Source organism: Lissotriton vulgaris, chromosome 5, assembly GCF_964263255.1.
Source record: "Lissotriton vulgaris chromosome 5, aLisVul1.2, whole genome shotgun sequence".
NCBI classification, from domain to species: Eukaryota; Metazoa; Chordata; class Amphibia; order Caudata; family Salamandridae; genus Lissotriton; species Lissotriton vulgaris.
The window spans coordinates 1291477491-1291621669 of NC_141693.1; the positions used below are offsets into that span (position 1 = coordinate 1291477491).

Here is a 144179-nt window from a genome sequence, read left to right on the forward strand (position 1 = left end):
ATATTACAGGGAATATTTGGAGGGAGAGGATAATTATTGGCTAACCAGTGGCATACTTTATTTTTTAGGGTCTGATATGACTCTTGTTCAGTTGCGGGTATTTCAGTGACCCCAGTAAGTATAACAACATAGGGACAGGCATCTGGAGGCAGATGGATATTTTTCCGGACCTTACATTTAACATTGTCAAGTACTTCAGGGATTGTCGGTTTGGATAGACCATCCCTAGAAGATGCCTGAGGAGTTAAATTTGAGTTGTTTATGGAGGGTGTATGGCGGAGTCAGTTTTCTTAGTTCCCTCTGCTGAAGGGGGCTTATTGTTAGAAATAGTCTGAATTGGAGTATTACTATGATTCTTAGGCACCCCTTTGGCGGACTCCAATGTTTTTTTAGTAATCACCTGGGGTTTTAGTGGTTTAGGCTGATTAGAAATCTGGACAGTTTTATTATTTAAGGAGAAACTAGGAGCACTTATGTCCTTGTGTATGTTTTTAAGGACAGTTTCAAGACAACGTAGTCTTACCTCTATGGGTCCTAGCAATGATTTCAACATATTGAAAATCACAGAGTTGTTGATAGTTAAACCATCCTCCTCCTGTGATGGCACTATAGGAGGAGGATTACCAGTGTCTACACTAAACTGTAAAATTTCCTCCAGACTTTGATCAATTAAGGTGTCGTCTGGTAGATTTAGGGGTAAACCGACCTTGTTTGGGAGTGTCCCCCCTGTTGAGCTAGTTTGAACCTCAGACAGCTTCTCGCAGATAGGGGGATTGGGGTTGGGGTGTGTCTGGCCCTTCTTTCGTTTAGAAGTAGTTTGTTTATTACCCTTCTGTTTCTGTTTAGGAATAGCCCCTTCAATCCTACCCCTCTCACTTCTAGTGTTAACATCGGTGGTATCACGGGTGTGTGACTCTTGCGGTTGTGTTCCGCTCAGAGTTAGAATATTAAGGTTAGGTGAAGCCTCCAAGTCCTGAACGATATCAGTGTTACTATTAGAGCCATCCATAGCCCCAATATCTCCGTGGCTATGTATTAGAGCCTGGGTTTCTGGACGGCAAACAGTGATAGGGGTTTGGGCCATCGCAATCAGGCCCAATGATGAACGTTTGGCCATGGCCAGGTCTTGTGATACTCTCCTGTCCATTAATACGATTCCTTCGTCAATTAATGCGTGTGTGCGGGTAATAAAGTCATCCAGTGTCCCAGTAAGTTTTTTAGCACTAGCAACTGCCATACTTCTAGTTTTCCGTGTGGACATAACCCGTATGCCCTAGTGGTACAAAGTGCGAGCAAGATAGTTACAAACGACCAGGGTCAGTGGCCCAGCCCGGCCTCCTCTGGCCTCTGAGGGCCACAGAGGGCCCGCCCTTTGCCCGGGCTTAGCCCCGGGCGCTCCCGCGCGCTCCCGCGCAGCGGGGTTCGTCACTACTTATGGGCGTGGATAGGGGAGGGGGGATTGCAGGGCGGGGCAGTCAGGGAGAGCGGGCCAGGTGACTTGGCCTCTGGGAAGCCGGGACTCCTGGGAAAGCGAGTCCCGGACCCAGCGCTCGCAGCCCTGTCTCTCACTCTCTCACCCAGCAGGGGCCAACAAACGGATGTGCAGCCTCGACGCAGCGGGTTCCGCAAGCTGCTGGTCAGTCCTTCCCTCGACGATGTCAAACTCCTTCCTTCCTCCACAGGGCAAAAGTCAGTGTGGCGTTCCCGGGATCCTAAACAGGCAGAATCCTTTTCAGCTGTTCTGCTGGGCGGGGCGGTCAGGGAGAGCGGGCCAGGTGACTTGGCCTCTGGGAAGCCGGGACTCCTGGGAAAGCGAGTCCCGGACCCAGCGCTCGCAGCCCTGTCTCTCACTCTCTCACCCAGCAGGGGCCAACAAACGGATGTGCAGCCTCGACGCAGCGGGACCCGCGCAGCGGGTTCCGCAAGCTGCTGGTCAGTCCTTCCCTCGACGATGTCAAACTCCTTCCTTCCTCCACAGGGCAAAAGTCAGTATGGCAGATTTTTATTTCTTTGAGCATCTTGATCATATTTCCTCATATTCTTTTTGTGCATTACATAATGGAGTTGCAAATGGGTTGTGCTCCTGAAAAAGGCCTACAAAAATATCAGCCTTTCAAAATATTAAGGTAAAAATATTGACTACCAAAATACTGTGTACCGTATCCTTATAATCAAAATCATAAAAATATTGATTCCAAAATATCTTCCAGTAAAAATATCCAAAGTTACAAATTAAGAGTAGAACTAACAAAAATACTGAAAAACAAAATATAGTATAACACGTTTCAATGCATTTAGTCAAATTAATTGTAAATGTTAAGAAGTTGCATTTCACTTAAGAAAATATATTTTATGTAATTAAAATGTATTAATTTAGTAATCATAATTTAATAAGTATGGTATGTATTGTAAAGTACAAATAATCAACAAATATACTTTTTCACATAAAAATGTTTAATTTAGAAAGCATTAATTAAAAAATAAGAATATAGGGTGTAAACACCGATTCATATACAAATAAAAAAATTGTCAAAATTCAATTTACTTTTTAAATGTTAAAATATATAAAATATTTGTTATTGAAAATACAAACATGTAAAACAATGTTTTAAACAATATACAATTTTAATCAATTCACATTTTGGGGGGGGGGCAGAATTACTATTCTTACTCCAATCAAACTAAAATTAGGGAGTGCATCTATTTAGGAGGGCTACATGCATCATTTTAACTCTAATCCAACTAAATGGGAGGAAATGCATATATTTAGTGAGGTCAAATGTACTATTCCAACTCCAATCCAACTAAAACTGGGGACAATGCATATACATAGAGGTGAACAATTTACCATTTCAACTCCAAACTAATATACATTGTGAAAAATGCTGAACTGTAAAGGGGGAAGTGTTCAGGTTTACAATTCCCATTCCAAACGAAACAACACTGGAGAAGTATTGGACCTCCGGGGGGGGGGGGGTTTTGGGTTCATATTGAGCGCTCACTCAATATTCACAACATCGGGTAAAGACAGTGTTGTACTCTGAGAGGATGTGGATGGGTTGGGGAGTTAGTTGTTCTAATGTACTATTCCCACTCCAAACTAAGCAACACTGAAGAAAAGCTGGAGTCTGGGGCAGTGAGATTTACTATTGCTCCTCTTACCTAAGCAACAGTGGGGAAAGTGTTAGACTCTCGAGGAGTCGAATTTACTATTCCCACCTGAACTTTTAGCCTTGAACATTGCATTGCATGAATTTAGCGAGCCTGTTTTCTGTGTCTAGTTATGTACTTTTCTTTACCTGATATGTACTCAACCTCTGTCTAATGTAGTGCACAAGTGAAGGGTTTGTGATGTATTTCCATAATAAAACCCACTTGTTGGACCAGACATCCTTGGAATGGTTTCTCTCAAGTGTTTGCCTTCCATTCTCTTGTTTTGGCTGGCCTTAGAACTCAGCACCCCTCACCAATGCTAACCAGAGCTAGTATTCCCTTCTCCAAACATGGTAAAATTTGCTTATACCCATGACACATTTAATTTACTTATGAGTCCCGGGTAAAGTGGTATTGCATGTAATCAGTGTCTGCGAATTGACTGCTACTAACAAATGATGGAAGGAATGCTGAAACAATCAAACATTCATCCCACAGTCAACAGAGATCTAGCTTAAACCCATTGTTCTTTTGCTAACACAGCCACATATGCAAATTAGTCTTGACCCTGCTCCTCATGGTAACAGTCCAGCCAGAACAGCCAAGCCAGGTGCTCCCTGGACTGGAAACAAGCATCCTGGGACTGGTTTTGGGTATTACACCTCATCAGCCGGGCTACCTTGAATACAGACACACAGCGAGCAAGAAACCCATGTATGAGCATACCCATCCCAATGGACTGTTGAATGGTTCAAGAAAATCCTCAAAGGCATGATCATGGGCCTGTCAGAGCCCTTGAGGTGGAAGTACGATGTACTCTTACAATGCCGTAGGCAGGGGCTGGTTCAGCCTCTTTGAAATTCGGTACAGTCACCCTGTCAGAGGGCTTCTCAGCCTGGTAAAGGAGTGTTGGGAACAAGCTCCAAAGTAATCCTTTCAGGCTGCATGCTGGCCTTCAGCATCCAGATGAAGTGCTTATGGAAGGAGGTGAAGAGAATATGGAGCCCAGCCAGGACGTTATGAAGCTCTGGTATGACCAGGCGGCCACACTGGTGGAGTTTCAGCCTGGCCGAAAAGTGTAGGTGATGGAGGCCATGGAGCCCCAGGGCCTAGAATACAATAGTCTGGGCAGTATGAGGTGGAAAAAAGCTCAAGAGGGAATTTACCTACCTGGTGGACCTCAAGACCTCCAGAAACCCCTTTCGGGTCCTGCATGTCAATCGCCTCACACCCACTTCGAGAGGTCCAAAGTTACTACGCTCCTGGTCATAGATGATGGATTAGAGGAGGAGAGTGAACCTCTCCCCAACATCCTTTCTTCCAAAGAGCAGGATGGGTCAATGGAGAGTTTCAATCTTTCCCCTACCCCGACCCTAGGGCAGCAGATGGACTTCTGCCAAGTGTTGGGGCAGTATCCCTCTCTCTTCTCCCTTACCTCAGGGCTCACTTCATAGTGTACCAACGATATTGACATTGAATACAGTACGCCTGTGAAGAATATGATCTACAGGCTACATGATAAGGTGAGAGCCAGCATAAAGGAGTAAGTCTCCAAAATGCTGAAACTGGGGGTAATGGAGCCTCAAGCAGTCCTTGGTTCAGCCCAGTGATGCTGGTACATAAAGCTGCCCCTCCAGGTACCACCCGCTACCTCTGCTTCCGCATGGATTACTGAGACCTCAGTTCAGTCACCTAGAATTGATGCTCAACCCATTCTTGGAGCGGATGAGCTCATGGATCGGTTAGGGGCTGCAAAGTTCCTCAGGACATTTGATCCGATGTTGCATCCAGTCACGGCAGGCAACATTTGAAAGTGATAAGGCGTAAAAGCTTGAGATGAGTTCCCTGTGGCGAGCGAGCGACCCGGAGAAACATCTGAAAAAAGAGTGGGCAAATGGTGCACCTTCAAGCAAACCTGAGAAAACAAGGTCAACAAAGAACCTCTGAGTTTCAGCTCCTCCAAAGCCCCTCTCTCATCCACCTCAAAGCCTCCGCTCTCCCCCAGCCTCTCTCTCCCCACCTCCAAGCCTCTGCTCTCCCTCCAAGTCTCTATCTCTTTAACCGTCAAGTCTCAGCTGTCACTTAACCAGTCTCTCCTCCACCTCCAAGGCTCCGCTCCTTCAGCCTCTCCCCTCTCAAGCCTCTGCTCTCCCTCATCCACCTCCAAGCCTCCGCTCTCCCTCAGCCTTCCTCTCCTCCAAGTCTCCAATAGGTGACCCAGCGAAGGCCAAATGTAGGCTTTTCAACATTTCAAAGGCATTCACGTTGACATGGGCCGTCTACAGAAGCTCAGGCATACAATGGCGTCCACTTGACATGGCTTTGCCACACCAAAGGCTGGCCACATCTAGTGCAGAGGAAAGCGCGACAACCCCACAGTGATTGTACTGCTCACAGCTAACACTCAACCAATATAACTCTTCTTGCCAAACAATGAGCAGCCTCATTTGGTCCCACTCCAGGCAGAACGCCTCATCAAAACACTGTCATCCAGTCCATCCCGGAGAGCCCCAGACACGCACTATTACCAAAGAGTGCAGATCTTTACATGGGGACCTAATCAATTTCTGCAACATTTGCTGTATGCAGATGCAACTGAGAGGCTCCCTACATCAAGAACAGGCAAAATCAACAAATGACTCAAGAATGTTGGCTGTGAACGGGACCCACAACAACCATTGACCTAGTGGAACTGACACTCTGTTGCTGCTGCACTGAAACAACCATATAGGTTAGCGCTGCGTCCAGACTTCAAAAGGAGTGCCACATTACAGCAGGGAAAATAAAAATAAAATGAAAGAAATATTTTTAATTGTCCTAGCAATCTACTAGAACGTAATCGCCAAATCGTCCCTGTAAAACTCTCGAGCACAAACTTTCAACATGTCACAAGAAACTATCTGCAATTTATGGGCCCCGTTTTCAAAGCAAACGAAAAGCTGATTAAAAATTAATACAATTTGGCACCGACTCCCAATGTTATACTTTCAAATGTCTTCAATTTCAACTCTTGACCATATGCTTTCCCTGCATTTTGACATCAAGCCCAAATAACGTTCCGAGGCAAAACACAAGCACAGCCACAAAAACGGGCTGCTTTCTGATGGAAAACAAAGAACCAAACTTCGTGATTGGGAGATGAAATGAACAACGTGTTCAGAAAAATAAACAAACATTACTTGAAGTCACTTGCTAAACTGGTTTTCTCACCGGGAGAAAAAAATGCGGCTTACGTTACGCATTCATTGACATAAGGTCACCCTCTGTACCTACTTTCGACCCTCTCTGAACACCCGCAAGCGGTGCAAAGAAGACAGGGAGAATACTCACCTTCAAACAGAAAAGCGGACGGCTAAAAGCTTGGGCCTCTGACATGGAAATTCTCCTGCCTGAAACCAGCAGCACGTCACGCTGCGAGGAGGGGGAGACTGCACTTGCTTCTCTTAGCCAATCCCGATGCTGTTCAGGAGACCAGCTCCAGGATTGGCTTGAGCAGGGAAAATCACCGCTCATTTGGAGACTGGGGGTTGTGGCTTTGATCAGCCCCCGATCTCCCAATGTGAAGGTGAAGAGAGGCCTCAAGCACACATGTCAGGCTGGACGGAGGAAGGCAGCGGTCCAACCTGGCATGCCAACTTTGTGGGCCTGGGTGCAGTTAACTGAGTCACTGCCCATCACATTGATGCCCCACCCCTTCAGAGAACCAAAACCCCTGACAATTGCCCGCGGCTGTAGCCAGACTACCACGGCGCAACAAAACAAAAGTTTCAACTACCTGTCCACTGATCTATTATGCACATGTAATGGGGATCCAAAACACGAGTGGGGCAACGCCCCATTGCCCCGATGGAGGGACCACCCCTGGTTGGACCGGACATCCGTGGCGTGGTTTTCCTACAACTTTTCGCATTCCATCCTGTTTTTCTGATTTTGTTTTTGCTGGGCTGAGGCCTTTTACGACTGCTAACCAGTGCTCATGCTCTCTCCTCCTAACATGGTTAAACTGGTTTACATATAATTGGCATATTTAATTTGCTGTAAGTCCCTAGTAACGTGGTCCTGCATGCACTAATTGTGCCACCCATTAATTGTGGCCCTTTTGAACATCTTCGGCCTGCCATTGCAGCCTGTGGGTACATTTTAAACTGCCATTTTGACCTGGCAACATCAGCTCTTGCCAAGCCTAATCCTTCCTTTTTACTACATATAAGACATCTCTAGAGTAGGCTCTAAACAGACCAGGATGCAGTGTATTAAAAAAGTTGGAAATATAATTGTAACGTTTCCATGTCCTTTTCTCACTACTCAAGGCCTGGGTCTGTCATAGGATATTTGGTTACCTAAGGGATCACTTTAAATTGGGAGCAAGTAGGAAAGCCGAGCTTGGTCTCTAAAGTATTGAAATGTAAAACCCTCTTTCATGGTAATGTTGGATTATAAATTACAATCCTAAAAATGCTACTTTTAGAAATTAAAGATTAACTTGTCAGAACTTCTCGTCCAACTTCCCTAGTCGAAAAATTACCTCACGGTTTGTTAAATTACCATAGGTTGCAAGAAATACAAGCTGAAAACATAAGGTAAGAGGCCTGACACCAGGTACTTCACTTCAACTTTTAGTTGCCAAGTAAGCAGATCATTCTCTAGATACCACTTCAGCCTCGTTGAAAAAGCTTATGAAAATTGGTATTGATGGGGGACGCTTATGTGAATCAGAGAAAGATCAAAAACGGATGAATGGTCTTTGTATTATGTGAACCAAAATGATCTGGTCAGACAATATTCTCTAAGACCTTATCAGAAACAGGGAGATGTTAAGCTCCCTTCTCTGTAATGGACAGGACAAGAGAAACTCAGATCCCTGAACTCAGAATCTCCTAATTCTTCAGAAAGTTCTTGTTCCTGTCTAATTTTGTCACATACTAAAACAGAAAATGAGATCTATCACATCTGTCTCAGCTCTGGGACTTCTGGTTGCATGTGAATTCTGATTGGATCCATATAGAGCAGAATCCAGCTAAGCATAAAAACTCACTTGAACAAGTGCAAACAGTTGATGGGTCATTCCTGTTGTCTGGGGTGGTAAACAACATAGTCGTTGCTCTCCAAGTTATTCTGGACTATCACTGGGAGATTGTGTTTTGAATTCTGTGGTTAGATCACCACATTAATTGGTCAATCCAAAGCATCTTTTTTATCATACCAGCTTTGAAGGAATAATGACTATGCCTTGGGTGCTTTCTGGTCTGAATTTAAAGAGAATATTGCTTATTCGGCTACCTCAGTATTTTCTACGTCATTATCTTCAATACTACCACAATATCGCAATTTGTCAGCTGTTTTCCTGAAACTTGCAGTCCGCTCCTTACCACCTCACAGGGGCTTAGATGAGATGTAATTTCATTGGGATGGATTTAGCCCCTAGCTGAGCCAAAGAAGGTTGGCAAACAGCACTTGGCATACTGCACCTGAAGAAGCCTTTGTGTTTTTGTGCCTGGAAATATCACAACAGTTAAGACTCTGCATCGATAACACAGGACCCACGTTTCCATCAAGAATCATTATCATCTTCCTCTCTTTAAATATATCTTGCTATCTTTAAGAGGAATTAAGAAACCACCACATAAAGTTAGGAAACACAATCCATAGAGGATTGGTCAATGGAAGCAGACATGGAGGAAAGAAATGTCCTGAGGTCGGTCCCCAGCCACTACAAGGCCGCTTTATGACTTTCAGGTCAGATGAGGGAAAGTCCTATAAAGTCATCTAACCCACATAGACTATTGTCTGGTAACATTGGTTGTTCCAACTACTTCACTTTTCGTACCAGTGCAGACCTGCATTTTGATGTCTCACTTTTGTTTTGCTTCTCTTGCCTTTTCCCTCAATTTCCAGGTGTTTCCCTTTCCCGCATTTCCAATGTCCTCATTTAACCCCTTTGCTGTGTCGAAAATCAGCACCCAGTGCTGAACGTTCGAATAACGAGCGCTGGCCCGCGGGCCAACGGTCGTGCGCAGCACTGGCAAGGTAGTGCTCGCGACGACCGTTGGCCGACAGCAGCGCTTGTATATTGAACTTCTGCTTTGGACCCCCTTCCATGTATTTAGTATAAAGATGCTTTCCCGGTGCTGTGGAGCTCTTCCCTACTTTAGTACTTTCACGATGTTCCAGGTTTGCCTAGGGGCTAACCACAGTGTAGCTCCTCCCCTCACCTGGTTAAGCATTCCATGTGTTTTCTGCTAATCCCCATTACATGGAAACCTTGGTTTATCACCATGTACTTACTGGTTCTAACTTTCTTTGTCACCATGTACTTACTGGTTCTAACTTTCTATCTTGAAAGCTCAGTTGCACTTTGCTTCTGTGATGCTGTGTCATCCTGCAAGCCTGAGATTTCAGTACAGGTCTGCCAAAACCAGAAGTGGGTTAATCTACAAGGGGGGGGAAGAGATTGACCTAGTGTCTGAAGAGATGCAAGGTTCGTCATGTTTTTGGGGTACCATACCATCTTTTTGTGTGAAGGAAGGGGCCAAATAAAGAAATGACCTTTCATATTTCACTGGGCCATTGTTTTGGCTATTGAATTTACAATGATGCCCGTTGGTCTTGTAACAACCTTGCCATCTTTCAAACGTGTATGAATAGCATATTTGCTGACTTTCAGAATCAATTTGCAGTTGTCCATTAAGACAATCCGTTAATATCATTAATATGTGAATTCAGTACTTCTTAGTTTATATATAGCTAAACCAAGTAATTTGCAACCCAGAGAAGTGCGAGTTCAAAAAGGATGAACTAGCATTTATGATATCGACTCTCAGCTTGTCAGAGGTCTACAGATCATCAGAAAGTAACTGTAATTTTTAAACAGACATACTCAATTTCAATACAGGAAACTCAGTGTCTAGTAGAATGTTTTAGGAGTCCATTAATAGCTTCGCTTATATGACCTCTCTCAGACCTTAAAGAAGAAAAGTTTGTTAAAAGGATTACAATGAACTGATAAGGAAAATGTATCCTCCCAGACCTCAAAAAAGCCTCCACTACAGCTATCATTATTTGCCATCTGGATCCTTCATGGAAAAAATACGTCAGATTCAGTTGTAGGGACCATGGTCCTTCAACACAGATGATGGATTGGAACTTTAAAGTTTTCATTAGGCAATGTTTAGTCACTGTGACGCAAATACTCAGTTTTAGAACAAGAACGTTTGCAGATGAAGCAAGCCTGTTCTGAACGGTGACATCTAGTCATGATATATTACTGAAGATTATCTGGAGACATGGCTTCTTCACCGAAAAAAGTGGTTGGCCTCGTTGAAACCTTTCTTCAGAGACTTAGGCATGCCTTCTGAAACATTACAAGAACTTAACTTTGGATCAACAAGAAGAACTTAACTTCGATCAACAGGAACTCGTAAGGCCAACCCAATTTGCAGGAAGAATTCTTAAGAATGAGCTATGATACCGGGGTAAAACAGTCATTGAGGAGTAAAATCTATGGTTCTTCAATCTTTCTGGTGGCCATATAAGATGTTGAACAGCATGTCTGTTCTTATCCGATTTACGCTCAAGAGAAATCTCTCATGAAACGCCATTGGGTGCCTTCAAACTGTGCCTGTACCAACATAAACCCTGGCATACAGTATCAACATATTTTATAATGAATTTACCGCCCTCAGAAAGATTAATTGTCATCATGGTGATAGTTGTTGTCTTTTCCGAGGTGGCTCATTTTTGTCCCTTTGGTGGTAGCTAATTGTTCCTTTGGCAACCACCAAAACAAACATTTTTATAAAAGATATTTTCAGTCTACATGGTTTGCCACATGACCTAATCTAAGATTAAGGCTTTCAGTATATTTCTCAATTTTGGGGAAAAGTTTATTTCTAGGTATTCAATAATCTTTATCACCACCAAACAAATACAGACTGAGATGTTAAATCCATTTCTACAGCAATCTTTAGGATGCTTTAATAATCTCTCACAAAGGAGCTGTATTGAATTTTTCACATTTATGGGAATTTGCTTATAAAAATACCAGGCTACAGCCAAGGTTTCACCTTATTTGCCTTTAAGGATTTCACTCACAACCTTTTCCTTCCACACTACAAACACTTCTAGTCCTCGCTGCTAAAGAAGTTTTGGAATATTGAAAAATAATCAGTTGCTGAAAATCTAAGTCAAGCTACCATGAAAGCTAATGCAGATTTACACGGAAGATTAGCTTCAGATTTCAAGTTAGTAGACAAAAGATAGCTTTCTTCTCGATCTATACCTACCTGACAATAACCAGTTAATTCACATACATTATTCTTAGGACCACTTACTATCATCAGACACATTAACTCAGGGGTATTTTGCTTACATTTACCATCTTCTTGGAAGAGTCATCCAACTTTTCATGTTTCCTAGTAAAAACTATATAACAGATTATTTTCAGTGTTTGATAACACTTTGTGCTTCACCATCTTTTTTACTTTTGGTGAAGACAATTTGTTAGTTTAAGGCTTTTATGCAGAGAAGTTTTTTCCTCTGGTACTCGGACACTACTTTGCAAACACCAACACTTCACACGTTAGTACTGACCATGTGAAAGGTAGCCAAGCTTAGGATCAGGAAGACTTCAACAAGTCCAGCCTCACTCTGTCCGCTCATTCATTTGCTCTTTCTCTTAGTCTTTTGCCTCTCTTTTTGCAACTTTTTCTTCAATACTTTTAACACTTTTTCATTCTTTTGCCATGTTCTCCCGACTGTGTCTGTTCTTTCACTTGCCTTCTCCAACCAGTTTGGCCTCTCTTCCGACACTTTTTGCCTTGTTTGATTACTGTTTCCCACTTGCTTCTATCCTTTGTGCCCCGCTTTTCTCTCTCTGATCACTCAAGCACTCACACTTTTGGCCTCTCTTTACCACCTTTTTTAGTTCCTTTTCCCTGATACACTAGGAGAGGACATTTCCACACATCGTTTGTGAGCTGTATACTTTCATCAGTAAAACTGTACATCTATGCAAATGTCATGGTCATTTCAATTAAACATGCATACTCCGCTTCATCCTAATCTACATCGCTCCACACTACGCGCACCACGCTGCTTAACTGCACTCTACTATACTCCACTGCATTCTTCACCACTTTACTCGGCAAAACTGCACTCTAAGCCAATTCGTTCTTCTCTATACCACTATACTCTACACCAGTGCACTCTATGTCAATCCTCTCGATGTCACTAATCAATTCTGCACCACTGTACTCTGAAAAATCTACTCCATGTCACTGTTCTCAGCGCCACTACAATCTGCACCTCGGCAAACTACTCTATGTCCCTATACTCTACAACACTGTACAGCACTGCACTTTATACCACTCTACTATACAACAGCGCACTCCACGTCAGTCTGCGCTGCAACACTGAACTCTACTCCACTGAAATCTATGCAAATGCACTCTATGCCACTCTACTCTGCATAATTCCACTCAATGCCACTGCACTCTATCCTGCATCACTCCACTCTATGCCACTTAACTCTACTCTGAATCAATCTACTTTGCACCGCTGCACTCTACGCCACTCTACTCTACTCCACTCCGAGCCACTCCACACTGTCACTGCACTCAACGCTGAACCACTCTACTGTATGCCACTGTGCTCTAGACCAATGCACTCTATGCCAACTACTCTGTACCACTGCACTCTACTCTGCACCACTCTAGTGCAAACTATGCCAATGCATTGTACACCAGTACACTCTACATCCCTCTACTCTTCGCCAATTCACTCCAATCTACTCTGTACCACTGCACTTTACACCACTACACTTTACTCTATGCCACTGTACTCCACAACACAATTCCACAACACTATTCCACTCTGAGCCATTCCCCTCTATGCCACTATACGCCACTCTATTCTACGCCGCTGCACTCAATGCTACTTCACTCAAAACCAATGTACTCTAAACAACTGCACTCTACGCCAATCTACTCTGCACTGAACAAATGAATTGGTGGACGGAATGCTGAACAATGTCAAACACTCACTGTTTTTTTGCTTAGCACACCATTCCAGTTTGCACCCAGCCATATGCTTGAACCTGCTCCCCATGAGAACAGTCCAGCCCGAACTGCACGGCCAGGTCTTCACTGGTCCGGAAATAAGCATCCAAGGACTGGTTTCAGGGTATCACCCCTATTCAGACAGGATAGCCTGAAGCCTGAGCATACCTGTCCCACTCGGGGTGACAAATGCAAAAATAACAAGCATTGGAAATGCAATAGGTCTCGCAGTAGTAACGTTTGAGCTATAGGTGTTATTTATTTTTTTGTTTTTTATTTATGTGTTGTTTTTTCTAAATAGCTAAATTAATAGCTTTCTTCTTTACAAAGCCAATAGTTATAATTTTTGTAAATGTGACACCTCTAGCATTTGTAAAGCAACATGTTTTGTATTAACAGGACTTATATGTGACTTATATGTATTGATATAAAAAAAAATCAATGGCTTTAAAAAACAATAATTAATACGTAAATAAAATGGATTTTATTTTATATTGCCAATAGCTTAAAGTTTATTAAATATATTTAGTGAAGATGCTGTGGTTGCGCTGAGTGAGGGTGAGTGAGGGTGAGTGAGGGTGAGGGTGAGGGTGAGTGAGGGGTTGAGGGTGAGTGAGGGGTTGAGGGTGAGTGAGGGTGAGGGGGTGAGGGGTTGAGGGTGAGTGAGGGTGGATGAGGGGTTGAGGGTGAGTGAGGGTGGATGAGGGGTTGAGGGTGAGTGAGGGTGAGTGAGGGTGAGTGAGGGTGAGTGAGGGTGAGGGGTTGAGGGTGAGTGAGGGTGAGGGGTTGAGGGTGAGTGAGGGTGAGGGGTTGAGTGAGGGTGAGGGGTTGAGTGAGGGTGAGGGGTTGAGGGTGAGTGAGGGTGAGGGTGAGTGAGGGATTGGGGTTGAGGGTGAGTGAGGGTGAGGGTGAGGGGTTGAGGGTGAGTGAGGGTGAGTGAGGATGAGGTGTTGAGGGTGGGTGAGGGTGAGTGAGGGTGAGTGAGTGAGTGAGGGTGAGTGAGGGTGAGGGTGAGTGAGGGTGAGTGAGGGTGAGGGGTTGAGGGTGAGTGAGGGTGAGTGAGGGTGAGGGGTTGAGGGTGGGTGAGGGGTTGAGGGTGAGTGAGGGTGAGTGAGGGTGAGGGGTTGAGGGTGAGTGAGGGTGAGGGGTTGAGGGTGGGTGAGGGTGAGTGAGGGTGAGGGGTTGAGGGTGAGTGAAGATGCGTGAGAGTGAGGGGTTGAGGGTGAGGGGTTGAGGGTGAGTGAGGGTGAGGGGTTGAGGGTGAGTTAGGGTGAGGGTGAGTGAGGGTGAGTGCGGGTGAGTGAGGGTGAGGGTGAGTGAGGGTGAGGGGTTGAGGGTGAGTGAGGGTGAGTGAGGGTGAGGGGTTGAGGGTGAGTGAGGGTGAGGGTGAGGGGTTGAGGGTGGGTGAGGGTGAGTGAGGGTGAGGGGTTGAGGGTGAGTGAGGATGAGTGAGAGTGAGGGGTTGAGGGGGTGAGAGTGAGGGGTTGAGGGGGTGAGGGTGAGGGGTTGAGGGTGAGTGAGGGTGAGGGGTTGAGGGTGAGTGAGGGTGAGTGTGGGTGAGGGTGAGTGAGGGTGAGTGAGGGTGAGTGAGGGTGAGTGAGGGGTTGAGGGTGAGTGAGGGTGAGTGAGGGGTTGAGGGTGAGTGAGGGTGAGTGAGGGTGAGGGTGGGTGAGGGTGAGTGAGGGTGAGGGAGGGTGAGTGAGGGTGAGGGTGAGTGAGGGGTTGAGGGTGAGTGAGGGTGAGTGAGGGTGGGGGGTTGAGGGTGAGTGAGGGTGAGTGAGGGTGAGGGGTTGAGGGTGAGGGGTTGAGGGTGAGGGGTTGAGGGTGAGTGAGGGTGAGTGAGGGTGAGTGAGGGTGAGGGGTTGAGGGTGAGTGAGGGTGAGGGGTTGAGGGTGAGTGAGGGTGAGGGGTTGAGGGTGAGTGAGGCTGAAACAAATATATGGTTTCAAAAAATCCAAATCGTTCAAGATAATAATGCCATATCTCTAAACTATTTCCTAGAATACACAATTTGAATTGGAGATTACAATAAACATTAACCTTAAACCAAATGGATAACCAAATAAGCACGATCAAAATTCACAGCTCAAAGGTTCGGAACAGACCACATCAAACTCAATTGTGAAAAAAAGTCAAATATATTATTGCGTTATGTTAGTCTTTTACAGCCGAATACAAAGAACCTTCGTTTGTAGGTTCATCCCAAAAATTACAGTTAGTAAAGGTATTTTAAAGGTGGAAGGAGTTTCTCTTGCAATATGAGAACAATTAAGTAGACTCCTCTCACATGCAAATAACTTGTAGTCCGATTTCTCCTTCACCTTTAAAGGTTTCTGATATTTCAGACAATATATTGACGTACCATTTAATTATGCACAGCCAGCCTTTGATTTGAGAAATCATGAATTACGTATAAGCTGCTTACGTTATTTAACAAGAAGTAAACTGTATAAGCAGGAAAAACTTACTAGTTTTTGGTTTCAACAAGCTAGAAATGGTGAGGTGAGGCTGCCGGACTGACGGCCAAGTAGAATTTGCTGAAAAGGTTTGCCAGGTGTTGCGATGTATTTAGTTGGTTGGCGAAGGGGGTGTTGTGGATTTTTCCTGCTTTTTTTAGCCGAGCTGCTGCAGATGTTGTGAAGACATTTGGCAATGTAAACAGCTGAGCTGAATGGCCGGGAATGAGTGGGCGGTCGAGGAGGCCGCTGCCGATTTGGTTAATGTTGGAGAAGGCTGAGAACAGCATGCTCGGGAACCAAAGGGCGGTGCAACCTGACGACTGGCCATGCCTGGGTCATGTGATACGACACCAGCAAAGCTGAATGGAGGGCGCTGGTCACATGACGCTGAAAGGGCTAGTTGACTGGCTAATGTAGACCCAGAGGGTGGTGAGAAGAGACATGATGATGACTCTGTAACGCGGTTCATTTTTATTAATGATGGTCCAAAAGCACAAAAAAATGAAAACAAGCCATCAGTACAACCATCTTGTTAGCTAACAAAGTACTCCTAATATGACGGATAATTACGTTGCATCAGGGAGCACTGTGTGTTGTTAGGAGGGCATTGCTGTGGGGAGGGGGGAGGAGAAATGCGACATGGCGGGGAGGGGGCGGAGCGGGGGAGAGGGTGTTAAGCAGCAGGGTACAGATGGCTGAGGGAACAGACGGCGAACAGACGGCGGGCAGGGGAGGGGGCGGAGCGGGGAGGGGGTGTGAAAGCAGCAGGGGCCTGGAGTGCGGCTGAGGGAACTGATGTGCACGCGCTTTTAAGCTCAATGCGCATGCGCATTGAGCTTAAAAGTCACGGGCACTGCAAGGAATCGCCACGATTCCTTGCAAGTTGGATAAAGAGTGGATAAGCCCCCATAGTCTCGCTTGCTCGATGCGCATGCGCATCGACAGGCGAGACCTAAAAATTGATGAACAGAATGCTGAACGATGTCAAACACTCACCCCCAGTCAGAGATCTGGGCCTAAATCAATAGTTTTTTTTGCTTAACACGCCATTCTAGTTTGGGCCCAACTATATGCAAATCAGTCTTGACCCTGCGCCCCAAGGGAACAGTCCAGCCCAAACTGCTAGGCTACTCTACTATGCACCACAAGGCTCTCTACACCACTGCACTCTACTCTGCACTGCTCTCCTGCAATCTAATCTATTTTGCACCGCTGCATTTCATGCCTCTGCTCTCTATCAATCAATAAAAACATTTGTAAAGCGCGCTACATACCCGTGAGGGTCTCAAGGCGCTGGGCGGAGGAGGGGGGACTGCTACTGATCGAAGAGCCACGCTTTGAGAAGTCTTCTGAAGGCCAGCAGGTGCTGGGTCTGTCGTAGGTCGGTAGGGAGAGTGTTCCAGGTCTTGGCGGCGAAGTAAGAGAAGGATCTGCCGCCGGCGGTGGTTTTCCGGATGCGTGGAACTGTGGCGAGGGCGAGGTTGGCAGGGCGGAGGCTGCGGGTGGGGGTGTAGAAGCTGAGTCGGTCGTTGAGGTATGCTGGTCTGGCGTTGTGTAGGGCTTTGTGTGCGTGGATTAGGAGTTTGAAGGTGATCCTCTTGTTGACGGGGAGCCAATGCAGGCCTCTCAGGTGGAGTGTGATGTGGCTGCGTCGGGGGACGTCGAGGATCAGTCGTGCCGAGGTGTTCTGGATGCGTCGCAGCAGTTTCAGGAGCTTGGTTGCTGTTCCTGCGTAGAGGGCGTTCCCGTAGTCCAGTCTGCTGGTGAGGAAGATCCTGCAGAGCATTCGGAGGGTGTTGAAGCAGGATGCGGAGACGGCGTTGACTTGCTTGGTCATGGAGAGGGCAGAGTCGAGGATGACCGACAGGTTGCGTGCGTGGCCGGTGGGCTCTGGGGCTGTTCCTAGCGATGTTGGCCACCAGTAGTCGTCCCAGGCTGATGGGGTGGGGTCGAGGATGAGGACCTCCGTCTAGTCTGAGTTCAGATTCAGACTGCTGTCCTTCATCCCTTCGGTGACAGCCTTCATTCCTCTGTGGTTGGCTTTGGCGGTGTGGGGGTCTTTGGTGAGGGATATGATCAGCTGGGTGTCGTCGGCGTAGGAGATGATGTTGAGGCTATGTTGTCGTGCGACGTGGGCGAGTGGTGCCATGTAGATATTGAACGATACAAAAAGGGATGATGGACGGAGCGTTTGAGCAAATCAAACACTCACCCCCAGTCAACTGATCTGGGTTTAAACCATCACCATTCTTTAGCTGACTCAGCCACCCCAGTTCAGACATGGCCATATGCAAATCAGTCTGACCCTGTGCCTCATGGGAACAGTCCAGCCAGAACTGCCAAGCCATGTCTTCCCAGGACCGGAAACAAGCATCCTGGGACCGGTTTCGGATTCATAATCCTCATCAGCCAGGCTATCTTGAATCCAGTGGCCAAGTGAGCAAGGGACTCACGTCTGAGCATACCCTGCCAACTTAGGGCGAACAAAGCGATACAAAAGGGGATGATGGACGGAGCGTTTGAGCAAATCAAACACTCACCCCCAGTCAACTGATCTGGGTTTAAACCATCACCATTCCTTAGCTCACTCAGCCACCCCAGTTCAGACATGGCCATATGCAAATCAGTCTGACCCTGTGCCTCATGGGAACAGTCCAGCCCGAACTGCCAAGCCATGTCTTCCCTGGACCATCAACTGTTGTTTTTGCCTTTGTCACCCCGAGTGGGATGGGTATGCTCAGACGTGAGTCCCATGCTCTCCACACCACTAAAGTCAAGCTATCCTGGCTGAAGACGGCTGATAGCCAGAAACCGGTCCTAGGATGCTTGATTCCGGTCCAGGAAAGACATGGCTTGGCAGTTCGGGCTGGACTGTTCCCATGAGGCACAGGGTCAAGACTGATTTGCATATGGCCATGTCTGAACTGGGGTGGTGTGGAGTGCAAAGAAACGATGGATTTAGGCCCAGATCTCTGTACTGGGGTGAATGTATGACATTGTTCTGCATTCTGTCCATCAACTGTGGTTTTGCATGTAGATATTGAACAGCGTCGGGCTGAGGGAAGATTCCTGTGAGACGCCGCAGATGATCTCGGTAGTCTTGGAGCGGAAGGGTGGGAGGCGGACGCTCTGGGTTCTGCCGGAGAGGATGTGGTCTAGGCCAGGGCCTTCTCTTGGATTCCGGCGTCATGGAGGCGTGCTGTTAGGGTGCGGTGGCAGACCATGTCGAAGGCTGCTGATCAGTCCATAAGGATGAGGGCGGCTGTTTCTCCTTTGTTCATCAGGATCCTGATGTCGTCGGTGGCGGCGATGAGGGCGGTCTCGGTGCTGTGGTTGCTGCGGAAGCCGGACTGGGATGGGTCCAGGATGTTGTTTTCTTCGAGGTAGCGGGTCAGCTGTCTGTTGACAATCTTCTCCGTGACTTTCGCCGGGGAAAGGGAGCAAGGAGATGGGCCGGAAGTTCTTGAGGTCCGCCTTGGGTTTCTTCAGTAGGGCGTTGATCTCGGCATGCTTCTGGCTCTCCGAAAAGGTTGCTGTCTCGAAGGAGATGTTGATTGTTTTCCGGAGATGGGGTGCGATGGCTGTGCTGGCGTTGTTAAAAACGTGGTGAGGGCATGGGTCAGATGGGGATCCGGAGTGGATGGAGTTCATGGTCTTGTTGGTGTCTTCGTCACTGACGTTGGACCAGGCGGTCGGGTGACTGGTGCGGGTGGAGGTCGCAGGGGTGGTGGTCTCGGTGGTGGATGTGTCAGTGTTGAAACGGTCGTGGATGTCGGTGATCTTGCGGTGAAAGAAGGTGGCCAGTGAGTCGCACAGGTCTTGTGATGGTGGAATGTCGTTGGTGTTGGAGCTGGGATTGGAGAGTTCTTTCACGATGTTGAAGAGCTCTTTGGTGTTTTGTGCGTTGTTGTCTAGGCGGTCCTCTTGGCGGTTCTGATGAGTTGGTGGTGTCTGCGGGTGGCGTTCTTGTGGGCTGTGTTGCTGTCTGGTGTTCGGTCGAGGAGCCAGTTCTTCTCCAGCTTCCGACAGGTGCGCTTGGAGTTCCGGAGGTCTTCGGTAAACCAAGCAGCTTTCTTGTTGTGATTGGTTGCGGAGGTCTGAGTGGGGCGAGGGTGTCAGCGCAGTCGTTGATCTACTGTTTGAGGTTGATGGCGGCGGTGTCTGGGTCGGTGGGTGGTCCCAGGGCGAGGGTGGTGGTCAGTTGGTCCTTGTTGACCTTGCTCCAGCAGTGGCGTGGCAACTGTTGGGTGCGGTGGTGTGTGGAGGGTTTCCTGAAGGTGAAGTGGACGCATCTGTGGTGGGTCCAGTGGGGTTCAGTGATGTGGTTGAAGGAGACGTGGGGAATTGCGGAGAAGATGGGGTCCAGTGTGAGTCCAGCGGCGTGGGTGGGTGTCGTCAAGAGCTGTTTGAGTCCGAGGTTGGCAAAATTGTTGATTAGGGCGGTGGAATTGGTGTCGCTGTTGTTTCTCGAGGTGGAAGTTCAGGTCCCCGAGGAGGATGTAGTCCGTGGAGGCGAGAGCGTGGGTGCTGATGAGGTCGGCGATAGTGTCGCTGAACTGTGGTCGGGGTCCGGGTGGTCTGTAGACGAGTGTTCCTCGGAGCGTGGTGTTTGGGTTGGTGTGGATCTGGAAGTGCATGTGCTCGGCGGTGGTGAGGGTGTCGTCGGAGTTGGTCGAGACTCTGGGGGTGTCCTTGTGGATGATGGAGATTCCCCCTCCCACTCCGTTTGTGCCGTCTCTGCGGGAGATCTTGTAGCCCTCTGGGATGGCTAAGGCAATGTCTGGTGCCGAGGTGGCGTTCAGCCAGGTCTCTGTCAGGATGGCAACGTCGGGGTGGTTGAGTCTAGGAGGTCCCAGAGTTCGATGGCGTGCTTGCGAGCGGAGCGGGTGTTGAGGAGGATGCATCGGAGGTGGTTGGGTTCTCTGGTTGATGGTTTGGCGGGCCGGATGCTGGTGAAGCTGCAGTTCCGGCAGGTGAAGGGCCCTTGGGTGCGCTTCGGGATGGCCCGGTAGCAGGAGTGGTCTTGTCCGGGGTTGAGTGCGTGGAAGGTGCTGGAGTCGTAGTGCAGTCTGGTGTTGTGGCGGCTTCGGGGTCCTGGGGTTTTGGCGCTGGGTGCGGTCCAGGCGCGGACGGGTGCAGACGGGATTGCCTTTGGCACGCAATCGGCTCGTCCGCTGCGCGTTCGGGCAGTGGTTGCCATATGAGGCGTGGAGGGTCAACCGGGAGGCGGGGGCGGGCGGCAAGGGGGCGTGGCCTCAGGGGCCAACGGCGGGAAACAAACCTGGGGATCAAGGGAAGCAAGGGGGAGGGGGGCATCGCAGGGCTGAGATGGCGGGAAAAAACAGTTCTAAGAATGCGGAATTACAACAGGCAACAAGGAGATATACAAAAATGAAGTACAGGCAGCACAGCAGAAGCAAAATACAGGCAGCACAGCAGAAACAAATTAGACAAGCAGGTAGGACGGGGAAACCTATAAAGAGTACACGGTGCACAGCAGATGGGGGATCAGGGCACAGGAGGATCAAACCTGTGACTCAGGAGCGGCAGCAGCGGGGGCGAACGCGCACTGGTGGTGATGTCCGGCAGGGGAGCGACTCGGCCCTGGAACAGGGTCAGAGGTCTCTATGCTACGCTACCCCTCTGCACTCTAGCCTGCAGCACTCTTCTCTACCCCTGCACCAGTCCTCTCCATACCACTTCACTCTACTCTGAAACAATCTAGTCTAAGCCACTGCGCTCTACGCCACTCTACCCTGCACCACTCTATGCCACACTACTCTACACCAATACAGTCTACACCACTTTACTCAAAACCATTGCAATCTACACCACTGCACTCTGCACCACTATTCTTTACGCAACTTCACTCTAGGCCATTCTACTCAACTACGACATTACACTCTGTGCCACTCCACTGTACAATACTCTATTCCACTCCCTCTATGCCACTTTACTCCACTCCACAACTCCACTCTATGCCACTTGGCTGACAATCCATCCCACTCCTCTACGCCACTCTACAACACTCTACTCCATGCCACTTTCCTACACTACTCCACTCTATGCTAAAACACCCTACTCCAGTCTACGCAACACCCTCTATTCTACAACACCCCACAACACTCTCTACCACTCCACGACAGTCTAAGACATTCTACTCCCTCCAGAACACTCTACATCACTCCAATGTTCTTAATGCACTCGACTCCACTTTATATCACTCCACTCTCCTTCAATCAATCAATCAATCAGGAATTTGTGAAGAGCACTACTCACCCGTGAGGGTCTCACGGCGCTGGGGGGAGGGGGGGGAGGGGAGGTTTGCGCAGGTCTGTCTCAGCCCTAGAGCCAGGTCTTGAGGCTCTTTCTGAAAGCTTGCAGTGTGGGGGTTCGTCTGACGCTGAGGGGGGAGTTTGTTCCAGGTCTTGGCAGCGATGCAAGAGAACGCTCTTACTCCCGCTCTGGCTCGGTGGATGCGTAGGAATTCGGCCTTTACCCCACTTCTGTTTAGCCACGCTGAACAGTAGCCACGAAGGTGTACAAGATGGCTAAGCAAATTGGCAAATCCAATAGCTCTTGCATAGGCGAGACATATTGGCATTAGCAATGCTTGTTTTTAGCTTATGTTCTCTCCTACCAAGGAAGGGTTTAAGCCAGGTTCGATGATGCAGTTACTAATGCTCAAAAGCCCATGGTTACCCATATCAAAATGCTTGAGAGATGCAGTAGATCTCTTGCAGCTAACATCTCCATAAGTGAGCGACATCCACAAGAGTAGATTTGGCCCAGTGTCTAAGGGATACACTCATTTTGTAGGTTCCAGGAAATACAATTTTAACTATCTGGTGCACACTTTTGCCAGGATCTCAGTAAAAACCGGGCTACCAGTAAGCCGTCTATAATGGGTCAGAATGGCATGATTCAATTAAGAAGTTTTCAATAAAAAAGTATTACTGCAACTGCTCTCCAAAAGATTGGTTAGCCACTCCTGAAAACATATTAGACAAAATATTCACTGTGATTTTTTTTCAAAATGACTATAGTAGTTTTATGTTACAAATGTTATTGAAATCTTCAGTAGTGTGCATTTGTCAAATATATTGAATGCCTTTTACACTTAGAAATTCAAACTAACTGAAAGGAAAGAAAGCCATTCCCTAAATTTTATGTATATTTGGTTTTAGCAACTAATCATAACAATTGATAGTGGTATCCTTCACTATTGTCTTTTTTTTATTTTAGTATTAAACGTATTGTAAATCATATGCTTTACCATCCATGTTTAAATCCATCTTTTGCAGAACTCTGTGCTTTTCAGCTTTACAAACATAACAAGTTCTTGGTTTCTTTTTCAGGTTACTAAAGTCTTAACTTTTTTTTTTTACACTGGCGCATCATGGATTGCTCAGTCTAGTAACTACTTTACCAGAAAGAATATCACCCCCACAAAAAAACTTATTCCATAATCGTTAAAATGACCCCATCAAAATTTAGACTTCTCTGGAAACACTTTGCAAAACGGCACACTATGCTATAATACGTGACATTTGCAAATAGTTGGTCAACAATTTTTCGTGTCAAAGCTAATCTTTGGTGTTGGAGGAGACACCACCTAAACAACCAGAGACCGACGCAAAAGTATACATAGTTTATATAAATAAAACGACTTTGCAATTTCTTTTTAGCATTTTTATTGTATAAGTTTCAGAAAAAGCAGATATAAATTCTTCAAATAGTTATTTTAAATTAAAAATCCCAAAAGTTTTCTTAATATTTGTAAACGAATCAACCAGCTGGCCGTTTTAAACATTTTACTTCAGGTGTGCTGGTAGTGAGTTGTGGGCAAAATTGCATTTGGCGATGCCACCTTATGATGAATTGTGTATGGTGGAATTCCCCTGTTAAGGAGGCAGAGTCATACCACATGGCACACAAAGAAACCAAGCTTCCTGTGAAGGACTTCTGGAGGCCATCGTGGATCAAAAAGCAGGTCATGGATGACTGTTTGGTATTTTCAAGCAGTTTGATTGCTTAAACTGCAGCCTATACTGATTGTACCTAGGACAGCTAATCAAACTGCCCGACACATTTTGTAGTTTCAGACACTGCACTACAAACAATCAGAATTAACCACAAGGTTAAAGCCAATCAGTTTTTCAGAGCAAGGTGGCTTTTGTGTCACATTTCTATCCTATGGAGGATGGAAGGTAGCCGTTTGTGGTACTACAAATATCAAGTACAGAGTCACCTGGTTTCCTTCTTGTTCGTCAGAATGATGTAACAGGTAGAGTGCACCTCTTTCGCAAATCAGTGACAATTTTAACCAAACCCTACTTGGTAATTTAACTACCCAATATTAGTGTGTTCCTTACTAATAGACCACCTATAAATATTATACCACCAATACATCATTTCATGCCATTTTGGGAAGCCAGCAGCCCACAGAACATCATCATTGAAAACTAAGATTCACATGAACCAGACAGAATGGGCAAAGCGCGATAAACCTTTATCAGCATGGAAAACAGATTTGCTGCTCGCACCTTGAGGACTACACAACACAAATAAGTGTTTACCTTGGCAACTGCCCATTAACTACATTTAGGAAGGAGTTCAATTGGAGATGGTAAAACTCAGTCTCCTCCATACTATCGGAACAAGTCTGGTTTTAGTACAGTTTTATAATCTGGATGACTAAAACAATGCTTAATGTCATCAATAACTTAAGTTGGCAAGAGGTTTGTGTGTTTGAGGTGGGTACAGAACGGAATGTTTAATGAACTGACATTGTTAATTGAGAAGGATTTAAGTTAAGTATGTGTATGGATTCACTGTGGATTGACAAAATACCCAGAAGCAACCTTATGATTTATGCACCACTTCTAAGGAATCCTGCTGCTTGACATAAGAGCATCTTCCAGAGTGTTCATTGGAACAATACTGCTAGTCAACGTGATTGAGACAACCCATTCTATCACGCGCTTACTACAAAACTTCAATATAAAGCAACTGTAAATGTTGAGAAGGAAAGTGAAATTGTCAACAGGTACATGTAAGGATGAATCATACACAGTTTTGATGATCATTTATAGAATCAAACTGCCAGGTGATTACAGATCCCAGGCGATACTCACAACTGTGCCATTTTCCAAGAATGCATTACAACAGTGGGTGCTATACTTGCACTGTAGATAGACCACACTTTTACTTATTGGTAACAAGTCATATTTATTTTTAGCTATCATATGTAGTGTTCATTTCGGGTCTCATCGTCAACCTACGCAGTCTGGTTAATAGGAAAGACTGGTTATCATGGTGCATAACTGACAACAAAGGAAAAAAGTCTCTAGTCTCGATGAAGACCTGGGCAAATGACGTAAGGCGTTGGAGTGGTGCCACAAATCCCATGCTCATCCAGGCTCCAAAGACCTCATCAACCGATCCAGCATGGAAGACATTCCGAAATATCCACATATCAAGGACAGGAGATGCTGCTGCTGCTGAAGTGAGAATGAAGTGCCACTTCCTTTCATAACAGATCGTTGGGCAACGGAGTCTTAGCAAGGAAGGGAGGAGAAAGGAAGCTACTACTTAGGGCCTCATGGATGTAGGTTGCCACTGTCTGACTTGTAGCCAGAATAATGCAGTCCCTTTGGCAGAATCCAACAGTTTTCCTTTGTTCCAGCCTTGGTCTTGCCATCATGCGTTTGAATGTTTTTGTTTTATTTTATAAACAAGACGTAAAATGCCATCACAATGCATGAAGCTGCCACAGCCAGGTGGAGTCGAGATCCGATGACAGCAGCTGGAGGGTAAACAGACAGAAGAAAGTTAGATGGCATACTTAGCACACAACGCTGTAGGTAGTGAGTGATGTAGCTAACTTAACCACACTGTTTAAGCCCTTATTACAAATGGCCTCATAATTCAGTTGGGGCCAGGTAATACAGTTTCCGGCCCCATCAGAAGTATGAGATTTTTATTTATTTTCATCTGGAGTTGTAGCCCTGTCCAAAATGAAGAATTCCCCAGATGAATCCAAATTTCTTAGTGGTCTGCCAGGGTTTAACTCTTAATGGGCTAGATTTCCACCAACTTCCGAATTACTGGCACCCAAACTATAGGTACCTCCAGGGGAGGGGAAAATCTAGCTCATTACACGGGTCACTTCCAATGAGGGCCTTTGTTTCAAAATTGGAGCTCAAGAAACGGGACTGATGAACACTTTAACATAGTGCTCAAATAACCAATTAGCACAGCTCTGGAATTAAGAGATTCTGAAGTTGCAGAGTTTTCCGCATATTTATAGATTTGTTGCATGTGGCACATAATCCATCATCGGCTGTATAGTTTTTTTTAATTGTTTCTAGCTCACGCGGATCAAAGTACACTAAAGAAAGGTGTTGCCGCACAGTGGAAGTACACCACGAAGGTTTACAAGTTACCTTTCTCTTGCTTATTTCTGTATTTAGATGTTAAAGGAGTATAATGAAGTGACATTTTTACCCATTGTGTTAACGTGTACAAATTCCAAAACAATAATGCAATATTTATCACTAAATGTGCTGCATTACTCCACACAATATGCCTTTTTTGCCACATACTTTAGTTAACCCTGCCAGATAATTTGGGCCTGCCATGCTGCGTAATTCAAATGGCTCTGCCAATAAGTGAAGTATAGCACAGTCAGCATAAAATGTGCAGTGATCAACTCAAACCTATTCTGGCCAGAACGCATGCATTAACAGAGCATTACTTTTATGTCAAGACCCGGAGGCCAATATTATATAGTAAATCCTTTATTGCCACCACTCAGCAGCACCTTTAAAGCCAATAGAATTTAGAATTTGAAACATTCCAAAGATACTAAAAACCACCAGCAGCCAGTCCTCTTTCTTCTTTTATTGCTGCTGCTCACTCAGTTTAAGTATGAAGTTTGGTGTTACATATTGTAATATGATAAGTTCTGATTGAAACATAATTTGTGACAGTGTAAGTGCTGCTGTTTGGCGCTTTCTGTTATTTTAAATATAAAATACTGAGTCATAACTAGTTCTATAGAATAGCATGGTTGACTAAGGATCCGGCCATATGGTCAATGGTGAACAAATTGCTTTTTATTTTCCAGATTTCAAATTTGTTTGTATCGGGGAGGAACGGCGATGTGTCCTGAGAGCGATTACTCTATGAGAGTGCAAATCAGACTAGGTTTGCAGATGAAGGTCACAGAGCCTATTTTAATTGCGGACCCCTTAATGCTGCAGAGATCAAAGCAGTGCTCATATTATTTTCGTTGGTAGTCTTGGTGCGGTGGTGCTGATTCTTTTTTCCGAAACAAAAGAGTGTTGGGGCTGCATATTAAGCATCGCAAGCGCAGAAATTAATTTGGTTTTGAAGGTATACTAGGATTTGATTACATTTGCAAATATAGGATAAATTAAGATAAAAGTTCTCTTTAAATATCTTAGATACTGACTGTAGTAAGGTACGTTCCTTCTGCATGTGTAACCCCACTTTTTGCCTGGTGCTAAGCTGGTTTTTGAATTGTCCGACTGGGATCATGCTAATTAACACCCCAGTCTATCTGCTTTCTCCCTATACTGTTGTGTTCAATACCTAGGTATATCCTAGATTGGATACTGGGGTCTCCTCGTCAGTCCCCAGTATATGTTATGTTATGTTATGTTATTTATATTTTTATAGCGCACAGCTGCCCCAGCAAAGGGGCGTCCTGGCGCTTGAGTATGTACCCTGGGCATAGGTACCCCAGAGGTCTCCCATGGGCTGCAGCTTGTATAATGCCACCCATGGGAGACCATTCAAAATGGAACTACAGGCCTGCCATTGCAGCCTGTGTACGTTGGTGCATGCACCACTTACGAAAGATATAGTTTTCCTATATCTAAGGGTCACTGCACTTAAAACCTATTTCACCACTCTACAATCCTGAGGGCAGGGTGCTTGGTTCTAATTAAGAGGGTGCCCCTGCATGAGCAGGAAATACCTGCAGCATATGGAGTCCATTCTCCCGGGTTGTCAGTGAAGCAGTTATATACTAGTATAGAGGGGCATTACGAGAACTGCACAGTGACCATCTCGAAAACGGCTGCAACGAGCCCTATTGTGTTTGGTGTCAAACATGTGGGAATCATACCCTGCACACCATTACCAGTGTACAAAGTATGATTCCACCCACCGAGAGAGCCCTCCGTGAGGCTCTCAGTGTTCACGGTACCAGCCTTCTAGTCCCGGACAGCACAAAATGGTTACTGCCGACCAGAGACACATTTCTGCACTCCTGCTGCTGAGCCAAGCTAGAGCAGGGGAAGGCAGGACAATAGGCATCCTGTCACAGAGAGGTGTGACCACCTCCAGACAGGAATTAGTGTATTAGGGCTGGGTGGGTGTGCTTGCCAGTGCCTGAAAGTCTGCATGAGGGAAACATATGGTGTCCCTGTGCATAGTCCAGTTCAAACCAGTCCTGGGAGCCGTTGGCTCCCGCAGTGGCGTGAAACTGGAGAAAGGACATGGGAGTAACCTCCCCCTTGTCCAGAACCTCCCATGAGAGGGTCCTCTGAATCTTCCCAAGCCTTTCCTTAGGGTACTTAAGGGCTTACCTGGGTGTACGTCCCTAGATTCGTTGTGGAGAAGATTCAGAACTGAAATCACTGCACTTCTACCGTCTGGGCACTCTAGACTTCGTTTGGGCCAGACTTCGTCTCCCTTTCAGTCCGTTGCCTCGTCTGTGCCTGTGCACCATACAGGATCCGTGCAGAGCCTGTGAGGCATCCAAGACACCCGAAGATAATCTTCCTTGGAGTGAAGGCGTCACTCCCCTGCATTCGCGGGCACTGCAACACTGACTGGTCTGCTGATCTGAGCTCCTACGGACTCCGAAGGGTTCAATAACACAGGAGGTGGGTTCCTACGTCCCTCAAGACCAGAGCTGCCCTCTCACCCAATTTGAGGCCAGAATCCCTTGTGGAAGCTGCAATTCCCAAACCCCTGAGCACCGTGTACTTTTGCAAGCGTAAAAGCTTGTTGGTAATTTTGCAGCAAGTGCATTGGGCTCTATGCCTGTTTTGAAAATCTGCAGGAGGTCCTCCTGCGACTCCAGTGTCTTCGACCTGTGGGTCTTGTGGAGGGTCAACTACTTTCTTTTTGGGCTCCCCGGATTGCTCCGTGCTTGCCCGGTCTACCCTGCTTGTTATGTTATGTTATGTTACACTGCATTTCTAAAGCGCACAAGAGTATCCCGGCGCTGCTACCCTGAGCCCCCACCACTAGCTGAACAGGAAGAGCCTCTAAAAGAATGGGCTCAGAACATAAGTGTTTTTAGATTCTTTTTGAAGATAACCGGATCCGAAATCCTCCTGAGGGCGAGAGGAAGCTCATTCCAGGCTATGCCAGCCTTACGGGTGAAAGAGCCGCCACCTAGCCTATGGCGGGTTCTGGATAAGTAGTTGGTCCGAGGACCGCAAAGTCCTGGAAGGAATATAGAAAGAAAAGCGCTTCTGCAGATAGAGTGGGCCCAAACCATACAATGCCCGATGGACAATGGCCAGCATTTTGACTTTCAAGCGAGCCTCAACTGGGAGCCAGTGAAGGTGGCGGAGATGGACCCGCACGCTCTGCCTGGAAGAAAGACCCAGAAGGAGACGAGCAGCCGCATTTTGGACTACCTGTAACTTTTTTATCAGATAGCCTGGGCATCCCACTAAGAGTGCGTTAGAATAATCCAGCCAAGAAAGAATCAATGCCCGGACTACTGTTTCTTTAGCCTCCGCAGGCAGAAGGGGGAGGAATTTACGTAGGGTTTTAAGTATGCCAAAACAGGTCTGTGTCGCAAAATTCAAATTTTCCTCAAACCAGACCCCTAAGTTTTTTGCAAGGCCCATGTCTGATTGGGGGGTGGAAAGTCCGGGGGACAAAGTCTGGTTCTAAAGCCCGCAGGAAACGCTCCAAACAAGAGCACCTCCGACTTCTCCTCATTGCACTTGAGTTGTGCATTGGCCAACCAGCGAAACACTGCGGAAAGACAGCGCTGAGCCGTGTTGACAGAGTCCTCACCCCTTCTCCAGGTAAACAATAACTTAGTGTCATCCGCGTAGGCAATCACCCTAGCCCCCAGTGACTCCGCCAGGTAAACCAGGGGAGTCACAAAGATGTTAAACAAAGGGGGGCTAAGGGAAGAGCCCTGCGGGACACCAGTGGAGAGAGGGGAGGGGGACGAGGCAAACGGGGGGAGCCAGACTTGTTGTGACCTAACCTCCAAAAAGGATTGTAGCCAGCTCCACGCCGTACCTGCAATGCCGATGTCAGTAAGTCGGTCAAGGAGGAGAGATTGGGGAACCGTGTCAAATGCCGCCGAGAGATCCAGCATCACCAGAGCTGCTCTCCCGCCGGCATCCAAACAGTCCCTAATTGCCTCACCCACCTCCAGCAGTGCCAACTCTGTGCTATGGGTGGCCCGGAACCCCGATTGCACAGGATGTAGCACGCCCGACTTTGTCACATAGTTGGTTAGTCTCCTGCACCTTGCTGGTCCTCTTCCTGCAAATTCTTGACCTCCTGTGTGGGTTGCGTTTGCCAAGGGTTGTTGGTGCTCCTGCCGGACAACGACCCCTCAGCAGTTGACATCCTTCGTGGGACAGCTCGTATTCCTGGTCATCCTAAGCAATGCCTGGTCCCCACAGCTGCAGAGTTCAGGTCATCAACATCTATCCAGAAGGGCCCAACATCGGTGGGCATCACTCTCAAGTGACCCAGACTCTTTCCCCTCTGCTTTCAGGTACTCCTACACTAGAACACACGTTTGGATTCCTTCCCCAGCAGTGGCACTTTCGTGAAGTTGTCCATTGGGTGCGACTTTGATTTCCGACGCCACTTCACACCTATGCACCATGCTCCCCTGGGATGGGTAACTTGGGTATTACAGTATCCACAGGTGGGGTGGCTCTCTAACCTTCTGTCTTCCTCAGGGTCCACTGGGAAGGGTCCCTAATCTTTAAAAATCCAACTGCGACTTACACATAGAGTTGTATGGAGCCCGCAGTCGTGTTCTCACACTACGCGTCCTCCGTGGGGTCCCGGTCTACTTACCATGGGTGGTTCACCGGGTACCCAGCGATTCTACCTCTCAACATTGTCCTGACTCGAGTCGTGGTTCTTATACCACTTTCTTTGTATATGGTTTGCCCCACCCCCCCAGGCCCACTGTGCATTAGTGCTATTTACTGTGGTTTCTTTGCTATCGTATTGTGTGCTTTGTGTATATCTCCTTGCGGGAGATACTAGAACGTACTAGAAAGTATTATATAATAAATACATATTATTATAAATACTTTGTGTGGTTCTTTTTCATTTAATCTATACTATAATATTGCATTCTGGTAAAAAAAAAGATGCTCTACACTCCTTCAAGACTAAGCCTGGAGGATGCTCCCCACAACTACCAGTTGCATAGCTTTCTTAGATTGTCTGAGACCTCCTAAATCACCATTGGGGTTGTTTTGACTGTTACAAGGTGCCCCACTTACATTAGTGGACATCATATACCAGGCCAGCTTCTCACACGGACCAGTGCGCAAGCCGAACATTGGGGGAAGACGGTGGTTTCAAAAGTCTTCCATACGTTAACGTGTTCATGCATTGCAAGCGCCATCTTGGCGGAAGGCTGAAATGCCGACCTGATTGCAGGCGAGTAGTTATTCTCGAAATGAGAGGGCTTGCTCTCAGGAATTGACCACGTATTATTCCTGTAGTGAGACAGGAGGCATTTCTGTGGGCCGGCAATTGTTTGACTATGTGACAGGATTTCAATCAGTTTCAGGAGGCACTGGCATCAATCGAGTGAAGACTTTGCAACGGTTTTAGTAGGCACATTAGTTATTAAAACAATTTTTCCCACAGTACGATTTAGTGTAAATCTTATAGATTCAAGGAGCAAGTTGCAGGCTTACAAGAGATGACTCTTCCTGAGGCTCAGTCAGGAACGTGCGCGAAAGCTCTGCCAGAAACGCTCCTGATTTAATAGGCGATCTGTGCGCTTGATTCTTTTAATTGTGATCCATTTGAATTTTTTTAAAAACGGTGAATTATTCTTACCTTTTTCTCACTTTGTCGAACGCTGCTTGCAGCGAGGCCGCCATTTTGGGAGAAACGGGGGTTAGCACGCTTGCCTTCAGCGCTTTCATGACTCACTCCCTCTTCCCTATTTTAGTCAGATGCCTCCAAGGATGCGCAGCGGACGAGCGCAGCGGGCGCGCCTGATGCGCGCCAAAGGTAAGCCCGTCTGCGCCTGTCAGCGTCCCGGAGGCGTCAGGGGCAGGCCACGCTGACGGTTCCTTGGCCACTACTCCTGATTTGTATAGGTACGACTCAGACTTTTTAAAACCTGTGGGAAGAGATATTAGCCGTCAGTGCTCTCTGACCCAAAACAATCCAAATGTTAGTCTTCATTGTTCTGGTTGCGGCTGGACCCCTGTACTATATTACCCAGTAAGGAGGGCCCTCTTCCTTCTGACTCTCTTGCCTCGGAGACGGTCAGGTCAGTGCGACCCACCATAACAATTACCCATGCATGTTACTTAACACGCGTTCGGTGAGTAAACATGCCCTTGATCGTTTTGATTTGTTAACAGAGTCAAAGCCTGAATGTCTTTTTCTTACAGAGACTTGGCTAGGAGAATCCTCCAGTCCTGACATTTCCATTGCTATTCCTCAAAACGATTACATTCTTAGGAAAGATCGGTCGGTGGGTAGGGGAGGAGGAGTTGCGATTGTGGTTGATAGTCGCTAGTCCTGATCCATTGTTCCATCTGACGATATTCACGGTGCTGAAACACTTGGTTTCCTTTTGTCTTTTTCCCCTCATCATTCCAGCGCCGGACTACTGGTATACAGACCGCCTGGTCAGATAGGTTCTTTTTTTAAGGACCTTCACACTGCCATCTCTCCCTTCATCATTAAATATAAGCATTGCATGCTATTTGGCGATTTCAACATTCATATGGACATGTCAGATACAGATGACACTATAAGGCTCCTTACTCTTTCTTCTCTACTGCTACACATAACAAAGGTCACACTCTGGACCAAATTTTCTCGACGATCCCTATCGTTATCTCCTCCCCTCTTCCCTTGGCTTGGGCGGATCACTATTTGCTGAATTTTAATATTACGCGCACGGCCAATGCCGCTTCCTCTGTCTCCAGCCCTCAGTCAACTGCCACTCGCCCATATCACCTTGTTACACCTGATATGCTTGCCCATTCGTTTGCCATCCACCCATGCCCGCTAACAGGTAACTTGGCAGATGATTTAGCTCTCTTCCAGTCCTGGCTTACTCAACGTTTAGATGAGCTTGCGCCTCTGTCCATTCGCTCTAAAAAAATTCTCGTGCATCTGCGCCATGGTTCACTCCTGCTCTGCACGATAGCAGAAGGCAATGTAAAAAGGCTGGGAGAGCCTGGCGCAAATGTTATGATTCTTCGTTAAAAACACTATATAGGATGTTGATTAAAACTTATCATAAAGACATTATTGTCGAGAAAAAAAATACACTTTGCCAAAAGAATTGAATCAGCTGCCAATACCAGTAAGGAAATCTTTTCAATAGTTAAGGAATTCACCTCTGCCACTACTCAAACATCCAAGTTTTCTCCCTCCGAACTTTGGATTAATCAATAGGCCATCTTTTTCGCTGATAAAATCAAAAGTATCCAGCCTACATTCTTATCAACATCTTCCATTGGTAACTCTGACTAAAACTCCCCTGCACCTTCTTCTCCTCCAGAGAGCTATACGCTCTCGACTTTTCCTCTACTCTCTCCCCAAGTCTCTTTGGAGCTACTATTGAAGATAAAGTCAGGCGCTCCGTCAGATCTCTGCCCGGCGAAGTTTCTTGCCAAGATGGCACATATTATCAATCCCATCATCAACCCTGTACTCAATTCTTCGCTTAAGTCAGGTATTGTCCCTAGCTCATGGAAAAAAGCCCATATTCTTCCCCTGCTTAAAAAACTTAACCTGGACCCTCACGCCCACTCTAATTACAGACCTCACGCCCACTCTAATTACAGACCTATCTCCTTACTTCCTGCATTTGCTAAGATTGTGAAAAAACATATACATACCACCCTCTCGGACTTTCTCGAAACCCATAATATTCTTCATAACACTCAATCGGGGTTTCGCTCAAACCTTAGCACCGAGACTGCTCTGCTCGAGGTAACTGAGTCAATCAAAGAAGTCCTGGATAATGGTGGGAAGGCTATGCTGGTCCTGTTGGACCTCTCTGGGGCGTTCAATATCGTCCCTCACAACCGTCTTCTTTCAAAACTCCAGGACTTTGATTTGAGAGGGACGGTATTCAGTTGGTTTGAGTCGTTTCTATCTGGCCGCCAACAATCAATCTGGGCTCCCTCATTTACAGCTTCCATCCCCCCTCTGCAGGTTGGAGTCCCACAAGGCTCCATTTAAGTCCAACTCTTTAATATATATCTGTCCCCATTGGCTGCGCTAGTTGAAGCTCATGGAGCCCAGATTATTTCTTATGCCGATGATACGTAGCTTCAATTTACCTGCAATAAGAACTCTGACTTTTCCGGCGACAGTATCATGAGCTGCCTCTCTGCTGTTTTCTCTTGGTTTCAATTGAATCAGCTTAGATGCAACTCCGACAAATTAGAGGTCATCTTTTTTGGCTGCCCTCCCATTGCCAATTGGAAATCATGGTGGCCTTCTGATATGTATCCCCCATCATCGGCTACTTCACTGGCAAATAATCTGGGTGTCAAAACTGATAATGGTCTCATCTTCAAACCCCATATCCTCACTGTTGTAGGCCACTGCTATGGCCTTCTAAAAACTCTCAAGAAATGTCTTCCTTTTCTTTCAGTTGCCCATAGGAGGATTGTTGTTCAAGCCTTGATTGGCTCCCGACTGGACTATGCCAATATACTCTACCTGGGTTTGCCGGAGTATTTACTCACCCGTCTGCAATCAGTTCAAAACTCGGCAGCAAGAGCTATTTTTGGCCTTAGCCGAAGGTCTCAGTCCTCCGCCTTGCTGAACTCTCTTCACTGGCTCCCAGTGTGTAAACGCATCCACATTAAGACACTTATCACAGCGTTTAAATCTCTCCACGGCATCGGGCCTCCTACTTAAGGAAAAGGATGCGCTTCTACCACCCTGCCCGATCTCTGCGCTCTGCCTCTCAGGCACTGGCTATTGTCCCAGCAGTCAAATGAGCTCGTATTGGAGGGCGCTCGTATAGACTCTTGGCGCCCCAACTGTGGAATAAATTGCCACTATCTCTTAGAAAGCTGAACAATCTCCTTTCCTTTAGGAAGGAGCTTAAGATGTGGTTGTTTGTGCAGTAATCTAGTGCTCCCTCTCTGTTCAGCCACTGCAGGTCTCTTTTAGCGCCGGGACACTCTGCCCGAGTAGCCGAGCGCATAACATAACATAACTCTTAATAGGAAACTTGACAGAATGAGTGAAAAAATTACTTTGTAACTATCAAGTAGGATGGACAAGAACTTGGATTTGTTGTTTGGTAAAAGAATTCCTGTGGAGGAGCAACGCTTTTGCTCTGCTAATGAAGCAGAAGGGAATGTCAAATAATAGGGTAAAGATGCCCGAAAAATAAATCATATGATTGTAAAGGTGGGTTTGGCAAAAAAAGGAGATCTGCTGAAGCAGAGCATTATTTCTTTGTTGACAAGAAAGATGATGGTGCTGAGGGTACACAAGGTGGGCAAGGGAATGACCCAGAGAAAGATACAAACAGGGGGTCAATGGGCCATAAGCATAAGACAGTGATCTGTGATGAACCCTCTTAAAGTGCGGAGGTATAGATCAGTTGTTCTTTAGATTTTGACTCCGAGGATTCATAGTAAGGAAAAGGGTGATGAGGCACTTACGGATTATTTTGGTCAACGTATGTTTGACCCCTTACTCATTAAGCATCCACTCACCTGAGTCGACGTCCTTGGAACATATGGCTAATGTGTTAATTTTTGGATGAGACGGGAGATTCCATGGATGTTCGAGTCAGGCTGATGTCTGAGTGCACTAGACCCTCTGTTGCCAAGAGGGTGTTGGTAACCCCAGAGCTAGATGCTAAGATAATAACGTTTATAGGCAAAGGTGGCTGTGACCCTAGAAATGGTTAGGACCAGGGTCTGAGATCCAGTCACAATAGGCTTTCGGATGTCGTGGGTCCACTGACCAAAACATTTGACCTGTTAGAGGAGGTTTACAATAAGAGTGGATGTGGATGAATTGCGCCAGTAAATCCAAGGTGTTTTATGCTCGTTAGCCAGCATCAATACAGCGCTCTGTAATAAGTGACGGAAAATAATTCTGCTTAAAATCGATATTAAATTGGTGGATCTGGTGAATAAAAAGAGGGGCCTTCAGCCAATAGGTTGCTTTTCAGTGAACCTTAAGGATTTACCTAGTATTGTTGGGGCTTTTGTTCTCTTTAAAAGTCCCAGAAGGATATTAAGAAAGCGTTTTAGGATTGTGTATTTGTGATGGTCGAAAGAGCAAGAAGTCTGTTCCCAGCTGTGGCCAAGGCATTACCAGAGGCTCCTTCTCACAAGGTTATAGAGTCTATCAAGGTCAACAAACCTACTGGGGTGGAAGTTTTTACCCACAAAGAACGAAAGCTTGGGGTAGGTTTGCCCAAGGTGAAAGGAGAACGAGAGAATCGTTCGGTAAGTCAAGATCCTTCTGTTATCCCCTTAGAATTGGGTGGCAGACTTGCCCAGTTTTACCAACAATGGATACAGATTACAAGGGAACCTTGGAATTAAGAGACAGTTGGTAGTTTCAAATAGAGTTTGAGGTGAGTCCAGTTCAAAAATGTTTGCCAAGGAGACTAGCTTTTACAGCAGATCATATGAAGTTGATAGATTTAGAAATACAGGAGCGGTTGTGTTAGAAGATGACAAACAGATTTGTGAGCAATATTTTTCTGGCGGAGAAGGAGGACAAGGGAATGAGACCAGTTATACATTTAAAAGATTTGACCGATTGGGTGGTTTAATGGAAGCAATACATTTGTTAAAGGATGTTTTGCAGAAATTGGATTTGATAACTTAATTGGATCTAAAGGATGCATATCAAACCGTTCCAATTTGGGATGGTCAAAGGTTTTTAAGATTTATTTCTAGTCTTTGTAATAGATACAATGGTACGCTTGCTGAGGTAACCTAAGTTGAAGGGAATTTAGAAGGAGATGTTAGCACCTAATGTGGGTCTTTTATCCTCTACTATTCAAGCTATTTTCTCAGGTCCACGCATTATCAAGCCTTACAGAGGTTGAAAACCAAACACAAGATGGATTGAGATACTCTGAAACAGTTTGCCATTTATTGGGGGCAAGTAAAGAGTTGACATAGTGACCGAGAAATATGGAAGCATGGAATGGGCATGCGATTTCTGGTGAAAATGCTGAAAATGCTGATTTGGTTGTGAAATCGGCGAGCTTGAAGGATGGGGTGCAAGTTGTGGATTGTCAAGGACTGGTGGTCGTTAGACAGATCAGGTAAATACTTTGCATATACATTTTTTGGAGTTATTAGCAGGATCCTTGGCAATAAAAATGTTTTGCAGATCAAACTGTCAAATGGTCAGTGGTGTTAAGGATGAACAATGTATCAATGGTAAGGTATGTAAACAGACTGGGAGGTCCACTTTTAAAGGGACTGGCAGATCTGGCAAACATTTTTTGGGAGTATTGTCCAAAAAGTGGTCTGCGAGTTTAGGCAGAACATATCCCATGACTGACGAATTCAGCGGCAGACTTGTTTTCAAGAAATGTTCACGATTCGAGTGATTAGATGGTGGACAGGCGTGTTTTCATGAACTTGAACAGGTTGTGGGGGTCCTTTTCAGGTTGATCTCTATGCGAACAGGCTGAATGCTCAGGTAGGGAGGTTTTTCAGCTGGCACCACATATCCGGGAGCGGCAGGGATAGATGGTTTCCAGGATTGAACGAGCTTCACACATAGGCTTTTCCTCCTTTTACAATGATTGGAAGAGCAACTGGGATGATTCGCCGAAGGAAGGAGTAAGTAATGGTGGAGGTCATTCCTTAATGGAGATCTCAAGCATGGTATCCGATCACGTTAGAGAGGAGTGTAGACTTTCCAGTGTTGCTTCCAACATTCCCAGCAATACTGCAAGGTTCTCAGGGAGAAGTTCACTGTATGAACAGTGTAGATCAATTAACGTTGGTGGCATGGAAACTTTCAGGAGAGTATGGAGGAGGCCATGACTTTCATCAGAGGCCTCTAGGCTTATTGCAGAATCTTGGGCTCCTAGGACAAAGAAGGCGTATAGATTGGCATGGAGTAAAAGGGTATGCTGGTGTGTTGAAGGGGGAGGGGGGTGGGGGGGTCATGATCCAATTTGAGCTGATGAAGTTCAAGTGATTATTTTTTTGGCAGAATTGTTTGCAAGTGGCTTTGCTTACAAGATTGTGAATATGTATAGGTCGGCTATTGCAGCTGGACACGTTTTGGTGGATGGTTCATCAGTGGGTCAGGATATTATGGTGAGAAGATTATTGAGGAGCATTAGGATTTCTACACCTTCAGGTTCTAGGTACTCTTCCGTTTCAGATGATTCAAAGGTTCTGAAATTTCTGGATAGCAAGAATAACAATGAAGATATTAATTTGAGAGATTTGTCTTTTAAGTTGACAATGTTGTGTTTGGTGTCTTTCAGTAGAATATCGTATGTGCTTTGGAGGTATCTTGTAGTTCTAACATTCCAGAAGGGATGTTTTCATTTGAAACAGAGAATTAAGAAGCATTCATCATCAATTATTTATTATTATTTTGTTGAAAGAGTGAAGTGTTGTGTGGTTCGGTGTGTGAAAGAATATGAGCGCAGAACGTTTTTTTAAGACAGTCATGGGTATATCAGCCTTTGATTACATTCAGACATCCTCATTAGGCAGTTTCTTTGCCAACTTTAGCAAGATTGGTGAAATAGATAATACAAAGATTTGGCTTGGATATAAGTTTGTTTACTGCTCATTCAGTCAGGGGAGCAGCTGCTTCAAAAGTTTTTATGTTGGGTGGCACTTTGCAGGACATTTTGCATTGTGCGGATTGGTCCTCAGATTCCACGTCCAGACGATTTTACTATAAGTCGGTGCAGAGTGCAGCAAATTCTTTCGTTGCCAAGCTTTAAACTTGTATAATATTGGCCTAAATGTAGATTTTTCACAGCATTGGTGGGCTAAAAATCTAGATTTTATTAAAGACACAGAGGGTAAATTACCCCACCCCAGCCTAAACCGTACAATAATGGTTTGTTTGTATATTATATTTTTTTATAGAGGTCATGTTTAAGATCTTTGTGTTTTTTTTTATTGGATTCTGATGGAGGAAGAAGAGTTTGTTAAAGAAGAAATTTGTTCACATTTTTGGATATTACTTTAAGGACATCTTTAAGTTTTGAGTTAGCAGTTTTATAGAAGGTGGAAGAGGACTGGTTGCTGGGGGGTGTATTATCCTTGGATTCTTTTGAACTCCAAAATCTATTGGCTTTAAAGGTGTTGCTGAGTGGTGGCAATAACGGATTTACTACATAATATTAGCTTCCATATCGTTAATAAAATGATAATTAATGTTCAGCCCACTATGGCTGTGTGTGTGTGTGGGGGGGGGGGGCAGGAGGATAAATCGACATTTTTCATTCAGACTGTCCCATGAACGTCACAATAGGCAACTGCCCATTTGCACACAGTCCCCCTTCATCAACCCTTCATGCGTGTTGACTGGGAGGCTTCCTTTTCTCGCTTTCCTCCATACTGTTCTCTATTCTAACTTGTGATGGATCGTCCAACCACCCCATAACATTTTTTCTTTTTCAGGCAGCCTGTTCCAGCATAAACTACTCTATCTGGGACCATGCACCAGTTCAAGTTGCAAGACCATTCTTGAAGCAAGAATGCTATGCCAGTTCTTGTTAAAGCATTATTAGATGCAAGTTCATGAAAGGTTTCTGGTATGGAATAATGGACTGCTTTCCACATTTCCCGAATATATGGGGGTGTTTCTAAGTGACACTGCATGTCAATCATTCTGAATCAACAATGCATTTTAAATGTACATTGACACCTAGGTCCTATTAGGTGGCAGGTGCCACAGAGACTCAATTTCTTGGAATGCCTCCATCAGACCCATGGATAAACATGAGAAAGCTTACTGTGCACAAAAAGGAAATTGACATTTTTTGCCATTGGAGGTCCATCTCAGTTGCAAACACTCTCACAACCCCTCTCGCCCCTGACATGAAATGGCCAAAGTGTTATCACAACACAATATTAGTGTTCTTTTTATATGCGGTTTGAGGGCGGTTGCCAATTCAATGAGATCACAAAAGGAACCCACTTTCAGCTCGCCTGACTGCGGTACATCATCCCGCTCATCACAATAAGAAAAACACGCATTGGCAAAGTCAACAGGCTTCGCCTGTGACTTATTCTTAGCCATGCTGTATAGCACGGTACTGTTTTTTTTTTTAAAAGCACAATGATGCAACCACTGTCATAGGTAAGCACACATTTGATATTTTTTCCTTTTTATTTACCGATCTGATATAGATCGGTAAATTAAAAAAAGTTGTGCCAATGCCTTTTTTTTTTAAACTTAGCAAGAAGGTGCCTAAAAATAAATGGATGAGTGCGTTGCGGGAGTGGTTGGTTAGGTGAAGCACCAGAGTGGGTGAGGGAAGAAACAATGAGAGGCAGATAACACAGAGGCAAAGGGTTGAAAGGGAGCAGCGAGGAGCAAAGGAGGAGGGAGCATGCAGGTGAGAGAGAGACATGAGTGCAGACAGGGGGATAGAAGCACATGGGCGAGAGAGAGAGCAACATGGAGGTGGTGCACATGAGAGATACTGTTGCACGCCACACACTGCTGCACGCCACAAACTGCTGCATACTGAACATTGCTGCAAGCCACATTGCTGCACGCCACACACTGCTGCACGTCTCACACTGCCGCACGCCTCACACTGTCGCACGCCTCACACTGCCGCACGCACGCCTCACACTGCCGCACGCACGCCTCACACTGCCGCACGCACGCCTCACACTGCCGCACGCACGCCTCACACTGCCGCACGCACGCCTCACACTGCCGCACGCACGCCTCACACTGCTGCACGCACGCCTCACACTGCTACACGCACGCCTCACACTGCTACACGCACGCCTCACACTGCTACACGCACGCCTCACACTGCTACAAGCACGCCTCACACTGCTACAAGCACGCCTCACACTGCTACAAGCACGCCTCACACTGATACACGCACGCCTCACACTGCTACACGCACGCCTCACACTGCTACACGCACGCCACACACTGCTACACGCACGCCACACACTGCTACACGCACGCCACACACTGCTACACGCACGCCACACACTGCTGCATGCTGCACGCCACACACTGCTGCACGCCACACACTGCTGCACGCCACACACTGCTGCACGCCACACACTGCTGCACGCCACACACTGCTGCACGCCTCACACTGCCGCACGCCTCACACTGCCGCACGCCTCGCACTGCCGCACGCCTCGCACTGCCGCACGCCTCGCACTGCTGCACGCCTCGCACTGCTGCACGCCTCGCACTGCTGCATGCTGCACACTGCTGCACGCCTCGCACTCCTACACGCACACCTTACACTGCTGCATTACTCAGACTGCTGCATGCTGCACGACACACTGCTGCACGCCTCACACTGCTGCACGCGACACACTGCTGCACGCGACACACTGCTGCACACTGCTGCACGCGACACACTGCTGCACACTGCTGCACGCCTCACACTGCTGCACGCCTCACACTGCTGCACGCCTCACACTGCTGCACGCCTCACACTGCTGCACGCCTCACACTGCTGCACGCCTCACACTGCTGCACGCCTCACACTGCTGCACTTGCACGCCTCACACTGCTGCACGCCTCACACTGCTGCACGCCTCACACTGCCACAGGCCTCACACTGCCACAGGCCTCACACTGCCACAGGCCTCACACTGCCACAGGCCTCACACTGCCGCAGGCCTAACACTGCTGCATGCTGCACACTGCTGCATGCCTCGCACTGCTACACGCACACCTCACACTGCTGCACACTGCTGCATTACTCAGACTGCTGCATGCGGCACACTGCTGCACGACACTGCTGCACGCCGCGCACTGCTGCACGCCGCGCACTGCTGCACGCCGCGCACTGCTGCACACTGCTGCACGCCTCGTATTGCTGCACGCCTCACACTGCTGCACGCCTCGTATTGCTGCATGCTGCACACTGCCACACGCCTCACTGCTGCACGCCACACTCTGCTGCACGTCACACTCTGCTGCACGCCACACACTGCTGCACGCCACACACTGCTGCACGCCACACACTGCTGCACGCCACACACTGCTGCACGCCACACACTGCTGCACGCCACACAACACCACCACATCACTCAGGGACACCACCACATCACTCAGGGACACCACCACATCACTCAGGGACACCACCACATCACTCTGGGACACCACCACATCACTCTGGGACACCACCACATCACTCTAGGACACCACCACATCACTCTAGGACACCACCACATCACTCTAGGACACCACCACATCACTCTAGGACACCACCACATCACTCTAGGACACCACCAAATCACTCTAGGACACCACCAAATCACTCTAGGACACCACCACATCACTCTAGGACACCACCACATGTCAGAAGTCTCCAGAACCTTCGCAGGAGCAGTATGGATGCTGGTCCCAAATGCCCACCTCCCAGTGTCTCCGCTTTAAAAGCAGATTCACTAGCAAGGGGGAAAAGGGGAAGTGGACAGAGAAGAGAAAACCTTGACAATCGCTGGTATCCTCTGGGTCGTCACAGGAAAGTGTAGGTTCACTGCAACCAGTCTATTGAGATACCTAGTGCACAGAACAAGGGAACATAAGAACACTATCTTCTCTACTACTGGATTCTCTATTAAACAACTGAAGCTGATCCTACCAGAAATTCTCAAGGCAATGCTTCTCTTCTTTTGATAGTACTTGCTACAGGGAGCGTAGAGCTGGAACAGAAAAGGAATAGAGTAAGACTTTATCTACTATACGTTTGTGTACTCTATCTCTAGTGTATACTAAATCTTACTCTCTGTACCTGAATGCTCTCCTGCAGATACCTTGACTCGGGGTTCCTTGGATTTCGGCAGTCAAGCTACAATATCAGGTCCAAACTCCAGTAGTTCATAAGAAGCGCGCAAAAAGGTTCGAGGGAGGGTAAAGGGAAGGAAAAGCCAGGGTAAGCGCAATAAGGAGTCAACAGGGGAATAGTGTACATCACTTAGCGCAGGTGCGCATATCTTACTGTCGCTGCTGGCAGTTCGGAGTTTCACTCACGGCTTCAAACGGAGAGTTCTTCCAGTTATTCGACGAAGCTCCGTAAGGTTGGACGATGAACACAATATCGGGTTGAAGTCTTTGGACAAAGCTGCTGGATAGCTGCTGAATACTCTGAGGAGAAGGTATTCACTGAGAGTCCACAGCACTCACTTCAGGATACTGAATTCTCTCTGACAAGCCCAAAGACATGGACTCGGAAATACTCTGAATGTACTTTCTACTTCCTAACTCTCTTTCTTTCTTTCCACAGAAAGTTTACTCGGAGATACGGGAAACTATGACTGACTCGGAATGGAACGTTATTGAAGTGCACAGTTTTCAACGCGCGAACGTTCCAAGTACTCTAGACTGCACTAACTCTGTTGAGAACAAGACGGCCTTTGCAGCGGCCATCTTGGGAGGAGGTTCTGACTGGAGAATAAGGGAACCAAACCCCTACCTTATTAGATTTGACCAAGGGGCGTCTCCTAGTATAGAATTTAGTAGTACAAGTGCTGGCTATCCTGTGGTGCCTGACAGTACCCCCTCTCAACGACCGATTTATCGGTCCTGGTTTGAAAGTTTTCTGTGAATGAAATCTCTGTAATAACTGTGGGGCATGAATGTTAGACACAGGCTCCCAAGATCTCTCCTCTGGGCCATGCCCCTTCCAGTCTACCAGATAAAAAAGTTTTCCTCTTTTTAACTTGGAATCAAGTATGTCTTTAACTTCATATTCATAGTGTCCTTGAATTTCTAATGGATCTGGGGGTTTACTCAGCCTCGTTTGGGATCTAGTCTTCTTTAATAAGGATACATGAAAGACTGGGTGGATGCCTAACTTAGCTGGTAATTTCAATTTCACTGCGACTGGTCCCAACACCTTCTCAATGGAATACGGACCCACAAATCTCAGTTGAAACTTTCGGTTTCCCTTCAAATGCAAATTTTTAGTGGATAACCACACCTGATCTCCCACTTAATACTCCGGAGCTGCCCGTCTACGACGGTCAGCACATCTTTTATATGTGCTCTTGGCCTTGAGTAAATTTTGCTCTGCAGAATTATGAAGGGATACTAAATCCGTCATCAAATCTTGTACTGCAGGCACCTTCAGATCTTCTCTAGTAACCAAATGGTTCGGATGACGACCGAAGTTCAAGTAAAACGGGGAGTAACCTGTGGAAGTACTCCTGGCGTTATTACAAGCAAACTCTGCCATCCACAGCTTTTCTGCCCACTCTCCACGCTGATCAATAAGGAACAAACGGAGGTACTGGTCTAACTCCTGATTGACCCTTTCCGTCTGACCATCTGATTCTGGATGATAGCTGGTAGAGAGTCTACTCTCAATTCCTAACCCCTTAAGGTAAGCCTGCCAAAAATGGGAAATGAACTGAGGGCCTCGATCAGACACTATGACTTTTGGGATCCCATGAATTTTCACTATATTTTCTCCAAAAACTCTAACTAACTCCGGGGCTGTGGGTGTGCCTGACATTGGAATAAAGTGGCTCATCTTGGTGAGGGTATCCACAATCACCAAAATGGTGTCAAAACCTTTACTCAAGGGTAGATCTACAATAAAATCTATGGAAATGGTATGTCATGGATGTTTTGGCGTTGGAAGTGGCTGTAAAAATCCCTGAGGGGGTCTAGTATATTTTCCCCTGGCACATAATCCACAAGATTGCACATATTGTTTGACATGAGAGGACAACCCAGGCCACCAAAAATATTGTTGCACCAGGTCCAAGGTCTTAGCAATTCCTTTGTGTCCTGCCAGAGGGTGATCATGGCAACTCTGTAAGGCCTTCTGCTGGAGGGCTGGTGTAGGTAGATATAAGGCTTCCTTAAAATAGGGCAATTGCTGATGTAAGCGCCTTTCTTCATCTTGGAGGACCCACTGCTGAATTTCTTCCCTAGATAAGCTCTTCCGAACTTCTTCCTGAAAATTCTCTAAAGAGATGGTACATACAATCTTGTCTTCTGGAATGATGGGCTGAAGTTCTACTGAGTGTTCAGAGTCTTCTGTATGCAGGCGGGATAAAGCATCTGCTTTGCCATTCTTGGTTCCAGGACGGTGCGTGATCACAAAATCGAAATCTGCAAAGTAAAGGGACCATCGTAATTGGCGAGGAGTAAGCGTCTTGGCAGACTTGAGGAATTGAAGATTCTTGTGATCCGTGAACACCGTGACAGTGTGCTTAGCACCCAACAGATAGTGTCTCCAGTCTTCAAATGCACCTTATACGGCTAACAGTTCCTTTTCGGCGATGGTGTAATTTAATTCCGCCGCATTTAATTTCCTGGAGCGATAAGCTACCGGGTGAAACTGTCCAGTCTTGCGAAAGAACTCCTCCAATTGCTTGATCGGAAGCGTCCGCCTCCACGAAGAAGGGTTCTTCAGAATCGGCATGCAAAAGAATGGGTGCCGTCACAAATTGACCCTTGAGATCAAGGAAAGCTTGTTCAGCCTCCGAGGACCACTCAAATTTGACTCCTTTTCTCAACAAACGAGTAATTGGTGCAATTAACTGTGAAAATCCCTGGATAAAGCGTCGATAAAAATTAGCAAATCCCAGGAATCTCTGAATTTCCTTGATGTTCTGGGGAGACGGCCAGGTTTTCACAGCTTACACCTTTCAAGGATCCATTGTAATGCCATTAGGGGACAAAACAAATCCCAAAAATTCAACCTTGGTAGCATGGAAGATACACTTTTCCAACTTCACAAATAACCGGTGAGTTTGCAATCTCTCCAACACTTCTCGAACATGTTTGGGATGGTCTTGAACATTCTTAGAATAAATCAAAATGTCATCCAAATAAATGATTGCGATCCTATCAATCAGATCTCCCATCACATCGTTTATAAAATGTTGGAAAACTGCTGGCGCGTTACACAACCCGAAGGGCATTACACAATATTCGTAAAGTCCGAATTTGGTGCGGAAAGCTGTCTTCCATTCATGCCCTTCTTTCATGCGAATAAGGTGATAAGCGCCACGCAAATCGAGTTTAGTGAACACTTGAGCTTCCTTGATTTGACCCAATAACACTAAGATCTGGGGTAAAGAATAGCGATTCTTGATGGTAACTTGGTTCAATGCTCTATAATCTATGCAAGTCCTCAAACTTCCTTCCTGATTCTTGGGTATAAAAAAGAGCGGTGAGGATACGGGGGATTGCGATGGCCGAATTAACCCGTTAGCCAAATAGCGGTCCAAGTATTATTTCAAATGAACATTCTCCGCCTCCGTCAAAGCATAAATTCGACTGCACGGAAGGCTAGCTTCCGGCTCCAGGTCAATAGTGCAGTCATATACCCGATGAGGTGGCAATACTTCCTCTTCTTGTTCACTGAATACTTCCTTGTAGTCTTGATATTCTTTCAGAATTTCTCCAGTGTGAATGACTCCAATGGATTGTCCACCAAAGGACAACAATGAGGCTACATTGAAGGTTCTGGTGTACATCTTTCAGACTGGTAACAATGCTCCCGACAAAAATCAGATTGCATACTCACGATACGCTTTTCCCAGTCAACAGTGGGATTGTGCGTGGCTAACCAAGGTAGTCCCAAAATCAACTGGAACTGAGGGGCATCAATCAGGTTGAATTGTAACAGTTCTCGGTGGCCATCGGCTTGAACCAACTCTAATTCCTCCGTGTGGCTAGTGATGGGTCCTGAAGATAAATTGGTACCGTCAACGGCTCGCACTGGTTCTTTTTTCTCTTTCCGAATGGCTTGTATGCCCATTCTGCGAGCATATTCAATGTCGCAAAAATTACCAGTTGCTCCAGAATCTAACATAATGGCAACGCCTGGGATTTGATGTTCTCGAAACTTGATAGTCATATGCAAAATCACATGCGGGGTCTGTAAGGTATTCAAAATTAAATGAGGTGCAGGAGTCGTCTTGTCATCCTTAACCACCAGAGCGACTCCGCCTACTGATGGCTCGAATCGTTTCCCTTCAACTGAGTCTTTGGACGCTTGGGGCATTCCTTCACAAAATGGCCGTCGCCTCCACAATAAAGACACAGTTTCTTTTGGCGTCGCTGCTCTTTCTCTTCTTGACTTAAGGGACCTCTCACAGCCCCTATTTGCATGGGTTCACCTTCATTCTGGACTCCAGTTCCTTTCTCACTTCGCACCCGATCAAATCGTGGAAAGTTCATCTTCCAATCTTTCTTCTTTTCTCCTTTGCGCTCTGAATTTCTAAAATTTAGCTCCAACACTAGATCAACCACGGCCGTCAATTCTGTGGGTCAATTCGAAACTTGTGCTAAAACATCTTTGATCTCATCTCTTAATCCCCGATAGAACAGGGCGGTTCTTTTTTCCTCGGGCCAGTTCGTCTCCAAAATAAGTTTATTGAATTGGGTCAGATAAGCGATTAAATCCTTGGAACCTTGGCGCAACTCTAAAAGTTTGTTATCGGTAGCCTGAGATATCCTTCTCCTGTCAAAAATCCTAAGGAATTCACATTTGAACTTGGGAAAAGGCACTTAATAAGGGATCGTCCCTACTAACTAAGGGCATAGCCCAATTAGCTGCATCCCCACTGAGGTAAGATAGGATAACGGCCACCCTAGACTGTGCATCGGGAAAAAGGGTAGGACGACACAAAGTGTAAAGAACACTGGGTCAAAAAAATCTGTGCCTTTTGAGGGTCTCCCGAAAACCTCTCAGGGGCGGCCTGAGGAATTAACGGAGAGACTGAATGAATAACCTGTGCTACCGCCTTGGGGTCTGAGGATGGAAGACTCTTATTGGGACTGGATAGATTTTTTACAGGGTTACCCAAGGTCAAATCCTCCACTTTCTGTGCTAACACTCTCGTCTCCAGACGAGAGGCCACTAACTCCTGTTTAAAATTTTTATTTTCATCCCTGACCACTATTATTTCCCTTTGGATGCCTTCCAGAATGTTACCAAAAGCCTTTAAATCCATCCCCTCAGCCATACTGCCCAGGCGAGGTGGTCAACGTGGGCACTTCAATCTGTCAGAAGTCTCCAGAACCTTCTCAGGAGCAGTATGGATGCTGGCCCCAAATGCCCACCTCCCAGTGCCTCTGCTTTAAAAGCAGATTCACTAGCAAGGGGGAAAAGGGGAAGTGGACAGAGAACAGAAAACCTTGACAATCGCTGGTATCCTCTGGGTCGTCACAGTAAAGTGTAGGTTCACTGCACCCAGTCTATTGGGATACCTAGTGCACAGAACAAGGGAACATAAGAACACTATCTTCTCTACTACTGGATTCATTATTAAACAACTGAAGCTGATCCTACCAGAAATTCTCAAGGCAATGCTACTCTTCTATTGATAGTACTTGCTACAGGGAGCGTAGAGCTAGAACAGAAAAGGAATAGAGTAAGACTTTATCTACTATACGTTTGTGTACTCTATCTCTAGCGTATACTAAATCTTACTCTTTGTACCTGAATGCTCTCCTGCAGATACCTTGAATCGGGAGTTCCTTGGAATTCGGCAGTCAAGCTACAATATCAGGACCAAACTCCAGTAGTTCATAAGAAGCGCACAAAAAGGTTCGAGGCAGGGTAAAGGGAAGGAAAAGCCAGGGTAAGCGCAATAAGGAGTCAACAGGGGAATATTGTAAATCACTTAGCGCAGGTGCGCATATCTTACTGTCGCTGCCGGCAGTTCGGAGTTTCACTCACGGCTTCAAACGGAGTGTTCTTCCAGTTATTCGACGAAGCTCCGTAAGGTTGGACGATGAACTCAATGTCTGGTTGAAGTCTTTGGACAAAGCTGCTGGATAGCTGCTGAATACTCTGAGGAGAAGGTATTCACTGAGAGTCCACAGCACTCACTTCAGGATACTAAATTCTCTCCGACAAGCCCAAAGACATGGACTCGGAAATACTCTGAATGTACTTTCCACTTCCTAACTCTCTGTCTTTCTTACCACAGAAAGTTTACTCGGAGATACGGGAAACTATGACTGACTGAACGGAACATTATTGAAGTGCGCAGTTTTCAACGCGCGAACTTTCCAAATACTCTAGACTGCACTAACTCTGTTGAGAACAAGACGGCCTTTGCAGCGGCCATCTTGGGAGGAGGTTCTGACTGGAGAATAAGGAAACCAAACCCCTACCTTATTGGATTTGACCAAGGGGCGTCTCCTAGTATAGAATTTAGTAGTGCAAGTGCTGGCTATCCTGTGGTTCCTGACAGCACATCACTCTGGCACACCACCACATCCCTCAGGGACACCACCACCACATCCCTCAGGGACACCACCACCACATCACTCAGGGACACCACCACCACATCACTCTGGGACACCACCACCACATCACTCTGGGACACCACCACCACATCACTCTGGGACACCACCACCACATCACTCTGGGACACCACCACCACATCACTCATGGACACCACCACCACATCACTCATGGACACCACCACCACATCACTCATGGACACCACCACCACATCACTCTGGGACACCACCACCACATCACTCTGGGACACCACCACCACATCACTCTGGGACACCACCACCACATCACTCCGGGACACAACCACATCACTCTGGGACACTACCACATCACTCTGGGACACTACCACATCACTCTGGGACACTACCACATTATTCTGGGACACCACCACATCACTCTGGGACACCACCACATCACTCTGGGACACCACCACATCACTCTAATACACCATCACATCACACAGCCCAATCACATCATCACTCAGCCCAACCACATTATCACTCAGCACCACAACAGCACTGTCCTTGCTTGATACCAACAAGCATTGCCATAGCCAATAGGAGCCGCATTAGGAAAGTGTAAGCTATTGGCTTTGTGAATAACTATGCTATTAATTTATACATTTTCAAAGCCCACACATATTTTTTTTAAAGTGTCATTTACAATATCAATAGCTCATACTTCCCTAATGCGAGACCTATTGCATTGCAAATGCTTGTTAGCGAGAGGCAGGAACAGAGGGAGATACAGGTACCAAAGAAAGGACAGCGGGAAATATTTCCATCCAGACCCTCAGAATCAGTACACAACGACTCGCAAACATCAATACTGGAGACAACTAAATTAAAGACAACACGTCTGGACACTATACCAATCTTTAATTTAACATCCACTAAGGTTGGACAGGAAGAAGGTGCGCTACTGACTAGGGGATTATCTTTTGTACCTAGTACCAACACAGACGTGTTTAAGCCTAACCAGGATGTGCTTGCATTCTTCAGAAAGATCAGGTTAAAAAAGTATTACAAGCATAATGTAAGAGAATACAGAGTCAAATCCTTCGGGATGCAAGCCTAAGTTCATCTTCACCCTGTAGCTTGAAATAGTGGGCCCAGAAATACCTATATTTGAAAAAGCCGTCCTAAAAGATCTTAAGAACATTACTAAATATATCCCGCCAGCAGCACAAAATCTCACAAAAAGTGAGATCACTAGCTTACAGAAGAATAACAATATCACACTTAAACAGTGTGACAAGGGGAGAGGAATCGTGGTTAAGGACACTGCACAATATATTACTAAAATACAAAGCATGTTAAAAGTTCCAGAACATTACAAGAGAGCCTTAATTAAATCACTTGAGAAATTGACAACCAGAATAGAACAGCTGACCTCGGGGGCGCTACAGAATGGAGACATTTGCAAGAAAGAATTTGAGTTCCTCAACAAAGAAAATCCAGTGAATCCGGTGCTATAAGGAGTTCCCAAAACACAAAAATACAGTAGACCTACCACTTCGGCCCATTATCTCCTCCATTAACTCTATCATTGGACCTCTATCAAAATATATGGATGCCTTCCTCTTCCCTTTGACCAAATTATATACTTGCTATACCAAAGACCCAGGAGTTCTGATCTCAAAAATTGAGAATCTAGCATCTAACCCCCAACAAGAAATTGTAGTCACGCTTGACATAGAACAACTGTACATTAACATCCCACAGTTGGAAGCATTAGAAGCTGTACAGGAAGTTATGGTGCGCACATCAGGGGACAGACCTAACCAGTTCATTGTTGACTGCTAAGAAATTGTCTTAACAACTTTTTTGAAATCAATGCAAAGATTTACCAACAAATCAAGGGAACCAGCATGGGGGGAAATCTTGTGCTCCCAGCATAGCTAACATGTATATGGGCGAATATGAGAGAAAATATATCTTCAATGAAATAGCACCTTTCTATGAAAACGTGAGGCGATGGTCACGATTCACAGTAATATATTTTTCATATGATGGGGAGAAGAAGAAAAACTTTATGAATTCATCAGATGGCTAAACTCTAGTAACAATCTAAAGTTTATCGCCAATTCCAATAGAGACACAGTAGAGTTTCTGGATCTCAGAATAACAAGGTCTCCTTGAAGTAAGCCTATATAGAAAACCTACTGCTCGCAATACTGTTTTCCAACATACCAGCTGTCACACTAACAGCCAAAGGGACTCTATTCCATTTGATGAGTTCCTTAGAATAAGACGCAATTACACCACTGTAGCAACATATATTCAACATGGACAAGAACTTATGATGAGACTATTAGAGAGGATAACCAAAACAACTGGTAAAGCAAGCATTTAAGAGAGTTTAATATCATAACAGAGATGCCCTCTTACAAGAAAAGATCAAAAAGAAGGTAGAAAAGTTAATCTGTGTCATCAATCACTCCAATATTAACTTCAAAGTCAAAGGATTTTTTATGGAAAATTCTTAATACCAAAGATGATGATCCAGCACTGGAGAAACCAGTTTTTCCCCATAGACGCAATGTGAACTTGAGGGATAAACTGGTACATTGAAGACTAAGTACCAATACAGAAGCACTACAAAAGACCATTGAAGATGTCCCATTGGCAAAAGGGAACCATAGATGTGGCATATGCCACATGTGTGACACAGCACAGGTCACAACCCAATGCTACTATCTTGGACGATCAGGAAAACTAAAAGATAGGACAAACTGTAGAAGCAAAATCATTGTTTACCTTCTTAGATGCCCGCGTGGTCTGGGCTACATAGGTGAGACAGGGAGGGAATTTCAAACTCGGTATGGAGGACAGAAATCGGCAATTAGAACCAAAAAGGCCCAGACACCATTGGTACAATACTTTTTGGCCTATAAACATTCAGAAATGGACATCAAATGGCTGATTTTGGAAGTGGTGAAACAGAAATTAGGATGCAACACAATGGAACTGCGTAAAGAAAGAGACCTTTTGGATGTTCTCCCTGAACATATTTAAAGAAGGGATGAAGGAAGAAATCATATGGAAAGTCAAAGACTAAGGCTTTCAAAAGGAAGATAGATCAGGTCTATGTCCATCATATCCAGGCAAAAGCTCTGCTGCGGGACACTGCACAAAACAATAATTTGGTCTTGAATATATATACACTATCTATTAAAACAGAATGCACTATCTCCTTTTTTCCCATCAGTGATATCTTGATCCTACCGTCTATATGGAGAGACAAGCCTAAACTATCTTTGGATTTACTTCTAAGACAGTGTTATACATGCTTACTGAGGGTCTCACCCGCCCCCTTTTTTGTGCATGCCTTTTGGCAGTGAATAAATCATTAAGGAATTACCCCCCTCTTATATAAATTTATGACATTCATTTATTCCTCTGTAAGCTTTTATTTATAATATAATTTTATTAAGAAGCACCACTTTTTGCTTAAAGAGGCATTTCCTTATTGAGATGAACTTGATCCCGCCTGTTATATACATAGATATGCTTATCGCATCTGGGGAGGCCATTTCAAGATGGAGCCACATTTGCCCTTTGCTGGGCTTGTGCCATGCTTACGCCTCCACTGCCTGCGTCGAGACGTCAGATCGATCATCAACAGTTCTTAAAACTTCTGTGATGATCAGACGCCTGCGGACCTCCGTCGGTGAGAGAGACGTTCTTCTACATATGTTATCAGGTAAGACATTTGTGGCCAAGTGGTATAATTAGTACAATTTCACTGTGGTGGTTTTAAAAGTTAAAAAAACATTGTTTGATAGCACTAATCAGTACGCCATCACTATATTAGTCCCAGTATAAAAAATACCGTAGCCAAATAACAGCTGATCTCTAAGCCTTGACCCGCAGTGATTTTCACCCGTAAAATGCAGTCTGTACCGATAGAGCAGGGCTCCAATGGTGTTTTCTCAGTCTGACATTAGATTAGGAGAAGAACTTGTAAACATATACGTTTCCCCCGCGCATTATACGCTGCTCTGACTAGTTGAGATATTTTAATTTAATTCAAATATATTTGACCTTTTTGTGAAAGCCAGAGTTGATTGTAATATCTCAACACTCTGTCAGTCAGACATGGACAGCAATACACATGACAGCTAAACGATCCGTGACTTTATATAGAGGTAGCATATGCGAAGCAGGTTTTCTGCAATTTAAGATCAATAGGGGTTATATGGATTATTCATCTACAGTACCCCTATTAGTTTGGCTAACTAGGAGACAGCTCCCAGTATACGCCCATACTCTCAGAAATTTAGCATTCTAGTAATACTTTTGTATCATTCAAAGAATAAGTAATAAATTCCTTCCTGTTCTCTTACTAATTACAATATTAGTAGCTTGTGCACAACCTTTTTTTTTTGGAAAATATTCTTTTTTGAACTAGTTGTAATTGTGTTTTTTGCTCTTTTTATAATTACAGGTTGCTCCCAGGGGTGACGTCTCCGTCCCAATTGTGTGACGTCGTGAGTTAAAGTATTGTTGAGTGCTTTCAACAGTCTTGGTTGCAACCCCCTTGGGGCAACTCCCTTTGGGCACTCCTTTGTATGTCCAACAGGACTTTTCAAAATGTAATAAAGACTCATTGTTTTCTTTCTCTTTTAAATTGTATTTCTTCAATGATGTTTTTAATAATGTTTTTATTCCATAGCTGTTTTCCGTTGGATTTTCAATATACCGTATGCATAATTTCAACTAAGAGCGTTGCTGTAAAGGGGAGAAACTCGAAGTACGCGATAAATCATAAAATAATACTGAACAGCATATTCAACGTGAAGTCGACACTGTACTCCCTGATGAAGAGCTGCCAAGCTCGAAATGCATTGGAGCAGAACAAAAATGTAACATGTTGAAATTATGCATTTGGTATATTGAAATTCAAAGGAAAACAGCTATGGAATCAAAACATTGTTAAAACATCATTGAAGAAATACAATTTAAAAGAGAAAGAAAACAATGAGTCTTTATTAAATTTGTGAAAGTCCTGTTGGACATACAAAGGAGTGCACCAAGGGGGTTGTAACCAAGACTGTTGGAAGCACTCAACAATACTCTTACTAATTAGGACATCCTTTATCTGAATCAGGAGCCTTTACAGTTAAATTAAAACATTTTGGCATCTATATATGTATATGACCCCAACGTATGCAGAACCCGACTAAGGTAACATCCAGTAGTATATTTAATAAAACAAGAACTCACACACTATAGAATTAAATTAAACATTGCATTTCTAACTTGACGCCCTGAATTAGGGACTATAACGCAGAGGCACATTCAAGGGACCCATCACATTAAAATAAGAGTGAGGATTTGCCTTTGAGTCTGGACACAGCCTATAGAGACAAACACACCTAGTGATGGGGTGCATTGCTGTGCACCATTAGCAAGTGCCCCGATACTGCTAACTGCATGGATGAATGAGATAACATCTCTAAAAGCTAGCAAAAGAGATGCTTCTGGCATGCTCATCTGGCCTACTTCACTTTACACATTGTTTATTGCTTTAAAAGTCTCTCCTTGCACTGTAAATAGGATAAGAGCACCTTATGCAGTGGCCCATTGATTTTCTAGGACAGCGAGCATTCCTCTTTTATACACTTGAGTGCTCAGTTTTTACTTGGCGTGATGGCACTAGGCAAAGCCATTATAAACACAAAGGTTTTTCTCCAGGTTTCTGGAGTATTTTTGTTGGTTCTGATTCCATGTATTATCTGTTCCCAATAGATTCTTCCCTCATACCCACCCCTGGAAGGGACTAAATTCTTGGTGTGTGGTCCTGAAGAAGGCGATAGCTGGCATTTTATGCCCAGACCTAAACATATGACGACCCCTTGTTGGACAAAAGATACCAGCCCACAACATCACAGCAGACAACAATTATCTTTGTACCACTGTTGAGGCATGCTTTCATGTATGTGCAGTACGCTGGGCTATTAGTATGAACGTCTAGTATGTCAGTGTTTGAGTCAGAGTGCTTGTCAGAATGAGAGTATGAGTTAGGAGGGAAGTTGCATTTTTGTAATGGTGATTTCTAGTTTTTGATATAAAAAGTATGATATTTGGTAGAATAGCTATGTCACAATACATAGAATGAACTGTTGAAATGTATTTGTAGACGGCAAACAATTGTTCTACTTGTAAATTGCTTAGTCTGAAAAAGATATCCAAAGAACATATTAAACAGGATCATATGAAAAACTTCGCATATGTAATAATCCTATTATAATTGGAACAGAACCAACAGCCCAGGGTAGCTACGTTGAAGAAATACAGGTCAAGTGGGTACATTTCTTTTCGCTTTTGCTGTTTATTACCCCGTACTCAGACCTTGAAGTATCTAGCAAGGGAGTTACCTTCTTATATTTAAACTTGCAATGCTGAGTACCTGCCAGGATAAGGGACACGGATTCAGGTGACAACGTGTGATATGCAAAATCTTGATTGTGAGGCTAGAGGTAAGGCACACTACTTGCTCTATCTAATATTGCTGTACGTGAACCTGCTTTGAAAAGCAAACCCTTGGCGAACAAATAAAGTGATATAGCAATAGGAATTCAGATTGTCAATTCTGTATAAAAAAAAAGTAAATAGAATTACCAGTACAAGAAATTAAACTACAGATTTCTCCAAGTTAAGTGACAGGATTCTTGTCCTAACACACTCCAGTGAAACAAGATAATGCAACGCTTACACGCCCTTCTATTTTTCCACAGCGAAGTGTTTATGTATAGTATAGTATCAACTCTTGGGTTTATTGTTAGTTATATAACCTTTTCGGCTACCTCAACAGCTGCACCACAAGGACTGCTTCATGGTGTACAGATTGAGCGCCCTGCCCTATATCCCCCATGAGGTCTCATACAAGAATACAAGGTAAGGCCATCATCAGCATACCACTTGCCATACTGAAGTCATAATACAAAAAGACAGACTTTGGGACCCTTTTTAGGTCTCGCTGGAGTATCATCCGAAGGATGCGTCCAGCTAGAGACGTATAGCCGTCCGTCTCGGGGGAATTAGGGACAGGAGGGTGGCACGCGCTTCTGCTGCTGGATTTGCCTGCGTGAACGCGCACGTCGGCTCTGTCCACATTCTCAGCAATTCCCACGCGTCCACATCCCCGGGCTCCGATTTCTTGAAGTTCGCACACATACACACATGCATGCGCATAAACACACAGACACTCGCTCGCACACACCCCCTCCCCCCCCAGTCATCGGCCTCTTTTAAACACACACACACGCATACACACACGCATACACACAGACTCCAAGACACATACACACACGCACGCTCACACACATACAGAGCCCCCGCCGCCGCACACAGACATGCCCCCCGCCCTTGCAGCTCAGCAAAGGCCCCCACTCACCGGTACTAGTCTCCAGCTTTCCATGCGACGGCTCGTTGCAGGCGAATGCGGTCTCTTCCTTCGGTGCGGGTCTCTCTCACCTCACGGGAGCCCCGCTAGCGCCAGCCGCCCTTCTCCTCCTGCCCACACGTCCCAGTGCTGGGTAGGCTCCCATCTGGGCTTCCGGTGTGTCTTGACGTCCCGCCCCCGGGCTGCCTGACTTTCGCCCGGGATTGTGCACGCCACGCTAGTTTCTTTTTTTCTGCTTTCCCTGCCGATGTCCACAATGCAGATGGCGTTCCGTTGAATTATGAATGTTAATAAATGGCGTAGCTACCAATTAATTTCCTGTTATGCGTGGCTTCGGTCAATCCTGGTTTTGCCAATACATCACGTTGCATGTTGAGCTTTAATTTTGAGCTCCTTCTTAGTTAAAAAGAATTTCTTTTGGTTTGTTGGGCTTGTCGTACTCTGAGCATGTCTGAGTGATTAGTATCTCTTCGGGGAGCAAGCTTGGTTGCGCGCTGTCTCTGAGTCTGTTCTAGTGATAAGTGTCTTGTGTTCGGAGCTGTGGTTCTGAAATTCTGGACCCTGCTATAATATGGTACCGAGGCCCAACACTCGTGTCACAAAATATCATCGTACCATGACGAATTTGGTGTCTACAGACCGGTAATGATTAGGACATTATCCCTATGCATTTGCGTCGTGATTAAGTGATGCTATCACCCTTAAATCATGGTTTCCGTCCCGAACTCTCAGACTCCGTTTTGTGAACAGCATCCATCTTGTGGCTTGCCCTCATATAGTCAATTGATTAGGGCCGAGTTTGATCTGACAGGACACGTCCACCTTAGCTGACTTCCCCATGACCTGGCCGAGCTGACTCCACTGCCTCCAGCTGAACCTGTTCGGGCAGTCCCTCGCCCAGTGGCCGAGTAAGATAGCATCAAGGCACAACATGCCATAAACCATTCACTACATACAAACCATGTTATCCACACACATACACCTGTCCATGTCCCTTGTTTATGGCCAGTTTTACGATGAGGAGGTGCCCGAGTTTATTGGGGTTTCATCGATATCTAATGGTAGGTCTGGGCCGAGCTGGGTAATCTATCACTAACTATACACACAAAATTATAGGCTGGCCGTCATGACTGTGCTTTTCCTTTTGTTGAACAAATATGTATATGGTTGCATCATAAAACAAAGAATTCTTGCCTGAAGTGTAATATTTTGTATAAAAGGAGAAGGCTGGTTCTGTAAAAACAAACAGTCTCCTGAGAACTTACATCCCGTGCTGTTGTACTTCTAGGACACTTGTTACTTGGTTGCAGCCAATAAAACTAGATCTCTGACTTCACCTAGAAGACTCTGTGTTTCTGTGGTCCGGAACAGAGAGAACTCAGAGGTCTTTGGGTGTTATCCCCTGGCACCACCGGGTTCCTAAAAACCCGGCACCTCAGTTGGCGCCCCACGTGGGGCGGTATCAAGCGGTGACAGTCCAAGCCAGATGTTCGTGAGGAGCTTCGTGTGAAAATTCCAGAGGACGGCTAGCCACTTCAGCGACCCCTGTATGTCGACGTGGTTCCGAAGGTCTTTGCTGCGAGGTTCCCCGCGTCCCGACGGCTACGAAGGACTGCTGCCCTGACTATCGCCCTGTTTTGGACCCAGTGATCCTTGGTAGAGCGAAACGATAGACGAGTCTTCTAGTGATGTCATCGATCATCTATACTTCAGTTAAGTATAAGTGGAGCGTCTCCCAGTTCTTAGTTTTGGTATCTTTGAGATACACCTTGTTTGGAACTTGCAAGCGCCAAAACCAAGGGATTCGTGTATTCACGAAAATATCGTATTCGATAATCCTTTGAAGTTTGAAGCTAGACTAGAGAGCGAAGATGCCTGGTCTTAGCAGACTTGGAAACTTGTTTTGTCTTGGTTGTAGTAAGGACTCCCGATTAGAGGATTCGTATCCGGTTCCTCCGATTGGAACTCCTACATATGAGCTCTATATAAAGCACTGAGTAGGTCCTATCACATATAATGAAGTATGGATGAAATACACCAGAAAGGATGGGGTTTTAAAATGGCCACAATATGGTAGCTTTGACGCAGAAGTTTTAGATAACCTCGAGGTCAAACTTTTTAAGAAGAAAGCCCGGCCGGCGATGTTTGACTCTTTTCGCTTATGGCGCAAAGAAGCCAAACAGAAAGAAATGAAATTAGCTGAGAAAAAAAAAGGAGGTATGTCCATGGTGCAAGCCGCCGTTGCATACAGGGATAATGAGGAAGAGCAAGTGAGTGAACAAATGCTCAGAAGCAAGAAGTTAGCAGTAGATAAATGCTATCCAATGTTGCCCCATGAAGGACAAGGTTCAAAAAGGACATCAGAGAAGGATCCATTAATGTCCCATTTACTGAGTTCACCACCCACATATGCACTAGATGCTACTGCACCCCCGAAGCGCTTTGTTATACCACGCCCCGGCGCATGAAATGCAGTTCTTACACAAGCACCAGCTCCTCTTCAGCTGGTTCCTACTTCTCCGGCGCAGCCTTCTCAAGGGCCGCCGCCTTTGCTACATACTCCATCTACTGTTTCTGCGACTTTGCCTACTGCTCCGACTGTTTATCATGATGCTACTTCTGCCACTGCCTCGACTTCCTCTGCCATTGCCTCGACTTCCTCTTTATATCAGCCTGTCTTTTCTGGCGCATCTGCCTCTCCGCAAGCTTCTCCTTCTGTTCGACAGAAAGTGGCAAGTACTGTCACTGGTCTGTTCTCACCTTTCTTTGGGTCGCCTAAGACGACCCCTAAAACAGGACGTAGGCAGTTGCGTAGACAACTGCCTGATTACGAGGAAAGAGAGGTGCTGAATGAGTTAGCACGTAAATGGGTTACTGACACTATAAAATATGATGTTCAGTCTGCTATGGAAGTCTTCCGTCAGTGGGATGCACCCACTCAGAGATATGTATTCGAAGAGATGTGTGTATATCTTTGCGAAGATTTGGAGACAAATGATCCGAAATGCAAAATGAAGGAATTATTCCGTATGCGTTTCAAGTTCTACGAAGGCATGATTGAAGGTGCCGATGTTGAACGAGCAATAGATTTATTGTTATCTTATAGGAGTAAGGGAAATGTATCTAGATCACTATATGAGGATGACATATTAGGTAGGAAAAAGCCGCAACAGTATCCCATGAGAGAGGTTCCTCCAGTTTGGAGGGAAGGTGATGCGAATGCAAATCCACCAATTCCACCACATTTCCAGCGTGTTTGGGTACATGTCCCCTGGAAAAGATCTGAAGTCTTAGCACTCAAACAGACATTACCTGATCCCCGTAAAAATACAGCAGGATATTATAAGTAGTTATCACAGACTACCAGCTCATGTATAATAAATTTAGGCGATGTAGACATGTTGTTTGGGAATGTTGTTCCACAGCCTTTATGGAGTAAGATTCGTCATGCAGATCATGATCAAGATTTAGGTGACACATGGGCTAATATTGCCGCTGCTGATGCTAGACAATTTGGTGGTTCTAAACCCGAGCCTTTAGTAGCAGACCTTCCTGGTAGAATTATCGCATATATGAAGACCTTAATGCCTGAATTGCGTGTGAATTGGGACAAGCTGTCTGCGTGCAAGCAGAAAAAAGATGAGAATGTGTCTGACTTTTTCACGAGGTTTGAAGAGACTTTCGTCGACCATAGTTGTCAGGATATGGCTACCGAAGGTGGCCAAAGATTGTTTGTAGACAAGTTCGTACATAATCTGCTTCCTGAACTGTGTAATAAATTGAAAGATTCAGAGAGTGCTTGGGCTGTTTCCACGTCAGCACAGATTTTGGCCACAGCCCAGTACTATGAAAATAGGCGCAAAGACGAGCTAGATAAGGCAGACAAAAAGACTAAAGATTTGAAAACTAAAGCCCTTGTCCAGTAAGCCTATCCGCCTCGCACTCCTAGTCAGCCCGATTATCAGCAACCTCAGCAGTATTCGAGAAACTCACAAAGGTATGAGTCTTCTCAACAGCGTTTGCCTTATGGTCCGAATCAGTGTGCGTATTGCAAGGAAGAGGGTCATTTCAAGAGTAGTTGTCCAGCCCTATCGCGACGTTTGAATGGTGTCTCTGGTTCAAGAGGTAGAGGTGTTCAACAGGCTCCTAGGGGTAGGGGCCGTGGAAATGTCCCCCAGAATGCTCGTCCTTTACCGCCTCAGAATTCTCTGAATAGCTTTGATCAACAGAATAATGCGTCTTCTAGGTCAGCTCAGTACTATGCTGATGACTATTACGCAGAAAACGAGAATGAGGGTAATAATTGCTAGGACAGCCATGGACAAGGAGAGGGAGTTGTTTCAGTTCCAGTAGATCAGAATGGACCTTATGTTGAGGTGATTACATCAGGAGTGTCGGAACCTTTTCTGCTGGATACTGGTGCTACAAAAAGTTCTATTATGCACTCTAAACTTCCTGGCGCACCTTTGTCTGGCGAAATGAACGTTTCAGTAGGTTTTTCTGGCGCCCCTGTTAGAAACCCGATTTCTAGTCCTATGCCCCTTTCTGTTGGGCCATGTGAATTAGAAGCACCCCTCATTCTTACAACAGGTTGTGGCGAAAACTTGTTAGGGTTGGATTTGTTAAAGAGATTATATGCGACTTCGTACTGTTCTCCTTCGGGAGTACAACTTACTCTAGGTAAGAAAGTGATTTCCCCAATGTATTTGTCAAAGGAAAATATTCCAACTGAATTGTCATCTCTTCCAGATATACTTTGGGCTACTGGTTCTAATGATGTGGGTCTTTTGGAGATAGCACCATATGTCATAACATTGAGAGCTAATGTTAGGTTGCTACGTATTCCCCAATACAAGACCTCTAGCGAATGTGAAAAGGCTTTGTTAGCGATCGTTTACGATCTGATTGAGAAAGATGTCATTGAAGAAACGACAGGAAACATTTGTAACAGTCCTATTTTGCCAGTTTTAAAGCGTACTGATCCGTCTAAGCCACCTGTGTACAGATTTGTGATTGATCTCAGAGAAGTGAACATGATTGTTGTGCCACCGTTTCCAGTTGTTCCCGACATTACTGCCCTATTGACAATGGTTCCAGCTTCAGCCACTTGGTTTTCGGTGATTGATTTGAAGAACGCTTTCTTCAGCATCCCGATTGCCGAGGAGAGCAGAGATATTTTTGGCTTCAATTTAGGAGGACGAAGCTTCCGCTTCAAACGCGCTCCTCAGGGCTACTGTGAAAGTCCATCTATATTCAGTCAAGCTCTGAAATCACAACTTGACACGATTGTTCTACATGATGGTGCGACTCTGATTCAGTATGTAGACGATTTGCTGATCGCTGCAGATACTGAAGAGATTTGCAATGAAGCCACATTGTCATTGCTGAGTCATTTATGTGACATGAAGCACAAAGTCTCTCTTTCGAAACTGCAATTTTGTCGACAAGAAGTGACCTACTTAGGTCACATCTTATCGAAGGAGGGAAGAAGACTGACCCCAGAGAGAATACAGGCAATTACGAAATTAGGTGTCCCGAGGACACAGAGAGAAGTGCGTGCTTTCTTGGGCATTACATCATATTGCAGACAATGGATACCAAATTTCTCATTGTTGGCAAAACCTTTGCTGGCACTAATCTGTAAAGATACACCCAATCCTATGCTCTGGTCTGAAGATTGTCAGAAGAGTTTTCACGAGCTGCGTGATGCGTTGTGTTCGGCTCCTGTGTTGGGTAACCCCGACTACAGTAAACCTTTCACATTATACGTCCATGAGAGGGACGGTTGCGCATTATCAGTCCTGACAATACTTTGGGGGCAAACAGCGCCCATACGCGTATTTCTCAGCGACTCTAGATCCTGTAGCTAAGGCATTACCAAGTTGCTTGAGGGCCACTGCTGCAGCAGCTGTCTGTATTCGACAGTCTGCCTGGTTAGTAATGAATAACACTCTGATCGTTATGGTCCCACATGCAGTAGACATTTTACTAAACAGAACGAAGACACAGCACTTAACTAGTGCTCGACTATCAAGCTATGAGCTGACATTGTTAGCGAGTCACATTCACATAAAGAGGTGCGATACACTCAACCCCGCCACGTTATTACCCATTCCAACAGAGACAGATTAAGTCGAAATGCATGATTGCTGTTTTAGGACAGAAGAAGAGACAAAAGGGAGAGTAGACTTATTGGACACTCCCCTTCCTGAATGTAATGATGCTTTATGGGTTGATGGTTCATGTTTCAAGTTGCCAAATGGTGATACGACTGCAGCATATGCTGTGACAACATTGCACACGATTGTAGAGACTGCACGTATCCCCTACCATTCTGCGCAAGAGCGTGTGCGTTGGCAAAAGGAAAACGAGTGAATGTGTATACTGATAGCCAATACGCCTTTGGCGTGGCTCATAGTTTTGGACGATTGTGGCGTGAACGTGGGTTCCTGACGTCGCATGGTGCAAAGATACAACATGGTCAGCTAGTTAACGAGCTTCTCTAGTCACTGACCTTGCCACTACAAGTTGCGATTGTGAAATGCAGTGCACATAGAAAGATTCAAGATGATGTTGGTCGTGGGAATGCATTTGCGGACGAAGTTGCGAAAGAGACTGCAAGGAACACAATGAGTCGAATGTATGTTGTGGATCCTGCGAGATGGATTGCTGATGTGGGTATGTGTGAGGACACTATTGAAAGTGTGAAATCTATACAGTCCGAGGCCACTGAGAAAGAGGTGAATGAATGGAGGGAAAGCAAGGGTAGATTGGATGCGAATGGCTGTTGGGTTGAATTGTCAGAGCATCAAAGATGGCTGTTACCCAACGCATACGTACTTGCAGTCGTGACAATGGCTCATGGGATGGCTCATATCAGTGCGAAAGGAATCTGTAAGTTGTTAGCCCCAGTATGGCAGAATAATGGCATCCCAAAATGTGCAGAGAACTTGGTCAAGAACTGTATGGTGTGTTTGAAATACAATCCCGGTAGGGGAACTCCAACTCCAGCTGGTCATTTTGCGCCTCCAACGTACCCGTTTGAGGTTTTGCAGCTCGATTTCATCCACATGGAGAGGTGCAACAATCTGAAATACGTGCTTGTTGTTGTTTGCGCCTTCTCCAGGTGGGTGGAAGCGTATCCCCTTAAGGACAACACTGCCTTGTCAACTGCCAAAGCCCTGGTCAAAGAATTCTTCCCTAGGTATGGTATGCCTAGATTGGTCTGGAGTGAAAATGGAAGTGAATTCGTGGGACGAGTGATGAAGAGAGTGTGTGAATGTCTAGGCATACACCAGAAGTTCCACGCTGCAAATCACCCCCAATCAGCTGGTTTAGTAGAATGCTACAACGGCACCCTAAAACTCAAACTAGCCAAGATCCAAGCCAGCACAGGTCTTAAATGGCCTGACGCCCTGCCTTTAGCACTCCTATCTACCAGAAGGACTGTCTATTCTAGACTAGGACTTAGCCCTCACGAGATAGTGTTCGGCCGCCCAGCTAATATATGGGGAGTGCCAAGGCCTAAGAAACTCAGCGAGATAGAGCACCCTGTACTGCTTGACTATTTGCACGAATTGACAACTAAATTGCGTGTTTTACACCAACAGGTCCACAGCTCCTCTCCGCCGGCATCTGATGATCCAGGCCACGCCATTGAACCCGGCTCCTGGGTCCTAGTGCGGAATTTCCAGCGGACCAAGAACGAGGAGCCTCGCTGGACCGGACCCTTCCAAGTCCTACTGGCTACCCGCTCCGCCGTACGTGTCCACGGCAAGAGGAATTGGGTGCACGGCGCCCATTGAAAACGGGTCCCGCTGCCCCTTCCATATGACCGGTGGGTCCAGGACGGCGTCGCCGACTCGGAGGAACTGGTACCGATAAGGAGAGTGATCATATTCTGCAAGGATTTGTGCCACCGTCAATGCAGTTGGACACTACAGAACCTGAAACATTGTTTGAACACCACACCGTACCTGGGAAACAACGGTATAATCTGAGGCCAAGAAAAACGAACTAATAAAAGTAAACTGATGAGATTTTCTTTTCCCCCAAGAACTATTTTTGATTGTACGGCTCTCTCGCCCAGGGAACTTGCTCATTTTTGATTTTCGAACCGCCATCCGGTTCTGCTGCTAGGGTCGCGGTTGACAGTCTTGGGACGTGCAGCTGAAGACGTTTAGGTCAACGGTTCTTGTTGGTCTAAGGGAATTACCCTGGACTGAACAGAAGCACCCCTGAGCAGAATCAATCTCCCACCGCGGGCAGCAACTAGAGGATGGAGTTTCCGAGGGTAGGGAGACCTGTTAGATCTACGAACTTTGAAAAGAGACTATGCGCTATAATGGCAAGAAAACTATTTTTAGTCATATGCATTTTAATGTTGTGTAGCATAATAATGTTTTTCATTGGCTATGCTCTGTTCATCTTTCGAGTTACCTTTGTACATAACACTCAGCCCACACCTCCGCCTACTGTCTCCCCGCATTCTTTTCACCCTCTGCCGGAACACGAGTCTGCCAGAAGATTAGAATTTGTGAATAACTCATTCGTCCAACTCCTACACCAGCACCAGTCTGTAGTGAACACCACGAACTGTTGGGTATGTGGACTTATGCCACACACAACAGATAAAGGTATTCCGTATTTTGTCCTGCCATTTGGCTATCATGGTTCTCTGTGGCATTTCGAGCAATGTTCCTGTTCACCCTTGAACCATATGTCCCAGGGAAAAACTCAAGCAACAAGGCACTGGTGGCGGGAATTAGGAATATGAGTGGGGATGTCGACACATATAAAACGATTCCCAGAGATGAATTGACACCTTACAGCAGATGGAATATAACTCAATATGGAATTTCCTTGGCTGAGAGTCTGAAAGCAAAGAAATCCTCCCCAGTCTGGATAGTACCCCACCAAGGTCACCTATGTCTGCAGGGAAATGGCAACAACCCTAGAGCCCAGTTAGGGAAAAGTGTCTGTACTGAGACTTATGTTTTCTCCTCTCAGACATCCCCTTCATTCTTAGCGGCTAAGGGCACCTACTTCGTCTGCCATGACAAAGCATATACATGGTTGCCCCCTGACTTCTCGGGCACTTGTTTTATCGCGTTTCTGCTGCCACCCACCTACACGGCCGAGGCAGATTACCATCGGACAAGGACAGTTAGGGGTGTCGTGAGTCAAGACGGCACTGCGGGTCAGGAGTTTGGAGACTTCGCAAAGGGTTTTCTGCCCTTTTGGGGGCCTATGGTGAACAGCAGGAACATTCGCCAATTGACGAGGGTAGTTGAATCAGCCGTAATTGAAACGGCTGGTGCCCTTAGCAACTTGACTGCAGAGCTCCAGTCAGACCGCCTTATGACTCTTCAAAATAGGGTTGCCCTAGATGTCATACTTGCAGACTGTGGTGGGGTATGTAGAGTGATCCAATCCAGTTGCTGCATTTTCATCCCTGATAATGCTCCGACAGTGTACCAGGCCATCTCCAAACTGCACAAGATCTCTGATTCCATTCATGTGGAAAGAGGGGACTGGTCCTTGCTAGGGTGGTTCTGGGAACTGATATCTGCCTGGGGATGGAAAACACTGATATTCATTGGGATGATCTTAGCTATTCTGTTCCTGTTTTGCCTGTTTGTGCAGTGCGCTCCTGCAATATGTGGCCTCTGTGCTACTTCATGTGTAAGGAAGCCTGTGTCAAGGGACGAATTGAGTAACAAGATGATGCTACAGCAGCATCTCCATGACTTCATGAACACAGATTTGGTCTCAGACTGACATGAGTTATTGCCTAATATGAGGGAAAAAGGAGGGTCTGTGGTTCTGAAATTCTGGACCCTGCTATAATATGGTACCGAGGCCCAACACTCGTGTCACAAAATATCATCGTACCATGACAAATTTGGTGTCTACAGACCGGTAATGATTAGGACATTATCCCTATGCATTTGCGTCGTGATTAAGTGATGCTATCACCCTTAAATCATGGTTTCCGTCCCGAACTCTCAGACTCCATTTTGTGAACGGCATCCATCTTGTGACTTGCCCTCATATAGTCAATTGATTAAGGCCGAGTTTGATCTGAAAGGACACGTCCACCTTAACTGACTTCCCCATGACCTGGCCGAGCTGACTCCACTGCCTCCAGCTGAACCTGTTCGGGCAGTCCCTCGCCCAGTGGCCGAGTAAGATAGCATCAAGGCACAACATGCCATAAACCATTCACTACATACAAACCATGTTATCCACACACATACACCTGTCCATGTCCCTTGTTTATGGCCAGTTTTACGATGAGGAGGTGCCCGAGTTTATTGGGGTTTCATCGATATCTGATGGTAGTTCTGGGCCGAGCTGGGTAATCTATCACTAACTATACACACGAAATTATAGGCTGACCGTAATGACTGTGCTTTTCCTTTTGTTGAACAAATATGTATATGGTTGCATCATAAAACAAAGAATTCTTGCCTGAAGTGTAATATTTTGTATAAAAGGAGAAGGCTGGTTCTGTAAAAACGAACAGTCTCCTGAGAACTTACATCCCGTGCTGTTGTACTTCTAGGACACTTGTTACTTGGTTGCAGCCAATAAAACTAGATCTCTGACTTCACCTAGAAGACTCTGTGTTTCTGTGGTCCGGAACAGGGAGAACTCAGAGGTCTTCGGGTGTTATCCCCTGGCACCACCGGGTTCCTAAAAACCCGGCACCTCAGAGCATATGAGGTAAAATTACCTTTGTTTTATTTGTTAAAACGGCAAACTCGTTTTTTATAGGGATCGTCTAGTAGGCAGACGAGTAAGATAAATTGAGAGCAATGTCTTTGAAGGATTTAAATGAGGTAAGACTATTAAGATTGATTGGTGCATGCTTCGCAGTGCTAGTTTAACTTGTTTGGGGTTAGACACGAGGAGATAAGGGATTTGATCACAATCACAGGATGTTGAGCCCACACCGATATGACAGTTTTTTTCAACGTAGATTATAATAAATGAAGTCTGCAGTTTTCTATCACCTAACAATGTTTCCCTATCTTTGCAACAATCGCCGTACAGTCAGTGAAGTATTTGTTCTCACACTGCAGCGCCATGTTTGTCCATAACGTGACTAAGATGAAGATTAATTGGGTAAATGAAGGCTGGCTCTCAGCCGCTCTTAAAACACCCCTAGGGCGCGCGCCATTGCTCCACTTGTCATGGGTTCTGCCTTTAGTGGGAGGTGCTGAACGTATCTTCAAGTGCTCTTATTCAGGTGTCTTGTTGACAGACCACTGTTTGTCGGGCATGGGTAGAGTACTTCCTAAGCAAGCGTCATGTGTGCGAGGAGCGAGACGTAGTGCATATGAAATATCTGAATTGTACATACACACTTGCATAGTCTGTATATGTGCATTAGCTTACTTTTGTTTGGAATGATTGAAAACAGCCACATAATTGCAGTCACAGACAACAGCATGATCGAAAAATACCGTGGCTTTGAACATCCCGTAGGAATGAACGGGCCCAACTTGCATTGGCAAAGCCAACAGGCTTGTTCTTGTTGTCTTTAGTGGCTAACACAATCCAAGGGCGAGGTGACAGATTGTGGAGGTTATCTGCCACCCTGATTAATCACTGTGTTTTTCCCAGCCCAACCTACACACCGTTCACATGGGGGGAAACACTGTGTGAAGGAGGGTGGGAAACAAGACTAGCAGATTACGTCAAAGGGTTCAGTGTAGCTTGCTAAAATATAGCTTTTTGAAGACTGTCCGCCGCTGGAACTGGTCACCAGAGAAACTATGCAGGACTAAACTTTGTAATGATTTCAGACATTGGAGAGGCGCAGAACACAACAGTAATATGGTGCACATCTGTGGGACGGCACTAAACTTGACGAATACTGGCTTTATATGCCCCCTGCCTGCATGGCGCTGCTGCATGATGTTTCATTTTTACCTGCACTAACAAGACATGTAAGATGATTGGTTATCCTACGTCACTAAAGGACAAGTACAAGCCTGACACTTTTATTTAAGTATTGATTATTTAAAAAAATTTAAAGCCATTCTTATTTGTAATATCTATATATCTACGTCACGTAAATACAAAACATGTTGCATTACAAATGCTATAGGTGTCACATTTGTAAACGTTATAACTATTGGCATTGTAAATGACAAAGCTATTAATTTCACTATTTTCAAAACCAACACATAAATAAAAAATTTGTCATTTGCAATACCAATAGCTCAAACCTTCCTAATGCGAGACCTATTGCATTGCAAATGCTTGTTAAATTTCAGATCTACTTTTACTTTGCAAAGATACTTCTTTAGGCCATACCACAAAATGTATTCACAGACTCTCAGGCAGCACCCACCTCTGCTATTCAAAATCTGGGCACAGCAATGGAGTGGGAGAGAGCAGGCACCTTGGAGCTAAACCAGAGGCCAGCCACATAAAACAACAGTAAATCCCTCAAATATCTAAGTTGTATTTTGTGAACTGTTTAATAAGTTAAAACAAAGGGCCACATGCATCATTGTAAGGTTTTGCGATTACTTATTTGCGAATTTTAGGGAATCGCAAATAAGGAATCGCAAAATGGGATGCATGATTAAATTTGCATAATATTTGCGATTCGGTAAAAATCGCAATTTTTACCGAATCGCAAATATTATGCGAATTCTAAATTGCGATTTCGCAATTCCCATTGATTCCTATGGGCCAAAAGGCCCATAGGAATCAATTGGAAGGCATTGACATTTTACGAATTTCTATTAGCGATTCGCAAAATGTTAATGCATTCCATGGGTGCAGGGGGGGGTCCAAATGACCCCCCCCTGCACCCCTGAAATGCATTTTTAAGTGCATGTTACACACACACACATCCTAAGGACGTGTGTGTCTGTAACATTACAGTGTTTAAAATGCAATTTTGTGCATTTTAAAACTTTTTCGCAAATTACCACGAGGTTCACCCTCGTGGTAATTTGCACCTCCTAATTGCGAATTCGCAATTTCAAAAGCAATCATGCATTGCTTTTAAGGAATCGCAAATTTGCGATTCCTTAAAAGCAATCGCATTTTTGGAATTCGCAAAAAATAGCGATTTTTCCAAAAATGTTTGATGCATACTAAAAAGATATTTAGGAATCGCAAACGGCCGATTTTACCGAATTGCACCGTTTGCGACTCCTAAATACCTTGATGCATGTGGCCCTAAGCCTATAAACGTGAGCCGGGCAGAAATGGGAACCAGTGCCAAAAGACCCTGTAAGGAATGATGTGATCTCTGGCTTATAGTCTAACGATAGCACCGAGTTCTGATTTGGTGGGCAACAGCATAATGCAGAAAGGCAATGTAAAGTCAGTTAGAATAATCCAATCTTGGCAGAACGATAGCCATTAGAGAACCTCACAGGTGTGAATGCCTACCTGCCCATTATCCTTGTTAATGGCAGAAAATGGATGGCGACAATCATACATGAATGTACATTTCAGAACATGTGCCTTTGCAGAGCACAATATAAAGACTGTTAAAAATAGTGGACGCAAAAATCCTTAAAAAATTAATACACAAGTGTTTTGAACTAGTAGTAACACTGGTAGATTAGGCTAATAAGTAGTATGTCATTGAATGTAGAAGGTTGTAATGGTTATTTGGAAGATGAGGATGAGAGGAGCAGAGATCAAAAGCCGTTTAGAAGCATAACAAGAGTTCAGAGCAAAGAATTTCTGTGTAAGCGGACTACCGGTATAATTGCCTGAGAAGAAAACAAAGTACCTTTAATCATATAGGTTGAGTAACATCCTACTAGACCTATCCGGTCTTACTTGCCATTATTTTCTTAAGATAGGACTAACATGCATATTTCAGGTAGGAGTTTTCTAATTTGTCAAAATTACTTCATTAAGCTGGGGGTGAATCCACTGCAATGATCAGTGTTGAATCCCATGGTTACAGGTTTAAACCACTGTTGGTTCACTCAGGCTTTTATCCTTCCAAGATTGATTTAGACGGGTAACACAGATTTGGATAACAACAACGAGTCATAAGTCAATAGCACTAAAGATCCTTGTGAAGAAAGAGTGCACTCAGGCAGATGAGAGGGCTCAGGATGTGACTGACTCTGCCCCAACTACATCATCATTTAAGCTTAAAGACTGATGTATGACGGATGCTTGCCCAGCCAGTATTTCCTATGCTGATCCTAACATGTAATTTATGCCCAACACTACTAATCTTTGACTGACATGTGAGTGAGCCCTAGAGTTTCATGATCTCATCACTATCTACAACAGATTTAGCATTTATTACTGAAACTGGTTTCAAATCCAATTCAGAGCTTGGCATTGAAACCACAGTTCCTCGCTATTATCTCGTTGTCTCAGTGGACCAACATGACTGCGTCAGAGGAGGACTGGCAGTTCTATTTAAAATAAAATTCTCATTACGGCTTCCCACAAGCCCTCCATCTCCAGAGCAGAGTTTCTTTTCGACAAATTAAAACTCTCAGACACCTTTGCGTATACATTTCTAGTCGTCTATTGTGTAAGCTCTCCATGCTTCAAGTTCATTGCCCAAATCACCAACACAGTGACATTACCTCTCATAAACGCTAACAATTTTGTTCTTTTGGGAGATTTAATAAACATATGGACTGCCCAAACGACAGTTCAGCTAGGTTCCTATTGGAAAGTTGGGTCTCCCTCAAACTTGATCAAGTTGTAGTTGGCCCTACACACAATAAAGGCCATACACAACTTAATTTTCTCTGCCCTTACTACCATTTTAGACTGCTATACCCTCTAGTCTGATCTGATCATCAAGTACATTTTTACTCTCTTCAAGCCACCCCTTTATCCCGACCCTCAGTGCCTAGTAGCAGAAGTATAGGCAGACCTTGGTCTTGGCAGCCATACCAGTAACTTCTACCCCCATTGAAAAATTATCCCCGAACTCGGAACTGGTCACTCTTTAACAATTGGCTTACCAAAACCACAGATGAATTACTACACCAAAAAACTCTACCACATTTAAACATACCCACCCTTCAGCACCCAGTTTTCTGATGAACTTAGGGAAAGTAAACTAACATATAAAAGACTCAAACGCACTTGGAGAACATCCTACTACTCTTTCATCAAATCCAACTATCGAAATGATCTGGAAAAGCACTCAAGAAATGTCCGCTCTAGCAAATTCAACTTTTGTTGTTTCACTATTACTCATGCCCCAATAAAACGAAGGCCGCTTTTGATATATTCAGGTCTCTCCAGGAACATGATTGTTGTTGCTATACCTGTTCTCCAGCTCAAACTCCTTGTAACAATATATGTTTTTCAGAAATATTTTTAACACCTTTGAGGTTAACTCCTAACCGGTACCTCTACTGGAGATGTTGTCAACAGATACACCTCAGTTTGACAATTTTGCTCTTATTGATGACTCTTTTGTTCACAACAAACTGCCCTTACCTAAAGAAGACTCCTTTGAATACATATCCCACCAATTCCTTCACCTACGGTCTACACAAAATGTTCCTGTGCTCACCTCTCTCTCTCTTCTGGAACAGTTCTGGAAATTTGAAAGCAGGCCTTAGCTGTCCCTCTCCTAGAGAAACCCTCCGCCAACCCTGAACTTCTCTCAAATTACCATCCTATCTTCCTACTTCCATGCCACCCAAGATCTTGGAGCCATGTATCAATGAGAATCTTTTCTTGAAACATTTAACAATTTTGATGTTCAGCAGCTCAGCTGTCGATCCTGTTTTAGCACGGTCAGTCCTGTTGACTGTTATGAGTAAGAGGAGATCATATCTAGAGGTTGGAGATTCCACTAACCTTATTCTACAAGACCTCATTCCTGAAATTGACACAATCTCATATCTTGTCCTTCTTCATAGAACTAAAGAGGATGGAAAGAGGCCCGGTGCTGGATTGGTGTCACTCTTTTTTCTCCAACTGAACACACGCTGTACATTTTCAACCTTATCAGACATTTCAACAACCACATGTGGAGTTCCAGAGGGTTCTGTCTAGAGCCCCACTCTTTAATCCATGTCACACCTTTGGCAAACATTATCTGTTTCTTTGGCTTCACCTATTTCTCCTACGCCGATGATAACAAATGAAAAACAATACCCTTGTGCTGAACTCTACCAAAACCTTGGAGATGTTTTCTGGTAATTTGCTCATCCGGGTCTTTGAATGTTGGTGTTGTTCATTTGGCAGTTTCTGGTATTTCTCAAAAACACCTCTATAGACTCTAATGTATCAAGTATGCAGACACTAGTCTCTTACTCCGTGTAAAGAAATATGAATCTACAATGAATCATCTTTGCACATTACATTTGCTTCCTAGAGGAAAAAGTTTTATATTCGAAGCTCTTTTGCCATTGTTGTTGAAGGTGCACCAAACAACTCTGTAATCTGAGATTTTATTACAAGAATAAAATTAATTTAGCTTAACAGGTTGACAAAACTGACAATGGTCAGTAGCTCTAGGGATTATTTCTCAGGTATATGCTAAATGGTATACGTTAGTCTGTGATTTCTAAGTTAAAGGCAGACAGCTTAAAATACCTGAGCAAGCGTGATGGGACTAAAGAATCGATGTAAATAGAAAACAAAAAAAATCACATTCTAAATTACATGGACAGATTCTCCATATTTCATCATAAGCATGTCTGGTATTTTATAGTTTACATCTTACCTTTGTAAAACACACCCCAGACACCCTTCTTCTCAGACAGCAGCCAACTTTTCAGGCGAGGCACCTTCTTGAAGTAGGCACACGTGCATATGAAGAGCAGACCAAAAACTAGTATTCCATCTAAGGAGTATACTAGAAGAAAAACATAATAAATAAGCAAAGCCCTGTATGGTACAGCGAACAAACAACAACTCAGACAGCAGTGGCATGTTCCATTAAGGTCATACCCAACCCTTCACTACAAAGATGCATAAATAACCTCTTCCTCACTACACTGCCCCTACTGACAGGGAGGTGCGAACAAATAGAGGCAACAAATTATACCTGGGCATGGACCATCTACAGAAATGCTACAAGGACCAGCACGTTGTCACGGTAAAAGACAAGGACCTTTCAGCAAAGCCTCGCAACTAGATGACACTAACAAATAGCTGCATACCTTTCGTTGTCAAAAGATACAACAAAAAAATCCTACCAACAAACCTCATCTCCAGGAATCGCAAGAGGGAGCCCCAAATCCACCTTGCAGTCTTGAACTCAAACAGAGCCCAGATCCTCATGCTAATAATGCATTCACTATTAGTGGCATTTGAGAACGGTTTACTAAAACAGGACACAACAGTGTTTGCATTATGGAGGAACGTATAAAATTTCACCCACCTCACAGCCAGGGAACGTACCATAAATTCCAAACTAAAACGGAACACAGGTGGAACTTTCACTGTATGAAACGTCAATAGAACAGAGTTGCCACTGAACCCGACAACTGTATCCCACAGTCAGTAAAAGTGACAGGGAAGCTCTTCTACAAGGGAACACAACAGGGTAATGCCCCTATCTCAAAGACCGACAACCTGTTCTTACAACCTTTCATATCCACCCGTCACACACAACATTGTGGCATTCCTCGGCAGTTCATCTCTTTTTTTCAACATTTAACTAATTCCCTTACTGGAGCTGATAAGATAATTCAACCTACTTGTTCAACTATACAGGTGATACACTCCATAATATCAAAAACGGATGGCCTAGATGACCTCTACAAGTCAAGGCTTGGCCACTGCTTCCATGCCATACATGATGAGTGACAACCTTAAGTTCAACATCATAAAGATAGAGATCATGAATTGTGAGCAATGGCAAGAATAGAAAATGGACCCATGATCCTAATAACCTGCCACCCACATCAAGAGGAAACCTATTGGTAAACATGTACTCATATTTATCCTGGACACCATCTGCAACCCAGTCACCCACAGCGACTTCTGCACAATGAAAAGACTGATGTGTCTTCCCATTTCTTGGATACCAACAAAAACGACAAGATATATTCATATTTGTGATTTCCAAGCTTGGCTATGCCCATAGCTTATGCCATGGCACTCCGTTTAATCATTTGCCAAATAAAACAATGCCAAAACACTATGGCAAGACTCGTCATCCTTCCCCTACAGGACACATGATGCCAGGCCTTCAAGCACTAATGTAGCGTGACAATGTACAGCACACTTTTGTTGCCTCTAGAGCCTCCATGAAAATGGACCACCAATTTCGACAAACTAAATTTAAATGACACAATTCTGGAAAACATTGCCAGGTTAGATTTGGAGCATTCAGGAAAAAATACAATTTCATACAATTCAAAAGAGAGCTGAAAACCTGGTTGTTCACGAGATATTTATACCAACAACTGACCATGGGATAGAACCCGGAACGAGAATCCAGCTTATCTGTACAAGTACAGTCCAGAGATCAGGAACAGTCCAGGACAGCATACCACACCAAGAAGACAGGCAGAAACCAAACCTGTGTTGCAGACCTTCACCCAACATTGAAACACAATGATATTGACATACTGAATCGATATATATATATATATATAGAACCTAGAACAATATATGCCTTTCTAGTCAATATCCGGCTTACTCACTACCACTCCGCTCCAGAAGACTCCTTCCAGACTGGTAAGATGAATAACTCTAACCATAATTATCCCCACACTTTACAGACATAGTAAACAAAGTCTGTCCTACTTCTAATCACAAAGAGAAGAACAATAACTCAAGTCTTATTGACAGTCTTCGCTGCGTCAACCTGATAAATACGGTGCCATCATACACCACTTCATCAACTGATCCATTGTCATCAACGGAACAGGTATCAAATGTATTAAAGAACATGTCAAAACGTTGCTGGCAACTGGAGGGCACAGATGTAGTCTAGAGAAGCCTGGGTATGTAACCACACATGCCTGGGGGAGAGATCTACCACACCACACTACAAAACGGTCCATAATGCAGGTCCCGAACACATACTCTGAGCAACAAATCCTATAATGTCAATGAATAAAGAATTCAAATAAACAGTGTTCGTTAAATAGCTAACTTGTTTATTGTTTAGAGGTCTTAAAATCATTTTTTTTTAAATACCATACATAAATTATATAAGACTATTTTAAAATCACAGAACTAGTAGATAAAAATCAAATTACATGAATAAACTGTATTGCAAAATGGATATAAATGTCATCACACATAACATTGGTTTTTCAGTAGTTCCCATAAAACAGATTCTTGTGGCATCCTTTGTTGGTCTTATTCCATTCTCTCTGAACAGTGCTTTTTAAAATCTTTTACGACTAGCAACCAGTTTTGCACAGTTACAGACAGCATTTTCAATTGTTTCATAACTTAAATGGCACAAACACCATATGCTTTGTTGACTTATTCCATCAACCCTCGACCTGAATGAGTGGAATACAGAAGAGATGAAACCTTAAAAATATTTTTCACCATTGATGGATTTATTGCCCAATCTAAATAGGCCTGTTGTACGCGTTTATAGGAATCAAGGACATAACAGCTATATTTTAGTCTTGACCATTTCACAACAGCAGCTTCAAAATTTAGATGAATTAATTGCTTGCTTAGTAAACTTTTTACGGTGCAGCCTATTCAGATTAGAAAGATGAATTAATGATGGTAGATTATAACTTGTCTGCAAGGTAGATACCTGATGAGTGGAAAAAATATCTTTTGACCCACAAGTGGTGAAAAGTTCCGACTTAATCATGAATTTTACTTAATTCTCTTTAACAGACCCACATTTACAGTTATAACTGAGCAAACTGATGTTGCTCTAAGACAGAATAGACGTTAACCCCAATTCTAATTGCATTCTAAAACGGGGAGTAGATTGTCCAAGCCTAAATATATTCTGTCCACAGTTATAAAAAGCTTTTGGGGTTGCAAATAATAATGCAACACCAATAGCTCTAATTTTCAGTAATGTGAGCCTAAGAATGCCACTATGGCACAAAATGCACACAAAAACAAAAGATATGTGATTACGAAGTAGGCCATAGACACAACACATACAAAACAAGTTTAACCCCTTCAGTGCTGATGACGAGCCCAGGCTCGTCATGCAGCACGGTGCTCATGACGAGCCTGGGCTCGTCATGAGCCGTGGAACGCTCACACGCGGGGCTAATTCCCCCGCTGTGCTGAGCGTTCCATTGCGCGGGCGGGTTCATGACGAGCCCAGGCTCGTCATGAGCACACGAGCACCGTGCTGCATGACGAGCCTGGGCTCGTCATCAGCACAGCGGCGCCGTGCGCGGCCCCCCTTCCCCCCCGCACCGCGGGGAAATTAACCCAGCACTGAAGGGGTTAAGTTATTGGCATTGTAAATGACAATGCGTTTTATTTATGTTTTAAAAACCAAAACCTAAATAAAAGGCATTATCATTTACAAAGCCAATAGCTCAAACTTGTGTAAATGCAAGACCTATTGCATTGCAAATGGGAGGCATCACGGACAATGGGAGGAAAGGCAAGTGGGGGGGTTTAAGAAGCCACGGACAACTTGGGGTAAAGAAGGCATGGACAACAGGAGAGAGGGTGGGGTTGTAAAGAAGGCACTAAACACATTATGCCTGCAGTAAGAGAAATTGGATAAAGAAAATAGTGCTTAAAGACTAAATAACAGGTACCATGCATCAGCCCAAAGCTTGTTGTCCTCTCTCGCTGACCTAAGACTGACCCACAGTGTGGAAAGTCATTGCTTATAGTAAACCATATCCATGCTCCCCAGGGTGCCTGCCTGCAGCTTCTTCTACCCCCTCCCTCGACCCCAGCTGGAAGAAAATGGCACCCGAGGGTTGTGTGGTTACTACAACTTGCGAATCTGCTAAACTACAGACACCAGTTATTGTTGAGACTACCTCTCCCTCCCAGACTCACTCGCACAGGAGACACAAATCTGACACTTGGGAGAGAGGCCACAAACTAAATGAGCACAATCCCATCAGCCTGAAAAGGGGTGACATGCACTGGTGGAGGTTTACACTGTTGTTGAGGACATTACTCTCTATTTTTCGACAACCTGCATCTTTTATGAACATTAAATCATCCAGCAAGTGACTGACCAAGGATATGCTGTATAATGTTTAAACTGCAGGGTCCCCAAAAAGCCTATGTCATCACATGCGCCCCTCAGCCCTCGGTTTTATTACGCAACAGCTAAAAGTAAATTAACATTTCCAAATGCAGCCCTTCATGCAATGTTATTATAAAAAAGCGGTACTTTTGCGGGTGCTTTTGGTTACGTGCCCAGTTGGCTGTTAAATTAGCACAACCCATTTGAAGTGGTTTCCACAGAATGTGTTGGAAGATCCTGGTAACATCATCACTGTATCTCCTCTGCAGAACCCAAGGGACCCTGTGCCATGCGTGATACCTTAAGCCATTCAATTGAAACATTTCACTGCACAACCTGGTGTTACATACACATTATATAGATCCATGTGTACGCTTATGGGTCTCGGAGGAGCCTTTCTCAAACATGAATGCTGAGAGAAGCAGTGTAATAACAGTGGGCTCTTGCATGCAAAAAAGTTGCAAACATTTCTTTCTTTCAAAATTTTACACATTTAAGAAAAAATAAGGGTTTAGGAAAATAAAAAGTCAAGAAAAGGAGGGTTTAGTATAGTGCTGCCTTAAGGCGGACGTCTCAGATGCACTGTTTGCGTCCGTTGGTAGGTGTGATCAGATTGGGCCCAGAGAGCTGCTCTGTGTGTACTCCCATCTGATCTTCATTAACCATGGTAAACACAGTAGTGAGGTCAACCCTTCTTCCACTCACACAAAACGAGGCACTACAAGCTGCAGAGCCTGCACCCTGCCCTTGGCAGGACACCAGGAGAATCAGCACGGAGTGTCATTTTGCTCCAAACCCGAAGAGGTCCTAGCTTTATCGGGCTATCTTACCCCCCTTGAAGGGGAACAAATGGCAGAAAGAGGGGCCCGGAGCACCACAGAGCAAAACAACAGGAAGCACACAATCCAAGCATCTGTCACCTCCTGGGGAGAGGCAAACTGATTAGTCAAAGCCACAAAGGCATGGGACGTCCCCTTAAAAGGGCATAGATTAGCAAATCCAATCTATTCTGCAACACCATGGCCATCCCAAACACAGTGCAGGGGCAGCTACATTTCAATTGCATTCCTGACAAACTTTGTCATTTTTAAAGCTCATACTGGCAACACCTGTGCAGGGCAAAGTGAACAGCTGGACGAGTGACAGATAAGAGGAGAAAACCTGCCTGCAAACTAAAACTGTGCCGTGCACTTTTAGCCAACACACTTAAAATGTATGAAGGCAACTCATGCAGTGCGGCCGTGAAAGCGAAAGTGATCGCGGGGGAAGCACGCAAGTGGTGAGCGCGCAGCAGTAATCACACCATATGGCGCCTCTGCTCAAACGCGCGCCCACGCACATGCACTGCGAGCTGTGGCCGGCGGTAGCATTTTTTTAAGCCCTTACTTAAAGTCTCGCCAGACCAGCGCAATAGCTGGGTCAGGCGAGACCTAAAAATAATGTCTAGTCCCATACAAAAGCAGAATTCATTTTGTTTGACCCATATACGAGTGAAGAAACTAATTTTGACTTGATGGCAATAGTTTTATCTAATGTTTTATCCCATGATGTATATCACTTTCTGTTTAATGTATGTTTGTATCTTTTATGGTCGCACTTGCTTCCGAATAAAGAAAATTGTTATTATAATTTTGATTTGATGGTGATGGCAATAGTAGACGAGACAATAGCGCCACCCCTTATTTTGAAGCAAAACGTTTAATTGTCATTGTGGACTTACTACATTAATTCAAATTCACAATCTGCTGAGACCAATTTAAATTCCTGTTTTATTCATAACAAGAGGACCTTCCCATTAAATATTCCTATGGTACCTCTTAGTTATTTTCTACCCAATGATGAAGCATGACACCCATCTGGGTGTGCGAGGGCTCTAGGTTCAGAACAGTCAGATCCCCCAGATCAGCTTGCTCAGGTCCCTACCAACCAACTAGCATTTGTCCTTTCCTCTTACGGCAATAGGAACTGCATAGTTGTTGTGTTTGCGTATATTTCTAGGGAGCATGTATGCTGGACCTAAAAGCGCACCTTGTCCCTTTCAGTATTCTGACCAATTTAAAGGTCAGATAAATATAGCTCTTTAGTCAATTTTTTTGAGCTTGATCATCCACTTGAAAGAACTCTTCGACTTCCACTTTTCAAAAAAAACTTTATTTTTTTTTTTAGTTTTCTTGCACTGATTTGAAAAGGTTTGGAAAGCACTGAGGAAACATCACTGAAATTCACCAACATTAAACTGTGAAAACAGGACAGCCTACATATAATATATAAAGGAAGGAAGGTTGCTCCAAAGAGAGTGAGAGAGGGAAATCGTGCTAGTGAATGGGACAGATTTAGAGGGGGATCACATATGGAAAAAAAAATGTAACAGATAGTTCATTTAATACATGGTAATCCTTGGTGAACTGATTGCAGTTTTACAATGACACCAGTTCACAACTGGGCCTATCCCTCATAGATTTTTTCGAATTGTCTTTTGGATTAATTTCCTAACTGTGCACAGAGAGGTATCATCTGTGGGATGGGCAGGGCCGGGATGATGTCCGGTACCAAACGTCGTCAACGGCCCGCCTGCGTTCCTCCCCTCCCCTCCCCCCCAGTGGGCCTGTAATTAAAAGAAAATCCGAAAAACGTATGAGGGACATGCCCGGTTGTGAACTAGTGTCATTGTAAAACTGCAGCCATTTCACCAAGGACTAACATGTATTAAATAAACTATATGTCAAAAACATTTTCCATATTTGATGTTTTCATGGAAGCAAGGTGGTTATTTTGCTTTCAGCGGACTTCAAGGTGAAAGCTTTTATAGGAAAGGGATGCAGTGTACTATCTCCATGAAGCTTGTCTCTGGAGGCAGAACTTCTCCCTTGAAAGGAAAAGCTCATATAAAACAGCACTCAAAGAATATCGGAGAATGATCAAAGAACATAAACAGGCCTTTCTAGCCTCCAGAATCAAACAAGCCAGTAACGGTTCCAGAGAGATTTTTAATATAGTTCGTTCTTTTACTAACCCCAATGCTTTGACTCGCACCCAGCCTGCATCTCAGTCATTATGTGACAAACTGTCACAATCTTTTGAGGACAAAATTGAGATCATCTATTCCTCCTTCCCCGCCCCTAAAAAAGAAGACTGGGAAGAGGTACCCTCTACTTCCTCGACACCCCAGGCTACCTTTTCCGAATTTTCAGCCCTCTCCGAAGCAGACACCTTGACTGAATTACTAAAGTGTAAATCAGGTTCCCCCAACGACCCATGGCCAGCTAAGCAATATAAAAAACTGGCACATTTTCTGAACCCCCACCTGAACCACATCTGGAATGACTCCCTCAGATTGGGTAGTTTCCCCGCCAAGTGGAAACATGCCTCCCTGGTTCCCATTCTTAAGAAACCTAATCTAGACCCGGACCTCCCCTGCAACTACAGGCCCATTTCCCTTCTGTCCGCCCCCGCAAAAATTCTGGAAAAACTGGTCCACTCCCAGCTGGCGAACTTCATTGAAACCAATGGGTTACTTCATGATTCCCAACATGGCTTTAGGTCGGGCCACAGCACGGAGTCAGCCCTCATTGAAATGGCTGACTCGGTGAGGTGGACGCTCGACCAAGGGTCAAGGGCGGTGTTGGTGCTGCTGGATCTTTCAGCAGCATTTGACACCGTCTCCCACAGGATTCTGCTGAGGAGGCTAGCGGACCTCGGCGTAGGTGGCACTGCGCTTAATTGGATCACGTCGTATCTCTCTGATCGTACTCAGCAGGTTTTCACTCCCCCCTACACTTCCACAGCCAGACCACTCAAATGGTGAGTCCCGCAGGGCTCCTCGCTCAGCCCGCTTCTATTTAATGTCTATTTCACCCCCCTGGCAAAACTGATCGCTCAGACCGGGATCAAGTCCACCTCCTACGCTGACGACATTCAGCTTCTCTTCACTTTCGATTCCCCTTCTCCCTCAGCTTTTGATCCGTTAAAAACCTGCCTCAGAGACATCTCTAAGTGGATGGATGCCAACTCCCTTCGACTCAATGCTGGAAAAACGGAAGTTCTGTTTTTTAATTCACCATCCCCTCTGGACTCCAGTCTATGGTGGACAGAAGATCTGAGCCAAGCCCCCTCACCTAAAGACTCAGTAAAAAATCTTGGTGTCCGCTGGGATAATCATCTCAGCTTCAATACCCAGGTTCAAACAGTGACAGCCTCATGTTTTGGCAAGATCAGAACCATCAAGCGTCTCATCAACTACCTACCAGCGGACTGCCGTACGACTGTGATCCAGGCACTGATCATTTCCCATCTTGATTATGCCAATGCCCTCTACCTAGGCATCACAGCAGGCCAATGTCAAAAACTCCAGACGGTCCAAAATGCCGCCGCCCGGTTAGTGGAAAGAATACCTTTTAGACACCATATCTCTCCCCACCTCCGCAAATTACATTGGTTGCCAATGGCCAAAAGGTGTATTTTCAAAGCTATGACGCTGGCCCACCGAGCATCGAGGGGTATGGGATCTGCCCACTTGAAAAACACCTTGCGACCGTATACCAACTACAGGACTTTACGGTCCAACTCTCTCCTTCTCCTGGAAACTCCACGTTTCAAACGCTCACGGGCAGGCGGAAAAACCTTTGAGGTTTGTGCCTCCCAGCATTGGAACAAGCTCCCTCTGGCCCTACGCTCTTCCCAATCAGAAATTTTATTCCGCAAGTCTCTGAAGACCCACCTGTTTTCCCTATAACATCCTCCTGTGCCCTCCACCCTCAAAGTTCTCAGCGCCGAGACGTCCCGTCGGGGTAGCTGTGCGCTTTATAAAATACACAAATAAATAAATGTTTGGGCCCTTTTTTTCAATTTAAATTTAGATATAGCCATCTCAAAAGGTATCTAGCTCTTCATCTGCACAAAACATTTGCACGTTTTTTTCAAAATTCTCTTCTTTGGGGAGTCCATTTGATTTGTGAAACATTCCTTTTAGGAACAAAGTACAAAACTGAATTTCAGTCTCCGTGTTAGCCTAGTGTATGGTGATCTTGGGCAATTAACACTGTTTACCGCCCATTCACTGTCAAGCATAGGAAAATATCTTTTCACAGGAAAGAGCCAGCCACATTGTAATACAATTTTCCAATGCTTGGTCTTCACTTTGACTTGTAAAGCATATACTTTATTTTTTACATCTGTGGCAACTCTTTTTGGAGTGTTGGATAAGTTTAAAAGCACTTTTTAAGAAAACTTTTGGGCTTATGTTTAGCTACACACTAATTATGTATTTTGTCTGCAAATGTCCCTTTTTCAGAACACATATTATTGGATATGAACAAATTACTTGCTTGTCCATGCAGGCACCAAAGTCATGATTTCAATGGTGCTGTAGGTGCATAGACGCCAAAAGGTCTAGGAAACCCACAGAACACCGATTATTGCTATATTTCACTACCAAAAAAGCAGTCAAGTGCAGCCACCTTGCAGACACTAGGGTCATGATCTGGTGCAATAGATGCAGTGGCACAGGGGCAAAAATGTCTAGGAAACCCACTGAACACCAGTTATTTATATATTTTACTACTGCACAAGCAGTCACTAGTACGGTTACCTTGCAGGCACTAGGGTCATGATTTGAATGGTGTAGCAGGCACAGGGGTCAAAAGCTCCTGGAAACTTACTTAACACAGATTATTGCTATATGTTACTACTGTAGAAGCAGTCGTAGGTGCAGTTGCCTTGCAGGCACTAGGGTCATGATTTGAATGGTGCAGCAGATGCAGTGGCACAAGGGCCAAAAAGTCTAGGAAACCCACTGAACACCAATTATTGCTACATTTATAGGGCTATGATTTTAATCGTGCAGCATGTGCATTAGCACATCGGCTAAGAAAACCCACTGAACACAGATTATGGTTATATTTTACTTCTAAACAAGCAGTCACAAGTCCAATTACCTTGCAGGCACTAGAGCCATGATTTGGATGGGGCAGCAGGTGCAGTAGCCCAGAGTCCAAAAGGTCAAGGAAACCCACTAAACACAGATTATTACTATATTGTACTACTAAACAAGCAGTCAGGAGTGCTTTTGTGGGTTCTTTTATAACCATTGCACCCAAAGCAACACATTGCCTAAAGCATCACTGTAATAAAAGTTGTAACCAATTGGACTTTTCTGTCCAACTTTAACTTATGTTAGTGTTAGCGCATTTATATGGCACATTTAAACAGGATCTATTGGCTTTGTCAATGTTTTTAGCCAACAAACTGACATTGCTAAAGTGCAGCATAATTGAAACAAAAAAAAAAATGCACTACAACGCTGACAATGCTGGCTGTGTCACACACCTTTTTAGGTCTCGTCTGAACCAGCTCATGTGTTGCTCTGGAAGACATTTAGTAGGGGCTTTAAAAAGTGCAACCAAAAGCCGCTTTTGGCTGGCCTAGCGCTAGCGTTCATGCGCGCAACCGCCAGCTTTTAGCGTCATCAGTCTTTCCTCTCAATTGATTGCTTTCACGCTCCTCTGCGACTCCCCTCCCCCGCTGCATCGCTTTCACTTTCGCACGCGGCCAATGCTTTTGTTTCTGTTGTTGGATCCGGATATGTTGCTAGTCCGTCGCTGACCTCAACATGATGGGTATCTATCTGTCCAGGTACCACCGCAACGTGCCCTGTCCCTGAGCTGGGGGCTCGTCCCGAGTCCTAATGCCGCAACTGGCACCCTTGTCTTGGTGTGGAGACTGGTCTCTGGCTGCCTCTACCCCATTATCTTCTCGACCACGAGCTACCTGCCCTCCTGGTTGCTCACCTGCGCAAAACAGCCCATGCATGCCTTGAGCATCCCCCAGCGGTGGTGACACTACATGCCCCGCCACCGCTGCTCCCGCCCTACCCACTCCCCTCCAGAGGGCTTCCATCCCGCTGTTGTGTGTTAGTCCCCTGTCGACCTCTCTGGATCTGTCCTGGGCAATATCTGCACGTGTCCTGAGTCCTCACCCCCGCCGTACCCCAGGTACTTGTCTTGAACCCCCTTCTCTTTTGGTTGATGTTGGGACCCCAGTCTTTACTGGTGTCAGGGTGCTCCCGTGTCTATTTCCATGGGGTCAACCCTTCCCGATGTGCGGCATTTGTTCCTTGGTGTAGTGTGTCTTGGGTACCCACCCGGGTGAGGGGCATCAGTGTTTGCTTCCCTTTGATATGCTTGCGCCCTTCTCCCGCTCACTGCAGGGTGTTTGAGTCCCAACCCTACTGAGGTGAACATCCACTCGCAGTGGCCACCACAGTTGTTCTACTCCTGGCAGGCTAAATATGCACCTAACCTCTTGCCCTCCACCCTGGGTGCCTGATACACCTGTCCTTGACGCCTGTCGCCTTCGCCTAGTGGAGACGCTCCCCCCTCATGTCTGGTATCAGTGATTAGCCAGCTGTTCACCCGCCCGGGTGAGTGGCTTCTTACCAAAGAAGCCGGACTAGGTATAATTGTGCACTTTCCCTTCCCTCTGGTCCTCCCCCCTCAGCATATGCCCGGCATTACACACTCTAGCGCCTCTGGCATGAGTAGCATCTTGCTGTGGTCTATCTTCTGCTTGCACTTCTTCTAACCCTAGGTTCTCCCGCACCAACAATCCCTGGCTTGCCCCCTACACCTGCCTCCCCCTCTGGGATGAGCAGCTTCTTGCTGGGGGAGCTGTGCTGGCTCTTCTGCTGCCCGCCCTGCCCCAAACGGATTGCCGCCAAGCTCACCTTTGTGCCACCTGAGCCCACTCACATTGTGCATGAGGAGGAGGGTCTGGACGAGATCTGCTCTCTGTAGCTCTCCTCGCGTGTGGACTGGCCTTACTCGGCCCAGGAGTTGTCCGCCCTAGAGGTGAGCCGGGCTTGAACGGCCCGAGGCAGCCGCCTTGGCCTGCTGCTAGTGCGCTGCGCACCCAAGGCCCGCTACACCCTGCTCTGCTCACATGGCAACGCCGTAGACCTGGATCAAATGTGTGGCTTCTACATCGGCTACGGGGCCAGCAGTAGCCGGCCTTCAGAGGAGAACCTGTATGCGGACATGGAGGCAGCGTGGGGGGGCGCTGAGGGAGAGGTGAGGGACGCCACTGATTTCACCTCAGCAAATCACCAGCATGTGCATCCACATAGAGATGGGAATCTAAAAATCAGTGTAAAATGTATATTCGTAATGTGTATTTCTCATGTCCATCTACTAATTTATTAGGTGAGGTATTGATTTAGAAAAATCCATTGGCAATGTTTCCTTTAACTTAATTTTCACATTTAAGCTTTGCTGTCTCATTTTGTGTCTGACTATTCTAGGCCAGTTTGTAGTGTGACACATACTCTGCCTTCAAACAGTGGCCTGGATCATGGTTCCTCTTTAAGTATCTGGTGACCAGCCTGGTAACATCTCTGTGTACGGTGATATGAGTGACAGGGTATTTCTATTCAACATTGTAGACTCCGATACTGTTGTATAGCACAATTTCGACCTCCTCCTGCCCTGCTTTAATTAAACAGCATATATTTTGGTGTGTATTATGCACGTAAGATTTTTTTTGGGTGAAAACATTATGTTGTATTTAGTTATAATATCTATAAAATTATTTAAGCAGCGAACAAATACACTGCCCTTTAAAAACCAGAGCAGTCCACGTGAGCTCCACCTTTAGCAGCGTTTTACACATTTGTGTCTGACTATTCTAGGCCAGTTTGTAGTGGGACACATACTCTGCCTTCAAACAGAGTATGTGTCCCACTACAGTGGCCTGGATCATGGTTCCTCTTTAAGTATCTGGTGACCAGCCTGGTAACATCTCTGTGTACGGTGATATGAGTGACAGGGTATTTCTATTCAACATTGTAGACTCCGATACTGTTGTATAGCACAATTTCGACCTCCTCCTGCCCTGCTTTAATTAAACAGCATATATTTTGGTGTGTATTATGCACGTAAGATTTTTTTTTGGTGAAAACATTATGTTGTATTTAGTTATAATATCTATAAAATTATTTAAGCAGCGAACAAATACACTGCCCTTTAAAAACCAGAGCAGTCCACGTGAGCTCCACCTTTAGCAGCGTTTTACGTTAACCTTTCACCTACTGACATTATAAATAACAAACCTTTCATCTATTTGTTGGTTTTGAAAACAAATTCATAAAAGACATTGCCATTTACAATACCAATAACTTAAAACTTTGCAAATTCAAGATCAAATGCAGTGTTCGAGCACGGGCGCTCATGACCTCCCTATGCCTCCTTTGCTGCGTTAACCATACTTTCACAAACCCCCTTTTCCTTTTTTTCTTCACTCTATAGTTAATTGCCTATCCCCCCGCCTCCCCTCGCTGTACTTCGTTATATCTGGCCCTCTTCCTCTCTTCACCTTCTCTCGCTTCACTATCACCATGTCTGCCGAGAGGAGAATAAATGGAGTCATTACGTTTGGTAGTGCTAAAGCTGTCGATGTACTACATTTTGGAATGGATAGAGCTGTGGCATTAAGCGCTAACTCACGAGTGCAGCAGTACACAGTCCAGCAGAGCCAACACTAGATCACTCAACAGGGCCACCACAGCATCACTCAGGGCCACCACAGCATCACTCGGGGCCACCACAGCATCAGTCGGGACCACCACAGCATCAGTCGGGACCACCACAGCATCAGTCGGGACCACCACAGCATCAGTCGGGGCCACCACAGCATCAGTCGGGGCCACCACAGCATCAGTCGGGGCCACCACAGCATCAGTCTGGGCCACCACAGCATCAGTCTGGGCCACCACAGCATCAGTCGAGGCCACCACAGCATCAGTCGAGGCCACCACAGCATCAGTCGAGGCCACCACAGCATCAGTCGAGGCCACCACAGCATCAGTCGAGGCCACCACAGCATCAGTCGAGGCCACCACAGCATCAGTCGGGGCTACAACAGCATCAGTCGGGGCTACAACAGCATCAGTCGGGGCCACCACAGCATCAGTCGGGGCCACCACAGCATCAGTCGAGGCCACCACAGCATCAGTCGAGGCCACCACAGCATCAGTCGGGGCCACCACAGCATCAGTCGGGGCTACAACAGCATCAGTCGGGGCTACAACAGCATCAGTCGGGGCTACAACAGCATCAGTCAGAGCCACCACAGCATCAATCGTGGCCACCACAGCATCAGTCAGCACCACCACAGCATCAGTCAGCGCCACAACAGCATCAGTCAGCGCCACCACAGCATCAGTCAGCGCCACAAACAGCATCACTCAGGGCCACAAACAGCATCACTCAGGGCCACAAACAGCATCACTCAGGGCCACAAACAGCATCACTCAGGGCCACAAACAGCATCACTCAGGGCCACAAACAGCATCACTCAGGGCCACAAACAGCATCACTCGGGCCACAAACAGCATCACTCAGGGCCACAAACAGCATCACTCAGGGCCACAAACTGCACCAATCAGGGCCACAAACAGCATCACTCAGGGCCACAAACAGCATCACTCAGGGCCACAAACAGCATCACTCAGGGCCACAAACAGCATCACTCAGGGCCACAAACAGCATCACTCAGGGCCACAAACAGCATCACTCAGGGCCACAAATAGCATCACTCAGGGCCACCACAGCATCAGTCAACACCACCACAGCATCAGTCAACACCACCACAGCATTAGTCAGCAGCACATCATCATCACTCAGCACCACCACAGCATCACTAAGGGCCATCACAGCATCACTCACCTTCACCACTGCCAAGTGAATAACTAATGCCAAGCTTTGGCAAAGCCAATAGGTCTCGCCTATGGGTGAGCTTTTGGCTTTGGCAATCCAGTGGGGGTGGAAAACAGGAGGGTGGGTGGGGTGGCGAGTGAGAGTGGTGGGCAATTCTTGATAAGTGTGTGCGTGTTTAATGGAACATCTCCGAAACAATATATTTGCATTCCAGTCATGAATTATATTGGATTAACAAAACTACCTCCCAGTCATTCAGCCAATAAGTCTTGGCTTGATGACTTAGTAGGTTTGCCAATGCGTTTTGCTGATGATGCATGGCATCTTCGAAAAGAAGTGCAATGATGCGACGTAAATGCTGCTTGCTTCATTGTGGTGCAGCGCATGCGTGATGGCATATGCACGTGCATGGAACATGCATACATGGGCCACTGGAATAGGCAGGCAGCATTTTCTTTTATTTTTTTATTTACCAATCCAAGATAGGGACACCAATTGGATGTCCGCAATCTGGGATTGCAACACCAAAAAAAAAAAAAAAAAAAAAGGTTTTAGCAGAAAAGTATGTTGTGTATAATGGAGCGATCTGGAAGGAAATGACAGGTGCGGGGCCCTCCAAAAGGTCAAAAAACAATACTTTAAAAAGTTTAGACAGTGGCGGTGCAGTGAACAAAGGTGAGTACTGGCAAGCTACTATAAGAAACGGCCCCCTTTCTTCCCCCATCAGTAACTTTAGCGTGGGTTGTACCGCATTGTAGTCTGCACAATTATTAGTTACGCCTCGAGAAAAAGACAATTACAGATCTAGGATTTTTAGAGATCTGCTCTGCTGTGCCCATGCCCACTTCCCTCTTCTCTGGTGATTGACACTGCACTGTCGAAGCCACAATTTGAGTGTTCTTAATTTATTTTATAAATCGCCCACTGCTGACTGACCCCCCTTTAGGCACAAAAGAGAGGCAGCAGAGCAGCTCGACAGCAAACGTTAACGGTACACTCATTCTTTCATCACATGCCTAAAGATATAATTGATGTGAACAGAAAGGAATTTTCATGCATTTGGGCCAAATGCAGTGTTGCTGTAACATTTCAGGAAGCTTGAAAGTATCGACATGTTCTGACATTCACACACAGTGAAAGCATCCCCCCCCCAAAAAAAAACAGGCCTGAAAGCAGAAATAACCAGCCTTGTTACATTAGCCCTGGAGGGAGTCCAAGAAACAGACTTCGTCTTCCACCCCAGTCAACACAGCTGAGGGAAACGAACAGCTAATAGCTTGTTGCAATAAGTGTTCGAGTCTCGAGGTGCAAATATATCAAATTAGAGCAGACAGGGATCTATAAATAAATGATAGGTTTTTAACCCCAGACCTGTGCGTGTGTTTGTATTATCATTACTTAAGTGGGACTTCATGTTTCGGCGACTTGTGCCGTCCATCTACTGGAGTGCTGCAAGAACACTGGTTAACCCAAGAAGTCACTGGGACCTGGGCGGAAGATTGATACAGACAAAGTGGTCCCGGATAATCACACAATCAACTCAACCGTAAAATCACTTAGGTGAATACAAAGACAATTATAACAGCATTGTTTTTAATCACAACGTGTATCGTAAAACATTCATTCATAAAATAAATACATAATAAATCACATATAATGCCCCTAAGAAGTGGAGTAGGGAAGGGTAGTGCTGGCATAGTGAAAGTATAGGAATTAGAACAGGGGTCACTGAGACCTGAAAACACCAGAAATAATGTTAAGTTAACACAATGGAACAAAAAACTCATCAATTAATTTAGCAATCATGCCTCAAATAAAATCACAAATGATACAGATTCATTGCCCCACCTTCCGCATCCCCTGTCCTGATGAAGACCCTCTAGCAAGGTTTATACCACGCCTGCATCTACTTGGGTCGAAACGTCGACACTTCCTCCTGTGTTTAGCCTCCTCCCTGATCTATCATTTGTGATTTTATTTGAGGCATGATTGCTAAATTAATTGTTGAGTCCTTCATTAGCGGAGCTGTAGCCGCTGTCTCTGTGTTGCTCCGCACTTGCTTGGCACTTGGTTCCTGAATCACTCTTGTGTTTCTGGTGGTGCTCCTGCTTTGTTTCCGCTGCTGCAGCGGCCTGTGGCCACCAGGTACCGCTGCACTTCTGTCTCACTGTGTTCAGGGCTCCCTTCTCGCCGCTGGTGGGTTCTGCGGCTCTTGTTCTGGTGCTGCCTTTCACCTTGGACGCTCTTCAGTTTTTCCTGACACCATGCGCTTGCTGCTCATGCTGTGCTCACTGTAAAGTTGCCACTGATCCTACGTTTGCACAGATGCTTTGAACTGCCGCTTCTCTGTACGTCCCTGACTGGGCATCTCTGTGTGCACTATGCAATCTTGGCTGTGTCCTCATTGTCCTTTTGTAGTAACTCATGCCTGGGTAACCTTTGTTATCTTACAGACAAAACTGCTCTTTTCTTTTGTGTGCTGCTGTGGTCTGCTCACTGTAGGGGTGCCTTGGCCTCCTTTCTTTTCCAGCACTTAAGCAGCCTGAATCTTACTCGCTTTGTGCATCATATTGGTGCCCCAGTGTCCTTCACGTTATTGTAGCCGTTGTACTGCTTGTAGGCTGCAGCAACTGGTTCCCTTGTTGCAGCCTGGTGCTTGAAACTATTACTGTCCTTTGTTTCGAGCTGCAGTGGCGCAAAACGGCTACTAGATGGCAGTGGTCGCCTACCATTGAAACTTCTGTAGCCTCTGCAGCTTTGTCACACTGCAGGCCTTTCTCAGCTCCTACATAGGGGCCAAATACCTGTCTCGTCTGCGCTCTGCTATGCAGCGCTGGTGTGTATGGGGGAGCGCTAAGGCCTTCTTGCTTCTCTTCCTCGCCAGCCCCATTACAAACTGTTCTCGGAGTCCCCCAGTCCATTGCTCACTTTACTGACGGCCCACCACTACACTCGCTGCAGGCCTCGCCGCCACTTTGTTCTCGCGGACGCTTCTACTGCTTTCAATTGCTCCGGTCGTGCTGGGACCACACGGCAGGCTCTGTCTTCCCCGTGGCTGCCGCCAGAGACACGCATGCTGCCGGACTCCACTGCAGGACTGCCCCCTTCACCGCGGTGAGTCTCTGTCCTCTATTTGGGGCCGTGCAGTCTGTCCTCCGGCTGCCACTTGACCACCCCCCTCCTTGCATCAACCGATTCTCTTGGCTCTCCTCTGCCCGGCCGCCGCAGCCTCCCAGCTCACACACTGTACAGGGCGGAGGGAGGGCTGGCTTCAGTTTATGCTGGCTGCTTTGAACGGCTACAGGCTGCCCAATGTCTCCTTTTCTCCACCGCCGCAGCCTCACACGCTGCTCGGGGTGGGGGAGGTTTGCGCTACCCCCAAAGGCTTCTCAGTTCTTTGGGCATTGGGCAGTTTATTTCTCGTTGCGGGGACGGGGTAGTGGTTAGCTACTCCACTGTCTGTCCTCCAACCTTGGGCATCGTCCTTCGCCCCCACGTCCCGCAGCCAGGGCTCACTGGATGAGGGGTAGGCTCCGGCGGATCTCCAGCTGTGTGGGGACACTTTGCACACTCATGTGGCACCTCATGCCCGGCGAGTCTTCGCGGCCGATGAGGGTGGGCTCCGCTTGGCCTGCACTTTCTCCTCTGTGCTTCACGCGGGCCGGTACATGAGGTGCGGGGTAGGATCCCGGTCACCTCCTAATCTACATACAGGCCCGGAGCTAGTCACACGACCCGCGGGTCTCCCGGCAGCCGGCGCTGTTCACAGGGGGGAGGGGGGGCGGCGATACCACCCGGCACGCACGGGCGCAGCCCCCTCTTCGCCAATGTGGTATTTGGGCCCGATGCCCGCATACTAATAAATGAGGTGACGCAGACACACTTAGTTGGGTTGGATAACTGGCCCAGGGCACATGCGCTCGGCCCCTTTTATTGTCAGGGTCATCTGACTGATGATTCCTGTGGTGGGTGGGTGTTCAGTGTGTGTTACAAACATACTGGAACACTAGAACGTATCCAGCACAACACTACACACGCTGGGCAAAGAACTGCATTCCTGCAGCAGGCAAGAGTCACCAGTCCACCTGAACTATGTACTCTAGAGGCCCTACGGGCTTGTATTTAACACTGGGTTCAGAGCGCAGCAGACCCACTGCAGGCCACAAGAGAAAATTATAGCTAAAAATCATCAGAATTTGAAAGCTGTCACAAGAGTGGACCCTGCTAGCAAAAATAAGCAGCAACACTGGGAGAGGAATGGGGCAAGGAGCAATGCTGCAGGAGTTGTGCGGCCGAAATCTGGAAAAAAATATCTTGAGTTGTACTCTTAGCGGTATCTACAAATCTGCCGATTAGAAGATAAATTCATGTTTGTGTCTTTATGCCCTCTGAGCGGCAGCTCCAATCAACTCACAAAACGGCAATGGTAAACATAATGCAGCACAAACTTGAGCCACAAAGCCAGCCTTAAATCTTAGCTTCATCCTGTTTTGTATGACGATTCGTATTGGAATGGTCACTGCCTAGCTGAAAATATAACATAGTAACAAATAATCAAACAAAAGAGATTCTAACACACACATCAGGAACCCTTCATCAAACAGAAAACATCAAACAAGCTGATGACAGGTAAAGAAAAAAAAGAAAAACAAGAGGAGCATATGGGTCGGGTCCTGGGGCTGAAGGTTTACATACACAATGGGAGGGAGGGTGAGCAGTGGGAAGAAGGCACGCAAGCACGTCCGCTTGCTCCCGCAGGCAAAACGCCTTGGGAGTTAACATAACAGATAGTAACCTGACCCACGAAGAATTCAGCTGCCACCCTGCGTGCCGCTGCTCACTCCTGCAGGCAAAATGCAGTGGGAGGGAACATTACAAAAGAGGTAGGACATGCACCCTCCTTTACCCATTTGCGTGCTTTCATTAGTGAAAGGCACACGCAAAAGCCAATCAAATGTGTGGGAGGAGTCAGACCCAAGTCAGACACAAGAAGCCTCGCAGAGCAGCGCTGGCACGCTGCTAAACCTAAAACATTTTGAAATAAACACAGTGCATCTTGGCATATCTATTTACTTGACGTATCATAATGAAAATTATTTAAAGCTGGATTGTAACACAGTCTATTTCGAAAATCTCTGATTCCACATCCATTCCACCACCAATCACTGAGTCTCGTAACACAAAAGTATCTAGCTGGTCATCATGCACAACACAAACACTTCCCACAGAGGTTCAAAATAAAGATCACACACATCCACACAGTGCAGAGTGCTGCCCGCGTGGTTAAGCACGTTGGCGCCCCAGACAGGAGTGCTAAACGTGACACAAATGCTGTAATATAATACAAAGAGTAAGACAACAAAGCAAGGGACCCTGAACGTGACAAACCTCTGCAAGTAAACATGAAAAAGAAGCCCCACTATGAAGTTATAAGACAGAGACCTGTGTAACAAACTGCGTCAACCCCACTGCCCCTATACATGAAAGGACCCCAGCTACCAGAAAAATGGGAAGAACTCTTCACTGTGGGTGCACATTATAGGAATGCCTGCAAGAAGTAAAATGACAGGAACCTGCACTGAAAGGAATGTGTAAGTGGCCCTCTTCTCATCAACATACAGAAACTTGGAGCAAATATTGCATATGCTCCCCACCACCAATGGACACTGACAGGCAGCTCTGCCAAGTACCATGCATCAGACGTTAGACTAACATATTTCAGTGTGGTGATCTGCATCACCGCACTGAAATGCAAAGTCACGCATTAAGGCGCTTCAGCTGTCAAGCTGGGAGTGCTGCTATAATTATAAAGCATTGTTAGAAACGGGACCCTGGCTGGCCAAGGCTCACGCCAAAGTCAGTCAGGGATCACCACTTCTAAGTCAGGGCAAGGGAGTCACACGCCAAGGTAACCCCTGCTCACCCTCTAGGTAACGTGGCGCGAGCAGCAAGGCTAAACCTGGAGGCGGTATGAGTTAAGTATTTGCGCACGCACCCCAGCAACAAAACCCAAGGCCCACCACAAAGGAAACTCCACACAAGGTTATATAAAAAATAGCCTTTGTATTATAATAAAAACACATTAGATAACACACAAACTTTACAATGTGCCAGAGGCACAGGCAGAATTTAAAAATAACTTTTGCGCAAGAATCACATCAACAATAAATTACAATGCGCAGGGTGCACATAGCACAACACTCGAAATGTCCCTCAGGCCAACTGGCCTCGAAAGGGGCTGAATGCCCTGAGTCTCAGTGTCAGGGGGTCTACGCAGGCAGCACAGAACACAAAGCCTAAACGTAGCAACTGTCCACTAAGTGCTGTACAGTTGTTAAACAGAACTGGGCAAACGTTGGAGCCAGGTGGGCTCAAGAACACTGGTGGGGATACACAGCGTGGGAGCCTCGGGGCTACAACCAACGAACTGGGCCCCCCAAGAGCCTCTCAGGGCTCTGCGAAGGAAGGGCACCTTGAGCCTCTCAGGGCTCGCAAATCACATGAGGCACTATAGAGCTTCAGCGCACTAAATCAATAAAATGCCCCCTCGAGCCTCGGGGCTCGTAAATACAGATGCGGCCACGTTTGAGTCCCTCACGGGGACTCTAAATGCACAAAATGCCGCCAGAGCCTCGGGGCTCAAACAACTGCCACGGATCGTTGGAGCGGCCCTCTGCCAACTGGGGCCGCTAGGGAAACAAGCGAGGAATGGCCAATGCCCCACGAGCCTCTGGGCTCAAACACAACGAGGGCCTCGCTCGGCCCGCACACGGAAGGGGAGGGGCAGGCACCGCCAATGTGCCCCGACGCCTCCTCCCTTCCCTCCACTCACCGGCTGTCTCGCTGGGGCGGCACGGGGCTCCTCTCTCCTCGGGGAGCCTCGGCAGGACGCGGCAGGCGGCTTCCTGTCTCCCGCCTGGCCTCGTCCCTCGGTAATCCGCCTGGCTTCCTCTGGGGACGCCAATAGCAGCGCGGCCCTGGGGATCAGGAGGCGGGACTTCCGGGTCGCACTAGGCAGCGGCCCGGCAACGGTTGTCGATGATCCTGGGCTGCGGCGGTGATTACGGGGCAATGCCGGGTGGGCACTGGCTCGTAAATACTAAAAACAGCACGGCACTGCCGGGTGGGCACCGGCTTTAAATTAAAAGATAAAGCGAGGTGGACACTCGCTCGCCAAAAATCGGCAAATCCAAACGGGCAGATGCCGGGTGGGCACCGGCTGTACAACGAGCGCTCCCCAGCGCTCGGGAACAAGGGAAAGCGCTCTCAAGCGCCAAGAGAAGTGCGCCCAGCGCTACAAGGAAAATAAAGCGCGCCTAGCGCTATAAATCAAAATAAGAGCGCTTCCAGGCACAGCAAAGCTCCAGCAAGGTCTGGAGGCAGGCAGAGGGGCAAGGCAGGGCCAGAGCCAGCACACTGGGTCTCCAGGCAGGGAGACCAGCCAAGTGGCGGTCCTCCTGGCCCCAGCAGCAGCAGCCCCCTCTGGCAAGGATCCACAAGCAGAACCAAGGACAAATTGTATGGGGACACAGCCCCTTCTTATACAGTAAATTCCCTTTGTCTCAGGGTGCAGGGTGGCGGAAAAACCAGTTGCAGCTGGTTTTGAAGTACTCTGTTTACCTCAACCACCCTCTCTATTCACTGGCAGGGCTAGGGTCATCAGTCGCACTACAGGGGGTGGAGCCAGCATTGTGTGGGGAAAGTCCAGGCCCATCAGGGACCAGGTGCACTCCTCCCAAGCCATCAACATGCTAATCTCACACTCACCACCGGGCAGACCCATCCAGCCTTCCTGGAGCCAGGCTCACCAGCCAGCTCCAGCCAATCACACTGCAGGCATATTTTACATTAATCTGCCAAGTCCTAGAAATGGCATTTCTACACATGACACACACATACCACATACACCATTGCGAAGCATTCATTCCCACGAACTCGCACATACCAAATTCGAGCATGCACTCCCCACGCATCAGGAACTACTAGGGACACAGACATTCCCCATGCATCCCTATGGGAGAGCAGGCCAGCCTAACTACGTGCACGCACTTTACTCTGGGACACAGAGAAAAAGTGCGCACAGACCAGAAAATCATCCACACAGATCACAGATTAAAAGCAAAAAGATTAGGGGTGAACCTGCCTTAAGGGCCAAGTCCAACAAGCATCATACAAGCTGCAGTGGCAGCCGTTGTGTGCGCTGCTGCTGGCAGGCTTGGGGGCTCTGGCTCAGCTATAGCTCAGTTCAGCTACTCAGAGAGTGGGCTACAATGCTAAAAAGTTACAAGTACACTGATGCGCCTCGATATCCCCGACGTCAGAGGAGGACAGGCCAGCGCCCAATAGCTACCTAGTGTCTAGACTGGCAAGTGACTTTAGGCAGGTTTGGCTCTTGCGGCGGGAGCGGGTGAGCCGCCACGCAGTTGAGTTCAAAGATAGCTGCTAGAACAATCATGAGCCTATCCCCATGGCTGGCTGCGGCAAACCATAATGACTTACTTTTGGTAGAGCTTGTATGCCTGCGGCATCCGGCGGCTGCTACCGGACCCGATCCCACTGGTGCCATCATGGCTACATGTGCACAATCAGGGCTGAGAAGCAGAATCATTGTTGCAGAACTTAGCCAGGCAGTCCACGGTAGTCAGCAGAGTCATTGCTTATGGCCAGCCAATGTTGTTGTCAGTGTTCCGAATCAGGTCAATGTTTATTTTAGATTGATATCACCTCATGGCCTGTGTTCCGCTGCGCCTCGTGTGTCTCTCTGTGGAGCTTTGGGAGAGCCGGTCTCTGTAGGGGTTTGTGGCCTGCTTTATTTCTTGGTAATGGAGCCACAACCCCCCCCCAAATCCCCCCTCTACCCCCCACCCAGTTCTTGACAGCAGCAGGTCTCTCTTCCGCACAAGCAGAGGGGAAAAAAGTCAGACGCAGCACATGAAGGTGGATTCTTCACTTAATTCAGAAACCCTCAGTCTGCCTGGCAAGATCAGTTAGCACAGCAAACCCCCTCCCATAGGGAACAAATATTTATTAGAGCGTCTTGTTAAATAGCGTAGGCTGTGTCGGTTTTATTCAAGGCGCCCAATTAAATGGCTACTTTTGATTTATCTTCTTAAAATGCAACGAATGGAAAAGGACAGTGCAAACATAGGTGAACTGCCCACCCAGTTGTATGTGTAAAGTGTGGATCATGTCAAACACAGTGCCTTCCCATAAATTATCAATCAATCACTGCATTTATAAAGCGTGCTACAAGGCGCTGGGAGGGGGAGCCGCTACTGATCGAAGAGCCAGGTCTTGAGGAGTTTTCTGAAGGCCAGCAGGTCCCGAGTCTGCCGTAGGCTGGTGGGGAGAGCGTTCCAGGTCTTGGCGGCGAGGTAGGAGAAGGATCTGCCGCTGGCTGTGGCTTTACGGATACGAGGAACTGTGGCGAGGGCGAGGTTGGCTGAGTGGAGGTTACGGGTGGGGGTGTGGATGCTGAATCGGTTGTTGAGGTATGTGGGTCCGGTGTTGTGTAGGGCCTTCTCTTGAATTCCTGCGTCATGGAGGCGTGCTGATAGGGTGCCGTGACAGACTGTGTCAAAGGCTGCTGATAGGTCCAGGAGGATGAGGACGGCTGTTTCTCCTTTGTCCATCAGGATCCTGATGTCGTCAGTGGTGGCGATGAGGGCGATCTCAGTGCTGTGGTTGATGCGCAAGCCGAATTGGGAGGGGTCCAGGATGTCGTTGTCTTCGAGGTAGCGGGTTAGCTGTTCGTTGACAATCTTCTCTCACTTTTGCCGGGAACGGAGCAGGGAGATGGGCCGGAAGTTCTTCAGGTCGTTGGGGTCTGCCTTGGGCTTCTTCAGAAGGGCCTTGATCTCGGCGTGCTTCCAGGAAGGTTGCAGTCTCGAAAGAACTGTTGATTGTTTTCCGTAGGTGGGGCGCGATGGTTGTGCTAGCTTTGTTTAAGACGTGGTGGGGGCAGGGGGCAGAAGGGGATCCGGAGTGGATGGAGTTCATGGTTTTGATGGTGTCTTCGTCGCTGACGTTGGACCAGGCGGTTAGGCGACTGGTGCGAGTGGTGATCGTAGGGGTGGTGGACTGGGTGGTGGACTCAGTGGTGGGTGCGGGGTGTCGGAGTTGAAGCGGGCGTGGATGTCGGTGATCTTGCTGTGAAAGAAGGTGGCCAGGGAGTCGCACAGGTCTTGTGATGGTGAGATGTCGTTGGTGTTGGAGCTGGGGTTGGAGAGTTCTTTCACGATGCTGAAGAGCTCTTTGGTGTTGTGTGCGTTGTTGTCTAAGCGGTCCTTGAAGGTGGTCCTCTTGGCGGTCCTGATGAGTTGGTGGTGTCTGCGGGTGGCGCTCTTGTGGGCTGTGTGGCTGTCTGGTGTTCGGTCGTGGAGCCATTTCTTCTCCAGCTTCCGACAGGTGTGCTTGGAGATCCAGAGGTCTTCAGCGAATCAGGCTGCTTTCTTGTTGGTGTGGTTGATTGTGAAGGTCTTGAGAGGGGCGGGGGTGTTTGCGCAGTCGTTGATCCATTGTTTGAGGTTGGTCGCGGCGGTGTCTGGGTCGGCGGGTGGTCTCAGGGCGAGGGTGGTAGTCAGTTGGTCCTTGGTGACCTTGCCCCAGCAACGGCGTGGCAGCTGTTGGGTGCGGTGGTGTGTGGTGGGTTTCCTGAAGGTGAAGTGGACGCATCTGTGGTCGGTCCAGTGGGGGTCGGTGGTATGGTTGAAGGAGACGTGAGGGCTTGTGGAGAAGATGGGGTCAAGCGTATGTCCCGCGGCTTGGGTGGGTGTTGTCACGAGCTGTTTGAGTCCGAGGTTGTCGATCAGGGCGGTGGAGTTGGCGTCGTCGTTGTTCTCAAAGTGGAACTTCAATTCCCCGAGGAGGATGTAGTCCGTGGAAGCAAGGACATGGGTGCTGACGAGGTCAGCGATGGTGTCGCTGAACTGTGGATGGGGTCCGGGAGGTCTCTATAGACGAGTGTTCCTCAGAGGGTGGGGTTGGGGTCGTTGTGGATATGGAAGTGCATGTGCTCGGCAAAGGTATGTATATGTATGTATAAACCATTTTATAGCGCGCTCCGTTACTTGAGAGTATCCTGGCGTGAGTACGGGGAGAGGTAGACAGTAAAACAGCGAAAACTCATCTTAGATTGCACTCTTGAACAAATGTGTTTTCAGGTGTTTTTTGAATGCAGCCACTGTTGACGTAGAGCGCAGAGGGAGAGCGTTCCAGGCCCGAGCCACGATCACTGAGGTCGATTGGCCACCGAGTCTAGCTCGTCTGAAACGGGGAAGGGACAATTTGAACAGAGTGGAAGATCTGAGGGTGCGTACAGGGGCATAACTGGTAAATCTCTTCCTCAAATACAGGGGGCCTTGATTGTGAGTTGCACGAAACGCAAGCACCAGAGATTTAAACAGGATGCGCTGTGCAACCGGAAGCCAGTGGAGCGTGCGCATTTCAGCGCGGACGCTCTTCCATCTAGGGATGTTAAGTAATAGACGGACAGCCGCATTCTGGATGATTTGCAGGCGTTTCACCAAATAGGCCGGAATGCCACTGAACAGTGCATTCGCATAATCCAATCTTGCCAGTATGAGCGCCCGAGCAATCGTCTCCTTAGCATCCCTAGGGAGCAAGGGGAAAAATTTGCGGAGCATTCTCAGGGTGGCAAAGCAGGTGCCTGTAAGCTTTTTAATATGGTCTTCGAATCTGAGATCCTCTGAGAACCAGATGCCAAGGTTTTTGGCAGGTCTCCCCATCTCTTTCGGGCTGGGAATGTTGGGAGGCCACAGTGTGTTCTTGAACGAGGTGGGGAAGGAACCATAAAAAAGCACTTCAGATTTGTCCTCGTTGCACTTCAGCTGGGCCTGCGTTAGCCAGCGAAATACAGAGGACAAACACAGATGGACTGCCGACGTATCCAGATTATCGTCTGGCCAGGTGAACAGCCCCAAACTGTTCCGCTAGATAAACCAGGGGGGTGATGTAAACATTGAACAGTAAGGGGCTAAGAGTGGACCCCTGCGGGACCCCTGTAAGTAATGGTTTAGGCTCAGAGGCGTGGGGAGGCATCCAGACCTGCTGGGTCCTGTCAGACAGAAAAGAGGATAGCCAGTCTAGAACAACCCCCCCAATACCAATGGCAGACAGCCGGCCGAGGAGGAGCTCATAAGGGACGGTATTGAACGCGGCAGAGAGGTCCAATAAAATTAGGACCGCTCTGCCACCTCCGTCTAGGCAGTCCCGAATTGCCTCGGTCATCTCCACCAGCGCCGTCTCGGTGCTGTATGCAGCCCTGAAGCCCGATTGAGCAGGGTGGAGGGCATTGGAGGCTTCAACAAAGCTCTCCAGTTGTTGAAGAACCACCTTCTCACAGATTTTCGTGAGTGCCGGTAAAAGGGAAATGGGACGGTAGTTCCCGGGAACCGTCACATCCAGTCCCGGTTTTTTCAGAAGCGGCAGAAGTTTGGCCTGCTTCCAAACTAGAGGCACCTCGCCTGCGGCTAGGGAGAGATTCACTATCTGCGTGATCTCCGCGCAGACTATTTCCGCCACCTCCGAAAGCACTCGGGATGGGCACGGATCGGCTGGGGATCCGGATTTCAGGGACTGGAGGAGAGGGAGAACAGCACACTCCGCAATTGGTGCGAAGTTCATAAGCTGCTGTCCCGGGCATGGACCCAATGAAGGACACAAGTCAGCTGCTAAGCAGTCGTCGGGAAGAGCCGCTAGAAGGTCCTGCTGAATCCTCGCTATTTTAGTGATAAAGAAGGTGGACAACTCCTCGCACCATTGCGCAGAGGACGGCAGGGAAACAGCATCAGCAACAGGTGACACAAAGCTTTTAACAATAGCGAAGATCTCTCTGCTGTTGTTATCTGCTTTAGCGATGCGCCCTGCATAATAGTTCCCCTTAGCTACCTTGATGGCTGCATAATAGTCTTTTTGGGCGAGCCGTAGAGCGGACTTGGCCTCAGCGCTATATCCACATCTCCACGCTCGTTCAAGTTTTTTGCACCCCAATTTTATCTCCCTCAGTTCAGCGGAGAACCAAGGTTGAGAGGGAGAGCGTCTAGCTCTAGTTAGCGTGGTATGCTTAGTAGAGGCAGTCACCGCCTGCCGTACCCACTCATTGAACTCGCAGACCGCATCGTCCAGAAGCGTCTTAGATTTTGGGTGGGTTCTGGACAAGGCCTGTCTGAACGTGGGCAGGTTGATTGTAAAGATGAGGCGGAGGCAGGAAATAGTAGTTTGGGATTTATTCAGAAGAAGAGAGCCGTCCAGCATGAAGGGAAGACACAGCAGCTGCAACTGCCAAACAGGGAACACTGGGGAGGAATGCTCAGTACAGGAAAACCCCATAGGTGACATCATAGAGTTCAGTGATGAAATAACAGGCATTACACAATACAGATCACCACACACCTCCCCTCTTTAAAAAAAACAAAAAAAACAGAGTGAAACTACAGTGAAAAGTAAATCAGATATAATCACGAAACTTGTTAGGCCTAACAGTCATTCTTGAGCTTTTCCTTAACCCATTGTCAACATTGACATTGGGTGAAGGAGCAGTTGCACGTGAAGGATCTTTAGCAACACGAGAAGTGCTCCACCAATTGCCATTTGACAGCATTCTTGCGAACTTCCACAACTTGCTGAGAATCAAGAAACTTTGAAAAGCCCTTTTTAACAATGACAGGATTCTTAATCCTGACCCAATCGCCAGCACGAATACTGTGAAAAGACTTCTTACCTAGTTCCACATTGCAAGGCAGAGAGCTGGAAGACTTTTTGTTGGCACAATCCCACACCTCTTCCAAATCACAACCCTTGTGGAGACTTTTGACCATCCAAAAGGGGAAAGCCTGGGAACAGGCTTTCCTTCCTCTCATCAGTTCAAAAGGGGAAAAGCCCGTAGCAACATGTGGAGAAATCCTACAAGACCAAATAAGATCTTTTACAGTTATTGGACCTGAAGGCAGACTGCACACATTCAACAATAACTCTATTAAACCTCTCGGTTTTGCCATTGCTCTGGGGATGGTACAAAGGAGTTCTGGTATGTTTAATACAGCAATTATTCAAGAAAACACCCATTTCCTTAGAAATGAATTGAACCCCATTGTCAGTGAGAATTTCTTCCGGACAACCCTCCCTCAGGAAGATTTTGCTCAAGCAATCAATAACACTCTTAGAATTGGGAACATTGATAGGTTCAACTTCGACCCACCTAGAGAGGTGATCAACAAGGACCAAGAAGTATTTGGAAGTATTGGGAAGAACATGAAATGGACCCAGGAAATCCAGACCAATTTTTTGCCAAGCTCTAACGGGTGGGGGAACAACAGAATCACAAACACCTTCCAAAATAAGGACTTTATCACTGGTGTTGCAGCGTGTAGAGTTTGATAGCATCCACAATTTGATTGTCCATTCTTGGCCACCAGAAATTCGATCTGACATTTCTCTTGGTAATGGTGGCTCCTAGATGTCCAGAATGGGCATCAGCAATAATCTTCTCTCGGTAAACAAAAGGGGGAATAAATTTATCACCCCTAACAATTTTGCCATTTTCCAAAGAAAGTTCTGAATTAATTTTCCAATATATCTGAAGTTCGGGAGAAAGAGATTTTTCCTTGGGCCAACCTTTTTGTATGAAGGAAATTACATCCTTAAGTACAGCATCATTCTCAACAGCTTTGACCCAATCACTTTCAGCGAAAGAAATGGAATTTTGGGAAATGTTGGCTACAAAACATTCCTCAATCTCAGTTTCCCACCCATTTTCGTCAGGTTCTTGTATGGGTAACCTGGACAAACAGTCTGCACGTTTGTTTTTACCCCCCAGGAATGTAGATAACTTTGAAGTTGAATTCTAACAATTTAGTAGAAAGTCTAGCCAATCGTGCGGTTGTACGTTTGATATTTCTACCTGACAGAATGTCGACAAGAGGTCGATGGTCGGTTTGAAGAACAAATGGTCTACCCCATAAGTAAGATTTGAATTTCTCAACGCTCCAAGCGCAAGCCAGCAGTTCTTTTTCAATGACCGAATATTTTCTTTCAACAGGACAGAGAGTCCTGGAGGCAAACCCCACGGTAAATTCTTTACCATAAGCCAATTGTGAGAGGACAGCTCCTAAGCCATATTCACAGGCATCAACAGTGACAACAGTTTCTCTATTCCCATTGAAAGGCTGAAGGGCAGGAGCTTTAGTGATATGTTCTTTTATGAGCTGAAAGCCCTTTTCACACTCATCAGACCAGCTGAAGGTGGCACCCTTTTTCAGTAAAAGTCTAAAACATTCAGTGGTCTTGGCGTAATCTCTCATGAATTTTGAGTAGAACTCACAAAGACCGAGAAAGGACAAAAGTTGTTCTTTGTTAGAAGGGGCGGGAGCCTCAATAATACTCTTGACTAGGCCTGGTCTGGGCTTGATGCCACACTCAGAAATGGTATGACCAAGATATTCTACCTCTCTGGTTTTGAATACGCACTTACTCTTTTGTAGAGTTACACCCCTTCGTTCCAGGATGTTAAAAACTTGGTCAATGACTAAGTTATGCTCGTTCTCAGTTTGAGTAAAAATAAGAATGTCATCCTGGAAGACGACTACATTAGAGAGTTCCTCAAACATTTCGGACATGATTCGCTGGAAGACAGCGGCGGCAGAAGCCAACCCAAAAGGAAGGCGACGAAATTGGAAAAGCCCATCAGGAGTTACGAAAGCGGTGAGGTGTGGTGAGAGAGGATGCAATTCAATCTGGTGGTAGGCCGCTTTTAAATCAAGTTTGGAAAACCAAGTAGATGAGCCTACTTTTGCTATCAAATCCTCAATGCGAGGAAGGGGAAAGCCATCGACCCAGATAGCTTCATTAAGACTGCGTAAATCCACACACATCCTAAGATCACCAGACCTTTTCCTGGCAAGTACAATGGGAGAAAGCCATAATGTTGATTCTACTTTTTCAATAATTTCTTGTTCGCATAGTGATTTTAGGTGTTTGGACAAATCTTCTCTAATACTGAGTGGGACATTTCTGAGTTTGTGTTTAACCGGGGTAATACCATCTTTGACCTTGATAAAATGTTGGAAATTAGTGATCTTACCAAGGCGATCTTCAAAGATTTTTTCATATTTGCGCTCCCAGAATTCGCCATTCAAAATGTTGCATACAGGGACAGAAGATGAAGAACAGGGAAGATTGCACCCTTCAATAAATACAGGGTTGGGTAAACCAGGTTTAATGGTAACACCAAATTCTGCCTGATGTATGAGACCTAGAACATTGATGCCTCACTTGGCAACATAAACCTTCCCTTTAATAGATTTGCCAAAGATGGAAATTTCAGCCCAGAAATAACCTAAAAGGTTAATTCTGCTTCCTTCAAAGGCCACAGAAAGAACATCAGGGGGAAGTAAATACTTATCTTGCCAGAAATGAGAATATTTTTCATGGGAAACAATAGTGATGCGAGCACCCGTGTCTACAAGTAGTTGGACATGATGTTTTTCAATGATAGCGCCAACTTCAGGATCAGGAACAAGAAAAGTACGACTAACAATGTCATTCATTGTCTTTCACCACAACTACATACTCCTGATTAGTTACATCACATTCTGAATATTCAGTTGAATGCTCAAGAGAATTTAAAATCAGGGGAGGAATCATTCTCATTCATGACACAACGCACACTACCTCTTCTACCTCTCATACAGACCCTTGAGAAATGACCATTTTTGCCACATTGACTGCATTGTTCTTTGGCGGCAGGACAATTTTTGAAATTGGAAACATGGTAAGAGGAACCACATCTAAAACAAAAAGTACTTTGACTGAATTGTCTATTAGGCATAAAGGGTCTTCTAGTACTGGTGTTTCCCATTCTTCTGAAATAACCACGAGAGTCACGAGGAATGAAATTAGAAGGCTTAGTAGGAGCAGGCGTTTTAGTGGAAACAGCACTAGAAATAGAAGTATTGGAGAGAGAAACTTCTAATTGTTTGGAATCTTCCAAGGATGTTTCAATACTTTTGGCTATGTCAATAGCCTTATCTAGAGAAGGGTCTTTGCAGGATAGTAGTTTCCCTTGGATTTGTTTACAGGAACAGCGAGCAACAAGTTGATCCCTAATAAGTTGAGAGGTGAAGTTGTCAAATTCGCATTTAGAAGCAAGTATTTTTAAGGCAGTAACAAAAGTGTCAATACTTTCTTCGGGTTTTTGAGCTCTGGTGAAAAATTTATAACGATGTACGACCATGTTTTTAGTCTTAACAAAGTACTTGTCCAATTTAGCTATAGCTATGTCGAATTCATCTGGAGCTTCACCAGTAGGTGGAACATAGGGAGGAAGGTGGCCAAAAACGTTCTGCCCCTCCACACCAAGATGATAATACATTAGACTCTTTTTTCTTTCTGCACGATACCTGAGACCATCGATTGCACCTAAGTAGGCCATGAAAGATCTCAACCAAAGCTTCCATTCAAGAGGGGGATCTCCAGGAGTCTGAAGAAATGGAGCAGGAGGAGATACGTTTTGCATTGTAAGATCTTCTATTTTTCCCTTTGGATTAAAAGGTTTAAGTTCAATGAAGCGAACAAAACAAAAAAAAAATATTTAAAGAAAAAGAGTAACTATTGTAAATACGGTAGCATAAATGTGTTAGTAATCTTTTGCCAAGTGCAAGATGCGTGCAGATGCTGTGCACATCAGTGTGCAGAAGCTGTGCACATCAGCGTGTAGATGCTGTGCACGTCAGCGTGTCGCGTGCAGATGCTGTGCACATCAGCGTGCAGAAGCTGTGCACATCAGCGTGTAAGCGTTGATATAGTAAACGTTGATATGGTAAGTATAGGCTGTGCGCATCAGCGCGAGAAGTAGTTTTTTTTTTTTTTAAATAGGAGCGTAAGAAGAAAGAAATTGTTTGCTGTGTGCTTGTTCCGCTGTGTGCTTGAGCTGTGCACATCAGCGTAGTGAATAAATAAGGCGAAATATCAAAGGCTGTGTGCATCAGCGAAAGCAAAAGCTTGATGACTGATTGGCTGTGCACGGTAGAGATAATGAAGACTTGATTGCGGCGATTGAAGTCTTAGTGACGTATGGAAGCTGAAAAGCACAGCAAATACAATGAGGACTAGAGTAGAACAGACGAAGCCTTTGTGACGTGAAGACGTTGAAGGTCAGGAAGAACGTCGTGGTGACGCGGTGACTGGCAAAGAAGAGGAGCGTCTTGACGTGCAGGTTGTTATGGAGACCAGGATGCGTGATGCGTGATGGCGCTTGGTGAGGTGAGTAGGAAGTTCTACTACGTCATCATTCTGAAGCGCAGCTTGAAGGGGGAAGAACAAGCGGTGAAGGCACACGCAGCGCTGGCAGAGCAGGAGTGAAGGTAAAAAGGTCTTAAAAAAGACGGTAGAAAAGTATTGTAGAAATCAGCTGGTAGAAGTAAGGTGGGTTGGCGCAGGAAATGAAGCTGATAACACGCAGCCGAGTAACACGCAGCTTGGTGGTGCGCTTGGTAGCACGCAGGGAAGCTTGATTTGCAGAAATGGTAGCGGGGCAAGTTAAAAAGAAAAGAGTCTTGCGGCTGCGACGGCTCTCAATGGGTACAGCGCGTAAAAATATTTGTAAAAGTACTCACATGAAAGTGGATCGTGAATAGAGAAAATGTCCTGAAATTTAAAACGCTTCGCTTGAAGACGTTGTTCTGTAAGTTGAAACGACAGCTGAAGAACAGCTGACCATCCTCAGTCGCCAATGTAAAGATGAGGCGGAGGCAGGAAATAGTAGTTTGGGATTTATTCAGAAGAAGAGAGCCGTCCAGCATGAAGGGAAGACACAGCAGCTGCAACTGCCAAACAGGGAACACTGGGGAGGAATGCTCAGTACATGAAAACCCCATAGGTGACATCATAGAGTTCAGTGATGAAATGATAACAGGCATTGCACAATACAGATCACCACATTGATCTTTTGAGGATGACAAATGGGAGGTGGGAGACTAGGTTCTGCCCTCTCCCAGATAAACCTGACCAGATCATGGTCGGACCAGGTTGTTTTTTCAACGATCACAGACTGAATGGGGAAGTTGGAGCAAACCAGATCGAGCAGATGACCACCCGCATACGTCGGAGCGGTCACCCATTGTTTGAGCTGAGCAAGCTCGAGAATATCCCCAAGCCTACGGGCTTCAGGGGATTCAGGAACATCCATATGAATATTTAAGTCACCGACCAAAGGTGAGTGTGTGGTCGGTGTTGGTCGAGATTCTGATGTTGTCTTTGTGGATGATGTCGATTCCTCCTCCTACTCCGTTGGCGCAGTCTCTGCAGGAGATCTTGTAGCCCTGGGGGATGGCTATAGCAATGTCCGGTGCTGAGGTGGCGTTTAGCCAGGTCTCCGTCAGGAATGCGACATCGGGGCGGTGGAGTCTAGGAGGTCCCAGAGTTTGATGGCGTGTTTGCGGACGGAGCGAGTGTTGAGGAGGATGCAGCGGAGGTGGTTGGGTTCAATGGTTGGTGGTTTGGTGGGCTGGATGCTGGTGAATCTGCAGTTCCGGCAGGTGAAGGGCCCTAGGGTGCGCTTCGGGGTAGCCCGGTAGCAGGGGTGGTCTTGTTCGGTGTTGAGTGCGTGGAGGGTGCTAGAGTCGTAGTGCAGTCTGGCATTGCGGGGGACGCGGGGTCCAGGAGTTCTGGCGCTGGGTGCGGTCCAGGCGCAGACGGACTTGCCTTTGGCACGGCTGCCGCGCAGCCTCCATAAGAGGCGAAGTGGGAGGGGGGGGCAGCTGGGAGCGGGCGGCCAATGGGCGAAGGCAGGGGACCAGAAAGGAAAAGGGGGTGGGGCCGCGGGGGACCAGCGGCGGGGAGGGTGGGGCACAGAGGGCAGGGGCGCACAGGGAGCATCCAAGAATATACAACAACAGCAAATAAAACCAAAATACAGTAAAGCTCAATCAAACCAAAATACAGTAACCCACAAAAACCATAGCAGAGCAGGAAAAAGGTATACAGGACCCGGGACACACCAGCGGCGAACCCTCAGCAGGACCGAGGCCCCCGGAGGAGTCGTGCGGGTGACCTGGGGTAAATTACAGTTGCCTGCTTAGCTGTGACCTAAATGCTATCTCCGACTTTCAGGTTTCTAATGCAGCCGTGCTTACTGCTCATGTCGCGGTGAGTAAGAGAGTCACTCAGACGATTATAATGAAGGTCTTTCAGTCTGCTTTATTTATTGTCAGCAATTTTGGCTAGATTCTGATCAATGGAAGTCGTTTACATTTCTAACGCTTTGCAGCAATCAACTTAGTTTCTCATTACTCATATGTGTGTAATTTCTGATATTTATGGGTTTACCCTTGGTTTTGCTAGCGAGACAGTGTCGCTCATAGTCATTGAAATGTGACTCATAATGACTCTAAAATTATGGAAACGTCACACATGACAATCTGAAACCTCGGCAGCAATGTATAGAGCACCCAGGGAATCACTGCAAAAACACTCAGAAAGACATGACAGAAACCCCTCACTTTTCTCCATACTGAATGCATACCACATCGATAATAATCTTGTGCAGTCGCCACTACCAATAAATAGGACAAAGGTCCTACCCTCGATACCAAGTACTGATAGTTAACAGTAGAGACCATCTCCTCCAATGCCAGAAAGCGCAAGATTACTCTCTGTTTTACAGAAAGGGTCACACTGAGACCCAACTAACGAGCCCTCGACCTGCCCCCTCACCGTTGGTCATGGCGGCTCGGTCCCGTGAGCGCCGCCCACCGGACTACAGAGCCGGAATACTGGGCCTCTCGAGCACCTCTCGGTACCAAACTCTCCCACACTTCCGGGTCCAGTTGGCAGGAGGCGGGGCCACGCAAACAGTCTGCCGAACTTCACTACGTCACCCAGGAACGCAACGCCACCTAACCGGTCGAGTTTTTTTTCTCTCGATTTTGACCCAAGAACAACGCAAGCTCGGATTGGATGTGAGCCGCTTTCACCTATTGGCTACTGCAAACCAGTATGCGGAAGCTTACAGAGGCTCTTCAACAATTTTGAGATCATACCACGATCAGTTTTGAAGTTTGAGTGTAACGAACTGACAAGCAATGTTTTACTTTACTCTTTTCGCTAAAAACATATACTGCTGGTCTCGGGCGCAACAATACCTAAAGTTGGAGGAGGTGGGCGGTGTAGGGTTGCCACCTGGACAGTTTTATTTACCGGCATGACCAGTCTCGATTGGTAAACAAAATCACCCTAAGCTGGTATTTTTTTCTTGTGGTGTGTATACTTAACATACCAAACATAAGAAGAAAGCACTCTAAAATTCATTCCAGATGCCGTGACTGATAGTTTAAGTAAACATAGGCAGGCACGCCATGTTAAAAATGAAGAGGTACAATTTTATTTATTTAATGCAATTTTGAATGGGGCTTTGAATCGGGTTAACTGCATGTATGGGCTTTGGAAGTGTGCTGCTGTAGGATTGGACATTTGAAACGTAAATGCACGTTTTTTTCTTACCTTTCAGAAGCATGGAGCATAAGGCAGGCAGAGAGGGTGATGCAAGTGTTAGGCATTGGCCTGGTTGTTGGCAGTGCATGCACCCCCACCCCCCTGTGGCAGCCCGGGATGAAACAGCACCCCCCGTACTTCGCAGTTCTTTAAAAGACGATTCCCTTGTTAATGACGCTTTTGTTGGGTTTCAGCAAATTTCAGTTTCCCTTCGAGAGCCCCTGCATCGCCACTCTTTGTTGGAGGAATTAGCACTTTACACAATAGCAAGCCCTGTCAGCTGAAACCCACGAGGAATCGGGTTTTTGCTTGTAGGAATCGGGAGGCAGGAGACTAGCCTTCAAATCGGTAGTCTCACCCCTTAATCGGAAGGGTTGGCATGTCTGAATTTTATATAGCGCTGACTACCCAAAGGTGTCAGAGCGCTTTACAATAGAACCAAGTACGTTACACAAGGAGAATTACACCCTAACAAGTTACAAATACAATCAAGATAATTACAAATTTAAAGATAAAATAAGAGGTGCAAGAATTAGGCTAATACAGGTATAGAAGACATATTTACAGTGTTGCGTTCAAATGAATGCCAAGCAGCCTTGAGGGACATGAGAGAGCTTTTAAATATTATTATTATTGAGGATGAGATGCGACAAGGGATGCCGACTTTGCAGCTGACCCAAGTTTGCAGGCTCAACATCCTGTGATTTTAAGCACATCACTTAATCTCCCCGAGCCTTCCAAAAACGAATGTGCCCTTGTGTAATGTAACTGGTGCTCATATAATGGGCTCCAAAAACTTCAAGTCAAGTTCGCGCTATATAAAACTGCCCCAAAAAAATAAATCTGAACAATATGTGATAAGTGGTGTATTTTAACACAACTTAGGCTAATAACATTGATTTTAGGCATGATATTCCTTATGTGGATTCAGGCAGCAGTAGTAGTGCGTAAAGAAAAGTATGGGGACTGTGATCCTGAGTACAGTGGGGGTGAGAGCTAAAAAATGAGATATTCTTTATTTTGTTGGCCTTTCGACTACAGGTATCTACATATAAAATGTAATGCACACACCTTAAATGAAAAAAAAATGGATCTCAAATTTGCCTGTGGGAATGCATTTTTCTGCTAGGAAAGCTCGGATGGTTAATGCAATAATTTCGGGTGTCTGCGGGATTGACCAGACAGTCATTGATTTTAATCCTGGCTGATGTACTGGGGAAATAGTGAGGTGCATTTATAGTTTTAAGTGGTCTAAGCCTGAGACGGAAAGTATGGTGAATATGTGCTATTAGTTTTATATATATATATATATCATGTGACCAAGCTCCGTCCGCGGAGCGAAACGCGTCAGGGAGGGCACTTGCTCTTGCTCTTGCACTTCTGCATAATAAAATGCACTGCTGACACTGGATCGTTGTGCTGGCTGGATGATTTAACATCATAACGATTGCTTTCCGAGGGTTATGAGGTCTGCGCCCTTTTGAACCGCTACCAGTAGCGGTTGGGATCTTGCTTGTCTATATATATATATATATGTGACTCTTTCTGCGAAATAAATCTGTAAAGTACCTCGAGGTCCGTGTCCGGTGTCTACTTGCTGGCTGAGGAAGCAGCGCAAGCTTGTGTGGGAACGGAGTTCAGGATATATATATATATATATATATATATATATATATAAGCTTGTGTGGGAACAGAGTTCAGGATATATATATATATATATATATATATATATATATATATATATATATATATATATATATATATATATATATATATATATATATATATATATATATATATATATATATATATATATATATATATATATATATATATATATATATATATATATATATATATATATATATATATATATATATATATATATATATATATATATATATATATATATATATATATATATATATATATATATATACACAAAGAACTCCTCCCGAAGAAAAGAGCAGAAGCCACATCGGGGAAAGGTGACACCATTTATTTCTTTCATTTTGGCGAATGCATTTCGGCCTGTTCTGGCCTTCATCAGCGCCGTGGTGAGTCTTAGGGAATCAATGGCGCTGTGCCTCTAAATGTACCTGGCCGCACTGTGATAGGTGCGACGTCCGCTCCGCCCCTCCGCAGCTGAAATCGCTGACGTTGATCTCGGTCCTGGATGAATCCAGAACTCAAGTTCCCAGGATGCACCAGTGGCTCCCAGGTAGGTGCTGCACAGGGTCGTACTCAGAATAGTCCAAGTAATCAGCAGATGGCCGGGTACTCTGCACAGCATACCAGTGGCCCTGATGAAAGAAACTGCACGAAGTCACCTCGAGTCCCCTTTGACCTCTTCAGCCTTGGGCACGGGTTTCACTTCACGGGGGCAGAATGAACCATGCATCCCGCCCAGGCAGAGGTTAATAACCTCGCTGTACCACTCTAATTCACTCGTGCTGAAGGCGGGCCTGGAGTTATTCAATAACTTGAAGGAAAAGTCTTGCCGGAGCAGGTGCCAGAGACTCCAGGCCAGCTTGTGAAGGGGGGGCTTCTGTAGCGCGCTTCTGGAAAGCGCGTGATAAGTATACAAAGAACTCCTCCCGAAGAAAAGAGCAGAAGCCACATCGGGGAAAGGGACACCATTTATTTATTTCATTTTGGCGAATGCATTTCGGCCTGTTCTGGCCTTCATCAGCGCCGTGGTGAGTCTTAGGGAATCAATGGCGCTGTACCTCTAAATGTACCTGGCCGCACTGTGATAGGTGCGACGTCCGCTCCGCCCCTCCGCAGCTGAAATCGCTGACGTTGATCTCGGTCCTGGATGAATCCAGAACTCAAGTTCCCAGGATGCACCAGTGGCTCCCAGGTAGGTGCTGCACAGGGTCGTACTCAGAATATATATATATATATTCAATCCACAGTTTGCTTAAAAGATTCACGTGCACTCGGTAGTAAAGATGCAGGTTTTTTTATTCTCAAAAAACTTTACGCGTTTCGACAGCAAATGTGTCTTGTGCACACGTTACCTAACACGACATTCTGCTTGCTTAAGTAAACACAAACAATGGAAAGGTGTAATCGACAGTGAGAAAGTCCACATGTTCTGTCATGTTGTTACTCAAGGTAAAAGGGTCGGCCATTTTTGAGTGGTGTATTACTCAATTAGTATAACATACGATTACATATGTAAGTGTTTAGAATACATCCTAGTCATGCATGTGCAACACGAAATGTAATAGTATCATATTATTGCATTGTTGTTTCATATTAGAAATATGATGGGCTCAAGGAGCAGAAATGGACAGCGTAAGACCACTATTTACAAATACGTTAGATAAGTATTCTAGTGTCTGTCAATAAGGTTGTCTCTAGCTTCCCATGAAAGTGACTTCATAACAAGGTCTAGTGCCTATAATCATAATCATAACAAAATGCATGGATAGCAACATTCTGTTGTGAACTGCACAATGGATCGGGTGTTTGTTAAGAAAATGTTCCACCGTCTTCAACCCATCCAAATGTCCAATAGAGGTTTAAAGGGAAGACACATCTAAAGTCATTAAAAACATATCTGAGCACCACTGTACACCTTCAATTTTGCGGATAAAATCAGAAGAATCCTGAACATAGGACCTAAGCCCCTTAACCCAATCTTGTAAAAAGAAATCAATATATTTAGATAAATTTCCCAGGGAGTTATTTATTGCTAATATAATAGGGCGCCCTGGAGGGTTTTCACAAATTTTGTGTATTTTGGGGATCAAATAAAAAGTGGGCATCACCTGGTGTTCTTTTTTTAAAAATCGAAATTCATCATCAGTGATCACACATCACTTCTCCAAGCCTGGAGTTTCATAGATTGATCCACCCATGCAGCTTTCACCACAGGCATATTACTCTTCTTGTAGCACAAAGTGTCCCCCAGCTGCATTTCTGCTTCCACCATATATAAACTTCGAGGCCACAACACCACGTTGTCGCCCTTGTCGGCTTGCCGCACTATGACAGTGTTGTCCAAGTCCAACTTTTTAATCAATTTGGCATAGCACCGATTTTGATTGCTAATGGCATGTCGTTTACTATTGGTGGCGGTATACAGTTTTTTGAGATCCTGAATCACCAAGTCATGATATATATCGATGTTGTCATGAACCATCACAGGTTGGAAAGTGGACTTGGGCTTAAATGGGGTTACACATTTGCTTATAGCTTCTGGTCCTGTGTTGGCTACAAGATTGTCACTCCCATCTGATTCTTTTTGAAGTGCCCAAATCTCCTCAAATGTGTCCCGATCTCCCACTGTTAATAAAGAGGGACTTTTTGTTGCCTCTATTGATTTCTTCTTTTTGGGTGCCAAACTGTGAAACTTACTCGGTTTCATTTTCCGAATGAATTTGAAGGTGTCCATGCGCGTGCCGGCATAATTGAAATTGCAGGGTGGGCAATATGATAGCCCCAACTCAAGCACTGCCTCATCATTTTTGGAAAGTGATACTGAAGTCAAATTAATTACTGAGTTGGAGTTGCTGCTTGCGCTGTTGCATGGTTTTGGTAGCGATTCCATCTCCCCCTTGCGGGTCCCTTTGCCTTGTTTCCCCCGTTGTTTGTTGCTTTTGCGACGTTGGCCCCGCTTATAGTTGAGCCTTTGGTTTGATTTCCAGGTGGCACTCGGGGCGCAGGGTGTCTCTTCGATCTTGGCAGAGGCAATCTACTTCCTCGGCTAGTGATAGTTTGGTAAACCCCAACGGCTGCTTATTTGTTAGTTTACCTTCAGGTTTGCTTTCCGCGGCTGAGCTGAGATCAGATGCAGATACCGATATCGCCCTTGCATCCCTCGTGCTTTTATTTTGCATATTTGTTACTCTCGCTTTGACCCCATGATAGCGGCGGGCGAAGGTGAAAATCTGCCCGTTGAGGTAATCCAGCCGGTCCCATTCAAACTTGTAGGCTTTTCTTTTTTTAATCACTTCCTCCTCCTTTTTCAATCTGACCAACATCTCTTCTTGCAATTTCACTTTTGGTCATTGTTTCCTAAAGCAGCAATTTCTGTCTCCAAATTCTCAATTTCTCCCTGCAATTTCATTCGGTCATTTTCAGCATATTTTACTAAAATTGCCATCAGCTTGCTTGACGATTCCAGATTTGATTCCGCCCATTCCCGTAACATCGCATCGGGTTTTTCGTAACTGGGAGCCAAGGTGATACGAAGTCCCCGCGGCATCCTCCCGACTTGTAAATATCGGGAAAGGAACCCGTGCTCCCACCACTTGAATTGTTCAGAGCGCATAAGCTTTTCCAGTCTCTGAACAAATCCAGAGTGGTGGTGCTCCCAGTTATTGCCTGTACTGTTTGGAACGCGGAACCGGACCCCCCAGTCGGGGAATCCAGAAACATGGTCTCTGCCCCCTCTTCTCATTCCCGCAACATATTCGCGGACATTATGGCAATATGGCTGTGAGCAACACTTGCTCGATACCTTGATGTGGCCTCTGACAGGCAGCAAATCTCCCCCGTCAGACTGCCCGCACTCTCCTTACCGGATACTCCGCTCTGTACTCCACTGCCGCTTGACTACCGTTCTTTGCGCCTGACAGCAGACATGGACAATGTTGGTATCAGCAAAACAGCGAAACGTTCGGCGGTATCCGGGGGCTTTTGCGGCTTACTCCTCACCGGAGTTTGTAACTCCTCTTCCGGGTGAACAGAAAAGGCTGCACTTCCTGCCGCGTTGCCCAACAGCGAAGGAGGGGTTCTGCTTGTACCTCGGAAGCCTTTTCAGTTCTCAAATATACACGTAACTCGCCAATAAAACCAGGCAGCAGCCACAGTCTTTTTCACAAATGACGAAAAGCAGACCCGAATTCTGTGCTCATTCAAGGTGTTTTATTTCTCCAGCCAGCCAGCCGCCATTACGCGTTTCGCTTCCAACGAAGCTTGATCACATGGCAAGTTGCGATAGGCAGTGACCAGTATTTAAATTAACAGTGCAAACGTAAGTCAGAGTTTCAAGTGAACAACATAGACAAAATACTACTCAATGGCTATGCAGAATTACAAGAATAATGCAATTCTACTTTTGGAATAATTCTAAAATGAATAAATATCGTAAAATCATACATAATTCATACCATTATTTCCCAAATTTCTTCTTTTTAAAAAAATCACATTTTTGATTTTTTTTAAAACACACATATATAATCATCTTCAGTATTAAATACATTGCCCGTGCTAAATTAAATTATTTCATGCTGATGATATAATTATAAACAATTCCATTCAACTCAATAGCCATTTGTTTAGGTATAATTACCTACTGGCGGTCACCAGTAGGTAGTTATAGTTAGGACCTAGTTTCCATAGAAATCCGCAACATTCTATTTGAAATAACTTTGGCGCCGGTGGACGAATCCTCGCGAATTTCTCCAAGAAAATGGCCTACTCCGCTCCGCTCCTTCCCTGAAAGTTTGGGGGTGATTCGTGAAGCAGGGGCCGAGAAAAAAGGGGGGTCCCAAAACATGTTTTCCCCATGCAATTTTCCGTAGGACCTTTAGCCCGGGCTACAGCCCGAACAGTTGAACGGAATTACACCAAATTTGGCAAAAAGGTAGAGTTCGGTTCGCAGATCACGCTTTTTGTTAAATGGTGTAAATCCGTTCAGTAGTTCCTGAGAAAATCATAAGTAAAATCATAAGTATATCTATATTTATTATTATTAATATTTATGAGTTTTGTAGAGCGCACGGCTATCCCCAACGGGGGTGTCCCGTCGCTGTGGACGGCAACGGCAAAAACCAAGGAGTTAGTAGCTGGAGAACAACCATGTCTTGAGTTTACATCTGAACTGAGATTCCAACTCAATGAGTCGAATACTCAACGGGAGGGAGTTCCAAAGTTTAGATGAAACCACTGCGAAGGCTCTGCCTCCCTTTCTGGAGCGGAGGAAGCGGGGGGGTCGCAGGAGGCGGAGGTGGTTGGACCTGAGTGCTCGTGATGAGTGTACTAGCTTTAGCCTACTTCTAAAGTATCCAGGGCCCTTCCAGTTCAAGGCCCTGAAAGTAAGGACCAGGGCCTTAAACTGAATGCGGGCGGATATCGGAAGCCAGTGCAGGTTCTTTAAGTGGGGGGAAATAGAGTGGCGGTAGGGCACATTAAAAATCAGCCTGCAACCTATGTAGGTGATAGGCTGGGGCGCCCACATAGAGGCAGTTAGAATAGTCTAGGTGGGAGGTGATGAGAGCATGTACAAACGTTTTTAGAGAGTCCATGGGCAGGTATGGCGCGATCTTTCTTATCATACGCAACTTGCCAAAACAGGCAGAGGTCACTTTGTGGATTTGGATTTTATATGCTAACTCACTATCAATTTGGACGTCTAGGTTACGAGCCACTTTCACCGGAGATGAGGGGGGGATTCAACTCTTGAGGCCACCACATCGTCAGCGGTAAAGGGGATTTCTGGTTAAAAAATAAAACCTTCGTTTTGTCAGTGTTTAACTTCAAGGTATTAAGTGTCATCCAAGAAACGATATCAGAGAGGCAGGTTTTAAAGTTCACGAGTGTATTGTCAGCGTGGTCTCTGAAGGTGAAAAAAGGGCTGAGCGCCGATCCCCGGGGGACATCACAGCTAAGGGGTTTTTTGTCTTTGAAAAAATAGGGTCGGCACCACACCTGTTGAGTTCTATCAGTCAGGAAGGATTTGATCCAGGCCAGATGAGTGTCTCGTATCCCTATCTTGTGTAGGCGGTCTAGTAGTATGGAGTGGGAGACGGTATCGAAAGCCGCGGGCAGATCGAGGAGCACCAGCATAGCTACCTCGCCTCTGTCCACGCTCTTCCTGATCATCTCTGTGACTTCCAGAAGGGCTGTCTCCGCACTATAACCGGATCTGAAGCCGGACTGTGAGTCGTAGAGGAGATTTTTTGTCTCCAAGAATTCTGCTAGTTGTTCTTGTACGACTTTTTCCAATATGTTAGCAGGTTTGGGGAGGAGCGATATGGGTCGATAGTTGCTAAATACGGTAGGGTCAGCCTCAGGTTTTTTCAGGATGGGGATTACTGTGGCCTGTTTCCCCACAGAAGGGAAGTGACCGGAGAGAAGGGAGGAGTTCCATATGGAAAGAAGTGGTTGAATGATGGCCGGGGCCAGGGAAGTGAACATCTTAGCAGGAACTGGATAAAGAGGGGAGCCTGATTTGCATTTCTGCATTTTCAGAAGGGCCGTGTCTAGGGAGATTGGCTTGAAGGAGCAGAGCATTGATTCACTAGAGAGCGGGCACAGAGGGATAGTCTTCTCCCCAAACCCCTCAGAGGGGTTGAAGGAGGAAAAAATATCAGAAATGTTATTATGAAAAAAATCAGAAAGGCCATCACAGAGCTCTTGACTGGGTTCAGTAGGACACGCCAGATCCACTAGATTAGTGAAATCCTTCACAATTTGGTACAGTGTTTTGGCTGAATTGTCCACGGTCTTGATTTTGGTGGCGAAATATTCTTTCATGGCCAGTTAACGAAGTTTGTAAAAAATGTTTAGAGCAGTTCTGTAGTTGACTTTTGCGGAAGGATCATAGTTGAAACGCCAAAGCCGCACAAGTCTCTTACATTTACTTCTCTCTTTGCGCATGGTCGGGGAAAACCAAGGGGCGGAGGGTTTAGCGCGTGCCGAAGTGTGAGATTGGAGGGGGCAATGGAGTCTACGGGTGCAGAGAGGTATCTATTGAACTTCTCAGCATCGGCATTAAGATCGTCCGAAGGCTGCCAATTCAGGTTGGCCATTGCGGGTTCGAGCGAGTCGCAAGTGACTTTGGTCCATTTTCTCCCCAGGATTTCCGTTTTACTTAAAGCAGCGGGGGGGGGGGGAAATCAAATTGAACGGGATTTAAAAATGGTATGACAAGGTAATGGGTAGAGAAGGGAAAGTGGTAAGAGCCGGCAGATTGGTGAATAGAAGGTCCAGGGTATGGCCCGCCTTGTGCGTAGGGCCCTGAACTCTTTGTTCCAAGTTGATGCCTGCTAATGTTTCAATCAGGGACCTTGCTTTCGCGCAGGAGGGGTCATCTGCATGTAAATTAAAATCACCCAAGATGGTGAAGTGGGGGTGTTTCAAGGATAGATCCGCAAGGGTAGCTAGTAGCTCCGTGAGGTAGGAGGGCTGGGTACCTGGAGGGTTGTAAATCGGTGCACCTGCAAGAATCAAGTGCGTGGAGTCGGAGACACTGAAGTGTATAGCTTCAATGGGGCCAGTATTCACTAGTTTCCTGGAGGTTATTTTCCATTGTAATCGTGATATAATGGCTAACCCTCCTCCCACTTTAATGCCTGGGCGGTTAATCTCGACCAGTTGGTAGTCTGGAGGAATTGCTAGAGTAATGTCAGGGTTAGAGGTATCTTTTATCCAGGTCTCGGTGAGGAACATCAGGTCCCAGGAGTTAGAGTTTAGGGACAGCCAGATATCACCAGAGTGCCGTGGAAGAGACCGGCAGTTAAGGAGACAGGCTTTTATCACCCGTGGGGGGTTTCATGTGATTCCTCTTTTATACAACCTCGAGTTCTGGCAGGAAAAAAAGGCGCGTACCGTCCGTGTACTGTCCGCGTACAGGTCTGCGTACGGGGCAGCGTACCTTCCCGAGCACGAGCTGCATGCTAATTGGCTGGCAACTGCCTGTCAACACTCCAAACCAGAAAGTGTTGGCAGCCATCTTGTGCCTCGGTAGACTGAGGCACAAGAAAGCAGTGAAACAAGTGTGCAAAACACACAAAGGGGGCAGGGTAGAAACACCCTGACCCCCTAGGCCTGCTCAGGGGGTCACACAAGGACCCCCAAGGCCAAAACATTTTTTTTTTTTAATTTGAAAATATCGCGGGGTACGTGTACGTACGCGTACAGGTCCGTGTACGCATGCCCACCTTTCCGAGCACGAGCTGCATGCTAATTGGCTGTGAACACTCCAAACCAGGAAGTGTTGGCAGCCATCTTGTGCTCGGTAGACCGAGGCACAAAAAAGCAAAAAAACAAACGTGTAGAACGCAAAAAGGGGGCAGGGTAGAAACACCCTGACCCCCTGACCCTGCTCAGGTGGTCCCACAAGGACCCCCAAGGCCCCCTAATTTTTTTTTTAAACCCGGTCTGCTTTTTTTCAAATTACCCCCCGAAGGCACCAAATCCCAGCGGCATACTGAAAAAGAAGTGTGGGTGGGCCGCAATCCCCCCCACACTGCCCTGGGGACCGCCACCCCCCAGGGCAAAGCAACGCAGCCCCCTGGCGCATACTGGAGGCTCCTGGTGGGCCAGTTGGCCCCCAGGGACCTCCAGTATGCAAGGGGAATTAGTTCCCCCTCTGAAAAAGCGCCAGAGGGCTGCATTGCAGAGAGGTGTAAAAAGGGACGTGGCCTCATTACACCTCTCTGCAACCCACCCCTGTGGCGCATACTGGAGGTTCCTGGTGGGCTAGTTGGCCCCCAGGGACCCCCAGTATGCAAGGGGAATTAGTTCCCCCTCTGCAAACGCGCCCGGGGGCTGCGTTGCAGAGAGGTGTAAAAAGGGGCTCGACCTCATTACACCTCTCTGCAATGCAGCCCCCTGGCGCATACTGGAGGTTCCTGGTGGGCTAGTTTGCCCCCCTACGACCCCCAGTATGCAAGGGGAATTAGTTCCCCTTCTGCAAACGCACCCGGGGGCTGCATTGCAGAGAGATGTAAAAAGGGGCATGGCCTCATTACATCTCTCTGCAACGCAGCCTTCTGGCGCATACTGGAGGTTCCAGGTGGGCTAGTTGGCATCCAGGTAACCCCAGTATGCAAGGGGACTTAATCCCCCAACTTAGAACACTCTACAGGGCGCATTTGCACAGTGGTAAAGGTAGGGGGCGGGGCTTGAGGTGATGTGAGTGCAGACATGCCCTGAGGTGCGTTTTAAGTTGGGGAATTAATTCCTGTTCAATCCAGAGGGTACCTAGGGGACAACTAGTCCAACAGGTATCTCCAACAGGTATCTCTGGGGCTGTGTTGCAGAGTGTTGTAAAAAGGGGGCGTGCACTTTGAACACCTCTCTGCAACATAGCTGCCTACCGCCTGCTGAAGGTACCTGGTGGGCTAGTTGGCTTTCAGGGGACCTCAGGATTGAAGAGGAATTAATTCCCCAATCTAGCTCACTACTATTCCTGAAAAGTAAATTTAACTGTACTTACCAGTAACTTGAATTTCCTTCCATAGGATATAATTGCCTAATATATAAAATATATATTAATTAAAAAAAATATTAAATACAAAAATATTACAATTTCAATATTCTTAAAAACATTTTTTTCCAATTTATATTAAAAATATGTAATGTAATTTAAAAAATAAAATATCTAAAAATAAATAATTTGAAAAAATGTAGTAAATCAGTATAAAAAAATATAACAATTAATACATTTAAAAATGATCATTTACAAAACCTTTGATATTCACTGAAAAAAACCATAGGTTTCAGCCACGTTATAGTTAGGAATTAGCATTTATAAAACCTTAGAATTCACTGAAAAAACCATAGGTTTTACACACGTTATAGTTAGGAATTAGCATTTAAAAAACCTTAGAAATTCACTAAAAAACTATAGGTTTCACACATGTTATAGTTAGCTGGACATTGAAATTCCCCCGTTATAGTTAGTTCAGCTAACTATAACTCGCAGGCCCGCAATGCACTGCTGATGATGTCACATATTACATCACTCATGACAGGGTCAGTGGCATCACTCATGACATCACTGATGACATCTCAAATGACATCACTGATGACATCATACAGTGAATGTGTCTTTCTGAAAAATAAATATGTTTTATATATGTATATCTAAAGGTCGATGGAAGAATAAATGTGTAAATAAGTGTCTAAATGGATGTTTTAAAAAAAATTATTGTATAACTGACTTGTAATTGTATCTTAGTGAATACATGTATTAGCGAGTACTGTTTAAAGGTTTTTTAAATGCTAATTCCTAACTATAGCGTGTGTGAAACCTATACATATATATATATATATATATATATATATATATATATATATATATATATATATATATATATATATTCACAGAAAAAAACATAGGTTATAGATCATATATAGTTAGGAATTTGCATTTACAAAACCTTGAAAATTCACTGAAAAAACCATAGGTTATAGACCATATATAGTTAGGGATTAGCATTTAAAAAACCTTATTTTATTTGCACAAAACCATTGAAATTCCATATATAGTTAGTTGCACTAACTATATATCGCGGACCCGCAATCCACTGCTAATGATGTCACATATTACATCATTCATGACATGGTCAGTGACATCACTGATGACATCACTGATGACATCTCAAATGACATCACTGATGACATCACTGATGACAACACCCAGTGACTGTATGTTTCTGTAAAGTTAAAATATGTCTTACATATTGAAGAATGAGTGGATGTATAAGTGTCTGGATGAAGGATTTAGTAGGTGCATGACTGACTGTATGAGAGAATGATTAAATGTGTCTCACTGAGTGCATGGGTTAGTGATTAAAGTGTCTTAATTTGGCAATCATTATTTATGTTCTTCTGTAAACTGCTGCATGTTTAAATCAGTAGCTATATCAGTCACTATATGGGTTATTGAATGGTTGCCCAAGTATTTGTATGGGAGACTGAGTATGTGTGTGGGTGGCTGGGAGGTGTATAACTCTGTGCATAGATGTGTGAGCAGTTGATTCCCTAGGTGTATGGGTTCAAAAGTGCATGTAGAAACAGCTGTATGGACAGTTGACTGTGTGCATGAGTATATTGGTGAGTGAATGGATATCTCAGTTCTACATGTCAAAGTAAGTACATATGTAAAACACACTCCATGTGAGAGTTGACATATATAAATAACTGAACATAAGAGCCAGTGAATGTGAGAGTGGCTGTATGAATCATTGTGAACTTGTATCAAGGATTGTATAAGAGAGTAAATATGTGTTAGTATATGTTTGAATAAGTAAGGTGTGTATAACTGTATAGTTGAGGAAATGGAGGTGTGATTGATTCTTTGCATGACTGACTAGGTGTGTGAGTAACTCCATGGATGTGTGACAGTCTGTGAGTGCCTGTTTACACTGAGTGTATCTAAGGTTATATTAGAGTCTGAAGATGTATTATCACATAAATGATATCATCAGTGATGTAATCAGTAATGTCAAATGAGATATCAGTGATGTCATTTGAGATGTCATCAGTGATGTCATTTGAGATGTCATCAGTGATGTCACTGACCATGTCATGAATGATGTAATATGTGACATCATTAGCAGTGGATTGCGGGTCCGCGATATATAGTTAGTGCAACTAACTATATATGGAATTTCAATGGTTTTGTGCAAATAAAATAAGGTTTTTTAAATGCTAATCCCTAACTATATATGGTCTATAACCTATGGTTCTTTCAGTGAATTTTCAAGGTTTTGTAAATGCAAATTCCTAACTATATATGATCTATAACCTATGGTTTTTTCTGTGAATTTCATTGGTTTTTTAAAAGCTAATATCTATAGCTGTAAAATATATTCTTTATTAAGTGACGTATCACGTAGCCCGTGAGACGCCTCATGATGCATCGCATAACCGTGACGTATCGTCTCTGCAGCGCAAACCAAACCCAAAACGTAAGCGCGCCAGAACACGCTTAAAGATATATATATATTTTTTTAACCTTAATTAGACAAAATCCACACGTGCACATATCACAAACGTTCAAAAAACACAATATGTCGGACTCCCGTTACGCTGCCGGTTAGCTGCCCGGTTAACGTACCAGGAAGTACCTTTACCGCGAAAAATCGCATTTTTTTTTCACCCCCCAGGGAACTTTAATAGCCCCCTCATCAATCCTAGGGGTTCAGGAGGGGTCTGCCTTACCCCTTTCATTCATTTACACCTTTTTTTTTTCCACCTCTTGTCTCTCGATCCCACAGAGAGACAAGATGGCGGCCGCTCCAGACTGTTTACAATGGTAACAGCCAATCAGCTTCTCCTCAGACTCCCGTTACACTGCCGGTTAGCTTCCCGGTTAGCTGCCCGGTTAGCTGCCCGGTTCGCGTACCAAGACGCGTCTCTACGGCGAAAAAAATCGTTTTTTTTTTGTTAGTTTTTTTGGCCCCGCGTGGCTTTATAATATCCCCCTCATCAATCCTAGGGGGTCAGAAGGGGTCTACCTTGCCCTCTTTCCTTCATTTCCCCCTTTGTTTTGGCCTCCTCTTGTCTCTCGATCCTACCGAGAGACAAGATGGCGGCCGCTCCGGACTGTTTACAATGTTGACAGCCAATCAGCTACTCCTCAGACTCCCGTTACACTGCCGGTTAGCTTCCCGGTTAGCTGCCCGGTTCGCGTACCAAGACGCGTCTCTACGGCGAAAAAATCGGAATTTTTTTTTTTTTGGGGCCCGGCGTGGCTCTATAATATCCCCCTCATCAATCCTAGGGGGTCAGAAGGGGTCTACCTTGCCCCCTTTCCTTCATTTCCCCCTTTGTTTTGGCCTCCTCTTGTCTCTCGATCCTACCGAGAGACAAGATGGCGGCCGCTCCGGACTGTTTAGAATGTTGACAGACACCGGAGAGCCAATCAGCTTTGCTTCGCAAAGTTCCGATACGCGAAAAGTTCGCGAACCGGAGCGCTGCCCGGAGCGCTGTTACAGATATATATCTTGTTTTAAATGTTAATTTCTCAAAATTCACTGAAGCACATATATTGAGACCTAGCAAAGGCACATCGGGCTAACAGTCCCTACAATTTTGCCAAGTTTCGTGGAAATCCATTCAGCCGTTCGGGCTAAAAGTGAGGCCAACCGCCCTATGGAAATTAACATGGGAAAAACGCGTTTTGGGACCCCCCTTTTTTCTCGGCCCCCCCTTGACGAACCCCCCCAAATTTCCAGGAGCTGCTCAGAAACAAAATGTGGCATTTTTTCCTGAAAATTTCAGCCAATTCCGTCCACAAACGCCAAAGTTATTAGGCATAGAATTTTCAAAAGTTCCATAGAGAAAAAATCCTAACTATATATACCTACCGGCTATCGCCAGTAGGTTATATATATATATATATATATATATATATATATATATATATATATATATATATATATATATATATATATATATATATATATATATATATATATATAAATCACACAGTGAAAGGTTGTACACTATAAATTGACAGTCATAAAATGTGCAAAAAGATTGTTTAACTGTTTACTGTGCTTTCTGTTTTCAAAAGTAGTTTTTTTAGTAAAGTGCTAACTGTCCCTAGTGTAAACTTTGTATTTTAATAGGTTTCTATTAAAAGGAAATGTTCCAGATTCTGTCAAATAAATCTGGTACTGGCTCCCAAACAACCGTTAGATTTGTTGATTTGCCAATTGCACACATTTACATTCATTTCAGGTAGTAGGCAGCCTAGCTAGAAGGCTGGTTTCTTCTTTAGCTGCCTCTCCCTTCTCTCACTTCAAATTGAAAGAGACACTTCTTACTTTTCAACCAGCGGGTGCTCAACCGTCAAGAACGGTTGTTGTCTAATAAAACGAATGGCAACTAATAAAGTTTGGGAACGTTGTTCCCTTGTTCCCCTGCCCACTTTGACCTCTGGATTAGCAGTTCTTCCTAGAGAAATTGCTGCAGTTTTAATGTCAAATGTCGCATTTTAATATATATTAGACACTCAACCCAGTAGGATTTGAAATGTTGGGTTCTAGTTGCAGAGATAATCAGTGTTAAATGGTGTACTCAGAATCTCAGTGGTCACTTGCATTAATCTCACATTAAAAATACTTCGAAACAACTTTTACAAGACGTTTGGGCATACTTCTTCCAAAGGAAATTTACAATTTGTAGCATATAATGCACTGTAAGCACAAGTTACCAATCTGTGCTTGATGAAGCCATTTCTTTTTTCACTAACATTTTGGAGACTTTTCATCCATTACAGACCTGATACCCAAACTTGCACCGTACACATAAACTCTTCTAGCAGCAGTACACAAAATCATTTTTTAGAGCTGGTACAATGAGAATTTTGTAATAGAATTCTTGTGTAAGGCAAATGATAACGAAATGGGATATTTTGGGGGAATACTCACTAGCAGTATTACAAAGTACTTCAAGAAAAAATTGTAAATACATGGGCCTGACTTCTAACAAAAGTGACGGGGCTCCAAAGGAACAATTGGGAAATGATTCTGGACCAATAATTGTAACAGTAGTATGAGGTAAATAGTGTGTTTTTGATGTACTAATGTCTATTTTGTGTAGTAGGCAGGAAACAGTATTCAAGTGGTAGCCTTAGAATCCTAGTCTCAGCATGATTTGATTTTCAGGAAAACAAAAACCCAGGCTTTTGATCTGGAAACATTGGCCACAAGCCAATACATTTTCTACATTCAGCGCTACCTTTCCTGCTAACTGAACCAACCCCTTCCCACAACTATTACTAAAGATCAACTATCTCTAATACCTATGGCAGCTGTCTTCCCAGAAGTCCAGGTGGCCCTCCAATCCCTAGTCAGAGTTGGGTGCACAGCTACAAATAACTATCCGGGGAAGACTTATGAGAGTTCTCATGCATGAGAGCAGCGTCAGGATTGGCCACAGGGCAGTCTGGGAGGCTGTGCCTGCACTGGAGCCAGAAGAATAGCAATGAGGCGATGCAGTGGGCATTGAGGTGTTTTTTTTGTCCACCCACCTCTTTGACCTGACACCAGCTGCAACTCCATTAAAAAACGATTGGATTTCTTGCTCTTCTTGTCTGTATCTCTCTTTAGAAATACCTGATTGATGTTAAGACTGTGCACAGCAGCAGGAGAGAAAATGCAAAAGGCTTTCATAGGAGAAACTGAATGAACCATGCAATAATTATTGCCTTTCTTGCCATTATCCTGCAATTGATATTCCTATCTATCACACAGCCATTCTTTACTCCTCCTTTTCTACATCCGTAACACCTCACTAGACTGTGTATCATTTCTGATTTGCACTCATTTGTTTCCCCAAAGCCTGTCACTTCCCATGAATCTCTTGTCAGGTCTTTCTTCCTCATCTACTACTAAACATACGTATTACTACCTTCTGCCCCCATCTCTGCCTCTCACCTCTTACCTCATGTGTTCTCATCCTACCATTCTTCCTTCTGCAGTTATTTATCGTATCCCTCAATCCTTCAACTCAATTCTCCCCTCAGACCTTCCGGTCACCTTATCCTCCAAACCATAGTGCTTTTTCAATCTTCATCCTTTTCCCACCAGCCATCCTCTCCTCATCCTATATCTCCTTGCCTTATCCTCTGATCCTCCACCACACAGTGCTTCCTGACCTAAAAAAAACCCTGATTAGGAGCAGATCTCTCTGATGAACTGCACTTAATTTTTGCATACACTACATGTCCCACAGTCAGAAATTTGTTCAGCCTAACAGTAGGGGGAGCAAATTGCTAGGTGGTTGGCATGTCATCTGCCACCAGTCTGCTGGGAGCTCAAGGCACGTGGTGCCTCGCAAAGCACTCACTACCTCTATAGCAGTGGTACATAAACTGTGGTCTGGGACGCCTCGGGGTCCGCAAAGTCTCCTTAGGGGATCTGTAAATTCTTGGAAAATAAAGTAATATTAACAGATTAATAAAGTGCATATAAATAAAGAAGCTAAATGTACAATGGAAAAATTTTAAACATATTTAGATGTGAATGCATTTGAAACTGGAGGCTAAAATTAAATTAGTATCCTCAGGTAGATTAGTGGGAGCAGCGCATGGGGAACCAAACAGAGTATGGTATGGACGATAATTGGACTCAATTGAATTTAGAAAAGCTCCAACCCTTCTATTAAAATTAAATCTAGATTTTTATTTATTTATATGTATTTGCGAAATAAATCAAAGTTGTCATCATTTGTGTATTGGTTTGATGAATGTTTTTTCCTGTATTTTTTGTGTATTGTTTTGCGGTTCTCATCCTCGACACTGCTTAGGCTGGGGTCCAGTAATGACCCGTGGGGGGTCCCTGAATTCTAATAATGATTCAGTGGGGGTCCCCAGGTTCCAGTAACGATTTAATGGATGTCCCCAGAAGTCAAAACATTGAGAACCACTGCTCTATAGTAAAGATATTTCCAAAGCATACAGCCATCTTTCTCTCCCTTACTCAGTCCTCTTTGTATCACTTTCTTTTTTTTCATTTACTCCCTTCTCTGGCTAGCCTTCCCTAGTTCACATTTTGACTTACTCATCTTTTCTCTGTTTCTTAATTTCACATCTTTCAATCTCCATCATTTTCTGGTTTATACAGAGATTTTGCTACACTCTCACGCTTAGGACCTGTATAGCCTCTGTGCATTGTACCCTGCCTTCAGCCTGTCTAGCCTGTGCAGAAGGCACTGCAGAATGAAGTCTATGAAGCACAGAAATCAAATCAGGGAGCATCTGGTCTTGCAAATTAATGTCATTGTAATTATATAGCGCTTACTACCCCTGGTGACACATCAAATCGCTTTTCAGCTTTAGCATGCTACTCCGGAACCAAGAAAGGATTAGTGGGGACTTAGTATAGGGGATGAGAGTTAATTTGAATGGTGGACATGTGAGCCTGTTAGTTGGATTGAAAAGGATAATGGAGGAATAGAGGAAGCAAGAGACGTGAAAGTGTTAATTGGGAGATCATATTATTAGGAGGAGTTTTGATATTCGTAAAGGAGAGATGGAAATGGGAAGTGTCTATAAGAATGGAGTAGGGAGATCATAATAGTAAAATTAGTTTTCAGATGAGTCTAGGGAGGGATACATGAGGGAAGAACGTAGAATGGGTTGTTTGGGAGATCATAGTAGTAAAATTAGGTTTGGGGTGATCTAAGGAAAGATAAAGTAAGGAAGAGTCTAGAAAGTGTTATTTTAGAGATCATAGTAGTAGAATGAGGTTTGAGATGAGTCCGAGAGTAACGGCGGAGGACATATTGAGAGCGGTAAAGGGTGAAACATAGGGTACTGCTTTGGAGAGACTCATGAAATGCATCTTCTCGTGCCAGCCTCTTTTTATATCACCTACTTTCAAATATATTGCTTCAGCGCCTCCAAAGTGGAAAACACAATTCTCACTCTTTCTACCTCTCATTCAGACTCTCCACTGGTCCCAAATCTTACCCTGTAAGGCCACAATAGCTTTCGACTGTAGCCAAAAAAAGTCTCTTGGTTTCATATTAGTCGGCGTATACATAGCTCAGTCTTCAAATTACAGAATTCTTTATCAAAACCAACACCGGTCATGTCCATATATAATTTCAGACACATGTGTTGTGTGCAGAATATTTCTTAAGTACATGAACAGTGAATTAGGGTATGTTAAGGTACCATGGTTAACTAAAACTGGAAGAGATCCGTGTTGTTTATGACTTTACATATAATCATGTTCTTTCAGCAGCTGTTTCCAAGTCCATATTGCACTATAATGACATTGGAATCGATGCCATTATCTCCATAAATCACAGTTTTGGCCAAAGAGATTATTATAGTATACTACTAATACAAAAGTAATGCTTTCAAATGCACATTTACCTGTTTACAAAAATGGAGACACAGTAAGTCAGGTTTAATTTCCTTAACTTAGCATCTCTGCAATCGTATGCTTAACATCACTCTTGAATAAATTGCTGACCGAGTAGCAAATAATGGGATAAAATTGAAAGCGAACATGTAAAGTTATTCTTTTGTGCCTTAAACTCATGCTTACCCAATGAGCCTTTTTCTAAATCTGCCACACTGTGAACCAATGAAACATATTTGAACAGATCATTGTACATTTGTGCCTGGGTGTTTATTTGGACTAGTGAGTGTACATTCATAAGAAGAAATTTAGGATATTCAAAAGTTGATGGCTTCATTGAAGAGAATTGAGTGGATCAGGGCTAATACCAGCTGTTACAGACCCTCAGCACTAACATTCGAATGCTTGCCATCCTGTTTGTCCTTTTTTAATTTAGAACATTCCACCCTCAGTGGGTGAAATGTTCTAATAGCATCATAGCCCTTTTTACCTCAGGTTATACCTTTCGTTAAAAGACCATCCATCATTATTGGCTCAGTGGTTAGGACTGTTAACTGTTATAACCCTCAGCAGTGGGTTACAATGCTTAGTTACATTTCTGCAGTATGTCACATTTACAGGAGGCAACTAAATTTGTATCAAACTAAAGGGCCATAAAACAAGCCGTATTCACTTGGACAAAACACAATATTGCCTTTACAATCACACTGTTAAACACAGAAACAAAATTTAAAGCAGCCTCTATAACCCTCACCTGTGCACTACATAGCTTCATTATGGGCATATCAGTATTACCTGGAAAATTCTGATACCACAAGCTTCTCTGATCCCAGGTTGGAATTCCTGATTTTGCCATTTTCCATCCAGTTCTGATTTTAGCAATCTTTTCTTGGTTATGTCTGCACAAGGAAAAGTGGTTGGATGTGCCTTTTCTTCTGCACATACTGGAATGCCGAATTCCAGTTTGTGTCACATCTGGATTTGTGCAAAACCAAGAGTGAGGTCATTAGTTACTGTGATTAACATAACATAATATTTTAATATAGGTGAGGAGTGCTGTCGGGTAAATCCTTTGGACAACTTGTTTCTTTATAAAACAAAAATACGTGCTACACAAAACCCATAACTAATTCTGACTGGTCGATGTTACTCTACAATGCACGACACAAGTAGCCATAATTAAGAATGTGTTAAGCAACTTGTAGAGTGCTAGTAATTTTTAAAAAATAACCACAACTTTACAGATATTATTGCAGTACTTTTGAGAATGTTTTTAAGTGGGGCTTGACAATGCAGCTGTTTAGAATAATGTCACTTATTCTGTAAAATATACATAGAATCTACTTTAGGTCCTACTGTTGTAATCGAATCTAGGCCCCAAGTGTAATTTTCCTGATTCATGCCCTTCTATAGGTATACTTTATCATATCCTTATATAGGCATAGAAATCACTACCCTATTTGGTCTAAGCCACACAGCCCAAATACGGCATGGCTACTTCCACTATGTTCCGAGAATTAACAACGATTTCTTGGAAAAACCCGCCTTCAGCAGCTAGGACTTTCTCCCTGCTTGAATATTAAGTTCTCCAAGAACTCCTGGCATTTTCCAAGAATTTAGCCTTTGAGTGACGATATTAGGTCCAAACATGCGTCAAACTCGGCACCTTCAAAGTACAAATATGCTCAAGTTTGCCCAGTCAAACACACAGTGGTTTTGAGCAGATCGACTATCTACTTGCCTGACGCCCTGCAGCCGCAAGTGCCGAAGGAAGCCGACCATCCAGCTGACACACTGAGAGCGACGCTGTCTTTTCTCTTGCCGAGAAATCCAGCTCCAGTGTTTCCGGCTTACCCTTGCGGGTATCTGGGAAATCGAGTTCTGAGAGAGAGCTACAAGACCTCCTTCATTCTAAAACCAAGGTACGGAGCTGATTAGACCTCTTAGAGAATTCTTGGAATACATTCCTGGCTGAGAACTACTAAACTTAGACTACTCTTCACTTACTTCTTCCCTAGTACTAGACTTAGGTTAGGTACACCGGGGTAGGCGTATTGTAGAAGCACCAGTTGAGTACTTTTAGTCATTATTTATTACTGTATGCATTTTATACATTTTATGCACTTTATGGCTTAGAAACCATATCATGCTTTTACAGTACTACTTTATAATACTGTTCGTATTATATGCAGTGTACTTTATAACCAGTATTACGATTGTAGCAGTTCATTTCCAATGCTTGAGAAAGAAGACTGTTCAAAAATTACTTTTATTGAAAACGCCCGTCTCTCTATTTCTCTGCATCTCTGGTGAAACGAAGCATGCACGATTGACTGAGTAAAATAGCTATCTATTGTTTCCGCGACTCTAGAGATTTAATTTCTTATTCTTGGGAAACAAAGTTGTCATGTTTATGTGGTTGTCAAAAACTAATACCTTCTTGTGAATTCGAGAAAGTTTCTAGTGACCTCTGAGCTAGCTGGCACTCACTATTAAGTTTAATATATCCGGTCGAGACCTAGTCGACTTCAGTCCTACGTCTAAACTACAGTATATATTATTCCAATGCGCAGAGCCTATTGGGAAAATAGGAACTACACTACATGGCGCCCAACGTTTGGTAAGGCGATAATTTAACGCTAGATACTAGAGTAACTCAGTCGTGCTTTTCACACAGACCCCTTTTTCCCGTAAATACTCCAATAGATGTCTGGAGTGGGTAAAAGGATAATATCCGCCAGAACTGAGTAGGACAAAAATCCTATGTATTAGTTTTTGGTTTGTTCAACGTTGAAGGATACATTGTTCCAAAATATTGTGCATCTAATCTTTGTTTCCTTGAAATTTGTTCTGCAAACTTTCATTAAACAATGTCGAATAACGGCGGCAACAACGCAACCGGTGGAGCTGCAGTAAATGCGGACCAACCGGGTTCAGACGTTAGAGGGTTTAATGAAAATGACGATAATGCTGTAATCATCCCGGCAAATATAAGGAAAACCATAACTATAAAACTTATAGAAAATAGGGTATCATTGAGAGGTAGTAAAATTATATTTGTAATAGCGGCACATGAATATCGGCAGACTGAGGTTTTCTATTCATGGATTACTTTTCCACAAGCAAATCTAGTAACACAGGAGTTCCACTACTACAAAGCAGAGGAACCTCCAGCGGAATACGTTCCTTTTGAGGACGTCGAAATTCCACTAACTTACCAAGAGCATCAGCTCTGGTTTAATGGCGCCCTACAACATCAAAATAACATTACCAGTCTCGGTCCACTAGGTAGATCAGGAGCTACATGGCCGGTACTAGCCAGCTATACACCACATCCTGACATTAACGGAATGACAGGTCCAGAACTGTTAGCTCAGCTGATAGAGTTAATTAAAATACACAGACAATTGGTTCAATATGTCATGAGGACTTTAACAGTCCAACCTGCTATAAGGATTCCACAGCACACCCCTCACCAGGGGAACACAAACAAAATTACACCACAGACTATACAATCAGTCATAGGTAAATTACCCGCAAAGAGGGAACAAATTCCGTTCTGGTTAGCTCAGAAAATTACTCAGATAGAGGCAGTATTCCATGATAGTACACCTCATGAGAAACACAGAATTCTGATAATCTGTTTACCAATGGGGAAAGCACCAAATGTGGAGGACTGTGACACTTGGGGTACAGTCTTTGCTTCAATCTACACAAAAACACATAGTGTACCGTCCATGGCGGTAATACCAGACGTTCTGAGACAGATTCAAAATGAATACGGTCCAGAACCGGCCTTAAATCTAGGTATGAAATTACTGAAAGATTTCAAACAGGTCTCAGCTATATTATTAGCTAACATTAAAGGTGAAGCAGCATCCGTGGCAATCCGCCAAAAGTTAAAAGAAACAGATATAACAGATCAACCGTATGAGCTTGCTAGAATTATTGAAGAATTAGGAAGAGATAGTTTGGGTGGTAAACCAGTAAAACCTGAATTAACAGAAAATCCTGAAAAGGTGTTTATTGAAAATAATCTCACTACTCCTAAAAAGAAGCGGAAAAATACTAAACAGACACTTCCTAGAGAGAAAAATTCTCAGTCCAGAGGGAGGTAGGTCTCCCCAACGGGAGCCCTCTGAAAAAAGGTATAACCTTAGGAATAGGGATAATTTGAAAAAACCTGACAGATATCAAGATAATGATACACGTCTCTCTCGATCTTTCCAGACTTCCTCGCAGAAATCGGAAAGAAGAGGACGGAAAGAACACAAGGAGGAACCCTTCAAGTCCAAAGACAAAGAACCTGTTCACCAAAGTAAAAAAGCTCAATTTCCTAAAAAGAAGGTAGCAAGCACAAAGATCAGACATGCCGAGGATCTTGAGGACACAACTCGAGAATGGGGAGTGGGCTCATCCAATGCTAGAGAGTGCAGCAGAAGTCACCATAGTTCGCAGGATCCTGAAGGATCATCTGGAGACAGTGGACTTGAATGAATACATTCAGGTTGAAACTGCAGACACCAGGGTTAGTGTACCCCACAAGTTATATGAAGTAACACTCCGGATGGAGGGGGGACATAACTAGAAACATAAGAGCACTTTTGGGAAAAGCTCTCTAAGGGCTATGACATTCTTCTAGCTGAAGAAGACTGGCCACCTGAATTTGTCAGGGAGTGCCCACATGGTTAAGAGATAATTATGCCGGCCTTCTCAAATCATATTCCAATTCATAAAAAATATACTTATGCCAGAAAATGGACAGTAGCTCAGGCTTCCGGAAGGTTATTGCCTGGCCAGACTCGATAGGCAGAGACGTGTGGGAGGGGGGATATCGATCCTTTATAAAGATCACCTTCAATGTCACACTGTACCCCTGACTGATTTCCCTGACAGTTTTCAAGCTTTTTACTTTTCAATAAAGGAAGAACAACGCCCCTTCTTCAACGGTATTCTAATCTATCGTCCCCCCGGCTCGAGAACACACTTCACGCACCACCTTCTCCAATCTCTTGAACCTTACTTTGGCCAAGATAATTTTTCCATCATGGGTGATTTTAATTACCACCTAGAACGGCACGACCTCTCTGACACCTCCTGTCTTACCGAGGCCCTACAATCCTGTGGGCTTATGCAACGTGTCTCGGGAGCTACCCACCGTGCAGGACACACCCTGTATGGCATTTTTTCCAATGATCCTCGCTTGACTATCAAGGATCCGATTCATCTTTCCTGGTCTGACCACCTGGCGGTCCCTTTTCTCCTGAAACACCACAGGGTAAATTCCCTTAAACTAGCAAACCATACAACAGAGATTACTAGAAATTTCAGGAATATTAACAGCAACTCCTTCGTGCCCTGGGCTGCAAATCTTGCCATCACCGGCCCTCATAGCGTACACACTGCAGTCGCTCACTTTGAACAGGTCACGACCGAGGCCTTGAATCAATTGGCCCCAGAACAATCCCGACGCCGCGCTAGAAAGAGACCTTCTGCCCCCTGGTTCTCCGACTCCCTTAGGCTTCTTAGGCAAGAAGTGAGGAGAATGGAGAGACTATGGCATGCTAGCTGGGACTTCAAAAACAAGGATGCGCATCGACTTCTGGTTAAAAAATACAAGGCGGAAATCTTGCAGGCTAAACAACAATATTTTGTGACTGTGACCTCCTCGCTTTCTTCCCCGAAGGAACTCTTTAAAACTGTTGATTCCCTGGTCAGACTTCAAGTCCCTGACCCTGTCATCCCTTCGCAGGACCTTTGTGATAAGATCGCCTCCTTTTTTCACTCTAAAATCCAGGATATTCACCTAGCCCTTGAGGAACAAAGAGCTGTTCTCAGTGCATCTATACCTAGGGTAGAGATGAGTCAACCATCACCGAAATCTCCACTCCTTGCACCCTGGACACCTTTCCCTCGCTGGCCTTACAAGATCTTGAGCTTTTGTTAGCCAAGACTAAGTCTGGATCACCATTGGATTCCTGCCCTCTGAAGGTCATTAAACAGTGTAGGGAGACCCTCTTACCTCCCTTGGTGGAGATAATGAATCTTGCCATCAGAGATGGTACCTTCCCTGCAGAATGGAAGAAGGCGGTAGTGAAACCCCTGTTGAAAAAGGCCTCCTTGGATCCGGGGGTCTTAAAAAACTTCCGGCCTATCTCCCTGCTCCCCGCCCCTGCTAAGATGCTTGAGACACATCTCAACAAACATCTTGCTGCCTTTGTTGAAAGCTCCGGATGCTTAGACTCCTCCCAGCATGGATTCAGAAAAGAATTTAGTACTGAGTCAGCCCTCACCATCGTACTTGACAAGATCCGTACATCAGTAGATGAGGGCCAGACATCTCTCCTGGTCCTGCTAGATCTAACGGCGGCTTTCGACACCCTCTCCCCCTCGGTACTTACATCACGGCTGAGGGAGGTGGGGGTGAAGAACGCAGCTCTTGATCTCCTGACCTCCTTCCTCACGGGAAGGGAACAAAGAGTCAAGCTTGGGGATTTTCTATCTCCATCCCGTCCTGTGCTATGTGGGGTTCCTCAAGGGTCAGCTCTCAGCCCGACCCTCTTTAATATCTATGTTACCCCACTGGCCAAATTAATAAGATCTTTCGGGATGGAGGTAATCTCGTACGCAGACAACACTCAAATCCTTGTCTCTCTACCCCATTCAGATGAACTAATCGCCTCCAAATTTAGATCTTGCATGGAGGCGGTCGGGAAGTGGATGGTTCAGAACTCTCTGAAACTGAATGGGGAGAAAACGGAGGTGATGGTGTTTGGGGGAAAAGAAAACATATGGTCAGCCAACTTGTGGCCTGACTCCCTTGGCACTTGCCCTTCCCCCACATCCTCTGCTAAAAATCTCGGGGTGATAATAGATCCTGCCCTTGACCTAGGCAGCCAGGTGAGCAGAACTGTTTCCACCTGTTGGGGCCTGATTCATACTCTCCGTAGGGTCAGGAAATATCTTTCTTTCCAGGCACGAAAACAAATTGCTGTTGCTCTCATCGGCTCGCGTTTGGACTATTGCAATGCGCTGTATGCTGGACTCAATAAAGGACAGCTGCAGCGCCTGCAGGTAGTCCAAAACGCCATAGCCAGATTCGTCCTGGACATCCCCAGACGCTCTTCAGCCACTGCAGCCAGGAAAACACTGCACTGGCTACCGGTAGAACAGCGTATCCGGTTTAAGGTCCTGTGTATGACCTACAGAGCCATCGCTAAAAAGAGCGACACTGGAATCGGATCCACCATCTCCCACTATGTCCCCCGAAGAAACCTGCGTTCCTCCGGGAAACTGCTTCTAGCAGCCCCCCGTGTACGAAAAGCCAGGTGGGGCGGCAGAGCCTTTTCCACCCTTGCCCCTAAGTGGTGGAATGAACTTCCTTTGGATCTGAGATCCCTCCCGTCCCTACAGAATTTTCGCACTGCCTTAAAAACCCTTCTCTTCAAGCAAGCAAGGTCTTAATGTCTCCTCTTTTGGTCCTTCCTGACCTTTCGCTAGGCGCCTTGATACCTTCGGGTTATTGTTCTGCGCATTACAAATTACTTTTCAATTCAATTCAATTCCAGCATTAAATAAAAATCATGTGGGATGGGATGAGGATTCTCCTCACCATTAAAATCCAGTTAAAAAATCAACCTGCTGCACAAAGGAAGTACCCAGTTAAGCAAGAAGCTTAAAAACAAGCCAGGGAGATTTTAAATCAACTTTAATACCAAGGGGTGATTGAAACATGCACCTCGTCAATGAACAATCCTTTGTTTCCTGTCTCCAAACCAGACAATTCATATCGTCTAGTATTGGATTACAGACACTTAAACTCTTGTTGCAAAACATTTGCAGTACAAAATGCACACAGTGCAGCACTGATGCATAACATTGTGCGCAAAAAATATAAAACCACATTAGATATTTCAAATGGGTTTTTCTGTCAAAACATTGCACCTGAAAGCAGGCATCTGACTGCTTTCTCAATAATGGGGACGCAGGGACAATTTTGCCGTCTCCCCCAAGGATTCAAGAATAATCCAGGGTTATTTTCAGCCAGGGTAACAGAGTTACTACAAACGCACGATGTTGAGGCATTATCTTATGTCGATGACATCTATCTTACAGATGTCGACTTGGACAGGCACTTGGAAAGAGTGAATACCATAATACTTGGGTACGCCTCTGAAGGGCATAAATCCAATTTTAAGAAATCACAAATTGCCCACCTCAATGTCCTATTTTTAGGATACAAGTTATTGAGTGAAGGCAAAAACCTGGCAGCAAACTTTCTAGAAAAATGTGCGCTGCTCCAAACTCCAAGAACGCTGAAAAACCTACAGTCCATTCTAGGTTTCCTGAATTTTGGAAGAACTTACGTTCTAAATTAAGCAGAAAGGGTTAAACCTCACTACGAACTAATCAAACCTGATTTCAAAACAACTAATTGGACTCAGGCACACACAGAAATTCTGCGTTGAGTCCAAACAGACATGTTAGCTAAAAAACAGTTACAGACACGCGAAAACGTTCGCAACCTTGTAATCCCAGTCATCCCAGGAAGATGCGGATTCATGTACCTGACCTTTAATGAGGGAGAAAAGGTACCAATAGCATACAAATCACACTTGTACACACACGTGAAATGAAGTTCACTTTTCCTGAGAAAATTCTGACAGCAGGTTCAAACTTCAGTAGCAAAAGAGAGAGCTCTCGCTCAGGGTAAACACATAATGATCGTTACACCTGTACCTGCCCTAGAGGCAGTGACAAAAGCAAGCATCCCAAATGCTAAAGCTTTACATCCAAGATGGATACAATGGGTTAACTCTCTTGCTGCAACAGACTTTGAATACGTTTTTGACCCCAGCTTGAAAACACAAGAATTTCTCCAATTCGAACAGGAATGTCCACTGCCGACCGAAATTCTGCCTCTTGAACATTACGGATGTATAATATATACAGATGGATCAGCACAGCCCGCAATTGGGGGTAAACAAGCCTATAGTGCTTCGTGCGCAATTGTTAAAGGTCGCTGGCGCGAAGGCAAATTCAGACCTATGGTCACAAAAACTCAATCACTCGGAGACTGTACAGCTCAGCAAGCTGAACTAAAGGCTTTCAAGATGGCGCTTGAAAATACCGATCGCGAATTCCCCACACTAATAGTGTGCGATTCGTATTTCTGCGTTGAATCCTCCAACAAAAATTTGCAGAACTGGGTTAAAAACGGGTTCAAAAATTCTAAGGGTGGCACAATTAAGCATAAAATGCTTTGGGAACGAATAGTTCTTTTATAGAAAGAACTACAAAAGACTCACGTGATTCATACACTGAGTCATCAGCGTGATGGCGTTCACGTTGCAGGGAATGCATTGGCTGACAAAGCCGCGAAGGCAGCTGTGCAAACGGCTTCTATAGCTACAATCGTTTGCGCGGTAAAAGTTATAGATGGTGAAACATTACTAGCAGTAAAAGCCTCTATGGAAGGCAATCATGCAGTGTTACCTCTAAACTATCCACTCACGTATACATACATAATTGATGCAAATTCCGTGCCTATTGCTCGAATCCCTGGAGTGGGGGACAAAGTAATTCCAAACAGGAAGCAGAGAGCTTACTTGGTTCAAGAAGCACATATGGGAGAGGGTCTGACACATCAAGGGATCTTGAAATCTCTAATAGAAATAGAAGAGATGTACTGGTGGCCTGGAATGAGCATTCAAGTTTACGAATTTGGAATAAACTGTGATACCTGTTACAGATATCATAGCTTTGAGGACCACCAGATACCTGACTACAGTATAGCCAGCCCAGTTCAGATACCACTATTAGACAGCATTCGGCTATCTACCCGCAGGCGTCCCTACAGACAAATGCGGTCCCACAACTACTAGGACAAGATTTATTTGGTTATGGCCCCAGCGCTCGGCTGACGCCAGAACTGTAATAAAGGATTTGCGAGTCTTTATCGGCACACACGCAATTGGCATGCTACATTCTGACCAGGGTCCTGCGTTTAGCTTTCGAGCTTACAAGGAGGCTGTGGTTAGCTTGGGCGTTGCATTGCGGTATTCTAGTCCCTTCCATCCTGAGAGTAATACGGTAGTGGAAAGAAAAAACCGTGACATAAAGCAATCCATAACAGCTAAGGTATTAGGTTCGGGTGATGGGTGGGTCAAACATTTAATAAGTGTCCAACGTAGTCTTAACAATCTGCCAAGAAATTCCCTGGGGGGAATTACTCCTTATGAATTACTGTTTGGTACTAGAATGATAATCGAAGACCTCGATTGTCAAACTTCAGTTGTAGAACTAAAACCCTTTGATGTCAAAGATCGTTTGGCTGTTTTACAGGACTTAAACGAAACAAGAAAAAGCCTGAGTAACACAACAAAAAAGCCAACAGCCACTGAAGAAAAACCACCTGTCCCAGCAAGATCTGTCTGGATTCCAAAGATTGGGGATCTAGTCAGGGAAAGGATAGCGGTGAAGAAGGAATTTGGGCCTTCTTACAGAAGAGCAGCACCTGTCTTAGCAATCCAAGGAACAAGATCAGTAGTACTACCGCCCCTTGCTGGTAAAAAGGAGAACCGAGTCGTGTCCATCGACCTGGTCAAACCACAACATGTGGCCAATAATAAGTAGTAGGCCCAGTGGACTCCCAAGATGTAGCAGAAGACCAAATTTTGCTACTATCCAAGAGGTTCAGACTGAAATACTTATCACGTTTGATAAACCTGCAGTAAGAAAAGAAGGACTATGCAACAAAGCCATGGAACTCGTACCTCTTGAGACCCAAATAAGAGTTCGTCAAGAAACACCTGCAAAATGGAGAAGTGTGGCTCAAGTGGTTGGAGCGGCAGACCCTGATGCAGAGGTCTAGCCCGGACCAGGGTTCAATTCCCCGCCTCGGCGGGTCTTGGGCTCAAATTTCCCCGGACCTGACAATTCTCGCCTCGGTGCCTATTCCAATCATGGAGTCCCACTCTGTAACTCTGGGCAATAGCTTGCTTAATCTCCACAACGGCCCCTCGCAGCGGGATGCCTGGCTTTCACCTTGGGGATGCCCAGTAATGGGTTATCTCGCAGGGGAATACCAGGACGGGTTTCCTAAGCAAGCGCTGGGACGCTTTCGGGCAGCCATGCGCTCTACAAATCAAATTTCATTTCATTCATTCATTTCATTTCATTCAATGATGTAGCCTCTGACTATACCAATATGACATTAGAAGAAGCAACTCCAAAGATTAATAACAATCCGGATGCATTTCCAACAATTGACAGAACTGCCTCTGGCTATTTTATCAACTTTGATACATTCTCCGAGGATCCCAGTGAACCAGAAGAAAAGCCAGCAAAAAAGACTCTCAAAGAAAAAAACAACAGAACTCTTTCATCAACCTGAGAAAATATATCTGGTTTCACCATGGATTGAAATCTGGATGGGTTTGGGTGTATTTTCTCTCCTGCTCTGGCTGATTTCAGTTTTAAACTTGGGACAAATGATAGATGGAAAATACAGTACAATGGACACAGCAAGTCAGAAAATCAACTTGGTCCTAAAACCTCACAAATCATCCCATCGTGAAAAAAGAGACCTGTCATCAGTGAACATCACAGCCGTTCCTATACCTGGGGGTATAGTATGGGATAGAACTGACTATGACATCTTTGGCCCGGTGGAGCTGCTGAAGATTCCACACCAGTTCAAGGTTTCTTTAAGTGACTTTGTATCACCCAGCACATTCTCTGATGATTGGGACTTTGAGACTATTAATAATATGATGTCAGATTTAGAAATGTCTGCACAATTTACTGAACATGACTATTTAGAAGGGTCATCCGACTATGCACAAATGTATTGTTTCGATCACTATGGTCACCACTATTTGCACAAATCTGCAAATCCTAGGAATGTCTTTACATATAATCAATGGGAACATTGCCCCACGCCACCAAAAACATTTCATGAAAAGTTTTCATACTTCTCAGGGTTTAATGTTACAAATCCAGAAACATTTTATTTTAAAAATGTAAATAAGACAGGAATGAAAACAATGTTGACCAACACTAAACAAATTTATTCTGCAAACTTTTATTCTCAGCTGTTTACATTAGGTTTTGACTTTTGGAAAGACAACATTGAGACAAAAACTGTCTGGGGCACGAAAGATTGGCAGGTACAAGGTTTAGAGGCCTTGTTCAGAGCCTGCATTATACCAGAACAAATAATGTTTTTAAACGATACTGTTCAACAGACTTCTTGTCTTGGCCTGGCTAAGATAAAAGATTTGAATAAACTGTCTTTACCTAAACCCACTTCTGAACGTAATGACACTACAGAAAACGAGGTAGACGTACCATTTATTATAACACAAAACAGAACTAATCCTGATTGGAAAAAATGGTTTATCTGGCCCACAGACACCAATAACTGTAATTATAGATTCCTGAACAAAACACAATGGTTAAAACTAAACAGGCCAGATCCAAGATACTCCAAGATACTCCAAGAGACAACATCCAGGGATAGTAACAACATATAGTGTATGAAAGCTATGCCTTGAGTGGCTAAAGACATCCACACTTCCGGAAATCAAACAACACTTATCTTTACTTAAAGAATGCAATGATTTGCGAGTTTTCTTAATGGGGCCGCGCAAACCACGGCAAAAACTTTTTATATACGCCGGTATATATGCTGCGTACAACGAAGCTTGGAAAATAATGCAAATAGAAACTGCAGAAAAAATTGAAATTGATCGTATTAATTTGGAGAAAACTCTCTCGGTAGTGGACAATGGGTTAACAACTCTGCCCTCCAGAATATATTCTTTGAACAGCATTGTATCCTCTGCAATTGACATAATGGAACAAGACTTGCTAATGTTACAACATGGCCAGTCTCAATTACGTTCTATAATGAAGTTAGGCTGGACGTTGCAAAACCTTTGTTCAGGCTACGTGCCATGGCGTCTAATCAACACAACGTCATTGTTTGCTGTATTTAACCTTACAGATAAACAAATCTCTTTGGCACAAAGAGGAGCAGACTATACGGTGCGGAGCATTGAAAAACTGGAAAGATTACCATTGACAGTTTCTGAGAAGCCTGTCATTGAAAGGATAATTCATGGCACCATCATGATACCAGTAACGATTTTCCAATTTCAGTATTGTCTACAGCATATACCAGCAGGCCTGTATGAAAGGTTGGGTAAAGAATACTTTAAGTCGATATGGACTTTACCTTACACACACAAATGTTGGAACAAGGGAAAAGAGGTATTCCTTAGTGGAAAAAATTGTAAAAACTCACTAAGTGGTACACTTTTGTGCAAAGGTATTAATTTACACGGAGCCTGCGACGGTTTTGAAAATAACCTCTCTTGCCACCTACACGGTACTCCCTCGACTATGATAGAGCCCATTTTCAGGCAGCTATCCAATGGCAGTTACGTTATGTTAAATGATCACAGCTGATGTGGCATGATGCCAGGAAAACTTTATCTCGTTAGTGTGTCACTTGTTGTATGCAAGTATTGTATTTAACTCAAAAGACAGACAGTGGGACTACATTATGGCCTTCACTGAATATCTCTTCTATATGAATTGTTACTTTAAGCAGAATAAAAGCCATTCTTTTGCAAAAGTCTGTGCCACTGACCTCGTCTAAAGAAACATATGATCTGCAAGTTGCGAGGACATCTGCAGAGATACATGCATTATTATCAACAAACTGCCCAGTATATTTTGCAGAAATGTTAAGTCAAATCTTAAACATGTCTGATACCAGTGGCATCGCACATGTATTTAAGACGATTTTTTTGGGACTGTTAACACCATTTGAAGCAGTCCTCAGCATTTTTCCAAATTTCTTGCACTCTGTGTTCGGCGGCCTGCCTCTCATCTTGGGACTCGTAGCAGGAATTCTATTTTTATTCCTTCTACTCCGATATGGCAAGTCCAGCAACCAATGATACCCAGACCAACATGGAAGGGACCCTCCTTGCCATGAGGTATCGTGAAAGGATTTCACAGATTCTTGGCTTGGCTGGTTTAAGAGATCTGAACACTACCTGGTTTCTATCGTTTAGACCAATCTGGCAAGATTGCATCTTACCTGTTCTAGGATGCCTGCTTTCCGGAGAGGAATGGGTGTTGGACATCTGTCTTACACTTCCATCAGCCCTGCCATCGGATGTCGACGCCTTGCTAAGTCCTGTAACGGCTCATGCATCGTGTTGTCCCCAACGGCTACCAATCCTGATGACGGCATTCATTGAGGTCTCACCAGTAAGTGTAACTGAGGGTGAGATACGAGGATCAACAGGCAAACAGGTACTATCTGATTTGAACACTGCTAATGCGGCACCTGGCGCTGACGGCAATGCTTCTCATCTGTGCACATTTGATCTGCTTGATCAAGTGGTTCCACTTTCACCTACTGTGGTAGACAATTTCTTTGCCAGCC

General features: G+C 45.2%; 1 protein-coding gene across 1 annotated transcript; it reads right to left on the minus strand.

Annotated features, from left to right (window-relative positions):
• Positions 1-23344: 23344 nt before the first annotated feature.
• On the minus strand, positions 23345-109603 carry TMEM167B (transmembrane protein 167B). Its single transcript, XM_086923182.1, has 3 exons — positions 109368-109603; positions 73492-73623; positions 23345-25475 (listed from the first exon to the last, which is right to left on the minus strand). Exons 1-3 carry the CDS (start codon positions 109375-109377, stop codon positions 25393-25395), a joined length of 225 nt encoding a protein of 74 aa, XP_086779308.1. The 5' UTR covers positions 109378-109603; the 3' UTR covers positions 23345-25392.
• Positions 109604-144179: the final 34576 nt, after the last annotated feature.

Coding starts and splice junctions, on each gene's coding strand:
- TMEM167B (XM_086923182.1), bottom strand. Junction 25,476..73,491: donor CTGGGGTGTGTTTTACAAAG/GTAAGATGTAAA, acceptor TTTACCCTCCAG/CTGCTGTCATCGGATCTCGA.